We start from the raw sequence: 144,179 nt of genomic DNA on the forward strand, positions 1-144,179 counted from the left end.
TTTCCCTGAGGGTAAGATCCAGAAGTTTGTCAGACTTTACTGTGAAGCCTCTAGACTGTGCTTTTCCTATCCTGTCCAGCAGGTGGTGCTTGTCAGCCTGCAGCTCCTCACTGGTGTAAAGAGGTGCGTTCCCTTTAATTCTCAGCAGACCCTGTCCTGGCCAGGGGCCGAGGGTGTCAGTAGCCAATCTTAAGGTGTTTCTGGTTCCTCCCACCCAGGCCCTGGGGTCTGAATTCTCTGAGGGAGGGCAGCCACTTGGGCTGGACCTCACCCCCTTTTCTTAGGGAAAATACACCCTTTAGGGAGTTATCTCATACATTTAAATTCCTCCTTTGTCTCTCTCTCTTAACCCTACCCTTGCCTGGGTCAGTACTGACAATTGAAAATGCCTGAAGCTTTCTCTAATCAGTTACTTGGCACAGGGAAAAAAAAAAAAAGGAAAAAGAGAGGAAGCCCCTTTTCAGAGCCAGGCCCCAGCCCCCAAATTTCACAGGTCAACTGCTATTGGTACACGGTTCTCTGTGCTCTGTTTCTTGGGACACAGCCATTTTCTAGTATTCTGAGCTCAGCCATATCCAAAAGCCTCTGTTTTTATTTTATTTTTTTTTCCACCAGCCCTACTTCCTTTCTGCCAGGAGCAACCTCAGGGTACTTTCCTGCTTGTTCTGGGTTTCTGTGCTTGTAGCTTATATTCAGTAGTCAAAATTTGTTAACTAAAACCACAATTGGAGCTTGGTTGAGTTACTGTTCCTTGCTCCAGATAGGCTGCTTCTTTTTCCCACAGTGAAATTTTGCAACTCAGCCTGCCATGCTGGTGGGGAAGGGGTACCAGCTCCACAGTTTTGGGCGCTTTACTTACAGTTCCATGCTGCAATCTCAGCCATTCCACCCATTCCAGCTAGTGTATGATGTGGGTCCAGTTACAGATGTCCCCCAACCGTTGTTCCAGACTATTTACTAGTTGTTCCTGGCTACTTAATAATTACTCTGGAGGACTAACTAAATTCCACTTCTCTCTATGCCACCATCTTGCCTCCCCAGGTTATCTTAGTAACTCTAAAACAGTATATTTGTAAATTTGTAGGCAGCTTATGAAAGTAATTCAAAATCTAGTAATTCAAGAAATGAAAATTAAAGGTGTCTACCTCACAGAATAATTGAAAGGATTAAGTAAGTTATTTCATGTAACGTACTTAGAACAGTACTTGGCACATTGTAAACATTATTTAAATGTTACTGCTATTATTAAATTAAAATTAACTACCTTGTTTTCAATTATATTGATAAGGAATAAAGACAATTGTTAATTTTTAGCATGGTGCCAGACACATTATGCATGCTTGATATTTACTGAATTATTTTATGATTTTCAGAACTAAGAAGAGTTGAGAGAAGTGGTAATTCTTAAATACTACGGCAAATTCGGTCAAATTTGTGGGAAAAAAGTTTTGTGAAACTCTTATCTACTTTAAGATATTAGAGTGATTAGAAATGTTTGTTTCCAATAGTCCTGTGACCCCAAAGATTGATAGCAAAGGGAGGGGGGAAATTTGACTGTGAAGAGAACTTAGGGAAGTGTGAATGAGTTGCTATACGGTGTGTCAGGAGAATACAGGCTCAGGCATAACAGAAACTTTCAGCAAAGCACCACTTTATTACTTACACAGAACAAAGGGTTCAAAAAAACAGAAAGAAATCCCATCAAAAAAACAGGAAGAAATCCCATCATGGCCGGTCCCCTGGGGAGTCCTGCTGCTTGGGTTAGGGTTGGTGGATGGCAGCTGTGCTTGCCCCACTTCGAGTTGGAGAGGAGAGAAGCTTGCACTGCCTGAGAGTGGGTATTTTTCCCCAGGCAGAAGGGGCCCTGCCACTGAGCATGTATCAAGCAACCTTTGTGCAGAATTCCTGCCCTGCTAAGCAGCTGGGGCTATGTTTGTTCCCAGTTTGGGGGTTCAAGATACTGTCAGGGCCTTCCATTCCAGTCTCTCCCAGGATGCAAAATGGAAAAAAAAAACAACATATTGAAACATCTGCACACCAAGAAAAGGAGAGGGCTAGGCAAAGGCTGGGGGATGGTCGCTGAGTGTGTCTGTGACCTCCCTACCAGGAAGCTCCCAAGTCTGGCAATATGGTAGACTAGAAAACCAGAAAACCTCAGTACTACAAAGAACACCTAAAATATCTTTAAATGTGTGGATAACTCTAGAAAAAAATAAGGAAAATCCCCAGGGGCAGAAATGAAAAAGAAACAGAGGGGTAAAATGTAACAATGTTGAAACTGCCCCAGGATGTGGAATTACATCATGGTAAATAAGGGGCTTGATTTTAATAGCAACCACAGGAAAGGAGACTATACATAGGATTTGGAACTATAATCAATGTTTTCCACTGCTATGGGTTGGAAGAGATCTCTCCTGAGGTTTTGTAACAACAGATGTCCTCATAAATACTGGAATTCTAATTTACCCTACCTGCATGGTCCAGGAATCCTAAAATAAGATATTAACATAGAGATGGCTCTGGGTTAGAAAGACCTCTGGTGTCAACGTGCAGAATGAAAATCTTCTATCAACACAGGTCTCAAGGGCTCTCACAGATAATCCCCATGGAATATGAGCTCACAATCCCAAAGTACAAATCTATGATTAAAATCATTCCACTGTGAGCAAGAGTCCACAGAAAAAGAACCATACACTTTTCATAATTAATAAGCTGAGCCACTGAAGAGGGATCTTGTTTCAACAAGAACCAGGAGGCAATGCTCAGAAGAAATGTGCTTTAAATCAATAAGAAACACAGTGACACTCTTTCCTTTGTGAAAGGCAGACAGAAATAGGTACTGAAGGGGAAATACAGATCAAGCACCACTTGGTCAATGGAGAAAAACATGTTATGCATAAAATAATCTCTTTAGTTCTAGAAGTCAGATACAATTTGATGGAGAAAAAGTATAATTTAATAGTTGTTATTGAAATAGCTTCCTGACAATGTAGAACTAAATAGATTAAGTCCCAAACTCATAATACATATCAAGACACTTTCTAGTAAAAAATTAAATATTATTTAAACTGAAAGAAAGTACTTTTATACTATCTTGGAAGGAGAATAATCTTATAAGGCTAGAAAGGAAATAAATCTCAAAGATTTAAAAAAAGTCTTTTGATATGATTTCTTAAAAATATTTTTAACTACAAAAATTTTATAGTAAAAATGGAAGGTTAATAAGCTTGGAAAATATTTTCAGTAAATATGACAAAGGATTAATATATTAAATATTTATATAAAATAAGCAAAAGAAAAATTAAGATAAAAGCTTGAGAAATATGCTATTCAATGAAAGGGGAAATACAAACCATAAATGAAAATGTACAATCCCAGTAATATCAAAGAAATGTGGATGAAAATCAAGAAACTGTTTTTATGGCAATTCACTTTACAGCACACATTAGATAATACTCATTCTAATGAGATTGCTTATGTAAACTTTATAAATTGCTGATGTTTGTGTAATTTGACACAGCTTTTCTTTGGTGGGGGAGAAATTAATATTTTCAAGGAGAAGAACACATTTCATTCTGTTTATTTATTCTATTTCTGTTTTTTTCTACCTCTAGGGAACAAATCCAAAAGCTGAGAAATCTAGATATTAGGAGACACTTGATTCTGTTTTATGTATAAGAAAAATTTCAAGCCAATTTTTCTAACAATAGAGAAGTAATTAAATTATGCTATAACTACCTATTGTTGACTGTTGCAATATTGAAACTGTGAGACACTAAGTGGAAAACAATATAAATTTCTGTGTACACAATTTAAAACCTGGGAAATATATGGGACTAGACTAGAACACATAATGAAATAATAACTGTTGTGTTAGAGTGGTGGTATTGGGTATTACAATAATATTCTATTTTTTATACTATATTTCTTTTGTTAGATTTCAAAGAAAATGCAGGTGTCGTGAACAACTCATCTCCTACAAGTGCTCTGAGCCTCTTTTGGTCCTGGGGCAAAGGAGTGAGGGACCACAAAGAGCCTGGAGTGGTTAGCACGCATGTGCCCCGAGCCCTTGCCCGCACAGCCACCTGCCATCTTGCAACCCCTAAGCCCTTGATAAACCTGCTGTTCTATAGGAGGGCAGTGGATCCTCCTCCTTCTCCAATTCTCACTCTTCCTGAACCAGGGTGCCGTCTTCATCAGACTTACCGATTCTGAGCACTGGCTAAGGTTTGGCTGTTTGTGCCACTGAGAAAGAATAGTGTGGTTAAGTTTAATAGCTTTACAGAAGAAGAATTCAGAAATGAATGCTGACATGAATAATGCAATATGAATAATAGAACCCAAACATAATAAATATGTATTATTTTTTGGCACCAGATGATGCATCATTATTTAATAATGAGCTTTCAGTTTATAAAATAAATTTTCATTGTGATCTTATAGCTTTGAAAAATAGCTGAAAGGAAATTGCAGATCAATTGTAGTTGTAACAATACACATGCAATCAAATGATATGAAAATGCCAGAATTGTTTCTTACCCTATTCCTCGAACAAACATATCTTTAGCAAATATTCTTCATTTTTATCTCATCCTTTTTAGGTTCAATTTTTGTATATTTTATAATATGTATAATTATTTTATCCTATTATAAAAATATACATAATACATCTGAATTAAATGTACATGTATAATCCTGGGAAACCCCTCAGTCTTGGGCAAACCAGGATGGTTGGTCACTCTACAATATTTTTTACTGATAGGGATGCAGAATCAAAAACAATGGACTGCTGTTTATGCCATGTGGGATGTCCCTCACCAGAATCTGAACCATCCCTTTACCATCCTTCCAGAGGGATAAGGAGGAAGCTAACCTGGCCCAGCTAGGGCTGACAAGTCTGATCACTGCACCTCCAAGTGATTAAGCAATTTATGGGAACCTCAAACATACCCTAGTAGGACAAGAGAATCCCCAGAAAAATGCACTGACCCAAATCCTGAGTCAACCATCCTCTGTGTTTTGAAAAGGCGAAGTCCAGAGCCTTTTGTCTACCAGTTCCAAACTATTAAGAATAAGATCTGCTCAGTGGAAAAGAATCACAGGTGATGGCAGGCATCTCAAGAGATCCTGTTAAGATAACAAGGAATGAAAAAGACAACTCCTTGACCCAGAATTTTCACCTGGTGCTATAGAGGAATGCCTCCCCCCTGCCACACCTCCTCCAGGAAGGCAGAGACCCTCTGCCTTCCCAGTCTCTGCTCCACAGCTTCAGCATGGACAGAAAACCCTGCAAAACAACAACAACAACAAACCACATCCCATTCTTCTGAAAACTGCCACTTCTTCCAAGTTCCTTCAGCAGTGCCAATCTAATACTCTTACCAAATTTGTCTTTAAAATCAGGCAATATAGTTCTGTAAAAATTCATTTTATGTATATGAGCTATAGAATTTCAATTAATCTGGTTTAAGCAGACTTTTATTCTCATGAAAAAACAAGGAGTCTGGGGAAGTAAAGCAGTAATTACATATAAAAATCAGAGAATATTTTAATTATTAATGAACAACTTAAAACTTCTATGAGGATAACATAGCAATAAACAGCACAATAGGTAGAAAAGTACACTCTACATTCATGTCAATTTACCTTTAGTCTGTCTCAAACCACAAGTTAGAGAATTATTGGTTCCAACATCAAATTTTAACAAAGGAATAGTTTATGTAATTAAAAACATAAAAATAATAACATAAAAATAAAAATATTTTACATAAAAATTTTTGTGAAGTCAAAATAGTAGATTTGAAACATAAAATCTCTTGGCTGCTTCTTTTTAAAAATAACAATAACCCAGCTTCAGGGGAATTCCTAGATATTTGGCAATACATACAAAAAACTTTCAGTCATGTTAAAAACACATTAAAAATGAAATATATTTTAATATTTATATCTGAAGAAAGCTGGTGGCTCATTGCCTTAGTTGAGAAGACAAAGATAAGATAATATAGCCCACAGGAATCAACAGTTCAGCATAAATGGTTTTTAAAACTGAATTAATTGAATAATCTGGGTTTTTTTGGTCTTCAGACAGAAGAAATGCCATTTGGACAAATCCTTTGGTTTGTAGAAATGTATAACATTTCTGTAGATATAATCTACTACAGATAATTTTGTATATCTTTTTTAAAAATATACTATCTGCATCCTATAATTCTATACAGGGCACATTTAAAAATACAATCACCTAAGGGTGTAGATTTTAATTTTTAGACTGTACATTTACTTTTCAAAGGTTTAAAATTCTTTTGTATTAAAATGTCAGCTAAATGATTAAAGCTATAAAAAAGATTATCAGAAGAACAAGACCTAGGAAACATTGATTACATGCTATCCGTGGAGGTGTTTTCCCCTTTGGATTCCAATCTGGATATTCTGTCAATAAAACAGAACATTTAAGAAGTAAGTTTACTTTCAAAGGGACAAAATAATTGAAGCAATACTGAAATATTTTGGATACTTACTTTTGAGTGCGTCACGTTTTGGATTTCCTAAAAGAAAAAAAGTTAATATTATAAGATGGAAAGCATTCCCTGGCTTTTCTGGCTGTTTGAATAAGACAATCATGTTAGAAAAATTAGTTTGACTTTTTAACTTAAGAAAAGGAAAGTTTCTCTCCAAATCCCCTAGCACTTAAACATCTTTATGATGTGCCCTATTAACCAGGTCACATCAGCAAATATTTCCAAAATGCCTACAAAGAAATTGAGGTATTTTAAGAAGAGTGATTTGATCTGATTTTCTTTGTGTTAAATAATTTGGTGTGGGAGACTGCACTAGTTCAGGCAAGAGTTGACTTGAACACTAGGCAGGAAGGGGAAGTGAAAAGAATGCGTTGTTGATGTATTTATACCCCTGACTAGAAAAGATTAGTCTGCATATAGGAGGAACACAATAATTTTTTTAACTACCTTGAATGAAATCTGAAATCAAAGGTACCATACTTTTACTATACTCTTTAATTGAAGTATAACATACATATAGAAAAAATGTGTAAGTCATAAGTAGACATTTTGATGGATTATTACAAAGTGAACACACCTGTGTAACCACAGTGTAGGTTCAGAAAATCCTTTTGTGTGCCTCCTCCAATCACTAACTCCTCTTTCTTCTCCAAAGGTATCCATTATCCTTGTTACTTCAAAGCACACTTTACTTCTGCCTGAGTTTGAACTTTATATAAATAGATTCAATATGGTTGCTTTTGTGTGTTTTCTTCCTTGGCACCACATTTTTTACAATTTACAAATCATCTCCTCTCTCCACCCTTTTCACTTTGTCCTCAACTAATTTAGATTTTTTTTTTTTTTTTTTTTGGTAAAAAAAATATTTATTCCAAGAACCAAAAAGGTGATAATGGAATAGAAGTATGTTTGCTACAAATTACAATTACTTTGGACATTGATTAAAGTATTAATTCTGAGTGTGTCATCACTGTAAGAACCAATAAATGCAGGGGAATGGAAACAAATACAAATAGGAAACATTTCAACCAATAGTTATTTTGAGTGTAGCAGGAAACTGGATCACAGTTGTTACCTCACTCCTCTTTGTCCTTTAGTTTGAAAGAGTAAATGATAGTGAAGAAGGGAGGGATCATCTGAGTTTAAATATGATAATTTGTGAAAGACGATTTATATCACCATCTAGTAGCAACTGAATACTGTCCATAAATTCTCTATAAACTAAAAAAAACAAATTTTAAAATAAAATTAATTTACAGAAACTTGACTCTTCAAATGAAATAGTCTCATTTTTTTTTTTTTCTTTTTTTGCTTACTGCAGAGCTTCAGTGTGCAAGTTTCTCCTCCACACATGAAGCAGGATGCTCCACTTCTGTAGGGGAACACATTCCTATAATTTCCTCTGTAAAAAAGAAAAAGAGTAAATAGCCAACTGGCTGCACATTTCTGTCATTTTGTGCATACACGTATGTAAGTTGTTTTGGTCACTCACTAAGTCATGAATGTTGAAAAGAAAAACTAGTGACAACTTTTGTCCCAATTTTATACTCATTTCTTTCATAAAAAAGAACCATTAAAGTTGTTCTGTTTGGGATGTCCCTAAATGGTGTGACAGTTATATTCTTGAATATTCTAGAGAATACCAGAGAGATGTGAACCCAATGTAATCAGGCATGCGACAGCCACAAAGTGTTGGCCATAAACACTATGATTACTCCTTGATTTTATAAATGGAATAAAAAAATTTTAATTGAAAGTTGCAACATATGCTTTATTGTTTAATTAAAAAGTACAATATTTAATTCTTATCTAGTTCCAAAAAGATGTGGCAGCTATTATGCCTGTTTTTCAAAAATATCTGTGTTTTCAGAAAACTTACAAATGTTACTTATTTAGAGTACATAAAGAAAAACACGTTACATGACACTTTGTCAATAACAAAAATAATTCTATATGCTCAATTGACAATAAGCAGTTTGCAAAAACAATACAAACCAAAACACAAATGAAATACCAGAAGTATTTATTTGTAGATTACTCATGTTACTTGCCTACAGACAAGTATACTTATGCTGGATTTCCCTATTTCGATAGCTAAAACTAGTAATTTCACTATTTTCTATATTACTGAAAAAATAGACTATAAATATACAATTCTTCTACATAATGAAAATTAAGAGTGAGGCCCTTGGAAATGGCAAACCAGCTAAACTGATTCTCCCACTGATGATACTTAAAAATGATGAACAAAATATATTTTTAAAAAAGGCTTAAATGTATTGGTAAGAGAGTCAGGAATAAAACCTAAATGGAGGTGGTAATCCAGAGAAGAAATTAAAGGAAAATTGACTGTTTCAAACCTTGGTGCTTAGTGGAAAGAAACCTCCAGTGAAAATGTGTAATTACAAGGCAACTCTTACAGGAGTTTGCAGCCCAAATTCATACTATCTGACCTCAAACTCCATGCCCGGAATTTCATTTGAAGTCATTCCAGAGTAGTGGTGTCCAGTTGTCTGCCAGAAGCTATGGTAAATACTCTGGAAAAAAATTGTGTTTAATCTATAGACTGATTCAGCAAGAAATGACATTTTATCAGTATTGATTCTCCCAACACATGAACAATGTATATGTATCTGATTATTTCGTTGTTAATTTCTCCCATGAATATTATGTCATTTTCTGTACATAGGTATTTCACATCTTCTACTATATTTATCCTTAACTATTTTATATTTTTTGACACTGCTTTAAAGGGTATTGTTATTTTAATTCAATTTCTGATTTTTGTAAATAGTATATGGATTATTAATTTTTGTACATTGATCCTGTGTCTTGAAAAATTGCTAATCTTACTTATTAGTGCTAGAGGAATTTTGGTAGATTCCACTGGATTTTCTACATACACTGGCAGTAAGCAAAACATGGTCGAAGGCCAAATCTGGTCTGTGGTCTGTTTTGTGCAGTCTGCCAGGTAAGAATTTTTTTTTTTAATGTTTTAGAAAGATTATCATAAACAAAACAGGAATAAAGAATAATATGTGAGAGAGACTTGATGTAGCACACAAAACCTAAAATATTTACTGTCTGGCATGTTACAGAAAAAGTGTTTTACCTTTAGGTATAATGTTAAGCTAGGTTTTTCGTAGATGAACCTTCATCAGATTGAGACAGGTTCCATTCTATTCTTAGTCTGCTAAGAGCTTTTATTAGGAATGAATGCTTGATTTTTTCTGAGTCTATTGAGATGATCATATGTTCATTATTTTTAGGTTTGTTAAAATATCTTGGTTGATTTTTGTATGTTAAACCAGCCCTGCATTCTTGGAATAAACTCCACTTGGTTATGCTGTTTTATGCTTTTAATATATTGTTTGATTCAATTGCTAATTTTTGTTTAGAATTTTTTCACCTATGTTTTTCAAAAATATTGCTCTGTACTTTTCTATTCACCTTAACTATTTTCCCCTTGCAATTTGTGTCTTTTGAGAAATTTGTCCATTTCATCCAGGTTGTCAAATTTTTTTGCATAACCTGTTCATAACAATCCCATATTTTCCTTTTAATGGCTATAGAATCTGTAGTGCTGTCACCTCTCTAATTATGAGTATTGTTGATTTGTGTCTCTTTTTTTCCTAATGAGTATGGTTTGAGATTTTATTGATCAAACCATCAGTTTTCAGTTAGAGTCATTTTTTTTCTAGTTTTTAAGAGAAATCAATTTAATTGATTTCTGCTTTGATGTTTATTATTTTATTTAATCTGCTTTCTTTGGGTTTAATTTGCTCTTCTTTTTCTAGCTTATTAAGGTATAAGATGAGATCGTTTTGAGACCATTCTCCATTTCTAACTTGGGATTTAAGTGCTATAAAATTTCCCCCAAGTACTGCTTTAGACATATCCACACATTCTGGTAATTCTGATGTATTCTTTTTCTTTTTTCATTCAGATCCAAATGTTGGAGATTTTCCAACAGCTTTTCTGTTGTTGATTTCTAATTTATTTCAAATTAGGTTATAGAACACATTTTGCTTGATTTTAATCCTTTTAAATTGATTATGACTTGTTTAATGACCCAGAATATGGTCTATCTTTGTAAATATTCCATGTAGATTCAAAAAGAATGTATATTCAGCCATTGCTTGATGGTGTGTTCTACAAATGTCAGTCAGGTCGAAGTTTGTTGACAGTGTTGTTCAAGTTTTCTATGACCTTACTGATTTTCTGTCTATTTGTTATTTCTATTATTGAGATAAGGGCATTGAAATCTCTGACTATAATTGTGGATTTTTACTATTTCTCTTTGTAGTTCTATTGACCTTTGCTTTACATAATTTGAAGCTGTTATTAGCAACATAAACATTTAGGATACTTACATTTGTGGATTAATTGACTCAATTATTATTAAACGACCTTCTTTAGCTAATGTTCTTTGCACTGAAATACTTTGATATTAATATAGCCACTACTGTTTTCTTTGAACTAATGTCAGCATTACAAAACTTTTTACATTATTTTACTTTTAATCTATGTGTATCTTTGTATTTAAAGGGTGCTTCTTGTAGGAAATATACAGCCGAGTTTTCCTTATCTAATCTTACATCTTCTACCTCTTATTTGGGATGTTTATACCATTTACATTTGTTGTGATTATTGATACGGTTAGGTTTGAGAGTATCATTTTCTTAGCTATTCTATTTGCCCCCTCTAGTCCTTATTCCCCTTTGCTCTTTATCTGTCTTCCTTTGGATTAATTGGATATTTAAAAAAAAAATTGTCTCCTTTGTTGGCTTACTTGCTCTTACTCTTTGTTTTGTTATTTTAGTGGTCACTTTAGGTTTTATTTTATACATCTTTAACTTATCATAGTCAAGTAAAATTATTCCACTTCACAAAGAATATGAGAATTTCAAAGTGGTATATTTCAATTTTTCCCTCCAGCCTTTATGCTGTAGTTGTCATGGATTTTAATTTTACATGTGTTCTAAACCTCACAATGCACTGCTATTATTTTGTTTAAACAATTATCTTTGAAAGAGAATTAAATAAGAAAACACATCATATATTTACCCATATAGTTAAAATTTCTGGTCTGAAAACATCTTTCACCTTTATTATAAAATATATTTTCACTGGGTATAGAATTCTAGGTTGGCAGTTTTTTTCTTTCAGTAATTAAAGATGTTTCACTATTTTCTCTTACATTGTTTCCAATAAGAAATCTGCCACCATCCTTAAGTTTGTTCCTCTGTATGAAATGTCTTCGTTCTCTGATGGCTTTTAAGATTTGTTTTTCCCTCCTGTCACTGCTGCGATTTCTTTTGGTTATTGGTTTAGAAAATTTGATTATAAGATGCCTTGGTATACTTTTATCCATGTTTCTTTTGATTGAAGTTTGTTAAGATTCTTTGATCTGTAAAGTTATAATTTTCACTAAGTTTGGCTAGTTTAGGACAATATTTCTTCAAATAGCTTTTGCCTTCCTCCCCCTTTCAGGAAATCAGTTCCCACTTTAAGTTGTCTCACAGTTCACTGATGCTCTTTTTTTTTAAATTCATATTTATTGAGATATATTCGTATACAATGCAGTCATACAAAACAAAGCATACATTCAATTGTTTACCATACCATTATATAGCTATGCATTCATCACCAAAACTAATTTTTGACATTTTCATTACCACACACATAAAAATAATAAGAACAAAAATTAAAGTGAAAAAGAACAATTAAACTAAAAAAGAACACTGGGTGCCCTTTTTTTTTCTTCCCCCATTTTTCTACTCATCTGTCCATAAATGAGACAAAGGGGAGTGTGGTCCACATGGCTTTCCCAATCACATTGTCACCCCTCATAAACTACATTTTTATACAATTGTCTTCAAGATTCAAGGGTTCTGGGTTGTAGTTTGATAGTTTCAGGTATTTACTGCTGGCAATTCAAATTCATTAGAACCTAAAATGGGTTGTCTATATTGTGCATAAGAGTACCCACCAGAGTGACCTCTTGGCTCCTTTTGGAATCTCTCTGCCACTGAAGCTTATTTCATTTCCTTTCACATCCCGCTTTTGATCAAGAGGATGTTCTCCATCCCATGATGCCGGGTCTAGATTCCTCCCTGGGAGTCATATTCCATGTTGCCAGGGGATTCACTCCCCTGGGTGTCAGATCCCATGTAGCGGGGAGGGCAGTGATTTCACCTACCAAGTTGGCTTAGCTAGAGAGAGGGCCACATCTGAGCAACAAAGAAGTATTCGGGAGGAGGCTCTTAGGCACAATTATAGGGAGGCCTAGCCTCTCCTTTGCAGCAACAGTCTTCTCAAGGGCAAGTCCTGCAGTTGAGGGCTCAGCCCATCAAACCACCAGTCCCCTATGTCTGTGAGCACATCAGCAACCATCGAGGTGGGGAGGCCCAACACCCCTGCATTCTCCACCAGCTCCTCAAGGGGGCTCTGCATTTTTTTTTCATTTTTTTAATTAACGCATTTTTTTAAAAATCAACTATATCAAAAAAGAATTTAAAAAAATACAATTAAAAAAAACATTTCAAACAAACCATAACAAGGGAGTCCAACATATTCCTACTCTACACAAAGAAAATAACCTAATATAGCAACATTTCTGTGAACTTGTTCCTACCACACCCACAAGAAATTAACAAACCATAGTCATTCCTGGGCATTCACAGAATGCTAAATTTACCTATGATAGCTCATCTGTTCTTATTGGGTTATTGTTCCCCCTTCATTGATTGCTCTCTATCGCTAGTTGCCCTACATTCTACATTATAAATCATTTATTTTAGGAGTGTGTTGTTTAACCTCCAGGTGTTTGTGAATTTTCTAAGTCTCTGATGGTTATTGACTTCTAATTGTATTCCATCGTGGTCAGAGAATGTGCTTTGATTAATTTCAATTTTCTTAAATTTATTGAGGCTTGTTTTATGTCCCAGCATATGGTCTATTCTGGAGAAAGTTCTGTGATCACTAGAGAAGAATGCGTATCCTGGTGATATGGGATGTAATATTCTATACATGTCTGTTAAATCAAATTCATTTATCTAATTGTTTAGGTTTTCATTTTCCTTACTGGTCTTCTGTCTGGTTGATCTATCTATAGGGGAGAGTGATGTGTTGAAGACTCCCACATTATTGTGGAAACATCCATTGCTTCCTTTAGTTTTCCAGTGTTTGTCTCATGTATTTTGCGGCACCATGATTGGGTGCATAAACATTTACGATTGTTATTTCTTCTTGGTAAATTGCCCCTTTTATTAGTATGTAGTGCCCTTCTTTGTCTCTCATTACATCCTTGCATTTAAAGTCTATTTTATCTGAGATTAATATTGCTACTCTTGCTTTCTTTTGACTGTAACTTGCATGGAATATTTTTTTCCATCCTTTCACTTTCAATTTCTTTGTGTCCCTGTGTCTAAGATGAGTCTCTTTCATGCAACATATTGATGGTTCATATTTTTTGAACCATTCTGCAAGCTATATCTTTTAGTTGTGGAGTTTAATCCATTTACATTCAACGTTATTACTGTGAAAGCATTTCTTGAATCGGCCATCCTATCCTTTGGTTTATGTTTGTCAGATGTATTTTCCCCCTCTCTCTTATTGTCCTTTAACGAATGAATATTGAATCTCTTTAGTATGAATCTTTCTCCATCTCTCTCTCTCCTTTCTTTGTTTCTATGTCGGTAGGGCTCCCTTTAGTATCTGAAGTAGGGTAGGACTTCTATTAGCAAAATCTCTCAGCATTTGTTTGTCTGTGAAAAATTTAAGCTCTCCCTCAAATTTGAAGGAGAGCTTTGCTGGATAAAGTATTCTTGGTTGGAAATTTTTCTCTCTCAGAATTTTAAATATGTCATGCCACTGCCTTCTCGCCTCCATGGTAGCCACTGAGTAGTCACTACTTAGTCTTATGTTGTTTCCTTTGTATGTGGTGAATTGCTTTTCTCTTGCTGCTTTCATACTTGCTCTTTCTTTTCAGTATTTGACAGTCTGATCAGAATATGTCTTGGAGTGGGTTTATTTGGATTTATTCCATTTGGAGTTCGCTGGGCATTTATGCTTTGTGTATTTATATTGTGTAGAAGGTTTGGGAAGTTTTCCCCAACCATTTCTTTGAATACTCTTTCTAGACCTTTACCCTTCTCTTCCCCTTCTGGGACACCAATGAGTCTTAAATTTGGATGTTTTATTTTATCTATCGTATCCCTGAGATCCATTTCGATTTTTTCAATTTTTTTTCCCCATTCTTTCTTTTGTTCTTTCATTTTCCATTCTGTGGTCCTTGAGGATGCTGAGTCATTCAACTTCTTCTAATCTTGTATTATGAGTATCCAGAATCTTTTTATTTTGGCCAACAGTTTCTTTTATTTCCATAAGATCTTCTATTTTTTTATTTACTCTTGCAATTTCTTCTTTATGCTCTTCTAGGGTCTTCTTCATGTCCTTTTTATCCTGTGCCATGCTCTCATTGTTTGTCTTTAGTTCTTTGGTTAATTGCTCCAAGTACTGTGTCTCCTCTGATCTTTTGATTTGGGTGTTTGGGTTTGGCTTATCCACATCATCTGGTTTTCTCATATGCTTTAAAATTTTCCAATGTTTTTTGCCTCTTGGCATTTGCTTAACTTGATAGGGTTCTTTTAGGATATGTAGGATTATTCAAAGTCTAATCTCTAATTTGTCAGATCTACAGCTTGGTGCACACACTTTCTCTATATAACCAGCAGATGGTGTCTGCTCATCACCTATTCCCCTCAAGTCAGTTTTCCCCAACTTTGTCTTTGTGGTGTGTGGGGGTCTGATTCTTGTGGGGTCCAATTGGTGCACCAACTTTGGGTGTGTTTTTGGTGCTGTCCACCCTGAATGTGGGGTGTGTGTCTGAGTGATTAGGGAAGGAGGGCGGCTTTAATAATCAAACCTCCCAGGTGTTCCTGGAGATTTAAGGCAGTCACAAGAGTCTAAATCTTCATTTCAGTCTCACCACAGATTGTCTCTGCTGTTGACCCACAAATCCTTGGTATTGGCATATGGTCCCTGGGATTTCTGAGTGGGTCCCTCTTCCAAGCCATGCCCTTCTAGGGCCTCTGCTGAGGGAAGGTTGTGTGTCACAAGCACATGCCATCCCTCAAGGGAAGTTCTGGGCTGCTGGGCTGTGTACGGGCATTCCCAGCCTGCTGAAAGGATGGCTGTATGGGGTGTGTTAATTTCCCCCTTTTCACACAGCTCCATCTTCCCAGCTCCAGGACAATTAGCTGTGGGTGTGTGAAAGGATACTGTCCACGCCCAGTACTGTGGTGTGTGTGTGTGTGTGTGTGATGCTGGAAACACTTCCTGTCACAGTGGGTTTTTTTTTTTTTTTTGGCTCAGCTCTGGGCTGTGGTGCTGGCACCAGGCAGGACTGTTCCCAGCCTGCCGGGAAGATGGCTGCAAGGGGCATGGTTATTTTCCCCTTTTGGCTCACCTCTGCCTTCCTCACTCCAGGACAGTTAGCAGCGGGTGCACGAAAGGCTATCGTCCATGACAGATATTGAGGCATTCACAAAGCCTGTTCTTGCTGTGCTTTGCTGTGTGGTTCTCACTGCCATATCTGCAGCTGCTTTTAGGTTTTTTAAAAAAGAACTAGTCTGCTTCCAAACGCCAACTGATGGTTTCCCCACACCACAGCATGACTGCCAGATATTCAGCAGGCTTACTCCCTCATTTCAGAATGCAGACTCCCGGTTTCACGAAGTGCACGGTCCCTGTGGATTTAGCAGACCTTGTCTAGCTGGTGCGTTTCTGGAGCTGGTGATCTGGCTCAACTTCTGGCTTTTATCTGTATTTTTCACAGAAGTGTTTTTTTGCCCTGTCTCTCCTAGCCACCATCTTAGGTTCTCCCTCACTGATGCTCTTTTTATCTTTTTTTGTATTCTATTTCTGCGTGGTCCATTTTGGATAATTTCTATTTCCATGCCTTTGAATTCACTACTCTTTTTTGTGTGATGTTTAGTCTGCCATTAATCCTTCCAGTTTTCATCTGACATTGTAGTGTTGTGTTTCTTTAGTATATTCCATAACTCTATTTAACTTCTGAAAACATGGAATACAGTTATAATTACTATTTCAATGTTTTTCTCTGCTAATCCTAACGTCTATGTCAGTTTTGAGTGCTTGGTTATTCTTCTCATTACAGATTTATTTTCCTGCCTCTTTGTATGCATGATAATATTTGATTGGATGCCAGATATAGGAAATTTTAGGTGCTGGATATATTGTATTCCCATAAATCTTCTCGAGCTTTTTTTCTGGGATGCTGTTAAGTTACTTGGAAACATATTTATCCTTTTGGGTTTTACAGGTGGGTCTGGAAGAGCCTAGGGCTAATTATCTCCCATTGGCTGCTGGGACCAGGCATGATTCCTGGCCCCATGTGTGTCAGGCACAATTTCTTCTAACCTTTTTAGATGGGTCTTCTCCAGACCTCACGTAGTTTCCTTACATAGAGTCATTAATCAGTACTCTGCTGAGTATTTGAGTACAATCCTTTGCAGACTGCCAATTTCTGACTATGTGTAGTTTCCTTTTCTCTGGTACTCTGTTCCATAAACTTGAGCTGCACTGATCTCCCTGCATCTCAGGAACATGTCTTCAACCCAAGGAGTCTGCTAACTTCTACCTCAGTTCTCTCTCCCTTTGCTGTGACCTGAAAATTCTTTCATGATAGTAAGTATTGTAGATGTGAACTTCACTTATCAAAAAATATACTTGTTTCTTTAGCATAAAATACTCTTTTTGGGAAATAGTTAACTTTTAAATATTTAAAATTAAAAATATTTGTAATAATGTAACTTACGGTGGTGCATAGTTGCATGCAAAAAGTCCAGTATTTCTTCCCCCAAGGTTAGGACAAATTGTAATTGCACAACCAACTTTATATGAATTGGCCCAAACTACCTATAAGGAAAACGTTTTTTAAATAAAATATATAAAACAACTCTATGCAAACATACTATTATGGGAACAGGTATTATTTTTGTCATGCTAGCAAAAAAAGAATACACATAAATATTTGTCTGTATTGGCTTTTAAAATTTCTAATATTTTGCTTAAAACAATTATTTTGATAATGATGCTTTCATGAGGGTTACCTAATTAGTTTTCACTGGTAATAATTCTCTCATAAATCAAAAGAATTTTTAATGCTTGTTCTAGTTTGCTAATGCTGCCAGAATGCAAAACACAGAGAAGGATTGGCTTTTATAAAAGGGGGTTTATTTGGTTACACAGTTGCAGTCTTAAGGCCATAAAGTGTCCAAGGTAACACATCAGCAATCGGGTACCTTCACTGGAGGATGGCCAATGGTGTCTGGAAAACCTATTAGCTTGGAAGGCATGTGGCTGTTGTCTGCTCCAAAGTTCTGGTTTCAAAATGGCTTTCTCCCAGGACATTCCTCTCCAGGCTGCAGTTCCTCAAAAATGTCACTCTTAATTGCATTTGGGGTATTTGTCCTCTCTTAGCTTCTCCAGAGCAAGAATCTGCTTTCAACGGCCATCTTCAAACTGTCTCTCATCTGCGGCTCCTGTGCTTTCTTCAAAGTGTTCCTCTTCAATGCAGCTCCTCTTCAAAATGTCAGTCTCACCTGCACTGAGTTCCCTCTGTCCATCAGCTCATTTATATGGCTCCAGTGACTCAACTTAGACCCACCCTGAATGGGTGGAGCAACACCTCCATGGAAATTATCCAATCAGAGTCATCACTCACAGCTGGGTGGGGCACATCTCCAAAGAAACACTCAAAGAAATCTAATCAACACTGATAATGTCAGCCCACACAAGATTACATCAAAGATAATGGCGTTTAGGGGACACAATATATTCAAACTGGCACAATGCTCAAAGTCTGACTAGATTTTTGAAAAGATAGTACAAAGAACAGCTTTTGAGACTATTTCAATTAGTTTATTCTTGGTGCCTTGTAAGGAAGCCTGTATTGTTCTGAGGTCTAATTTCATGAGCTATAAACCTCTTTCTTATGTCTGGGTGCAACCTGGTCACCTGGAACATGGATATTTCCATAGTGAAGCAGTACAGGCAAAAAGAACTTTATTAGGTATTTTAAAAATTATTTCTGTTGGAAAGGATGAGAGATTGGGGAAGTTGTTGCTACATAAGCAGAGTTAGTATCTACATAAATCACCAACAATTAACTTATGACTGCTTGAAGTGAAAAACATAAGAGAATCTATAAACTATATTTTAAAATAGAGAGATGATATTCTGATAAATTAAGTTTAAGTATAAAGCCTAAGGATTTATCATCTAATCTCTAAAATCTAACAATTTCCATACACATATTACATATTTATCATGCTAAGAAAATATTTTGGGTATCAAATTTTACATATATCCATACCAAATGTACTTGTTGCAGATTGAATTTAAGAGTTTTTAGGCATGTAACATTTTATCTATCAGATACACTGAAGGTAAACATTTTAGAGATAGAAATAACCTAAGAAACTACATCTCCTTATTTTGAAATAAAATAAACAAAAACCAAAGATGTTAACTGATTCATTGCATAATTTTTAAATCGGTCTTAGAGCTATGTGCTGGTTTGAATCTGTTACGTACCCCATAAAAGACTATGTTCTTTAAATCCACTCTTGTGGGGGCAAACCTATTATGAGTGGGACCTTTTGATTAGATTGTTTTCATGGAGATGTGACCCTTCAAGGTGGGTCTTAATTAATATACTGGAGTCCTTAAGAGAGTTCAGGAAGAGAGAGAGAGCTCGGAGCCAACACAGACCAAGACACTTTGAGAGAAAAAGCCCAGAGACATTTTGGAGACTGCCACTGAAACCAGAACCAGGGAGAAGCTAAGAGATGAAATCCAGAGTTTTCCCTGGAGGAGCTAAGAGAGGACCTCCAGGCACTTAGAAACGCACTTGGAGAAATAAGCAAGTTTACACAAGAGTTGAAAGAGAGAAGCTAAGGCAGAAGCCCAGAGACATTTTGGAGAAAGCAATGGAAACCAAAAGCTAACCCTGGAAGAGGCCCAGAAGACTCCTGCCATGTGCCTTCCCATGTAACAGGAGAACCCCAGATGCCATCCGCCTTTCTTTAGAGAAGGTATCATCCCATTGATGCCTTAATTGGACATTTTCATGGCCTTAAAACTGTAAATTTGTGAACTAATAAACTCATTGTAAAAGCCAATCCATTTCTGGTATTTTGCATTCTGGCAGTTTTAGCAAACCAAACAAGCTATAAATCCATAGTTTTCTATTAGTTTAGGCTGACTGTCTATTACAGATAATGCTATAAAAGTTGTCTTGCAATTCAAATGAGCACAAATAAGAATTCATAAATAAAATGACAAATATTTACCTGTGTATAATGGCCACAAACTTTGGAACATGAATTATTTCTAAAAGTATAAAATTTAACTTCATTATACCAAGAAGTAATGGCATTTCTTGGATTAAATGTGCCTACTCCACCTAACCAGATATTTTCTCCAACAAATTGAAAGTCTGGATGGCAACCATTTTTTTTCGATAAACAGGTGTTATGTTTGAATACGCAGCCTCTTGTCCATGCTTTAGCAGTCTTTGCTAAACCTTCATCCCAAGTCTGAAACATAAAAATATTTTAAATTGAATTATATATATTTTAGTTTTAGATTAAAGTTATTTTAATGATTTTAATCTATTAAATTTGTTTTAAGCTTATTATTTTAATAACAAATAGCCTTTGTTTGGTGTTTATTGTGTTCATAGTAATTTCTTTTTAGTTCTGTTTTGGAAACACTTATTTAGTATCCCATCTACAGGAGTTCATCTTGTATTTCCATACCTAACAGATGGCCCCATCTTGTCTATTAGATGCACTCAAATATATTTGAATATGATTAAAATAAATTGGAGTTCAGAGACTAGTATTTCAGAAGGTCATGTAAATGTATCATAATTAAAAGAAAAATGTTCATTTATAATTAGAAAACAAAAATCTCAGCAAACTCATCATAGAGTGGAACTTCCCTCATTTGTTCAAGCATCTACAAAAGTAGCCTACAACAAGCATGAATATATAATGGTGAAATCCTAAAAGCTTTCCTCCTAGATTGGGAATGAAACAAGATGGCTGCCCTCATCATTTCTATTTATCATTGTGCTGGAGGTTTGACAGGATAACAAAGTATGTGAGATTTAAAAATAAGGCAAAAGGTATAAGATGTATAATATTGGAATCAACCACTATTCACAGATGACATGAGTGGACAGATAGAAAATCCAAATAAGTACACAAACAAAACTATAAGAAATAAAGGAATTTATCAAGGTTGCCAGATCCAAGGTCATTATACAAGAATCAATTGTATTTCCACATACGTTCTACAAACAAATATCAAATACCTATCAATACATCTAATAAATTATATCAAGATCTCAGAATGGAAAACTACAAAACAAAACTGAGAGAAATTTTAAAAGACAATTAAATGGATGGATTTAAAATATTCATGAACTGGAACATTCAGCATTGTGAAGGATACTTTAACATATTCAATCACATTTATAGTCAGTTGGCACTTAATCTTATTGCGGTTCCCTTGTAAGTGACAAATCAATTTTCTCTTGCTGCTTTCAGAATTCTCTCTTTATCTTTGGCAGTTGATATTCTGTTTAGTATATATGTCTTAAAGTGGGTCTGTTCCAGTTTGCTAATGCTGCTGGAATGCAAAATACCAGAAATGGACTGGCTTTTATAAAGGAAGTTTATTAAGTTACAAATTTACAGTTATACAGCCATAAAAGTGTCCAAGCTAAGGCATCAACAATAGGGTACCTTCACTGAAGGATGGCTGATGGCATCTGGAAAACCTCTGTTAGCTGGGAAGGCACATGGCTGGCATCTGCTGATTCTGGGTTGTGTTCCAGCTACTCTCTCAGCTCCCGTGCATTCTTGGTTCTTCCCAGGATGTTTCTTTCTAAGCACCTGGGGGTCCTGTCTCAGCATATCCTGGGGCAAACTCTGGGCTTCAACTCTTAGCTCTATGTCCTTCTGTCTGCAACTCCAAGTATGTCTAATCATCAGTGTCAGCAAGTGTCTGGGCCTGTGTGGCTTTTTAAAGTACTCCAATAAACTAATCAAGACCCATACTGAATGGATGGGGCCACACCTTCATGGAAATAATCTCATCAAAATTATCACCTACAGTTGGGTGAGTCACATCTCCATGGAAACAAACAAATCCAAATATCCCGCAAGTTTGAACTAAAACACGTCTTTGGAGGGACATAATATATCCTAACTGGCACAGGGTCTATTAGGGTTTGTTCTTTTTGGAGTATGTTGTGGGTCTTGGACTCATATTCTTATGTCTTTCATAACAGTTGGAAATTTTTCAGCCATTATCTCCTTGAATATTCTTTCTGCCCCTTTTTCCTTCTCTTCTTCTGGGATGCCCATGTCACATATGTTTGTGTATTTCATGTTGTCATTCAATTCTCTGTGACCCTGCTCAAATGTTTCCTTTCTTTTCTCTATGTGTTCTTTTGTTTATTCAATTTCAGATGTCCTGTCTTCTAGGTCACTGATCCTTTCTTCTGCCTGTTCAAGTCTGCTGTTGTGTGCTTCTAGCATATTTTTAATGTCATCTATTGTGCCTTTTATTCCCATAAGATATGTTATTTTTCTTTGCATGCTTTCATATTCTTCTTTATGATCACCCAATGTCTTCTTGATATCCTTTATCTCTTTCGCCATATTTTCCTTCATCTCCTTGAATTGGCTTAGGAGACTTGATGAACATCTTTGATTAGTTGCTCCAAATTCTATCTATATCTCCTCTGACTTTTTAATTTGTTCCTTTGGCTGGGCCATATCTTCTCGTCTTGTAAGTTAAATTTTGGGGCATCTGATTATGTTGATGAGATTATTCTGAAGGTTGGTTCCCTTCTCCTGTCTAAGAATTTGTTGTTGATTGGGTTAATGTTGAGGTTCTTCTTTGGCACTTGGTTCATCAGTATTTTCCAGCCAACACAGGGCCAGGGTATCATGCTAGGGGTGCAGATCAGTTCCAAAGGGCCCTACGGAGAGGGTCAGGAAATCAGATTCCCAATATTGCACTATCCCAGTCTATATAGCAGATTGCACACTTTCACATATTCCCCATGGCCCTACAAAGGCAGGTTGTTTTTAGCCCTCTGAACCCTCTGCTTCTAGGGCAGGTGGAAACAGTGGTGCCATGAGTGTCACAGGTGCCTGTCTGGAACAAGCCAAGGCTGTGGGACCCAGATGTCTGGTTTTGCTGGCAAACAGTTGGATCAGAACTGTGCTATTTCCCCTTCTGTTCCTGGGTGGGAGGGCTTCCCCAACTCTCCTGGTCTGCAACAGCCCACCTGGTAGGAACTGGGCCAACCAGAAGCTGCTGGCCACAAGTGTGGGGGAAGGGTGCTGAGAGTCATGACCAAGCATGTCATGCACAGCAATTTCTCAGTCAGTGAGAACGATAACCATGTGTTTTACGAGTGCCTGTCCAGAAAGGACCAAGAGGTCCTTTTGGACCAGACTGGACCAAAATCATCCAGAGGTCCAATTTTGCTGGCCTGCAGCTGGATAGAACTGTGCCGCATCCTCCTCTGTTCCTGGGAGGGGGGCTTCCCAGACTCTCCCAGTCCATGGCCTTACTGTTGATTTTTTAAAGTTCTTCATATGGTCTATTCAGGAGTTCTTTGTCAGATATGTGTTTTGCATATATTTTTTCCAGTCTTTACTTTGTCTTTTCATACTTTTAACAGAGTGTTTTGCAGAACAGAAGTTTTTTACTTTAATGAGGTCCAATTTATTGACTTTTTAGTTTTGTGGCTCATGCTTTTGGTGTCATGTCTAATCAAAGTCATCTACCATATTAGGATGCCTAGTCCTAGGTCACAAAGATTTTTCTCCTAAAAGTTTTATAGTTTTACATTTTGCACTAAATCTTTCATTCATTTTGTATTAATTTTCATATAGGGTGTAAGGTTTAGGGTGAAATTCATCTCTTTGCTTGTGGATGTTAAATTGCCACAGCATGATACTGTTCCTCCACTGAATTTATTTTGAAACTGCTTTAAAAATTATTTGAGTTTATCAGTGTGGGCCTAGTTTTTGATTCCCTTCTCTGTTTCACTGATCTATGTGCCTGTCCCTTTACCAATACCATATTGTCATTGTCTTGATTACTGTAACTATAAAATAAATCTTAAAATTGGATGGTGATTCCTCAAATTATATTCTTCTTTGCCAAAATTTTTTAGCTATTCTAGTTGCTTTGCACTTCCATACAATTTTAGAATAAATTTGTCTAAACTGCAAAAACCCTTGCTGAAATTTTGATAGTAATTACATTAAATCTATAGAAAATATTGAAGAGAATTGATATCTTTACTTTGTGTATTCTAATCCATGAATACAGCACATCTCTACATACTTTCATCAGCTTTTTATAGCTCTCAGCATAAAAGTATGTATTTTGTTAAATTTATATCTAAGTATTTCTTTTTTTAGTGATAGTAAATGATATGGTGTTTTTAATTTTAGTTTCCATATTTCATCACTAGTTTTTGCTTGTTGACCTTATATCTGTGAATTTACTGAAATCACTTATTAGTTCTATGAAGTTCTATGCAGATTCCTTGGGATTTTCTACATAGACTAGCATGTCATCTGCAATAGGGACAGTTTTACTTCTTCCTATGCAAGCTGAAGGCCTTTTATTTCCTTTTTTTTCTTTTGGCCTTATTGTGCTGGCTAACACTTCTACTACTATGTTGAATAAGAGTGGTGAGAGTGCATATCCTAGCATTCTTCCCGAATTTATAGGGAAAGGATTCAGTCATTCACCTTATCTATGATGTTACCTGTAGGTATTTTTACATGTTCTTTATCAAGTTGACAAATTTCCCTTCTCTGTTGAGAGTCTGTATCATGAATGGGTATTGACTTTTGTCATATGCCTTTTCTCCATCAATTGATACATGCAATTTTTCTTCTTTAACCTGCCAATACAAGGTTGATTCCATAGACTGAATTTTCTAATATTGTACCAGACTTGCATTCCTAAATCCCAATTGATTTTGGTGAATGATTCTTTTTATATGATTTTGATTTGTTAATATTTTGTTGATGATTTTTACATCTACATTAAGGAGAGATAATTGTTCAGTAGCTTTACTTTCTTACAATGTCTTTATTAGGTAGTATTAGCATAATACTGGCCTCATAAAATGTGTTGGGTAGTATTTCCTCCTGTTATGGATTGAATAATGTACCCCCCAAAAGACATGTTCAAGTCCTAGTCCTCGGTCCTAGGACCATGAACTCGTTTGTAAAGACGATCTTTGAACTTGTTATTAGGTAATATGAAGCCAAACTGAATTAGGGTGGGCTTTAATCCAATATGATTGGTGTCCTTATAAGCAAAGGAAATTTGGACACAGTCAGAAGACAGATGGGGAGAAAGATGGCCATGTGACGGAAGCAGAAATTGAGTTACGGATTGCTGGCAAGCCACCACCGCCAGAACAGCATGGTTTTCAAGAAAGCATGATCTTGCTGGTATCTTGCTATTGGACTTCTAGCCTCCAAAACTGTGAGACAATAAATTATTGCTATTTAACCCAACTAGTCTGTGGCACTTTGTTATAAGCAGCCCTGAAAATCTAAGACACCTCTCCTACTATTTTCTGTAAGAGATTGTATAGAATTGGTGCTAATTCTTACTTGTTTGCTAGAATTTTCCAGTGAATCCACCTGGTTCTAGAGATTTCTCTTTTGGCCATGAATTCAATTTCTTTAATAACTATAAGGCTATTGAAATTATGTATTTGTATTGATTGAGTTTTGATAGTTTGTGCTTTTTGAGGAATTGTCTCATTTCATATAACTTTTCCAATTTAGTTGTGTAGTTATTCGTAAGATTCCCTTATTAACCTTTTTTAAAAAAACATTAGAGCAGTTATAGTTTCACATAAAAATAATTCAGAAAGCACAGAGCTCCATATACCAAGCCCCCTCTCCCACCAGGCACACACTCTTATTAACCTTTTAATGTCTGCCTGGTCTGTGGTGATATTTCTTGCTTCATTCCTTATGTTGATAATACGTGCCTTCTCTCTCTTTTTTCTTTACTAGCTAGTTAAAGTTTATCTATTTTTAAAATATTTTTAAAGAATCAGCTTTTTGTTCCATTGATTTTTTTTCTCTATAATTTTTCTGTTTACAACTTCCTTGATTTCTCTTCTTATCTTCATTAATTTCTTCCTACTGCATGTTTTGGGTTTATTTATTCCTTTCTCTTCTAGTTTCTTGAGGTGGAATTTAGATTATTCATTTGAGAGCTTTCTTCTTCTGTAATGTAAGCATTTAGTGCTGTACATTTCCCCCTCAGCACTGCCTTAGTTTCAGCACACAGATTTTGATATGTTTTATATTTTCTTTTTTAATGTATTTAAAAAAAATTCCTAGGGACTTCATCTTTGACCCATTGGTTATTTAAAAGTGTGTTTAGTTTCCAAGTGTTTGGAGAGTTTCCCGCTATTCTGCTATGATATCCAGTTTGATTCCATTGTGGTCAGAGAATATACCCTCTATAATTTCAATTCTTTTAAATTTGTTGAACTTTCTTTCTTATATCCAGGATATGTGTAATCTTGGTAAGTGTTCCAAAGGTGCAGCTGTTGAGTGGAGTGTTCTATGAAATGCTACTTTGTCCTAGTTGGTTGATGGTATTATGTTCTATATTCTCACTGATTTTCTGTCTAGTAATTCTATTAATTGTTTGGAAAGGGTCTCCTGTAAGTATTTAGCAAAGTACTGATCAGCACATTCATGTGAGCAACCTACCTAAGGCAAGAGAATGAGTTATCAAAAAAGATGAAAGGTAATATACTAGTGCTCCCACAGTGCTGGGAAGAGTGCCTTTTCCCACCTGCCAGACTGAAGAGTCTCATAATTTTGGATATTAGGTAGAGTATTCAGAATAGTCTTTCTAGACTAAACATTGCTCATCCTGCCTAACAATCTTAAAAGCAAGACTCAAATGGATCAAATTTTCAAGTAACATAAATGCATGCCAGAATAAAAGAGAACTAGATTTATAGTAGTACAAAAATAACCAATACCCAAACAAGGTAAAATTCACAATATATGATGTCTAATAAAAAAATATCTGGCATGCAAGGCTGCAAGACAATAAAACCCAAATTGAGACAAATCAACACTGGTGTTAAAATTAGCAAACAAAGGAAAAGATATCAAAACAGTTATTAAAACTGTATTTCAAAGGTTCAACTAGTTAGTGACATGAAAGAGCTGAAAAAGACAGAACTGGAAATTATAAAGATTAAAAAATGGCAGAGTCTGAGATGAAACATACTCTGGATGGTATTATAAGCAAATTAAACAATGCAAAAGAAAATAGTAATAGAAACTTTCCAAAATGAAGCACTGTGAAAAAAAATAATAAAAGGCAAAAGATAAAGACAGAAAAGAACATCAGTGAGCCATGAAACAATTTCAAATGGTATAATACTCATGTAATTGGAGTTTCTTATGTTTTAATATACAATGGCAAAAATTTTTCTAAAGTTGATTAAAATGTAAAGATTGAAGAAACTCAATGAACCTCAAGATATATGAGCAATGCTACACCAAGCACAACATAATTAATTTCTCAAAACCTAAAATAGAAGTTCTTAAATGCATCCAGAGGAAAAAAGGCATATTATATACATGGGAATAAAGACAGGGATGATGGCAGATTTCTCATTAAGAACACATATGAGAAGATCATGGAGCAACACCTTCAAAGTGCTGAAAGAAAGAAGAATTCTAATTCTAAACTTAGTGATAATATCTATTGAAAGTGAAGGCAAAATGAAGACTTTTCCAGACATAAAAAGCAGATAGAATTCATCACCAACAGACCTGCACTGTAAAAAGATGTTATTAGAAGTCCTTCAGACAGAAGGAAAATGATACTAGGTAGAGATGTGGATCTGCAGAAGGAAATGAAGAACACCAGAAAATGTAACTCTGTGAGTAAATATAAAAGATAATTTTTTCTTATTTAAATCTATTTAAAAGATAATTTACTGCTTAAAATAATAATAGTGTTGCATTGGGTTTATAACATATGTAAAAGTAAAATGTATGACAATAATAGCACAAGGGCAGAGAAGGGAGAAATAGGATTGTGCTGTTGTAAGTTTCTTATTCTACATATGAACTAGGAATAGTACTTGAAGGTAAACTGACAAGTTAAAGATATAGACTATAAACTCAAACAATCAAAGAATTATTGCTAATAAGTCAAAAGAAAATCAATTGAGATCATAGAAAATACTGAATTAATCCAAAAGAAGCTGGAAGAGGTAAGAAAGTCTTCTTCTCTAGAGCCTTCTGAGGGATCATGACCCTGCTGACACTTTCAGCCTCTAGAACTGTGAGAAATTGAAATTCTGTTGTTTAAGGTCACCAAGTTTGTTATCATTTGTTATGGCACTCCTAGAAAACTAATGCAGATATAAAAGGCTTGAATGACTCTATCAACCAATTTGACGTACCTCACATTTGTTGAACATTCTACCTCAAAACAACAAAATACACACTTTTTTTCACATGCACATGAAACATTTATCAAGATGGCCCATATTCTAGGCCATAAAACAAGTCTCAGTGCATTTAAAATAGTTCAAGTCATACAAGGTATGCTCTCAGACAATCATGGAATTAAATTACAAAGAAAGATGTCAGGATAATTTCGAAATATGTAGAACCTAAATAACCCAGTGATAAGTCACATATGGGTCAAATAAGATAACAAAAGGGAAATTAGAAAGTTTGATCTGAATGAAAATGAAACACAACAGATCAAGATTGTGGTGTGTTGCTAAAAAAGTACTTAGAGAAAAATATATTGCATCAAATTCCTGTATTGGTAGAGAAGAAAGGTTTCAAATCAATAACTTTAGCTTCTGCCTTATGACCCAAGAAAAAAGAAGAGCAGTAACCTAAAGAAAACAGGAGAAAGGTAATAAAAAAATGTCCTAGAGCAGTAATCAATGAAATATTTTTTAAAAATAGAGAAAATCAATGGAACTGAAAGCTCAATCTTTGAAAAGGTTAATAAAATTGATAACCCATTCCCAGACTGATCAGAAAAGAAGAAAGAAGAAGAGAGAAGACACAAATTCCCAATATTAGAAATGAGAGAGGTGACATTCCATATTCCTAATTATATTGACCTGCTTGTTCTCTTATTGAGGTTAAAAGCTCTTAAGATTGCATTTCTTTCTTTACTTTTGCCAATTTTTGCATCAGAAAGTTTGTTTACATTTACATTAAGGATTTTTGTGTAAATTGGCCCTTTTATCATTCCTAAATGGCCCTCTTCATTTCTGATTATATACTTCATAAATTAAAATCAATTTTTTAAAATATTCTTACAGCCACACCACTGAAATATGTATAGAATTTGTACAACATATTTTACCATCCTTTTAGTTTGATCCTGTCTGTGACCTTATATTTGAAGTGATTCTCTTACAGAAAGCATTAATCCAATCTGGCAATCTCTGCTTTTAATTGGTAGGTATAGGCCATTTGCACTGAATATAACTGCTGATGTCATTAGATTTTAATCTACTATTTCGCTGTTTTTATTTATTCCTTTTCTTTGTTCTTTTGTTCTTCTTTCCTGCCTTTAAAAAATTAATCAAGTATTTTTTTCAGTATTCTATTGGATTTTTAGCTCTACCTTGTTGCAATATTTTAATGGTTTTGCTGTATATCATGCATTTTCAACTTCTCATGGTCTACCTGGAATTATTATAACTCAACAATGTAAGGAACGTACAACAAAACAATTCCATTTACCCCATCTCCACCTTTTTCTTTGAGCTTTGTTGTTGTGGATTTTACTTCCATGTTATGATAAACTCTTCAATGCCCTTATTACATTTGCTTTAAGCAGCCAATAATATAAAAGGAATATGAGGAATATCTATTATATTTACTCAAACACTCTTTCTGGCACTTTTCACTCCTTTTAGATCTCTGTTTCTACCTAGGATCTTTCTCGTTCAGGCTGAAAAACTTCCTTTGGTATTTCTGCTAGTGCAGTTCTTCTTGTTTTGCATATTCTTTGCTTTGAATATGTCTTTATTTAGCCTTTGTTTTCGAGGGCTGTTTTCACTGGGTATATAATCTAAGTTGACAGGGTTTTGTTTTTTTTGTTTTGTTTTCAGTTTTCAAAGGTTTTATTTCTGGATATACATGAGATTTTTTTTTTTTTTTTTTGAGAGGGAAATTATTTTTAGTCAGTAACATGATAGTTGATTTTTGTTTGTTTGTTGTAAACTTTCAGCTCTTTAAAGATTTCATTTCCATTGTCTTCTTGCTTCCATTTTGTTTGATAAGAATTCTGCATCATTCTTATTTATGTTTTACTCAATAAAATCTATCCTTTTGGCCCCCTTTGGTTGCTTTTAGGATTTTATCCCTGGATCTCCAGCAGTTTGACCCCTTGATGTGACAACTGTGGTCATCCACGTATTTATCCTGATTTAGTTTTTGATAAAATTATTGGACCTGTGACTTGATGTCTTTCATCAATTGTGGAAAAATTTTGCCCATTATTTCTTCAAATATTTCTTCTCCCCCATTCTTTCTATCCTTTCCTGTTTGGTCTGCATATGCATGTACATTAGACCACTTGGATTTGTCCCATAGGTTTTCTGGCAATCTATTCTGTTTTTGTTGTTGTTGATGATGATGATGTATTTTCTCTGTGATTCAGTTTGAATAATTTCTAATACTCTATATCTGAGTTCACCAATCATTTCTTCTGCTCCATCCAGTCTGCTTTTAAACCCATTCAAGGAATACTTCATTTCAGATATATATATATATATATATTTGGTTTTAGAATTCCATTTGGTTCTAAGTTTCAACTTCTTTGCTGAAATTTTTCATCTTTCCTCACATTTTATCTCTATTTTAGTCTTGTTTAACATATTTTAATTGTTACTTGAAATCTTTGTCTACTAATTCCAATTTTGGATCATTTGTGGTTCAACTTCTATTGACATTTGAATATAGGTCAATTTTTGTCTTCTTTTTGTCTTTTCTAAACTTTGATTATATGTCAGAAACTAAAATAGATATGTTCCCTCTTAAAAAGCTTGTCCTTTTATATGCTCTGAAGCTAGGGTTAGGAGCTGATGCCTTTGGTCTAATCAGTAATTGTCCTGAGTTGGAGCTGATCTCACTTTAGTTTTAGCATATATCTGATTTCAAATATTTTGAAGGTGGGATAAAACACCTCCCTCTTGGGATCTAAGTACCCTGAGACTTGGAGACTGTGAAATCACTCTCTGCTTTCCTAATCCCTGCTTCTTGACACTGACTTACTCAGCAAAATTTCCATCAAAGAAAAATGACAGGCCAGGAGGATTAGTCTGCTTTTGGGTTTCCTCCAGAATCCAATCTTCCATGCTAGCCACAAACAACCAATAGAAGGTTAGCTTGTTTTTCCTTAATTTCACAAAATTCCTTGGCCTATGGCAGGCTTAGCTTATCTACCTTCAAATGCTTCCAAGCTTCACAATTTCTCCCATTGATGGAAACAGTGCTAAGGTAGGAAGGGCTCACCACTCTCTGAAAAGCAGTTCATTTAGATTACTTTGCATCCACAGTTATTCAATGACTTTAATATATGATTTATTTATTTATTTTAGTTCCTACGGTGTTTTCTCATTGTTATCACAGGATGAATGGCATTTTGTGATTTCTACATCCTAATCAGAGTCCTCTTTGTGATTTAAGTCCATTGATCTTTAGGTTGTCCATTCTTTCTGGTACATCAATATTGTCCCAGATTCATCTTGTGGATTTCCTGTTCCAGATCTAGATTCAGTCATTTCTCCATAGAATCTGATTTCTTTTTGTGAAAAAAATATGGATGCTATTAATCATCATTGCTAATGGGTTATCATTGCTACTATGATATTCAAGGGAGTTAGGAAAATACTATTTAAGAAAAAAATATCAGTTTATACTAATTGTTTTAGTTTCCCAGTTGCTAAAATAAATATCATACAATGGGTTGGCTCGAAACAACAGGAGTTTATTGACTCACGGTTTTGAGGCTAGGAAAAGTCCAAAATTGAGGCATCAGCAAGATGATGCAATGCACATGGTGGCATCTCCTTTCTCTTCTGGGTTCCATTGACTTACAGCTTCTGACTGCTCCCTGTGGCTTCTATTTCTGTGTCCAATTTCCTTTGCTTTTAAGGACTTCAGCCATAATGGATTAAAGCCCATCCTCAGTCGGTTTGGGTACATCTTTACTAATAACATTGTGCTAGTTTGATGTATTATGTCCCCCAAAACACCATTATCTTTGATGTAATCTTGTGTGGGCAGATGTATCAGTGTTGATTAGATTGTAATTCTTTTGAGTGTTTCTGTGGAGATGCACCCCACCCAACTGTGGGTAATGACTCTGATTGGATAATTTCCATGGGTCTAAATTAACTCACTGGAGCCATATAAATGAGCTGACAAACAGGAACTCAGTGCAGCTGAGAGTGACATTTTGAAGAGGAGCTACAGCCAAGAGGGACACTTTGAAGAATGCACAGAAGCTGAGAGAGTAGCTGCAGACGAGAGACAGTTTGAAGATGGCTGTTGAAAGCGGACTCTTACTCCAGAGAAGCTAAGACAGGACAAATACCCAAAGTGCAACTAAGAGTGACATTTTTGAGGAACCACAGCCTAGAGAGGAACATCCTGGGAGAAAACTATTTTGAACCCAGAACTTTGGAGCAGATGCCAGCCACATGCCTTCCCAGCTAACAGAGGTTTTCTGGACGCCATCAGCCATCCTTCAGTGAAGGTACCCAATTGTTGATGCATTACCTTGGACAATTTGTGGCCTTGGGACTGTGACTGTGTAACCAAATAAACCCCCTTTTATAAAAGCCAATCCATCTCTGGTGTTTTGCAAAAAGGCAGCATTAGCAAACTAGAACAAACATCTTCAAAGTTTCTGTTTTCAAATGGGTTCACACCCAGAGGACCAGGGGTTGAGACTTGAGCATGCCTTTTATGGGGGATATGATTTAATCCCCAACACTAATGTTTCAACTCTAATTTCATATTGCAGAGTTTTAATTTCTTTGCCTGTCTTGTATCATTTTACTCTTATGCAGAAATTCTTGATTCCAAAATATTAGCATAATTTCCTTTTTTTGCTTCATCATACTATATAAAATAAAATTCTTTCAAAGGACATCACCAACATCACTATTAACATTAACATTTCTGAAATCAGTTTAAGATTTATTTTTAGTTAATTTTGGCCTCAGAGTATATTGCACTAAAAATGTACAGGTGAAATACTGCATTTCAAAGCCACTCACAGAGTTTTTAAGTGTGGCATGTCACTAACTTGATACATTATTAAGTTTATTTTTAAAAATTTGTTTTAAGGGATTTTTTTTTCCTTTTTGTTCAAACTTTTAAAATTATGTAAAACTTTTACATGTTTACAAAGTCACTGTTGAAAATTAAAGTACAAATAATAAATTAAAATATTTTTTAAATATTGCATTAATGACATCAGTTTATTTTGTTTAATTCAGTATTTCCCAAACATACTTGAAACCCTTTACCTCACAAAAAACCTTTGCTATACAGCAGAATAATGCCCTTTTGAACTTATGTTAGGACTTGAATTGTGATTTTTATAATTATTTCCATTTAATTTTCTGTTGGACAGAAAGGAAGAAAGCTGGAATAGATAGAAGAACTGCAATACTATACCTGCACAGTACTGAAGGAAGACTAATGCTATCAACACCTGTGTTTATAATGATATATTTGCATGCCAGAAAAAGTTATAATGTAAGGGAAATTTCCAGTAATACAATTTATAGTCAAGATTTTTTTAAAAAATTGTAAATCTACAGATTAGTTTAATAATTTAATACTCTATGCTAATTCTTCAACAGAGAACTCTCTTTTGCCTTTTGTCTATATAATGGAGGTCTACAAAAGGCATAAGACACAGTTCAATGCTTTTGGAATTAGATTAATGATTTTTCACAAAAATGATAATCTGATACTGTTTATATGCTATCGTTCACATCCTTGTAAAATTCTTAATACTGCATACATGTTGTTTCAACCATGGGTTAATGTCATGTAAAAATAAGTAGTAGAACATAGACTCCCCATGCCTGTACCATTTCTTTAATATACACACCTTGGTTGCATGGGATGTGGCATGTTAGCCAAGATATGGGGGGAAAATCTGTAAAAAGTAGATGTAAGTTTATTGATGAAGACCAAGCCAAACCCAAATACCATCCCCTATACAGCCCTCCCCATCAACGGAGCTAAGTCTAGGCAAGGAACAGCTTCAAGTTTTTTTTCTTTTCCTCATCCACTCCCACCATTTCCTTGAAAGAGACAGCCAGGGTATGATTTTTAAGCCGCATTCTTAAAACCAGACTAAATACATACAAATGAGTCCACTAAACTTATGGAACAGATACCTTAGGATGAACTAGAGAAATAAGATCCCAGTTTCAGTTTTTTTCTCACCATGTATTTCATGTCGGCAGCACTGGGCGAGACTTGGCCACGGAAATCATTGTGGGCCTTGACGCACTGGTCTATAAACCCCTGATCGGAGATGGATGGGACTTGGGGAGAGCATCTGCTGGTTACTAGACACAGACCTAAGATCCATAAGCAACCGAAATTCTTCCTGAGCGCCATGTTGGGAAGCCGAGCATGCCATGACTGTGCGGACCGGTAACGGCCCAGCCTCGCTTTTGGTCCCTGGGACCACGTTCTCCGCTGGCTCTGTCTTCCTGAATACAGGCTCAAGCCTGAGCCAGAGAGAGGGGATGCCAAACATTGCTGCATGCAGTGTCTGTCCCTGGGCGGGACACTCAGCAGGAATCGCCAGCCCCAAAGCCCTAGGGACAGCAGAAAACCTTGAATCGCCCTATGGTGGGGAGCTTTAGCTAATCTAAAGTGGTTTCAGTGGATCCAATCCACCTGGATTGTAATTCAGATCGCAATTTGCAGGCAGCACAATGTTATGTAAAGAACAAATTGGATGCTGGCAATGGGCCAGGTTTGTGTGAAGCACTATGTTAATCGCATTCAGCTTCCAGTCTGCTTTTTTATTGTTTTAAATAAACAACCCAGTATCACATGCCCTTTTCCTTAGAGGATGGGAATAGAGTAAGAATAGATAATTTGTATGCTCGGGGATATACTGTGAACCTAAATTATCATTTTGTCAAGCATTTAATAACAAGTTATTGGTTTCTGTTTTCTCATCTGAAGAGATTGCCTAGAAAAATAAAAATAGAGACATGCAAAGTGTAGGCAAGTAGCTCTTGACAAAATTCCCTTCTCTTCCTGGTACTTTGGAACAGATTTACCATTTGGTGACTAGTAGACGTTAGATCAACGACTACTTGAGTTGGTATGCTAAAGACTAGGACAGAGTATGCTTGCTTATAAATCATTCATATGGCTTAATATTTTAAATCCATTATATCAGCTATATTGCTATTCAATAAAAAAACAGCATTTTCCCCATGATATATTAAATGACATTTTTCAGACTTTCTAATTTTCAAATAAATATCTTCAGTTAATGATTTGCGGTTGACGACAATGTCATTTTAATTCAAATGAACACATATTTGCATCTACTGAATGTTCGGTCCTAGTCAGAGACCTTGCCACTAATAATTTTCTTTGGTCAAACTAAACAATTTTTTTCCCACAATAAGGTGAAAGTTTATTTTTCTCTCAAGAAACAGTCTAAAAGATGATGGACTGTTCAAAGCAAGTATGCGGCAGCTCTGTTCTACAAGATCCTCCAGAGACCAAGTGCCTTCTCAGTTGTTGCTCCATCATCCCCTAGGGTTATATTCTTATCTGCAGAATAAAAGCTAGGTTATTTTCATGCTCTCATTAGGTTATAAAATAGAGAAAATGGAAGCATCCTAATGGAAATTCTACTGGGTAATAGAGAAAATATTTCTAGTCTATTATCTGCTAATGGAAAATTGCTATATATGCTACTTTAGAATCACATGCATAGTCCAGAAGAAGTTTTTGATACTCCACAATCTTCCATATTTCAATTAATGGCTACTCCATCCTGCTAGTTGCTCAAGCCCCAGACTTGGGAGACATTTGGTCTCTTAGCAACTTTTGTTGGCTTTGCTTTTCATAATCAGAATTTGACCACTGCTCACTATTCCAACTGGCATTTCCTGGTACAGTTATTTCTTAAGTGGACTGTTGCAATAGCCTCCTTCCTGTCTTAGTTTCCCAGTTGTGATCGCATATACTATGAAATTGGCTTCAATAACAGGAATTTATTGGTTCACAGTTTTGAGGCTAGGAGAAGGCCAAAATCTAGGTATCAGCAAAGTGATGCTTTTCCCTCAGTATATTGTGGTGTCTGGGGTTGGCTGCCAGCATCCTTGGTCCTTGGCTTTTCTGCCACATGGCATTGCACATGGCAATGTCTTCTCCTTTCTCTTAAAGGTTCTGTTGACTTCCACCTTCTGCTCCTCCGCATGGCTTTAGCTTATAGTCTACAGTAATAGGCTTAAGACCTAACACCTCACTCAGTTGGGCCACACCTTAACTAAAATAATATCCTCAAAAGGTCCTATTACAATGTGTTCACACCCACAGGAATGGATTAAGATTAAGAACATGATTTTTTCTGGGGTTCATAATTCAAGTTACCATGCCTCCTAATTAATGCTCTTACTTCTGCCCTTATCCTCCTATAGTCTATTCTCAAAACAGCAGCCAGATTGTTGATATTAAATGTTAAATCATGTCAGTTCTCTGTTTAAAACTCTTCAATGGCTTCTAAATTCATTCATTCAACAAATATCAGACACTCTTCTTGGTGCTTGGGATTACAATTTGAAAAAACAAATAAACCCTGCATTTGTGGGATTTTATTGGAGGGAGACAGACAATAAAGGAGAAGCATAATGAATACATCCTTTCATATGATAACAGATGAAAAGATCTATGGGAAAAAATAAAGCAGGGTAAGGGGGTTTGGGAGTGGTGACGTGGGTGTAGAGGGGAGAAAGACAGGTTGCAATTTCAAACAGGGTATTTGGAGTGGGTACCTTTAGAAGGTAACTTTTGAGAAAGTACTTGAAAAGGATGAGGGAGTGAACCATGTGGATACTGGAAGAAGAATGTTCCAGGCAGAAGAAGTATACATACAAGGTGGAACTATTATAATACTAGACAAAAATAAGGTGGAAGATAGGAGAGCTTAATGATTATAGTTGAACAATTCTAAGATCCTTGTATTATGAGAGTAGAGATATTAAGTAACTTTTGACTTTCAGTGAAGTATGCATGCTAAAATCTTAAAGATAATTCACAAAAAAGAATACCAAACCAGTGGTATTAGAGGGAAAACAACAAATGAGGGATATTTTCATCACCCTAATAGAAATCAAGAAATAAGAATTTTTAATTTTTGGTTTCATGAAAAGTGTTTTTAAGGCTATTAATATTCCTTGAGTCATGACTCTAGCAGCAATGCACAAAGCTTGACAGTATAGTATTTTTATTGCTATTCAATTATAAATATTTGATAATTTCCATTATTACTTATTTTTGGACCTATTAATGGGCGTGTTGTTAAATTTTTACATGTGGAGAATTTTAGCCATCTTTTTTTGTTACTGTCTAAATGGTATTGCATCTGTGGTCAGAGAACATGAACTACATGATATAAAGCCTTTGGTATTAGAACCAAATTGGATGTTAAAATAGATAAACTGAAGAGAATAAAGAAGCATCCACACATATATCCCAGAACTGGTTTATGACAGAGGTGGTATTTCTGATGAGTTAGGCAAATTATAGACTCTTCAAAAAATATTGTCATACAACTATTTATCCCTATGGAAAAATTTAAAATTTAAATCCCTTTTCTTTATGCAAAAAATAAATTCCAAATTGATTAAGACATAAATGCGAAAAAAACTATAAAAAAAATAAGAGTATTTCTGAGTATTTCTAGGACCTCATACTGTTCCCCCTGTATAAAATATATTTATCCTCTTATTCAAATATCCAAATACTATTCTCAGTGCAGCACCCAGAGTGATCCTGTTAAATATAAATCAGATCACGTCTTTCCTCTGTGGAAAACCTACCAATCTATTTTGTCCCATTATACTCAGAGCAAAATCTAAAGTCTTTCCAAGGCCCTAAACTCTGTGGCCCTTCTCTGGTCTGATTTCTACTTCTCTCTCCTTCCTTTCTTCCCTTCCAGACACTCTGGCTCTCCTGCTGTTCTTTGAAAAAGTCAAGGTGCTCCTGCCTCAGGGCATTTGCTTTTGTTTTTTTCTGCTTGGAACCCTTCCCAAAGCAGATAGCTATATGGCTCATTGGTAACCTTCTTTGGTGTTGACCAAATTTCGTCTTTTCAAGGAGGCCTTCCCTGACTATGGTATTTTGTATTAAAACATCTTACACCCATCACTTCTTATTGGCCTTTTTGTCTGCTGTATATTTCAACTCTTACCACCACACTTTATGATGCAATTTGCTTGTATATGTTGTTACTGTCTCTTGCCTCATTAGACTGTAAACCCCATGAGGTAGAGATTTTTGTATGGTGCTCCTAGCAGTACTGTTCAATATTTGATGAACAAATTAATAAACAAATCCTTTAAGACTCTGATCAAATATTGCTTTCTCTTATGACCTTCTCCAATTAGGAGGAATCTTCTGTTGTTAAAACACTTCAGGTTCATTTATTATTATTTTATTCCTCTGTTTCTCTCTTATTCCCCCAAGTGCTTGTGCATAGCTTATTATGTTATTTTTCTGTTTGTTGCATACATTGAATGCAATCCATTTATAAACCCTGCTATCTGTACTTTGAAAATACGTCCTGAGTATAAATACTTTTTCCCGTTCTGTGACTAGCTAACACCCTAATAGCAGCTACCATCATCTCTTACTTTAATTAAGGACACATCTCTTACTTCTTTTCCCTGTAATCATTCTTACTTCTCTACAGTCTATTTTCCATAGAATGGTCAATTATTCCTTTAGAAACATAAGCTCCTCCTGTCCTCAAAACCCTCTAATGACTGTTCAGTGCACATAATATAAAATCTGAAGTCCTGGTTCCAGTCTGCAAGGCACTACATAATCTGACCAGTAGCTATCTCCTCGGCCCCTTTCCTGCTATTCTTCTCTACCTCACTCTGCTTCAGCCACATCCACCAGCCCGGCAAGGATGCCCTTTCCTCACGCCCTTTGTACTTGCTGTTCTTTTTGCCTGCAATGCTTTTCATCAGTTCCCCTCAGAGAAGCCTTCCCTGATAACTCTGCATGCACCCGCACCCCACCTATCAGTATCTATCCCTTTAACCTGCTATATTTTTCTTCATTGCATTTACCACTACCTGACTTTATATTATTTGTGTCTTGAATGGTACTCTACTACATTTTAACCTTCACCAAAACAGCAACCTTGTTTTATTCACTGTTATGTATTTAACTCCTAGAACAAGTACTGGACATGTAAGTCCCATGAGTGAATGGAGGAGTGAGCCCCTTTAACTTTATAATAATGTTGTAATTCTTGAGAGCAGAAACCATATCATGCACGCACACACACACACACACATACACTAGGGACTCAATAGTATTTTGACTCAATAATTTAAAAGGCAATACTGGGTAGACTTACATACTTTACTTTTCTAGCACTGGATATATTGGTGCATAGTGGGTGTTAAACGGAGGTTTGTTGAATACATGAATAACTGAATGAGCAAATAAAAATTTAAAGTAAGCTGAGCTTTAAATGCAAACTGTCTTGGATCTGAAAAATAATAGAGATAACTTAGAAACTTACAGCATATTAGGGTGGAATGGAACCTTAGAAATAACTCTAATCAGACTTTTCCTTTTATAGATGAGGTACAGACACCCAGAGATTCTGTATGCAGAACAAAGACACAAAATTGTGGCAAAGAATAAAATGGAAGTTTATTGATTTAGTGTTTTCTTTTGTGTATGTATGTATAATTTTTTATATGAAGTACTATATTGCAGTAGTCTTGTCTTTTTAAATAATTGCAAGAACCTTGACAGCAGATATTACAGTACATGCTTAATTGTTTTTTCCTTTTAAATACAAAGCACAGCTCTGGGCACGCAGTATATGCTCTATAAAGAGCGTTAAATAGAATTCAATTCAATGACAGAATTATACTACAAGAGCCATGATCCGGGTCGGATTTTGGCACTCTCCCTCTGTAGAAGCACCAGTGAATGAGTCCGCTCCATTTCCCCGCCGGGGTTTACAGGCGCCACGGAACTGGTCTCCTAAGAAGCTCTGGAGGTTGCTACAAGTAATATTTCATCACTTTCGGCTTTCGGGTGAGAACCTGTGCTGGGAAAGCGCCACCGGCGTCTCCTGTGAGCCTGGCGAGGCCGGGAGGAACAGATAGCTGCAGCTTCTCGGGGTGGAGGGTGGAAGGAGAGGGGGTTTTTCAACCAGGAACTTCTTTTGCCTGAATATGAGAGAGGGCAAAAGGAGGCCACAGTGTGGAGGTGTCTGTTGCTAGGCAACACACAGACGCCGTCATGGGGCCTGCGCCTTCTGCAGAAACTGTCCCTTCCAGCCCCAGAGCTAAATGCTCAAGCAATGATGAAGCAGGTTATCATTTCGGAGTTCCCGCCTGTCTGAAGATGGTTCACGGTGGAATCGCCCTAGTTAATACCTTTTCCAGTCCTTCGATTCTGGACCTGGCCTTTACCCAGCTTGTTGGGTCAAGTCAGGTTGGCTGCCCGTTATGTCCCTCTCCATCCATGAATTTCAGATAGGGAGGAGGGAAGGGACATTCAATCTGGTACATTGCAAGTGCCTTGAAATATCGTCTCAAGTCTTGGGAGATTGGTCTGGGAGCAAGGAAAGTTACTCTGCTTGGTTTGAAATTAGGAACGACCCACGGATCAATTCAGACACCTGGGTCTGTTATTGATTGGCTTCAAGATGGACTTGGTCCCTGCCCTCATGGAGTTTACATCCCAAGTTGTGTTTACAAATCTTTCTTCTCTGCTTGCTTATGGGTGGGATTTGATCCATTTGTGGTATCCTCCCCTTTCCATTATGTTCTGATTTAGCATAAGCAGAACATAATGCTTATTAACCACTTATATCACTAACCAAGAGAAGTGAGGATAATTGGAATTGGAAATAGTAATCCTTAAAAAATAAGGGCAGTGGAAGGTGAATTCAAAATTTTTGGGCAGTGCGAACAATAATATGTCGTTAATATTTATTACATGCTAACAGTAACATCTCATGACTTGTAGCAGTTTGGGTGGAGACTGATGCCATTCAGAATGTGCTGTTGGCTCCTCTGCCACCCCTCCTTTCCCCCAACACACCCTAAATCAATATTCAGTGCTTTAGGACAGGGACAACCCTTGGCATGCATGCCAGAGATTGGCACACAGGCCATCTGTTTGGAATGCCTTCTCTTGTGCCACAAAGTTTAGATTTCTGCTGTTCTTTAGTTCCTACAGCTAATTCCTCCTTTCCTTCTTTACCTGTATCAACAAGACTGTAGTCCTGGAAAGAGGTCTGTACCTGTATGTGAATTCAGGCACTACAATAACTGGTAAATAATGTGGCAAAGTAAAATTCACTTTTCTTGGTCTTGGTTTCCTCATTTTGAAAAGCAGAAAGTTGGGCTGTTTTATCTCTGAAGTCCTATCCAAATGTTAAGCTCCTCTGAGAAGTGTCACTAGCCTAACTGCTCTAGTTCCATAGATTCCATATATGGATTCCATATATGAGGTCATTGCTCTTTGAAGACTCCTGTTTTATCTGGAGTCTTCCAGAATGAATATGACATTGTTCCAAATGAACTCATCAGAGTTTACCAAATTCACTTGTTCAACAACTATTTATTATGCTCCTCCTATCTTCAAGGCTTTCTGCTGATCAAAAAAAAAAAAATCCAAAACAGCAGCAACTTTTTAACAACATGAAAATGAGGATCTCATAGCTTTATTGAGAGATTCATGAATTGGGCAGCATCCCATCCAGAAAATAGGGAGCTCCAAAGTGTCCAGTTGTGGAGAGGGCAGGGCTTATATAGACAGGCTTTGGCAACCAACAAGGAAGCTAGCGGTATAAATGACTCCATTGGCTTATCAAGATGTATCCTTATTTGACTAACACCAAGCCAGAGGGGCTGTGGTGCACAAGCTAAATTGGAGCTGGCAGACTATGATTGGTTGACCTTAGGTTTCGGGTTTTGGGAGAGCTGAGGGCCACAGGACGGTAACTAAGTTAAGTTTCGGTTTACAGGGCTTAGCATGGCAGCTCCATCTTGGGTCTGCGTGCATTATTTAACACTGCTAAGTGTTGAGATATAGTGTAAGCAAAACCAATGTGGTTGTTGCCCTCATGAGGCATGCAGTCTATTGGTGAGGAATAATAGCTCCATTCAGTGCCTTTTCTAACTATTCTAAGACAGAATTTGTGAATGAACATTGTGATTATGTCATAATTAGGTGGAGAGGAGTAAGACCAACCTAAGAATATGTTAAAAATGTGTACAGGAGTTTGATATTGATTATTGACTTAACAGATATTTATTGAGCATCTATACTGCATTGAATGCAGAAGATACCAACCTTTGTGGACAGTGAATTAGATGAAAAAGAGCTAATGAGAGTGAAGTGTTATGAATGCTATACCTGTGGAAGTACAGGGACTAGGAGGACTAGGACATTTGAGAGTTTAACTTTTGCTGTTTTTACTAATTACAAATGACATATAGTGATTTAAAGTGACACTGATTTGAATTACTAAGGTATAAATAATTGTGAGGTCAATGTGTGGAGAAAATCACTTAGGTGATTGCTCAGAATCAGTTGGTTTTGTTGGCAGATAATCATCATGGCAAATATAATAACTCTTGTGATAGGATTAAAAGCAAACAAACAATTGCTTCCCCAACCCAGCAACAACTTTAAAAAATCAACTTCTTTGTGAAAATAACTCTGAAAAGAAAACCATCTGTAAGTACTATAGGAATATTTTCAAATCAGTGATTTGTGATGCTTTCAGATTATGTCTCTTGTTGACTGGTAAGTCTTCCTGACTTTGTTCTTATAGGAGAATTCCCGGCTTAAGGCAAGCATTTTTTTAGGAGAAGAATTTATGGGATGGGGTGAAGGAACTATGTAGATAAGTTAGTAAGGAACTGGGACATCTTTCAGGTAAGAGGACGTATTTGCATGAGATAAAAGTACATTTTATAATAATAATAATGGTTACCATATATTGAATATTACCATGTTCCAGGTGATATAGTAGTATGAGAAAAGTACTAACATTAAATTTAGAAACCTTGACTCAGAGACATTAAGTTCTTACCCAAGCTCAAATTGTAGGAAAATGGCAAAAATCAGAATTTTAATGTGTCTATTTGACTTTGATCCTGCATCATGTTATGCTATCTTTCCTTTAGAAAACAAACAAAACCAATAAACTATTTTACTATTAAAATAATTCAAGTCTAATAATAGGAAAAAAGTACAAATAAATCTTTAGACAAATGTATTCTTGGTAATTTAAGGATGAAGTATACATTAAAATATGCAAAATTTTGATGGCAGAGGTATTCATTTGATTTTTGTTAAATACATATTTGCAAGTTGATTATTTTTAAAATTCTGTTATGTACATTTTTTTAAATTCAGTTTTACTGAGAAATATTCACATACCATGTAATCATCCATGGTGTACAATCAACAGTTCATACTACCATCTTATAGTTGTGCATTCATCACCCCAATCTATTTTTGAACATTTTCCTTACACCAGAAAGAATCAGAATCAGAATAAAAAATTAAAAAAATAAAAAAAACACACAGATCACCCTCCCCATCCCACCCTATTTTTCATTTAGGTTTTGTCCCCATTTTTCTATTCATCCATCTATACACTGGATAAAGGGAGTGCGATCCACAGGGTTTTCACAATCACACTGTCACCCATTGTAAGCTACATTGTTATACAATTGTCTTCAAGAATCAAGAATACTGGGTTGGAGTTTGGTAGTTTCAGGTATTTACTTCTAGCTATTCCAACACAGTAAAACCTAAAAAGTGTTATCTATATAGTGCGTAAGAATGTCTGTCAGAGTGACCTCTCAACTCCATTTGAAATCTCTCAGCCACTGAAGCTTTATTTTGTTTCCTTTAGCATCCCCCTTTTGGTCAAGAAGATGTTCTCAATCTCATGATGCCAGGCCCAGATTCATCCCTGGGAGTCATATCCTGCGTTGCCAGGGAGATTTACACCCCTGGGAGTCAGGTCCCATGTAGAGGGGAGGGCAGCGAGGTCACCCACCAAGGTGGCTTAGTTAGAGAGAGAGGGCCACAGCTGAGCAACAAAGAGTCACTCATGGGGAGACTCTTGGGCACAATTATAAGCAGGGCTAGCCTCTCCTTGCAGCAACAAGCTTCATAAGGGCCAGCCCCAAGACAGAGGGCTCAGCACATCAAGCCCTCAGTCCCCAATGTTTGTGAGGACATCAGCAACAATACAGGTGAGGAAGTCCAACATATTTGCATCCTCCCCCAGCTCTTCAGGGGGGCCCGAATATATATTTTTATTCTCCACCCAAATTATTTTAGGATGTGTTGCTATTTCATTCTAATCTATACAGACCTACCATAGTTCACTTCCTATTCAAAGTTCCAGATAATTGTAGTGTTTGAGCAAACAGGCTGTAGAAGTTATATTGTTTAGAAAATATAGATCCTACACCAAATACACATCTCTTCCCTTGGGCTCACGTGGAAGTTGAAGCTTGAACACAGTCAGTTTCAACCTTTACCCTTTGGCCCGATTTGCTCTAGTCTTAACCAGATCTGCTTTATTCATGTCTCTAATTGAAGTCTGGGATCTGTTTCAGCTTTTTTTTTTTTTTTTTTAACAGTTGCTGTATGTGTAAATACCAATATTCATATCTGCCAAGCTCTAGCTCTGAGTTTCAGGTGTAACACAGATATCCTATGTTCTAGAGACCAATCAGGTTATGCATTAAGGGATCAACATCTCAGAGTTTGGAGATAGCCATTACAATTCAGGAATAGATTTGACTGCTTAAGAGTTTATAATCTAGGGACCATTGCAATAATCATTTCCCTGTTAGGCTGTGCTCTAAGATTTAATTCTGAGTTTACACATTGTAGTTAGTCCATATTGGTGAGGCATTATACTGTTTGCCTTGGTTTCTGGCGTACTTCACTCAACATGCTGTCTATAGGATCCATTCACCTCGTTGCATGTCTCATAGCTTCACTCCTCGTAGTTGCTCAATATTCTGTTGTATGCACACACCGCAGTTCATCATTCTATTCCTCAATCAGTGTACCCTTAGGCCACCTCCACCCATTGCAAATCATGAACACTGCCTCCACAAACACCAGTGTGCAAATGTCCACCCATGTCTCCGCTCCTGGATCCTCCAAATACACACCCCACAATGAGGTCGCAGGACCCCATGGCCCCACTTACTCAGCTTTGTGTGGAGCCACCACAGTGACCTCCAGAAAGGCTACACCATTCTGCTTCCTCATCAGCAGTAAATGGATACATCCCTCTCTCCATGTTTTCTCCAGCCCTTTTACCTCTATTTATATTTTTCCTACACTCTTATAGAGATATATTCACACAACATACAACCATCTACAGTGTACAATCAGTTACATGGCATCATCACATAGTTGTGCATTTATTATCACAGTCAGCACTTGAACATATTGATTAATATGAAATTTTTTTTTTTGGTGAATAATAAAAAAGATAATAAAAAGAAAAATAAAAATGCCATACAATACAATATAATAGTAAGGACAAAAAATAACACCACTACCAAGAATCCCATATCCCTCCCTAATATCCCCCTCTCATACACATTTAACTTTGGTATATTGCCTTTGTTACAATTAATGGACGCATACTGGAATGTTACTGTTGACCATTGTTCTAGTTTGCTAATGCTGCTGGAATGCAAAACACCAGAGATGGATTGGCTTTTATAAAAGGGGTTTATTTGGTTACACAGTTATAGTCTTAAGGCCATAAAGTGTCTAAGATAACACATTAGCAATCAGGTACCTTCACTGGAAGATGGCCAATAGTGTCTGGAAAACCTCTGTTAGCTGGGAAGGCACGTGGCTGGCATCTGCTCCAAAGTTCTGGTTTCAAAATGGCTTTCTCCCAGGATGTTCCTCTCTAGGCTGCAGTTCCTCAAAAATGTCATTCTTAGTTGCACTTGGGTTATTTGTCCTCTCTTAGCTTCTCCGGAGCAAGAGTCTGCTTTTAATGGCCATCTTCAAAATGTCTCTCATCTGCAGCTCCTGTGCTCTCTTCAAAGTGTCCCTCTTGGCTGTATCAGCTGGCTCCTTCTGTCTGAGCTTATATAGTGCTCCAGTGAACTAATCAAGGCCCATGCTGAATGAGTGGGGCCATACCTCCATGGAAACTATCCAATCAGAGTTATCACCCACAGTTGGGTGGGGCACATCTCCATGGAAACACTCAAAGAATTACAATCTAATTAACACTGATAGGTCTGCTCCCACAAGATTACATCAAAGATAATGGCATTTGGGGGGACGTAATACATTCAAATGGGCAGAACCATAGACTCCAGTTTGCTTTGATTATGTTTTTTCCCAAATAACATCTTTTTTTAAACACTATGGATGGTTGACATTCATTTGTTCTCCCACATGTGAGAACATTTTTATATTTGTACATTTAGCAACAGTCATTGGCCACTCCAGTTTTTGCCAAGTTATACAGTCCCAGTCTTCATCATCTATCTTTACCTCTGGTGTCATACATTCCCCTTTCCCACCTCTTTCAGCTTTACTCACAGACATCTTTGTTCCATGTGTTTACAATATTGTGCTACCATCACACAGTATTATGCTATCCATTTCTGGATCTATACAATCATTCCTGCTGAACATTTCTGTAGTCCTTCAGCATCAAATGCCTGATCTCTACCCTCTTTCTATCTCCCAGTAGCCTGTGTTATCAGCTTTTAACTCTCAAAGTTTGCTTATTATTGTATTTCATATTGGTGAGACCATACAGTATTTGTCCTTTTGTTTCTGGCTAACTTCACTCAACATAATGTCCTCAGGGTTCATCCATGTTATTATATGTTCCATGTCTTTGTTCTGTCTTACAGCTGCATAATATTCCATCATGTGTCTATACCACAGTTTGTTTATCCACTCGTCCTTTGATGGACATTTGGGCTGCTTCCATCCCTTGGCAGTCGTGAATAATGCTGCAATAAACATCGGTTTACAAATGTCCATCTGTGTCTTAGCTTTCAGTTCCTTTGAGTATATACCTAGCAATGGAATAGCTGGGCAATATGGCAAATCTATACTTAGCTTCCTGAGGAACCTCCTTACTGTCTCCTAGAGTGGTTGCACCATTCTACATTCCCACCAGCAATGAATAAGTGTGCCTCTTTCTCCACATCCTCTCCAGCACTTGTAATTTTCTGTTTTTTGGATAATGGCTATTCTGGTAGGTATGAGATTGTATCTCATTGTGGTTTTTTGATTTGCATTTTCATAATAGTCAGTGGAGTTGAGCATTTTTTCATGTTTTTGAGCCATTTGTATTTCCTCTTCAGAAAAGTGTCTGTCCATGTCTTTTGCCCATTTTTTAATTGGGTTGTTTGTCTTTCTGTTGTTGAGTTGTAGAATTGCTTTATATATTCAGTATATTAAACCCTTATTTGATATGTGGTTTCCAAATATTGTCTCCCATTGTGTAGGCTGCCTTTTTACTTTTCTAACAAAGTCCTTTGATGTGCAAAAGTGTTTGATTTTGAGGAGATTCCATTAGTCTATTTGTTCTTTGGTTGCTTGCACTTTGGGTGTGAGGTCTAGGAAACCACCTCCTATGACAGGATCTTTAAGATAGTGCCCTACATTTTCTTCTAAGAGTCTTATGGTCTTGGCACCTATGTTTAGGTCTTTGACCCAATTTGAGTTAATTTTTGTATCGTGTGTGAGGTAGGAGTCCTCTTTCATTCTTTTGGAAATGGATATCCAGTTCTCCAATCACCATTTATTGAGGAGGCTGCTCTGTCCTAGTTGATTTGGCTTGACTGCCTTATCAAAGATCAATTGTCCATAGATGCGAGAGTCTATTTCTGAACACTCAATTCTATTCCATTCGTCAGTATCTCTGTCCTTATGCCAGTACCATGCTGTTTTGAGCACTGTAGCTTTGTAATATGCTTCAAAGTTAGGTAGTGTGAGACCTCCCACTTTGTTCCTCTTTCTCAAGATATTTTTGGCTATTCAGGGCACCTTGCCCTTCCAAATAAGTTTGGTTATTGGTTTTTCTATTTCTGCAAAGTAAGTTGTTGGGATTTTAATTGGTATTGCATTGAATCTATAAATCAGTTTAGGTAGAGTTGAGGTCTTAATTGTATTTCGTCTTCCAATCCACGAACATGGTATGTTCTTCCATTTTTTTACGTCCTGTCCAATTTCTTTTTGCTGTTTCTTGTAATTTTCTTTGTATAAGTCTTTTGTGGCCTTTGTTAAGTTTATTCCTAAATACTTGATTCTTTTGGTTGCTATTATAAATGGATTTTTTAAAAAATTTTCTTCTTGTTGCACATTACTTGTATATAAGAACACTACAGATTTTTGTGTGTTGATCTTGTAGCCTGCCACTTTGCTGTATTCACTGATTAGCTCTAATAGCTTTGCTGTAGATTTTTCTGGATTTTCTACATATAGAATCATGTCATCTGCAAAGGGTGAAAGTTTTACTTATTCCTCCCAATTTAGATGCCTTTTATTTCTTTCTCTTGCCTGATCACTCTAGCTAGAACTTCCATCACAATGTTGAATAACAATGGTGACAGTGGGCATCCCTGTCCTGTTCCAGATATTAGAGGGAAAGATTTCAGTCTCTCCCCATTGAGTACCATGTTAGCTGTGGTTTTTTCATATACTGCCTTTATCATATTGAGAAAATTCCCTTCCATTCCTATTCTTTGAAATGTTTCATCAAGAAAGGATGTTGAATTTTGTCAAATGCCTTTTCTGCATCGATTGAGATGATCATGTGGTTCTTTTGCTTTGATTTATTGATGTGGTGTATTACATTAATTGATTTTCTTATGTTGAACCAGCCTTGCATACCTGGAATAAACCCCACTTGGTCGTGGTGTATAATTCTTTAATGTGCTGCTGGATTCGATTTGCAAGTATTTTGTTGAGGATTTTTGCACCTATATTCATTAAAAAGATTGTTCTATAATTTTATTTTTTTGTAGTATCTTTGTCTGATTTTGGTATTAGGGTGATGTTGGCTTCATAGAATGAGGTGGGTAGCTTTCCCTCCTTTTCGAATTTTTTGGAGAGTTTGAGCAGGATTGGTATTAATTCTTTCTTGAATGCTTGGTAGAATTCACATGTGAAACCATCTGGTCCTGGGCTTTTCTTTTTTGGGGGCTTTTTGATGACTGACTCAATCTCTTTACTTGTGATTGGTTTGCTGAGGTCCTCTGTTTCTTCTCAGGTCAATGTTGGTTGTTTATGCTTTTCTAGGAAGTTGTCCATTTCATGTAAGTTGTCCAGTTTATTAGTGTATAGTTGCTCATAGTATCTTCTCATTATCTCCTTTATTTCTGCAGGGTCAGTAGTTACGATACCTTTCCTGTTTCTGATTGCACTTATTTACATCTGCTCCCTCTCTTTTTTTTTTTTTTTTGCTAGCCTAGCTAGGGGTCCCATCAGTTTTGTTGATTTTCTCAAAGAACGAACTTATGGTTTTGTTGATTCTCTCTATTGTTTTCCTGTTCTCAGTTTCATTTACTTCTGCTCTGATCTTTGCTATTTCTTTCCTTCTGTTTGCTTTGGGGTTTATTTGCTGTTCTTTCTCTAGTTCTTCCAGGTGGACAGTTAATTCCTCCATTTTTGCTTTCTCTTCTCTTTTAATATAGGCATTTCAGGCAATAATTTTCCCTCTCAGCATCACCTTTGCTGCATCCCATAAGTTTTGATATGTTGTGTTTTCATTGTCATTTGCCTCGAGGTATTTACTAATTTCTCTTGTAACTTCTTCCTTTACCCACTGGTTTTCTAAGAGTGTGTTGTTTAGTCTTCATATATTTATGAATTTTTCAATCTTCTGCCTGTTATTTATTTCCAACTTCATTCTGTTATGATCTGAGAGAGTGTTTTTTATAATATCAATATTTTTAAATTTGTTGAGGCTTGCTTTGTGACCCAGCATGTGGTCTATCCTAGAAAGTGTTCCATGAGCACTCGAGAAGAATGTGTATCCTGCTGTTGTGGGGTGTAGTGTTCTTTAAGTGTCTGTCAAGTCTAGTTCATTTATCATGTAATACAGCATCTCCATTTCTGTGTTGATGCTTTGTCTAGATGTTCTATCCATTGATGAGAGCGGTATATTGAAGTGTCCAACTATTATTGTGGAGTTATCTACTTCTCCTTTCAGTGTTCTCAGTGTCTCCCTCATGAATTTTGGGGCACTCTGGCTTGGTGCATAAATGTTTATGATTATTATGTTTTCTTGATGAACTGATCCTTTTGTTAATATATAGTGTCCTTCTTTGTCTCTTTTAATTGTTTTACTTTTGAAGTCTACTTTGGTATTAATATAGATACTCTCGCTTTTTTATGGTTGCTATTTGCATGAAATATCTTTTTCCAACCTTTCACTTTCAGCCTATTTTTGTCCTTGTGTCTAAGGTGAGTTTCTTGTAGACAGCATATAGATGGGTCCTCTTTTTTAATCCATTCTGCCAGTCTGTGTCTTTTTATTGGGGAGTTTAATCCATTAACATTTAGTGTTATTACTGTAAGGGCAGTACTTTCTTCTATCATTTTGTCTTTTGGATTTTATATGTCATGTCTTATTTTTTCCTCTCTCTTTTTACCCTTCCTGATAATCTTCATTTCTGCACTCTTCTCCAAACCTCTTTCTCCTGTCTTTTCCTATCAGCCTGTAGCACTCCCTTTAGTATTCCCTGTAGCGCTGGTCTCATATTCATGAACTCTCTCAGTGTCTGTTTGTCTGAAAATATTTTAATCTCTCACTCATTTTTGAAGGACAGTTTTGCTGGATTAAAGAATTCTTGGTTGGCTGTTCTTCTCTTTCAGTATGTTAAATATATCTTACCACTGTCTTCTTGCCTCCATGGTTCCTGTGGAGAAATCTGTCCATAGTCTTATTGAGCTTCCTTTGTATGTGATGGATTGCTTTTCTCATGCTGCTTTCAGAATTCTCTCTTTGTCTTTGACGTTGGACAATCTGATCAGTAAGTGTCTTGGAGTACGTCTATTGGGGTCTATTCTGTTTGGGGTATGCTGTACTTCTTGTATCTCTAATTTTCTGTCTTTCATAAGAGTTGGGAAATTTTCAGTGATTATTTCTTCTATTATTCTTTTTGCCCCTTTCCCCCTCTCTTCTCCCTCTGGGACACCTATAACACATATGTTTGTGTGTTTTGTGTTGTCATTCAGCTCCCTAAGACACTGCTCATATTTTTCCATTCTTTTCACCATGTGTTCTTTCATGTGTGTGAATTCAGATGTCTGATCTTCCAATTCACTGATCCTTTCTTCTGCCTGCTCAAATCTACTGTTGTATCCCTCCATTGTCTTTTTCATCTCCTCCATTATGCCCTTCATTCCCATAAGTTCTGTCATTTGTTTTTTCAAGTTTATGAATTCTTCCTTATGGTCATCCAGTGTCCTTATATCCTTCATTTCTTTTGCTATGTCTTCCCTCAGTTCATTGACTTGATTTTTGAATTGATTTAGAGTTGTTTGAACATATCCAATTAGTTCTTCCTTCAGCTCATTGAACTGATTTAGCAATATTTGCTTTAACTCCTGTATCTCAGTTTAACTATTAGTTTGTCCCTTTGGCTGATCCATATTTTTGTGTTTCCTAGTGTGGCTCTTTATCTTAAGCTGTCTAGGCATCTGACTTTCTTGATTAGTTTATTCTGGAGCTTGTTTTCACTCTTTTACCTAGGATTTTCTTGTTGGTTGGCTTTGCTCTCTAACCTTTGGTGTATAGTTCAGCTTATTCTAGACCTTTAATTTAGACTCTGATTGGTTGATCGGAGTTTTTCACCCCTTGTTTTTCTGTTTCTTACCCAGCCTTTCTGTGTGGTGATCTCCTCAGATATTGTCAGCCCCAGTCAGATTTTCCTAGTCCAGAGAGGCCCAGGTCTCGGGAGTTTCCTTGAAAATGAGACCCTCCTGTGAGGCCTTTAGACTCTGTGCTTCTCCTATCCTGTCCAGCAGGTGGTGCTTGCCAGCCTGCAGTTACCCCATCAATGTAAGGAGGTGTGGAGCCTTTAGTTCACCAGGTGACCCTAACCCAGTCCAGGACATGGCTGACTGAAGCTAGTTAATGAATTCCAAATCCTGAGGTCTGGGTTCCCAAAAGGGCTGGGAAGTTATGGTGTTTAGTGAATTTTCTCTGCATCTAGTCCTATTGCTTTGTCTCTCAGAGCTATCTTAGCTCTGCTCTTGCCTGGGCCCAAATTGCAAGTCTTTGAGACTTTCTGTAGTGGGCTTCTTAGAGTAATTGTTTTAGAAAAAGAGAAAAAAATTTAAAAAAAAAAAGAGAAAAGAAAAAAAAGGAAGGGCCCAGTATGGACTATTTACAGTCTTTGCAGATCTAATGGGCTATTGAAATGCTGGAAGACCAGGAGTTGAGGGTGATTAAGGAGCAATCAAGAAAGCAGAGAAGCTGGCTTTTCAGACAAATGCTCTCCCTCCCTGGATTTGCATATATGTCTGATTCTATCTGAGCCCTGACCTTCTCTGTATTATGTTCACCTGACTCCAAAAAGTCTCTGTTTTTATTTTGTTTTCTATTTTTTTTGCTGTTTTGCTGGCCCTGTCTCCTCTCTGCTGGGCTGACTGCTCCCGGATTTTCTGGTGTCTGCTCTCAGTTTGTCTATGATTGCAGCTTTCATTCTCCCTCATGGTTCCCAACATGGACGGCCCCTCCTCCCTTGGGACTGTGCCTGGCAGGGAGGGGCGCGGGCCCCCTGGCTGCTAGAATTTACAGATTTTGCTGATCTCAGCTGTTCCACAGGTTTGCGAGTGTTGTATGAAGTTTATCCAATCCCAAATCCTCTGCAATGTATGGTCCATGCAGTTCCTGGCTTTCTACCAACTGCCCCAGAAGAGTAACTACAACCTAGACCCTCTTATATACATTTTTAACTATAGCCACATAATTACCAACCAAACCTTTTATTCTATTTTATTCTTTGTATTAGATAAAGAATACTGTTTGCTAAAAAATTTCACCAGCCTGTTTGTCAAAATCAAAACTCATAAAGGTTTGGGAAAAGAGTAAAGAAAATAAATGTATATCTCATTGTAGTAGAGAAGAGGGACATGCATTTGTTTCATATTGCTGCTATAACAAATTACCATAAACTTAGTACTTAAAACAACATAAATTTATTCTTTTGCTATTTGGGATGTCAGTAGTCCAAAAGGAACCTGACAGGGCTAAAGCCAAGGTGTCAGAAAGAATGGTTCCTTCTGAAGGTTTCAGGGAGAATCTGTTCTTTACCTCTTCTAGCTTCTAAGGCTGCTCATAGCCTCCTCCTTCATCTTCAAAGCCAGCTGTGTAGCATATTCTCTCTTCTCTGACCTCTGCTTCTTCCTTACATCTTTCTCTCACTTGGATCCTCCCGCCACCCTCTTCTGTGGTCCCTGATGTTTACATTGGGCTCACTGGATAATCCAGGATAATCTCTGCATGTCAAGGTCTTTAGCTTGATCACATTTTGCAAACTTCTCTTTACCATGTCAGGTAACATACTCACAGGTGCTGAGGATTAGTCCATGGCCAACTTTGAGGGGCTATTATTTACCTAAACACAGGACATAATATAATTGCCCCACAGAAAAGTTGATTTTGGGGAAAGAAGAAAAAGCGATTGACCACTTAATTTCTTTCCATGTAAGAGTATTATATAATTTGTATGGCTTATTTAAGATTATCATAAGAATAATCATTTTATACTTACTTTTTTCAAAGTATACTGCATGATAAATACATGAACTTGAATGGATTTAGAAGTTAAAGGAGTTGCTGCATCTCCTAGGAGCCAAACTCAGTCATGCTCTGAAAGAAAGAAACCATTATACGTATGTATTGTACATAATTTTCCTCTTGTAGGATTACATTAATTAGTTTTCTGACTCCTTTTCTTATGTTTTTATGATTACCTGTACTCATAAATATTTAGGATCTATATTCTCTAGAAGAATTGAAGGTAATCATTACTTAAAATGTACAGGGTTCCTGTTTGGCATGGTAGAAATGTTTTGGTAATGGATGGTGGTGATGGTAGCACAACATTAGAAATGTAATTAACAGCACTGAAATATATATCTGAATGTGATTAAAAGGGGAAATGCTAGATTGTATATATGGTAATAGAATAAAAGTTTTTAAGAAACTGATCACTGGTAGAGTTGGGTCTATTTTTAAAATTAAGCTTATTTTTGTTATTGTTTTCCTCTTATTGTTTAAAAAATCATTTGTGTTTGACTGCAGAAAATATTTTAAAAAAGATTAGGATGAAAATATCAATATTTTCAATATTAGGATAGACATTATTAACATTTTGGTGAACATATATAGCTGGCACACCATTATAAGCTGCATATATAGAATCCTGTTTTTTATGCAATATACAACATAAGCATTTTCTATAGTATTAAAAACTCAAAAATAATTTTATGGTTATGTTATGTAATATATGATATAGTTTATATTCAGAGGAGTCTTGAAATACAAACAAAACTCACTTTAAAATGTACATTATGATTATTTAAAAATAGAATCTTAGGGACTGGATTCTTTTGGATTTATTTATTTGTACCTTTAATGCACTTAGGGCAATGATAGGTGTTAAGAATTCAACAATAAATGAGATGTCAGTTCTCCTCTCAGGGAACTTCTAGTCTTGTAGGTAAGATCTATGGTTTGAATAGTGTTGAAGTTCAACTATGTAACTATATACAAAATATGTATTATTATGTTAATGTATTTTAATAATAATAATATAGAGTATTATAGAGAATAACAATAGGATATATATTCTGGTAAACAGAGAAGTGTGGAGAAGACAGCAGGTTTTGTGTTTAAAAATATTGAATTATGAGACATAGCTAATCCAACTTTTAATTTTTATATTTAAACAAAAATATTTGGACAAACTAATACTATATTTTGGGTTAACTAGGATGGAAGAGAATCTGGGCTTCCATTATTAGGATCTTTATTAATCTTAACCTCCATGATTTACAGTTGTGTATTTCTTTGATTAATTAATTGCAACTTTTAAGCTGTTTTGTCTATGTACCCATGACAGAATTTGGTAAATATCAAGTTTAATTTAGAACTATAAAAAAGAGAGGTATAGCCTCTTATTCCTACTATTCCAAAAACCAATGCTTGTTGCTTATCAGGAACCGTGGTAAATGTTTTACTGACTTTATCAATTAATTCTTACAACAAACCTGAGCGGTAGATACTATCATCAGCCTGCTTTAGACATGCAGGAACTGAGGCTCCTAGAGATTAGGCAATTTGCCAAAGTCATGTACCTAAGTAGCAGAGCCAGGATTTTGAACTCCAGTTCTCGCTCTAAGGCCTGTGCTCTTTACCCTATTTTAAACCATCTCATTTATATGAATGAAATAATGCTTTTGGTTCTTAGGGTCCACATTATTATGGCAAATCTGAATTACTTTGATGATTGAATTAGAGGAGCCATTCTTGTTAGTCAAAATATCAAGTGTAGTTTTACAGTTTTTCCCACTGTTTGATTGGTAATAATATTATGAAGGATCCAAAATTTTTTTTTTTTTGGTTGATTGTTAGGGAAAGCTCAAAGTTTAAGTTCTTAAAAGAATGATTACTGTATTTACCATTTTCTGCCAAAATAATACCTTATCAGGTAGGTCCTCCTGGTGGTGGAATTTAGGGGATAGGCTTATGTGTATCTTAGAACTGCTGTTTCTTAAGGGGAAAAAAAAATCTCAAATGCCCAGATTATTGTCTTTTATAGTGTATGAGCAAAGTGTCAATATAGTGGTTATCAGCTATAATTTGTGGAACATTCCAAGAGAGAATTAAAAGTCAGAAATAATATGCTCCTTAAAAACATGGTACTTAAAACAACAAATGTCAGCATTATAAACATCAACAATTGATTAGATACATGTATGAGATAAGAGCACAAAATGCTGTTTGGCCCGAATGATAATCAAAGGAATGCATATTAAAATAATGATATGGCTTTATGCCTCTATTAAATTGGAAAAAAGTAGGTAATAGTAAGAGTACTCAGAACTAGAGATGGTGCATTGTAAATTGGTATATTGTTTTAAATGTGATTGGCAGTATGTATTGAGCTACAAAATTTTTCGAATTATTTGTTTTAAGTTATTCCCCATTCCTGACAATATGTTCCAAGAAAATAGTCCAAAATGTAGGGGAAAAAAACACATGATAAAGGTATTCTTTACTGTGCTTTTTTAATAGTGAAAAAAATATTGGAAAATATATAGCAGTTGAAGAATATAAGGTTAATTATGGCACTTCCTCAATATGCAACATGCATAAAATGATGATTTTAAGGAGTAATACAGAAATAGCTTATAATTAAACGGTGAAGAAGACATGAAGCAAAAATATCCAACTTTTTCTGTCAAGGGCCAGGTAGCAAATATTTTTGGCTTTGTGGGCCATGCAGTCTCTGTTGCAGCCACTCAACTCTGCTATTGTAGTGTGAACACAGTTTTAGACTATTCATAAACAAATTAGCATGGATGTGTACCAATAAAACTTCATTTGCAAAAGCAGGGCTTGGACCATATTTTGCTGATCTTCGACCCTAGGGACTTATAAACTATAACTTATCTTTCTTCTGGATTGACTAAGCATAATTTTGTTGGAACTAGACAAGGAAAGTAACCACCATTCTAAAAAAGTTATGCCTTTGAATTCTGAGGACTGTCTGTGTGCCTATTCAAACTCTTTCTGGGGCATCATGATGATGATGACTGTGATAACTAAGGCAATATTCTATTTAGGTTTTCTCCTAAAGTTAGATGATGACATGATGTTTCTCAAATACAATTAAGAAAACCTTTGGTATGTGATGAAAGTGTGCTGCTTTTTAAGTCTATGTTGAATATATATATTTCCATTTAAATGATCATTTTATGATTTTACCATTTCTATATCTTAACTATTTATTATATTATTTAAAACAATCTCATATTAAAGTTGATACTAAGCAGAATTTGTATTTCCTTACTTTTATGTTCAACTAGAGTGATGAAACTCAGTCTTGAATGTAATTTCTGTACTTGCTATCCATATCACAAAAAAAATGATGAAATAGGTAACATTTCAGATGTAAAGTATAAGTCCTGATGGGTGAATTATTTCCTGCTTCTACTAGCTTGCACTTTTCCTAAGATGTATACATATTTCTTAGTCCATGGTGGCTAAGTTCACTGTAATTTTTGTGTCTTTGCACAAATTTTTGGTAATAAGATTGACTATTTATAAACACATACGTGTGTGTGTCACTTTCTCGCTTAAAACACTGTAATGTTTTTCTGTCACCTTTAGGACAGATCTGTCCTCTAACTCTTCACACTCTGGATTTAACCCCTTTCAAAAGTGCTAATGTTTGCCTGTGGACCTGTGTAGGGCAAGTTGTTCCTCCTGCCTGAAAATTTTCTCTCTCCTTTCTTCATCTGGCTAACTCCAGCTTATCCTTCAGAGCTCAGTTTACAGGTTACTTCTTTTGAAAATGCTTCCTGAACTCCTAGACTAGGTTGAGCACACATGCTTTGAATAGTTGCCCTATCATAGCCCTTATTTTTCACATTGTTGTTTGAGTGAGTGTCTTCCCTAGAAGACAGAGTGTGATGAGGATAGGGATTATCTTGCTTTATCATTTCATCTCTGTATCTCATGCACAGTAGAGAGGAGGTTAATAAATATTTCTTATATGAAGTTTATTGAGAAAAACTGTAATTAGCTCTATTGTATGGACATATTGTTTATCTTTTAAAGTACCACCAAAGGGTAGATACATACCAGTTATCCTTTTTTTCTTTTCCGATTAAAGCAAGGAGTGTCTTCGGAATCATGGGCAACCCAGAATCCTTGCCCTCCTGTGTAAGTCACATTTCTGCACATTTGAACTGTTTAATAGTCAAATATTTTTGATATATTAACCAGTAAAAAAAAGAAAGCAAAACTGTATAGGTAGCTATGGTTGTGAACCACAGAAAAATTTATATGCATATGTAAATCCTGAAAAATCACTATGCCAAAATTATAATATAATTGTAATAGGTAGCAGGATTATGGGCAATACCTTTTTTTTCATTTTCTTTAATTTTATTCTTACATTTTACTGAAAAAGTTAAATATTGCTTTATTTGGAAAATTTAGCTAAATGAATTTATTAAGGAAATACCTAAATATTGCATTTTGTAATTGGGAGAGTTGAATGAATTCAATGGTAAATTTATATATGCTTTAATCTTATCTTGATGAATTTGACAATTTTATCAATCTTATTTAAAAGACTTTATTTTTGGATTACAATACATTAATTTATGTTTTATATTTTACCTTATTTTTGCCTTTTAAAATTTGGAATTATGATTTTTTTATATTCTTTTCAAGTGTTTTAGACTATCAGACTTCTAAGAAAATTGATATTAAAGTCTTAGTAATTTATTAGGCTATTAACTACATAAAACTCACATTTTTGTAGGTAAAAGAAGGAGCAAATATCAGCAATTTCATGGGGTTCTTATAATAGATATCTGTGTGCCCATCTAGATACAAAGAATAGAGCTAGGTACAAGTGTTAAATACAAGATACTGAGTACGTAACATTGGCTGCAGTCAATGATGTGCTGGTAAATGTTTAACAAGTAGTTTTCTGAAAGTTTATTATAATTTTTACTTATTTATTTATAAACTTAAATTTATAAGTTTATTATAAATATTGCTTATTTAAAAGATGTATAGCAATTTACAAATAGTAATAAAATATGTAAACTCTTTATTTCATGCTTTCTTTAATTTTTGCTGAGTTCTTTTATCTGTAGCCAAGCAATGGATGCATTTGATGAACCAATGTAGTTCCAACATGAATGTTCGTTGATATTTTCATTTACTTTAGAGTGACATGAGTGACTTCTTTGCTGAATTGAATAATAGTTTTGAGTGCCAGAACACTATTTCCTGTTTTTTGTACTCTTTGCAATGTGACAGCTGCAGACATGGCACATTTTAAAGTTTAATCTACATTATTAACATTTCTCTACCATTTTTTGAAGTCTTGGTGATCAACAAAATAATAAATCAAGTCCTGATTCATAGCATTTGTTAAGGAATCACCCATCCTGGCTGATTTCAAAATGCCTATGTGATATGACTGAACACAGAGTTAGGAGGAGAAGTGCATCATTATATTATTTTACAGATACCGTAGATGTAAAAATAACCTCTACAGCACAGATACTAGTAAAATACAGTAAAATCATTAGGTAGTGATGAGTTTTGAGCAGTTAGTACCTTTGTTTTAAATATAATTTAATTTTAAATTTATATAATTAAAAATAACTGTATTAAACAATCAGCTTGAAAAAGTACTGAGCATTTAATAAAAATCTCTCACAAGCCATTACGAGCAGGCTTCAGCACACCACTGGCTTCGGTGTACTTCTTTATATAAAATGTAGCATATATGATTTGTAATTTCAAAAGTCTTATTTTTAAAAGTTATGGGATGCATAGATTATTTCTTTCAGGGTTCCACGGCTTGATTTGGGAAGCCTTGTTGACTCTGATGATGAGGTAATTTTTACTTTATATGTAATATAATCTACATCTGAAAATAATATTATATAGAGAATATGATAAGTATCATTTAATTTTATTTTTAGGATGATTTTTCATATGTTCCACTTAATGCAGCGAATATTCATTTTAACCCACCAAATTCATCTTCTTCTGTTGGTTGGGTTACACCATTTCAAATACCATATACTCAGAATTCTCTAAAGGAACTAGTTAGTATTTATTTTTTTATCAACTTTCAGAATTATAGTATGCATTATTAGAAATAATTATTAGAAAATGATTACTAGTATTTAATCCAGAAATGTTGTTATATTCAGTCTATGTTTTGTCCAGTTTAAATATTTTATACCTTAAAATCAGAAACTATAATATTGGTGAAATAATTTTACTTTGTATTGCATTTTTTTTCTCACAGTCAGTAAACTCAATAGCAATGGCATTTAAAATTTTCTTATAAATTTGTTAAAATATAAGCATATAGTAATATGGAATCCAGGAATTTTGTAAATATGGCAAAATATGAGATCAGATTTTGCTTGTTTAACAATGTAACATTTTTCTCTCAGAAATTGCTTCATACCTTAGACTACTAGAATACTGTGGAGTTAGTAAGTAAATGTACTTATTCCAAGGTATCTCTTTGGGACATGTTCATACTTGAAAGAATATCTAGTGTTTTATTTCACATTTTTAATTTCAGTCCTTGCTCTGTATTCCACCAGAATACAAATTCCAATCTGTTTTCCAGCTGAAAGCTTTGGTTTCTGTTTGTCTTAGTCTTTTTTCAAGAGCTAGCTCTATTCATGCTATTCTCAGTCTTATTTTGGATAAATTTGCATGAATAGTATCCCGGTCTGTATCTTGCTGCAGATTTCATCATGAAGCTTTGCCTCATCCTTCTCTGGATTAGATTTATCAGATGTTCTCAACACTTTTCTAGCATTGGACTGGCTTTTGTATGCTACTTTTAGTGTCTCTCCTTCTCTGGTCCAATATGAATCCCTTGTGTTGCTTAGTACTCCATTTAGGTTTCTTATTCTCTGGTCTCTTCTCTCACTCCCATGGAAATGTGTCAGGAAACCAAATAATATCAGAAGGTGGCATATCTCAGTTGTCTAGAAATGGCAACCAGTGCTTCATCTCAGTATTAATGATCTCCCTAGTTCCTCAGTACTAGTGATTTCCAATTCTTATGACTATTCCAGAAGAAAGTCTTGACAATGGAGTTCTACTTAGGAAAAAAAAAAAAAGTCTATCTAAAACCCTTGTAAGGAAATAAAGTTGTTTTTCTTCTCTCAAATTATTTTAGAACCAGTACTGATCTTCAGCTTAGAAACAAGGTGCCGTCTTACTGTGTATTTAAGACCAGTGTCCATTCTGTGCAGTTCCATCTGCTCTGATTGGTTAATAGTGATGTACCAGATAAATGTTTTAAACCTCACCTTTGCTTAGAGCATAGGTTATAATGGTCTTTTTCTTAGGCTTAAATGCTGAGGGGAAAAAAATAAACCTGTCAATATTAATAAGGAACATTACAGTTTTGATTTTTTTTTCTGGTGCATAGAATAATTTTTCTTTTTACCTCTAGGAGCAAAACGTAATACCTGAAAATTTACCAGCACCAACAGGCAAATATAAACTAAAATACCAGCAATATAAGACCGAAATGAAAGAGGGGTTTAAACAGCATAGTCAAATAAATGCACAGAAGAAAAATTCAATTGTCACATGTCCACAATCTCCTAGAAACAATATGGATGGAAAGGTAATGTATGAGACACTTAAAAATTCTGATGGAATTTAAAGAGAACAGTGCACAGATTATAGACACAATTTTCTTTTTGCTTCATATGTTTGGCTATTAGCTATAATAATTATAAATTTTAATTTTATAATTTAAGTGTAGACATGCCCAGGCTTATTAATTTTACAAAGACTCAACATGGACAATAATAGTTATAATAGTTGCTAACCTTTATTGAATGCTTGCTGTGTGTCAGATACTTTCAAAAGTAATACATGTAAAATGTATTATCTCATTAATCCCTTTTAGTGAAGTAGGCACTATTGTTAATCCTCATTTTATCTATGAGTAAACCGAGGTGCAGTGGTTATTTAATGCCTTATTTTGTTAAAAAATAGTTATTCTAAATATGTATACTAAGGTTCGTTTGTTGTCTTTATGAATAGTGTGTACAAGGCGAAGAAACCTTCATGGACGATCTTACAACTTTGGATAGGAAAGCCCTCTTACAGCAAGGTTATGCAGACAACCCTTACAATTCACAACAAAGTGCAAGAAAATTTGAGGCGGTACTTTATTAGCATTTTTACTTAATTATTTCATAAGCCATTAGGAAAATTTGATTTTTGATATTTTATAGACTTACAATTGAATAAATGATCTCAACAGTTGAACTTGGATAGAGGTGAATATTCATTAATGTGCAACTTGAGCTCTGTTTTGATAAATTATTGACTTGTTTCTGTAGAAATATTGTCTTGAAACTTTAGGAGTTTTGCAAAAATTTTGTTTATACTGTTCAAAATGTGGATTGGCTGCTATTCATATTAGAGGATTTGTTTGGTATCTTCCTCCAAAAAGGGGATCTGGTTATTTTTTGAAATAAGCTAGTATAACTAGAGAAATTCAAGTAGTTATGGAAAAGGCCAGAAATAAAGTAATTTTTCTTTGGGAAAAGAGAAGCAAATCCCATACTCTCGATATTGACTTTACATTTTAAAAAATCTTTTGTACTTAGATTAAGTTTGATGAGCATTGTTTAAACTGGTTCTGGTATAAAGAGGTAATTATAACATTTGTATAGTGTCCTGGGGTAAGAGGACCAAGCTGCTTAAAGTTGGAGTCCAGTGGCTACCCCAGGAACCCCTGGGTGATTCATATCACAGGCATACCTGTCACTGATTGATGTACCTGTATATGGTGATGCACAAATTGGGAAAACTCTGGTTTGATAACCTAAATAATAATAAAATGACATGGTTTTTGCTAGTTACAGTATCATTATAATTGAGGGGAAATGCAATATATATATATTTTTGGGTTATAAGCATCCAGAATCAGTATCTTCTGAAATGAAAGCAATAGGTAATCAATCTCTGGATAAGGTAGACTGATTTTCTATGAGTCTCCCCAGTTGCTTCATTTGTTATAGTTCTTTCTCTAAAACTAGCCACAGGTTATTTTCTATGCCCATTATCTGTAGATGTTTATGCTAAATAGATTAAGGATTATTACCAGATTGTCCTAAAATTAAAGGAACGATTTTATAGGTGAAGTAGTATCCCAAGTAAGCCTTATTTTGATATATTCCTGCAGTTATACTTAAATGGATGTTACCAATACTTAAGGCCCATTAGATTTTGTTATTAGTATAATCTAGAGTCATCTGCAGGGGTGGACTTCTTTTCCTTACAATATGCCTAATTTTACCATCAAGTAAGTTTTACTTTTTTATAGGTAGCACCTGTTTATCTGGCTTTTCCAAAGAAATGTTTACATGCATAAACTTTCAAGGTGTCTGAAATCACTATCAATCTTTTTACAAAATTTAGGTGGAAACTTCATTATTTAATTTTTAACTACCTAAAAGGATGACAGAAGCAGTGAATCTGTGGTTTTTGTGTCTGTCTGTTCTAGTTCATTTGTCATTTTTCATTGTTATCAGACCTTTTCCATCAATGTGACTTCTACTTCTAACCAGCTCTGTGTTTACTCAGACTCTACACCAGTGTGCCTGCAGGTGCTTCTAGCCTTTCCTACAAAGTATAAGCCACCATGATCTCCAGCACTCAGGGTGGGCTTTCTGCGTGGGCCCTATGATAATCATCTTCACTTCCTTTGCTTACTACTGGGTTTTACATATATGTTCTGGCTGTAGCTGATCTGAAGTCTGGCCTTTGGATAAGTGATCCTTTGGGTATATAATTTCAACATGTTTTAGCCACTATCCACTTTCTAAATCACCCTTAGATATTTATAAAATATACTTGCTTTACCTGTAAGTTATATAACTTTTCTAACTTTTTAATTGCTATTTAAAATTTATTACTAAACAAAAAGCATTAAAAAGTGTCTTGAACTTAGAGAACAGCATAAGATGAAGTTATATACTAAATATAATTTTTGTATATGGAACATATTTGGATGTTTAAATTATACATTTGTTCCTTCCAAACAAAAAACTAAATTTGATTATAGGCAAACATCAAATAATTGTTCCAATATTTTCAGGATTCTTAGCAGATTTACTTTTAGTTTTTGCGAAAGGCCTCAGACATTCTTATTTGATATTTTGTGACAGTTTTAAATAAAGCACGTTCACACAGCCTCTATCTTAAACGACATTATTCTTCTTGATTTTGTTCATCAATAAGGATGACAATAATACACATTCTAATAATAGAAAAAGCTCTATTTTGACTTCTTAATTTTTTAAACTTTTTCGCTTGCCTTTCAAAAAAACATTTTAGTGTTTATAGTTACACAGTAATCAGATTGAAATTGAATGATTACATATCTTTCCATTTGAGATGGCCTAAGAAGTAGTAAAACTACATTAGGATAATTTGGAAAACCAAAAAAATAGTATGATGTCAGTTTAATTAAACCAGAAGTTGAGAAAATTTGATCAAGCGTAACTTTTTTTGAATTAATTTTTTTCTTAATTTATAGAAGTAGTGCGTTTACAGAACAATCGTGCATAAAATACAGGATTCATATGTACCACCCCACCACCAACACCTTGAATTGGTGTGGAACATTTTTTACAATTGATGACAGCACATTTTTATAATTATACTATTAATTAAAGTCTATGGTTTAACTTAGGGTTCATTGTTGAATAGTGTAGTTCATGGATTTTTTTAAAAATTTTTATTGTTACTATACATACAGTCTAAGATTTCCCTTTTAATCACATTCAGATATATATATATTTCAGTGCTGTTAATTACATTCACAATGTTGTGCTACCATTATCACCATCCATTAAAAATATGGAATGCTTCACAGATTTGCATCTCATCCTTCCACAGGGGCTGTGCAAATCTCTTCTGTATCATTCCAATTTTAGTGTCTGTGCTGCCAAAGTGAGCATGATCAAGTATTGTTATTGGGTTATATACATAAAAATTTTTTTAATTATTTTAAGGATGAGAGGTTTTTTTGTTTCTGTTCTTGTGTTTTAGATTTTTGATGTAGGGTTGAATGATTTACTTCAGTTTCAGCCTATTCTATTGGAGAATAATATTAAACTGGACTCACCAGTGGTGGTGTTCTTTTTGGGGTAGGTAAAGTGCCTTTTGCAGGGGAGATCTTGTTCGGAAGCTCCTTCTCTTTTATTCTGACTTCATAAAAGGGAAAAGCAGCTGGTGGAAATGATCTGATGACTACTAAAATATAAGTGCATTACTTTACAGGAAATAAAATGTGCTTTGTAGATTAAATAGTTAGAATTTAAATTTATTTTAATAATGGATATTTCAATCTATATTCAATAAGGCAATTGGAAATGTTTAATTTATGTTTTACAACTCTTATGTTAACTATTGTATTCTTTTGTTTTATGGCAAATGAAATTTTCTTTCTTTAATTTCTCTTCTCAGGAAATTGTGGCTACTGAGAAGAAGAAACAGACTGTTGCAGAGCAAGTAATGATAGACCACTTATCTAGGTGAGAGTTGGTGACTGATAATAGAAATCCATTCAGAAGGTTCTCATTAAGTTTCTTTTCCATGCATAACACTTACTTCCTTGGTGAATCAACAAGTGGCAAGCTCAGAGATTCCCAAATGTTCTCTGTTCACTGCACTCTTACTGTTCTAATAATTTTTTTCACAGGACTCCTAGGCCAGTAGAAAGAACCTAACCGTTTATTAAGTATTTAGGTCTAAACATCTGAATATTTATTTTCTAAGAATTTAATGGGTGTTTGAAAAAAATTATACACATAAACTGAAAGAAAAAAATAATTTTATTCTAAATAACCACAATTATATTAATGGGATGTGTGTGCCTGTTGGGCATTACACAGTGTCTCAAGCCTTGGAATCATTTAGGATATTGCCATCCTCACTTTGTGCTCCACATTGATGTTCACTTGGTACTTGTTTTTTTTTAATCACAGCACCTGCAGAAAACTCAGCTATGCAGAGATATGATATTATCAAAGGAATGTAGCATAATCTCTTGCTGAAACTGTAAGCTACCTTAAGTCAGCAGTTCTCACGGTGTCCAACAGATATTAAGTATCATTGTGTTTCCCTCAAAATTAAAAATTTATCACACGTGTGTTCCTAGATTTCACCATGGTACCCCAGGGTTACTTGGCACACAGTTTGTGAACCGTGGTGCTGTCAAGAACTTTAAAACCTAGCAGGGTAGATGACACTAACATATAACCCTCAGAAAACGATATCAGCTTTTAACATATGCAGTGCTAAATTACATGATAACATGTAAATATTGTAGAATTTTGAAAGAGGCTGGGATAGTCTAGGAATCCTTAAATGAAGAAGTAAGACACATTTAGCTTTGAAAAAAAAAATATTGCCTAGATAGCAGAAAGAATGATATTCTACCAGTGTGTTTTACAGTAAACTCTTTGTAACAATTAACTATACCTACAGTCTCCAGTGTATCTCCTGCCATTATCTCTTGAACCTGCTTTGTGTCTTACGCCCACCATTTCACTATAACTTCTCTTCATAAGATTGCTGATGACATCCGTACTGCTGGACTCAGGGTGATTTCTCAGTCCTGTTTATTATACCCATTAGCGGCATCTGTCTCTTTGGAAACTTTCTTCTCTTTGAAACATTTTTTCTTTTTCCCACGTGTCTTACTAGACACCACACTTGCATGGTTTTCTTTCTGTTTTCCACTCCTTCTCAGTCTCTTCCTGGTTCCTCTTCATCTCCCCAGTCTAAATGTGGGAGTGCCCAAGGGCTCAGTTAATGGACCTCTTCTATTTGTTCAGTTTACATTTACTTCCTAAGCGATCTTATTATGCCTTCAATTTAACATTTACAGTCTGGTTTCCTGAAAGTCCCTCCCGTTATTCTTCTCCAACAAAATCCTCTTTAACCTTCCTCCATTGCAATTCCATTCTTCCAGTTCTTTAGGCCTAAAATTTTTGTGATGCTTTAGATCCCTCTGTCTCAAATCCTACATCCAATTTGTCAGCAAACTCTGTCATTTCTATTGGCAAAATATATTTATTTATACCACCATCCCTATTCAAACCATATTCTGTCTCCTGAGTGATTTCATTTGCTTTCTAACTAGACTCATTGTGTTTGCCTTTTCCTCTTAATGTTCTCTTATCAACCCTGCAGCCAGAGCGAGCATATTAAGCCAGATTATTTCCTTCAGTGATATTCCATCTAAATCAGAGTAAAAGCCAAAACACTTATGGGTTGGTTTTTTGTCACCACAAAACTTAGTAGCTTGAAACAACAATCATGAATTATCACTCATGCGTCTTTGGGTTGGCCGATCCAGGCTAGGCTTGACTGGGTGGCTCTCACTCTTTACTTACTTTTGACTATATACGTGAGCAAAATTGATGGAGTCTTAGTTCTGAGCCTTGGCCTCTTGTGCTTCTTTTAGTCAGTCAATCAACAAATTCATTCAGACTTGGGTTTTGGAAGGCAAGTAGGAAAAAAGCCAGAGTGAGGAAGTTTGTTGAAAGGTGGGTGGGGAATTTATATTTAGATGAATCATGGAATCCAAGCTGGGTAAGGAGGGAAGTGAGGATATGATGATAGCCAACAATTCCTTCTGTTATACCAACAACAACAACAAACCAAAACACATACTACGACTTCCACAGTCCTTATATTATTAATTGAATCTCCTTTCTACCTGATGTTCTCAAAATCCAATTAGTTTCCTAGTCCTGCTGCTGTTTCTTGAATCTGTTCTCTCTACTCCGTCTACTTACACTGTCATCTTAGTATAAGTTCAAGGGTAGTGGGGATGGTTAGCTTATCATTGGGACCAGCTGCGGGTTTTGGGTGAGGTGTTTGGGTGCTATGGGTGGCAGCTGCCATGTGGGTTTGAACTCTGGGGAAGTTTATGCCTGGTTCCTTAACTAGGCCAAAGGTCAGAGTTGAGGCAGGTGGCTTAGTGGAAGTGGGAAGTGCAATCAAAAGGCTGCACACAAAGTTTTGATGGTATGACACACATTTAATTACCAGACATTGTATTTTTCTTTACAGGGCTGTAATCAGTGATCCAGAACAAAATTTAACCATTGAGAAACAAGAAAGTGCTCATATCCTTCCAGATCCAAAGATAACACCTTTACGAGTTAGGAAAAGAATACTACATGAAACAAAGTAAGAAGTATTTATTATATAAAGTGAGGATGCAGTCAGCATGTTATAAATGTGTTTTTTAAAGGTACTATATCTAATTGAAAAGTTTTTGTTTTTGCATTTTTTTCTCTATAAAGGGAGGTAGAAGTTTAGAGTTCATATCTCAGCGGTGACACCTTAAGATATTGGGACAACACCTTGCCATCTTTGCCTTCCAGATTTTTAATTTGTAGCTTAGGAATAATGACCAACACTTTAGACAATAATATATGTGAAAATGTATAAAACATTAACTGATAAATTTATATGAACACAATATATATTGGCTAAATCTCATTGATATAACGTATTAAAATTCACGTTACTTATAAGGTTTGGGTTTTCATTTTGTTTTGTAGCTTATAAATTATGTAAGTAGGAATGAGCTTTGACAGTCATCTGGTTTAGTCCACTTGAATTCCTTAGTTAGTTCACTGACAGTTAATGGGGTGGAAAATCTACCAGTTCCTGCAGTAGCTTTTAAAAATTTTCAGACTGCAGTAAATGTTAGACAGTACTTTCTGATAGCTTTTATCTCTTGGTCTGATTCTTATTTTCTGGAAGCCTTTGTTTCATACCTTTAAATATTTGAAGGTATCTTTTATTAGTTTTCCATTACTGCTGTAATAAACTACCACAAACTTAGTGACTTAAAACAATGCAAATTTATTCTCTTACAGTTCTGGAGGTCAGAAGTCTAAAATCAAGGTGTTGGAGGGGCTGTGTTCCTTCTGGAAGCTTCAGGGTAGACTCTTTTTTCTTGTGTTTTTCAATTTCTGAAGGCTACCTTCATTCCTTGGCTTGCAGTCCCTTCTTCCACCTTCAAAGCCAGCAGTGGTTGGCTGGGTCTTTCTCGCATGTATCACTCTGACACTCCTCTTCTGTAGTTCCAGAGGTAGTAAATTTCCATCTGCTTCCCTCTTACAAGGACACTTGTTACTACATTGCGCTCACCCAGGTAATCAAGGGCAGTCTTCCCATCTCATGATCCTTACTTAATCACATCTGCAAAAGTTGTTTTTACCATATAAGGGAACATATTCACAGGTTCTGGGGATTAGGGCATCAATACCTTGGGGTGCCGTTATTCATCCCACCACATATCCAAAGTAAACCTCAATTAAAATAAAACATACATTCAGGAAAGTCCAAAAATTTTAAGTGTACAGCTTAAGGAATTTTCACAAAATGAACACACTTATATGTTAAGCTCCTGAAAGAAACAGAACATTGCCAGTAACCTAGAAGCCTACCTACTGCCACCTCCCAATTACTAACCACTTCCCCCTCCTGGTTTTGAACTTTATATAAGTGAAGTCACAAAATTTGGACTCTTTGTGTCTGGCTTATTTTGCTCAACATTATATTTGTGAGATTATCTATGTTGTTATTTTTAGTTGTCTTTTCCATCATTGCTGTAAGTATTCCAATACACAAATATACCACATTTTATGTTGGTGTTGGTGGACATTTGGCTCTTTATGAAAAGTGATACCATGAACATTCTTGTATATGCCTTTTGGTGAACATATGTGTTTATTTCTGTTGAGTATATACTTAGAAGTGAAATTGATAGGTCATTTGGTATGCATATTTTCAGCTTTAAAAGGTACTGTTAAATGGTTTTCCAAAGTGGTTGTGCTATTTTAGATTACCACCAGTGGTGTATGAGAATTCTAGTTCCATCCCAAATTGCTTGTGTTTGGTATTCTGTTTTATTTTCTTTTGTTTTCCATTTTGGTTCTTCTTATATGTGTGTAGTCTCATTGAGATTTTTTTTTTTTTTTACTTTTTTTTTTTATTTTGACATAAATTCAAAGTTATATGAACAGTTACAAAAACAATACTAGCCCCATACACAGAATTCCATCATACCCTGACCCCTCTCCCCCGATAGCTCAATCCACCAACTTTAACATGCTGTCACATCGCTATTTCTTTCCCTCCCTATCATCCATCATCTATTGCTGTCTTCTGAACATATGAGAGTTAGCTGCACACATCCTTGAGCATACACTATAATTCATGTATACACTTCCCATGAACAAGAACATTCTTTTATGCAATCCCATTAAGCGCAGCTAAGAAGTACAATAGATTCAACAATGATACAAAGCTTACATTCTATATTTCCTTTTCCTTATGTCTCAACTGTGTCCCTTTGAGCCACCTGTCCTCTATCCTCCAGTCCCATCCAAGTTCATCCTTAGCATTCAATTGTCATCTAGTTAGACTGTCTTTTTTTTTTTTTTTTTCAATTGTGGAAACATATATACAGCCTAAATCTTCCCATTCCACCCCCTCCCTAGCCTTTCATTAGTGGGATTAATCACATTTAGAATGTTGTAATGCTCTTTCCCACCATCCATTACTAGAAATTTCCCTTCACCTCAAACAGCAACCCTACACTCATTTCTTAACTTCCCATTGCCCCTTCCCCCATTTCTCTTAACCCAAACTCTACTTTTCATCTCTATGGTTATATTCTCTGATAATTTCTCTGTGTCTACTGTGGAGCTTGAAATTAACCTCTTAAATCCAGATCAATCTTGTTTTTCTTTGATACCACCTTCACTTTAATAGGATGCATAAACTATGTTCCTATACTCCTTCATTCCCTTACCTTTATATAGTTGTCTAAAATTACATATTTTACATTGAGTTCAAAACCACTGATTTGTCCTTAGAGTTTGTGTATTTTATATCATGTAGGAAGTAACTAGTGGAATTACAGCTCAAAAATTATTGACTTCTATTTGTATTCCATTGTGGTTGGAGAATGTGCTTTGAGTATATTCAGCTTTTTTTTTTTTTTAATTTCTTGAGGCTTGTTTTATGTCCCAGCTTATGGTCCCTTCTGGAGAAAGATCTGTGATCACTAGAGAAAAGTGAGTGTCCTGGTGATTTGGGATGTAAGGTACTATATATGTCTGTTAAAATTCTCTATATCTCTTTCTCCTTTCCCTGTCTCTTCACCAGCAGGGTTCCCTTCAGAATCTGAAGTAGGGCAGGTCTCTCATCGGCAAAGTCTCTCAGCATTTGTTTATCTGTGAAAAATTTAAGCTCTCCCTCAAATTTGAAGGAGAGTTTTGCTGGATAAAGTATTCTTGGTTGGAAATTTTTCTCTCTCAGAATTTTAAATATGTCATGCCACTGCCTTCTCGCCTCCATGGTGGCCACTGAGTAGTCACTACTTAGTCTTATGTTGTTTCCTTTGTATGTGGTGAATTGCTTTTCTCTTGCTGCTTTCAGAACTTGCTCCTTCTCTTCAGTATTTGACAGTCTGATCAGAATACGTCTTGGAGTGGGTTTATTTGGTTTTATTCTATTTGGAGTTCACTGGGCATTTATGCTTTGTGTGTTTATATTGTGTAGAAGGTTGGGGAAGTTTTCCCCAACAATTTCTTTGAATACTCTTTCTAGACCTTTACCCTTCTCTTCCCCTTCTGGGACACCAATGAGTCTTAAGTTTGGACGTTTTATTTTATCTATCATATCCCTGAGATCCATTTCGATCGTTTTTATTTTTTTCTCCATTCTTTCTTTTGTTCTTTCATTTTCTGTTCTGTGGGCTTCTAGGACACTGAGATATTGTTTGGCTTCCTCTAGTCTTGTATTTTGAATATCCAGAGTCTTTTTAATTTGACCAACATTTTCTTTTATTTCCATAAGATCTTCTATTTTTTTTTTATTTACTCTTGCAATGTCTTCCTTATGCTCTTCCAGGGTCTTCTTTATGTCACTTAAATCCTGGGCCATGGTCTTCTTGATGTCCTTTAAATCCTTTGCCGTGTTTTCGTTCCTTGATTGTAGTTCTTTGATTAATTTTGCGAGGTATACTGTATCTTCCAATATTTTGATTTGTGTGTTTGGAGTTGTATTCTCCATATCTTCTGGTTTTATCATATGCATTAAGATTTTCTGTTGTTTTTGGCCTCTTGGCATTTGTTTTGCTTGATAGGGTTCTTTCAAGTTGTAAAGAAAAAGGGATATCGATCTAATTTTTCAGGAACACAGTTTGGTGATGTACACTTTCTCTAATTAACCAGCAGATGGCGTCTGTGAGTCACCTATATCCCTCAAGTCCGTTCTCAACCTTGTTTCCATGGTGTGTGGGGAAATGATTCTTGTGGGTTCAGTTGGAGAACTCAGTTTGGGTGTGTTGCTGGAGCTGTCTGCCCTGAATGTGGGGCGTGTGTATGGGTGGCCAGGGAGGAAGGGCAGTTCTAATGTTCAAATCCCCCAGGATCCTGGAGATTCAGAGCTGCCACAAGAATCTAAGCCTTCATTTCAGTTCAGCCCCAGACCCTCTCTCTCGCTGATCCATAAACCACCGGACTTGGCGTAGTGTCCCTGGGTTCTCTGAGCAGATCCCTCCCCCAGCCGCGCTCCTCCAGGAGCTCAGCCAAAGGAATGCTGTGCTATGTCACCAGTGCATGCCGTCCCACAAGGGAAGCCCTGGGCTGCCTTGCCGTGCGCCAGTGCACTCCCAGCCTGAAGCAAAAATGGCTGAACGGGGCGTTTCAGCCCCCTTCTCCTCGCACAGTTCCTCCTTCCCAGCTCTGGGACAACTGGCGGGGCTCTGGGCTGTGGGCACGGCCTGGGCAGGAGTTTATCCAGCCCTCCAGGGGGCCAGCTGCGAGCCATGGGGTTTCTTTCTGCTTCCGGCTCCCCCCTCCATTCCCCTTAACCCAAGGGTATCTGCTGTAGGCTGTCTTCCTGGCCAGACACCAAGAGGCTGGCCCAGCCCCCTCTTGCTGTGTTTTACTGCATGGTTCCCACAATTGCTGCCGGAGCTGCTCCTTTTTTTTTTTTTTTTTTTTTTTTTTAAAGAGCCAGCTGGTCTCTAAACGCTGAACCCTGGCTTCCCCAGCCTGCCACGCAGCTGCGGGTCTTCCAGCCAGCTTACTCACTCGTTTCAGAATGCCGACTCCCAGTTTCACCAAGTATACGGCCCCTCTGGAGCTAGGAGCCCTCGTCCAGCTGGCGCATCGCTGTAACTGGTATTCTAGGTCGCTTTCTGGTTTTTAGCTAGTGTTTTTCACGGAGGCGGTTTTTTTGCCGTGTCTCAGCTAGCCACCATCTTAGTTTCTGTCTCATTGAAATTTTAATTTGCATTTCACCCATGAATAATGAAATTGGGCACTTTTCCCTAAGTTTATTGGCCATCTAGATATCCTCTTATGTGAAATACCCATGAAGTCATTTGGATTGTTTGTCTTTTTCTTAATGATTTGTGGAACTTATTTATATATTCTGGATATGAGTCCTTTGTCAGCTATATTTGTTACACATATCTTTTCCCACTCAGTGGTCACCTTTTCATTCTCTTGATGGTGTTTTTTTTTGATGAACAGAGATCATAATTTTAATGTAGACCAACTTAGCCAATTTTCCCCCCATATGTTTAGTGTCCTTTGTATCTTCTTTAAGAAGTCTTTGTCTACCACAAAGTCATTATCCCTTTAATTTATAATGCCACTTATGTCATATACCAAGTCTCTTCATCACATCTATCATATATTCTGACATTAAGATAATCCTGTCTTAATTAATATTTCTATATAGTAGGGTTAATACCTGCACCTTGTTTACCTTCAATATTGTCTTAGCATGCTAGATATTTTCCTCTTCAATATAAATTTTATATATAGCTACTCTAGTTCCATTAAAAATCCTGTAGGAATATTGATAGATTGATTAGATTTCATCCCCTTCATTTATTCTTCCCAGAGGAGGAGAGAATTCTGCTTCATAAAGTTGAAAGTAGGAACTGGTGTGTGTCGTCCAGATCTTCCTCTTCCCTCTTTCATGAGAACTAGCTGCCTATAGAATCACACATTTCTGCTCTATTCATGAAGCTTTACAAGGGCCTTCTCAATAGGAATGAGTGGCTTTGTCTGTTTAATTCTAGTGTGGAGGACTTAGCTTACTTTTGCCATATTTTCCTACAGCTTTATCAATAACAAAATTCATATTTTGATTTTCATCTGCCTGATTCTTATTTCTGTATTGGTTAAGAACTCGAGTAGAGGGAAGTATTGATGCTACATACTAGACACCTAATACCCAACATACACTTTACATTTTATAAAGAAGCTGTCAGTTTGCTTCTTTTTTCTTTTCAAGAAGACTCTAGGCTCCTTGAAGCTATAGCTTCAGTTTTACTACTGTTAAAGTGAGTTCTCTTCACCACTGAGAAGCAATATGGTGTAATGGTTAAGAGCAAGGTTTTTCCTGGCTCTGCCACTTACTAGCTATATGGCCTTGGGCAAGTTACATAACTTCTCTCTGCCTGTGTACAATTTATTCGTAAAATGGGGATAATAGTATAAAGGTATTGCAAGAATTAAATTGATGAATACACATAAAGTGCTTTTAACGATGTCTAGCATTCATGGACTGCTCAATAAATGGTAGCTATTATTGTTGCCATTATTTTCTCAGCATCTAAAATCATTTCAGGCACATAGTAGGCACTCAGTAAATACAGCTTGGATGAAACAATATTTTAATACCAATGGATTACATTGAATTGAGACAGCTAAGATTTTAAGACTCCATCTGTGTTCACAAATTCTCATTTGTTCAGCAGGCTCTGGTTCCCCATCTTTTGTTTGCATGGAGACCTAGATTTTATAGTGGTATAGCTCTTCAAGATTCCAGTGACCCACACACTTTCTTACCATTTACATTGTTGCAATTTCATTTTACTTCTGGTTTTATGGGGACATTTCAAAATTATTTGGAAAGTACATCACTGAATCATCAGTTTTCTTAATATGAAGATTATTAGTGGTGGGGTGCCAAAATGTATGATTATGGGTTTTGCCTCAAACAATCAAACAATTTTAGAGCCGGCAGCCTTTGTGAGACAAGTCGGTGCTATCTGAAGGTCATAGAGATTAAATAACCTATTGAGGTCTCACAGCTGTTTGCTATCGATGCCAAGGCTGATACTTCATCCAGCATTTTTTTTTTTTCACTATTCTGTTATTTCAGTAAGGAATGTTTTCAGCTACACATAACTGAAGATGTGTCTGATAGTGACTTGGATAAGGCAAGATTTATTTTTCTTACAAAACCACCTGCCTGGCGGTAGGCAGTTTATAGTTTTGGCTTAGTGACTCAGTGATGTCACAGCTCTGGGCTGGCCTCCCTGAGATCTTACTGACCTTACTCTTAAGATTACTTGATGATGGGCCAGTGGCTTCCAGCATTGTATCCCTGTCACATTCACAGGCAGGAACACTTCCCATGCCTTTCTCTTATCAGGATTAAGAAAGTCTTTCCTAGAAGCTTATTGGTAACTGTGTTCTTTAGCCACCCCTACTTGCAAGAGATGCTGAGAAAGCAAGTTCTACAGTGCAAAAAAGGGGGTTGAACATGGCTTTCAGGTAGCTTTGGAACAGTGTCAGTCATGAATGTGCTATCTCTGTTCAGTGTTCATTTTATAGCACTGTAATACTATAGTTCTAACTTAAAAATCATCCATATCCTCTATACAGTTTCCAGGGTTGTTTCTTCTATGTCTGCTGCAACTAGCAATCTGAAAAAAACCCGAAGGTTTATACCTTCATCTTTATCCAATCTGTGCCTTGTTTCAAAATATGTTAGATTTCTTAGACAAAATATTAACATAACCCTTTTTTGTACTTTTGTCCTTTAAATCAAATGAGGAAAAATTATTTAAAAATTATTACGTTAAAAATTATTAACAAATGCATTTCTTAACAGGATAAGAACCCATTCTACATTAACTGAGAATGTGCTTTCTCAAAAATTGCAATTTGATGGTAGGATCATTTCAAGGTAATTATGATGTTACACAATTTTAAAATTTTGTAATTGTAAATATTTCTTATCTTTTCATATAGAAATAATTATAATGAGACTAGTTTAATTTGTCCCATTTAAATGAAAATTTCAATTTAGAACAAATAATTTTAGTTAATAATTTCTGTTACAAAAATGATAGGAAATATGAACCTTTATGAAAAAGTTTTAATTAGAAGTTATTAAAAAGTGATTTTAAAATGTCTTAAAAGGAAACTTAGAAGTGAATGTTTTTAAGAAATTTATATATCTTAGATGATTATAAACCATTTAAAGTTATCCTTTATGTAAGCTGCTTTAAGTTCATTTCAATGGTTCAGGTTAATAGATTTTTGATAGATGCAGTAAATTGACAAGGAAGTGATTCTTAAATACATCTCAACGTTGTAAACTTTCAGTAGTACATAATGGTATCTGATGTTCTTTGTGTTCTACTAGGAAAACATGTTTTTTTTTTTATTATCATACTATATTTGGTAAGTCATTTTAAAACTTCTCTATGACAGTAAGAGACAATAAATGCACTTCTTTGAGTGGCTTGCGGCAAGCTCAACATTTTTTAAAGATCTTCCACTTTATCTTAAAAGTCTATGTTGCATAAGTAATCTTCACGGTAATATATCCATATTCATTATTAGTGTAAGAAAAGTTTTTTTCCTCCATCCAAATCTAAGTTAAATTGACACTTTAGCAAGCTGTGCTGTATTTTTCTTGTGGCTCTCTTAATCCTTGTTCATTGTCATAAATTCAAGGGAGTTATGCTAGCCCATTTTGCAAGGCACAGTTTTAGTTTAATTAATCTGGAAATGATTCTGTTTTTTGAATATCTTTGCTCTCTTTCTATTTTTATAGAAATGGACGTGATGCTTGCAGAGAGCTAATTGGGTTCTTTTTTACTCATGACCATTCCCTTACTATTTATGAATATCGGCAATTTGGGAAAAATAGGTATGCAATAAAACATTGTTATAACTCTCAAGATGATTGCTTCTGAGAGAAGCTGAATAACTTCACTTATTTTGTCTTTTAAATTCTAGAACAAATGTGCTTCCTTTTATTCAAAAAAATGTTTATTGTCATCAGCGTGGACGAAGAAAAGGAAACCAATACCAACTTGGTGATTTTTATATTGTAAGTTAAGTGTGTATGTGTGTGTGCGTGTGTGTGTACATGCACAAACATTTTACTTTCAGATACTAGATTTTAGAAGGATCCTGTGGGGAGCAGGGTTTCTAGTCTCCAATTTATTTTCTCTCTTCCTTCCTGAGTGAGGGCTTTGTATAAATGGCTAATGGTTAATCTTTCCCCAGAAGTGGAAAATTATCTTAAGCTCAGATCTCTTACTGGTTTGAACCCAGGCATAGCATTAATTCTATCTCCCTCACTATAATTCTGGTATGTAGATAGTCCTTAGGAAGGCTTGTCTCTTGATACTTTTGAAAGCTCTACAAAGCTGTACCATTGGGTAAGAGGCTATCTTAAGTGCACCAGGAGTTATTCTCCCTCCAGAGAGGGTTATCTACTGAGGATGCATGGTTTCCTTCATATGGAAAGGTACTTGGCCTCTGGCTATGTCATATACGGTATCTGATAGCCGTTTCTCCTTTACATTTTTTTACTGTGGGCACCGCCTGGGGTATGGTGTTTTACAGGGATTCCCTAGAATGGGTTGATCATAGGCAATGTTGCTTTCTTGCCCTTTTCTTGCTGGTATCTCTAAAGGCTGAATGTGAGTCCATTGCAGTTTATATAGTGCTCTTAAGTCTTATATCATTATATTGATGTGCTGTGTCATATTGCAGTTATCTACAGCAATCATTCATGTAACAAATGCATATTCATAGACTAAGCACTAGAGATCGAACAATGAATAAGTTAGACTCATGCCCTACCTTTGTGGAGCTTACATTTTAATGAGTAACAGTCTTGTAAATAGGTATTTATGAGACAATATTCCTTTCCGTGCTGAGGGCCCATAGCATGCATCCAAATAGGGGGGGAAACAAATCCAGTTTTGTGGGATCAAGAGAGGCTTCCTGGATCTTTAAAATGACATTTAAACTAGACCTGGAGAATGTGTAGTGGTTAGCTAGGCTGGGACAGGGAGATAGGAGAGGGTAGGAAAATGCTTACATGTGGAGGAGGCAACAAATGCAAAAAAAAAAAGGTAAGAAAGAACGTGGCTTATTTGGAGAACTGCAAATAGTCATTCAGTTGGCATATAGAGTACATGGTGGGGGTTGGAAAGAGGTGAATCCGAAGAAAGTAAATTGGGGTCTGAATAAGAGCAGCCTTATGTTAAGGAGTTATCTGAACTGTACTGAGGGGTCATTGAAAGATAATGGGAGGGGAGGGTGGAATAGGGGAGGTGGCATGATCAGATTTGTTTTTTAGAAAAATTACTCTGGTTATGATGTGGGGAATGGATTGAAGGGGCTCAAGACTAGGTACACAAGGGCCGGGTTGGATTGCATTATGTTAATCTAGGAGAGAGGTTATGGCAACCTGAATGAGTGACTGGCTGTGGTTATGAAGCTAATTAAGACAATAAAAAATATTTGGTAGGTAGAAACAATAGGACATGGTGACTGATAAGATGAGGAGAAGGGGTAAAGGAAAGCTTTGCATCTTAATTTCATACTAGATGCACTATATATGTGCCACTCAGGCATGCCTCTTGAGAATTAGAGAAAATCAGCTCTGATTCCCATTTCACAACCTGTAGAAAGAATGTTTAATTCTATTCCAGGGTTAAGGTTACCTCTATCTCTGAGCTGCAATAATTTAATATGGTTTATGGTTTATTCTCACTATCTCCCCTCCATATTAATTTGAACCATATGTGGAACTCTATTTCCTGTTTTGATTTCCACAAAAGAAGAAAGGAAGGAAGGAAGAAGGAAGGAAGGAAGGAAGAAAGGAAAAGAAAGAAAGGAAGGAGAGAGAAAGAAGCATGCACACAACCTATGTGATATAGAATGCTTTGTGCATATACATATATAAAGCTTTGTGTATGTACAGACATTTTGAAGGGAATATGGAGGGAGATTTATGTTGCAGCAATATAAGCAACTTAAAATTTATTTGACGTTCCTATTCCTAAATATATATGTCCCTTAGATATTTTCCATTGTAAAGGCCCTTCTCTCATTTTCTGTCTCCTTCCATCTCTTATCTCTCTCCAGAAATCTTCCATTTCTTAATGTAGAAACATTTAACTCTTCTTCCCCCACATTCGCACACACCTTTTCTGTTGTTGTTGTTCTCTTCTTTTCAGGCATTGTTCTAGAACTTATCTTTTACTTTCCAAATGCCACATCAAGATTTCTTCCTAAATAGAGACAGCCCATTCCCCAAAAGAAATTTTGGTGCCAGCTGTTAATATAATACTTATAGAAACGTGCACATGTGCCCATGGACATACCTGCACTAAAGTGCATTCACATATCTACTCATTCATATCCATGCATGTGTACCTTCGAGTGCACTGACACAGATCAAACAGATATACTCTTACACATATAGCTGTACATATATACAAATAGGCATACACATGTAGGCTTATATGTATAACTCTGCTACGTATATCACATATTCTCTTTCTCTCTATATAATACATGTTTAAATATAAGTAATAGAGTTGAAAAACTTATGTTTGAATTCTAAATGCTTTCTTCAGTTGGTTATTATTATAATTATTTACAGTAGACACCATGAAATTTCTCATTCTCAATCTTACCTTCTCTTGTCTAAATGTCCTAAGATGCTGTATATTCTTAAGTGTTCTGCCAGAATTATTACAGTCTAAATCCAGGATAACATTTCATCTTATCACTCTCTTAATTCTCTACCTTTCACTTCCGAATTGCAGGTTCTTTGGACCTTTCTTTATATGTCCTTTTTTCTTTCCTTCATTTTTTTTCCCCCTCTGCTACCAGATCACTCATTTCTTGAAGGGCTTCCTAACTTCTGGGTGTTGTTCTATCATAGAGACCCAGACGATTAAAGAACAGTAAAAGGAATTACATTTGCCCTCATAGAAGTCAAACCTGACTGCACTATCTAAAATAGCTTGCCTGCCTTTCTCTGTTTTACCATGCTTAATTTTTCTTTATAGCCCTGACTACATGACATTGTATTATATATGTATTTGTATAAAGATATTTATTATAAGCAATCGGCTCATGCTGTTGTGGTGGGTTTGGCAACTCTGGATTCCATAGGGCAGGCCAGAGACTGAAAATTCTGGAAAGAGTGATATTGAATTCTTGAGTCCAAATTCCTTAGGCTGGAAACTTAGGAAGGAATGGAGGGTGTAGTCTTGAAGCAGGATTCCGTCTGATCCCTGGAACCTTCAGCTCTCCCTTTAAAGACCTCCAACTGACTGGATAAGGTCCACCCACATTTTTGAAGGCAATCTCCTTTACTTAAAGACAACTGATTGTAGACACTAATCCGGTTTCCAGGAAATACCCCCACAGCAGCAACCTGGCCAGAGTTTGACCAAACAACTGGACACCATAACCTAGCCAGGTTGACGTGTAAAGTTAACCATCATGTATGGATATGTTAAAATGTCCTGACAGTAATTTCTTATCATAGAGATACTTGGTAGAGCTAATCTATTTTACCCTTCTCTTTGTAACTGACCTGATGATAAATGCAAATATAAAACTACTTATTATTGGGGGAGAAATACATTCTTAAATTGCATATTGATTATTTTTCAGTTGTTCAGTGGTATCAATTTATGTTTACGTATATGATATACTTGCGCTTCTGCTTGGGACAGAAGAAGATTTTTTAAGATACTTGCAAGGACCTGGGGCCCCACTCCCTCCTCCATTTTGAGAGCAAGTCACACAGCTGCCTACATGACCAGGCAGACGTTAAAGGTCAACAGACCCCCTTCAGGAGGGAAAGGGGTATCACCAAAGCCTTAAAACTCCCCTCCCCTGATCACTGTTAATAACCAAATTTCACAAGACCCTGCTGAAACTCTGTTGTCACACCCTATGGACCTAAGCCTTTATAAGCCACCCCCTTGTCACTCCCCACTCTCCTTTTTGCATGTCACTTTCCACGGCTGGCCACAGCCATGGGACCATCTCCAGTCAGTAAGTCCCAATTAAAACCATGTCCATTTCCGTGCCTGGTGTGTTCTTTGATCTTGGGGCTCTTAAGCTGGGTTGGAACAGTACTAAACCTCAAATTTTTCATGCCAAAGCAAATGTCTATTTGCCTTACTTTAATGGTTCTGTTCTTGATTTATTTATAATCTCAACTTTGGATGTTAATTAAGGCAGCAATTTGAGTTCTCACAGTTTTTATATGTGAAGTTTTATAACTAACCATTAGAAAGCTGGTGGTGTTAAAAAATAGAAGGCCATAGATCTTCAGTGCAGTGCTTCCCAACTTTTTCCCCAGTTGTTGTTATAGAAAATGAAAATATTTGTGCAGCACACTAAGGCAGACAGGAAGCTGCCCCAAAGTGGAAGCGACCAGCCAGGATTTGCTTGTCATCAGACTCACCCAGCAGATCTGGAAGCCATGTGGAACTTATCTGGGAAGCTCCTTTTCAGTGCTTCCTACTTTCTTAATTGGAAAGTATTTTACATGCTTACTCACATGGCTGGCTATATTTATGTAAGCAATTCAGCAATTGAAATAGCAACAATTTCCTAAGTTTGGATTAAGACTTTTTGATGGGAATTTTTGTCTTTGAAGCTTTGGTGCTCAAATTAGTTTAAAATTACGTTTATGTGGTGTTTGTCCTTGAAAGACTAGGTGAAGGGGTGTGACAAACCTATACAGTACATCAATTCATAGTACATCTTTCTGTGGATCAGTAGCTCTATTTCTATATTTAAGATGTCATAACTTTGATTGAACTAAATTGTCCTAATTTTCATAAAAAATCTGAGTTTCTCATATTTTTTTTTTTCCACACGGATTGTCAAATAGAAAATTGTTTTAACTGAGGGACTGATTGAGAGATTAGTTCTTTTACTTCCCTATAGCATTAACTAAAGCAGTAACTAAATATTACTCTTTAACCACACTTTTTATCATTATGAATTGTACTATGTTACATAATCAAAATCGACTATTTTAAGTTATCAGTACTCATATTTTGCTTCTTATATACTTTCAATGTTAAATAATCCTCTGTCAATTTCTTTAGGGTGCAAACTTGACATTTTTGAGTTCTGATCATCCCAGCCTTCCAGAAAGCATGAAAGAAAATACATTGTTTATACTTCGAATCACAAATATTGATCAGATAGCTTTGGATTCTCTTAAGTAAGTCCAACACGTATTTGTTATTTTGACAGTAAGTGAAAACATTATTATCTTAAAATGAAAATCTAACCTAAAGCATTTTGACTTGAGTGAAGTCTTACGATTTTTAAAACCAAAACATAGCTACATGTGTCTGTTTTATGTGCTGTGTTGTACTCAGGTACACTCTATATGTGAGAACAGTTACAATGATTTAAAGATTAAATAATGTCCTATTTTATAGATATTTGTTTATATGTCTTTGCTATAATACTTTTCTTAATTCAGTAGCATTTGTTACAACAAATTTTAAAAGATAAGATATTAGTATAATATTAAAACAATTTTTCCCACATTGTTGGGGTGATACCTTTTTAACATAAAAATAAGTCTTGGTTTGCGCATGATAAAAATATTCACTGACTGATACCATGCATGATGACAAAATACTACAAATCAAAAATAGTTTAAGTGAATTTGAGTTTTTTTAATCAAAACACACACACACACACACACACACACACACACACACACATATATATCTTATTCTTGCCAAGTGTTTTGTTTTCTTGGTGCCAAATATAATTGAAAATAACAATAATTGGTGTACTATATGTGAGTAGAATCCCATGTGCCTAGCCTCTGTTCCTTTGTCATTTACTGTATTGCTTAAAATGAATTTAATTTTTTTGGCTTTTTAAAAATAATGTTTTCCCACTCTTATGCCTTTCAAGGTAACTCTGTTTCTAAGTTAATAACTTTTATTAGTATTTTAAAATGATTTTGAAACAGCTACAAAAATGAATATAATGTTTAAAGGTAGTTCTTAGAAGGTTTTAAGGATTTTAGCTCTTGATTTAGAATAGTTAATCCTCTTAAGGATTAAAGCAGCAGGGTAAGGTGGGAGTTGATTAATCTCCAAGCACTTTTCCAAAACTTTGTTTGAGGTTTTTTGAGTCTGGAACAGGGAAGAATTTAGAGTCTATGCTCTAGAGACTGCAAAACAACATTTTTTTAATCACTGTGAACATGTCCATTATAGAACAACTTCTGTGGAGCATAAGGATGATGGAGTTCACCAAGAAGCCAATGATAAGCTGGTCTTGAAGGCCGTTCAAGGTACATGTTATTACTACAGTCTCAAGTAGTTTTCATTTTCAACCATTTTCTTTTAAGCAGTAAAGCAGAATTTCCAGATATTTTTAAATTTAATGACACTTGATTGATTTTTCCTGTTTTTATCTTTTAGAAGTTAAAAAATATATTTTTAAAAATTTAAAGGAATTTTTCTACTTTAAGAACCATATATAACTGAATAACTAGTATTACATGAATTATGAATGTCAGAAAATGTGGGTTTCATACATGAATTTAATAAGAATGTAAAAATGATTGTATAATAGAATACTTGTCTTAAACATTAGGTGATATCCTAAAGAGAAATGTGGAAGCCTAGTATAGAAGAAAAAACACTAGACTGGGAAATAGATCCATGTTTGGATTCTGCTGCTCAACAGACAAATGATCTTTTGAGTAAATACCTTATACTGTTTTTCAACTCCAAAATGGGAATAATACCTGTTTTATTAACTTCCCAGTGTTGTTGTGGGAAACAAGTGAAATATATATATGCTTTGGACATGAAAACATTTTACAAATTTAAGATGTTAGTACTGAGTATAAAGCAAAACTGCTTATATTGAATCCTTCCCCACTTTATTAAAGTTATTGACTTTCATTACAATATTAGGATAAAATTTTCAACCAATTATAATAAGAGGAGAACTTACTGCTGCTGTCATTCTGAAGTAATCTGCCTCAATAATTGATTAGGTTAAATATCATGAATTTATCATATAATATGTATAAGATATATTTTATTTAATTTTTCTACTCAATCCCTGCAACAAAAATAAGTCAGGTAAAAATAATCCCCCTCTAATCTCTGAAAAATCCATTAGAAACCCTATTATATGAAGATACTCCAAGGTTTATTCATGATTTATTGAGAGTTTTACTTACTTTCTAGGATGCTATTATTCCCATATATACTGAATATGCCCATTAGTGGATGACACCAGTTTACTAATTTTATGCTTAGTTTATGTGCTAAACATTATGCTAGACTCTGAGGTTCAGAAGTGAGAATTATTATAATAATAATGAACATTTATTGTGCTTTTACTATGTGGGAGGCCCAGTGGGAGGCCCAGTTTTAGCTACCTAATGTGTGTTGAGATAAGTCTGTATGCTTATTTCCTATTTTACAGATGAAGATTGTGAGGATTTAGGAAGTTAAATAACTTGCCCAAGGTCATGCAACTAGTTAGTGTTAACAACGGAAAATAAAACCCAGGCTGTCTGTTTCTAGAGTCCAAGCTTTTAACCACTATATATACTAGGCTCAAAATAGACAGTTTTTGAGCCTTTGTTGGCTCTCAGTTTAGAAGTGAGAAAGGGATTAAATAAGTAATCACAGAAATAAACATATACTTTAAAATTTTGATAAATCCTAATGTCCGTTAAAGATGATAAGGGAGCCACAATAAGGCTAGAAAGAGATTTTTAAAGTTGTTTGGTATGAAACTCTCAAATATACTTGATGCATTGTTAGTAAATAATTCTCTGTTCTTTCATGGTCAATATAATAGATCGCACTGTACCAGCTAATTATATCTAGTGGTATTCACTCTTTCCTCTAATGTATTGTCTAGTGCCTGATATAGTGAAGCTACCTGGATTTTCTGAAGTAAAGATGGTACAAACGGCATTAAGTGAAATCACTGAGATACAAAGAGAATGCTAGGGCCTGAGAATATAACACTTATGAATTTCTGAAAGAAAGGGTTACTTTAAATGTATGAGTATAGGTTAGGACTCCAGAGCCTTGCTGCTATTTAATATAGAAACTACAATTTGAAGTTTTCAAGTATTTTAGAAATTTGAAATTGATAATTTTTGAGTGACTTGCCTAGCATTGTAAATTTGTAGTTTAGTTAGTAAAAACAGAGAGGAAAGAGATGAAAGATGTGGTATTGGTTAGATGATTAGGAAGCCTAGAAAATAAAAACTGATAATTTCATTTGTAACATTTAGGTTATTTTCATGCTGTTAAAGTGAAACAAACTATTTGTCCATATTTAAAATAAAACACTTTCACCACACAGTGGTGCTATAGTTCTGGTATATTTATATGTAATTTTATATATAATCTCCTTTAATAAAAGTATTCTGTTTTCCAAGGTATTTTGTCAGTCATTCACATGATTTCATTGAATATTAACATCTTTCTTTTTGTTATCCTGATTCTTATTTTCTTACAAGACAGGTAACTGCAGTTTAATACATTTGTGCAAAGGAATATTTAGTTTCCTTTTCTCTTCTTGCTAAACAGATGTGCTAAAAGAAAAACTGCATAAAAAGGGTGTTCGTATTTTGACTGGATTGGGAAAATACTTTAAACAATTGGACAAGGAAGGAAACGGACTTTTAGATATGGCAGATTTTAAGCAAGCTCTAAAAGTATTTCATTTAGAAGTGTCTGAAAAGGTATGTACCACAGATTATTTTCTGCTGTGAGTATTCCTAGGTGGCATTATTCACTTTTCCACTGAAATTTTAGTAGTTACTTTGTCTCCTCTTCCTTCTGGATGTCCCGTTCTCATTATTAAGCCACTAACAAGTTCTCTTAATTTTTAAAATTTCAACATTTATTCCTCCCTCATATTTTTCTTAAGGGTTGACTAACCAGGTATTGTGATAAGCTCTGAGAAAAGACATATACTCTGTACTCTCAAGGTCACTATCATCCAAGGAGAGTAATAGATAAATGATGTAAAAAAATATGATACATGTTAAATAGAGGATATTTTGGGAACACATGGAAAGGAACTAATTTCACCCAGGAGATGGAAGAAGGAGAGGGAAGGAAGATCATGCAAGGATTTCTGGAGCATACAACCAAGCTGAGTTTTGAAGGATGAGCAGGAATTAACCAGACAAGGGAGGAGGAGGAGCATGGATCAGACAGTGGCTATTTCCTGAGAAGGGTTAAGACATGTAAATGCATGGAGAGGAGAAAGAGTGTCATCCAGAAACTGAATGAATGCTTCATTCCCCACTGTAGATCCTTCACACATGCTATTTCCTCCACAATGAGTAATTGTCCACTAAGTCTTGTTATGACTGAGTTTCCTCATTATCCAGGGTACATTTTTCTCTTCTGAGAGAGCTGCCAGACATTGCTGTCCAAAGGAGCATCCCCCTCTTTCCCCTGGTATTTGCTTTACCATTTTATTTTCTTTCCTCAACTCTCTGCAGGTGTTTTCTGGCTCTCTGTGATCCTAGAGCCTAAGTCCCATCAGGGCAGAGAACTTGTGCTTCTGTTTTCTTGCTCTATTTTCAGCTTCTAGAATACAATGTGTCACACAGCAAGTGTAGCTGATGGATTGATTTGGATGGATGGATGGATGGATAGTTGGAAAAAAAGGAAAGAAGATAGGAAAGCAGGAAGAAAGCAAGGAAGGGAGAAAGGGAGAAAGGGAGGAAGGGAAGAAAGGAGAACAGAAAGTAATAAGCCTAGAAGGGTAGTTGGGGTTCATTAAGTTAAAGGCTTCAGTGCTATGCTAAGAAGTTTGGCATTTATTCTAACAGTATATGAATTTGAAACACATCTGTCTCAAGGATTTCAGATAAGGGATTCTCTTTCACTGTTTTCTTTTGCTTCAAATGATTTTAGTAACAATATGCAGTGTATTTTGTAGAAGGACCACTGGAGCTTGAAATTATAAGATCCAGGTTCAAGCTCTATCCTTACTTACTTGTGCTCTAGCCTTACTTACTTGTGCTGGGTGATTTTGGACAGGTCCTTAACTTTTCTGATTGTTAGTTTCTGCCTGCCCAAACCGGAAATACCACCCATTGTTAGAGTTGGTTTGAAGCTCAAATGAGGAAATACATGGGAATATGCCTTACAAATTGGAAAACTCTGTGCCATTATGGTATTGCCGATCACTGTTGTGACTTACCTATCTTTATAGTGTTTTCCATGATATTTGATCTTGCTGCCTGCCTAATGACACACATTAGGGATCACTCTTTTTCCCTAGGAGTTGCGGGGGATGGGGGTGGGGCAGCAATAGAAAATGAGAAAGTCTGATCCGTTTTTCGACAATCACATAGACAATTAGTAAGCAAGATAGAATTAGAACCTAGGTAATCTGGCCCAGCCACTGTGGTACTTTTTTTCTTCATCACCTGCAGTAGTTGATGGGCTACATGTTTATGATTGTATTTGGGAATAAAAACTAAAATAATTTTATAAGACTTCTAATCTTAGGAGAACATATATTATAAAAATATGAGTTACCATCCCCTTTCTCTCATGTATTTTAAGTAATATTCCCTGTTTTTATTCCTGTAACATCACTGGAAATTGCCCATGCAATGGGAAGCAAAACCAAAGGCAATTAAATAAGAAGAGAGAAATCTGGGTCTAGTCATATAACTAAAGAATATTTTAGGGATAGTTATCCTCTCTGCTTTGAAATAAAAAAATTGATTTACATTCCAAATAGCCTAACTTTTTATTGTTATTATTAAGGAATTTATCTTAGTATTTTTCAACTGAATTATCATTTTCTATAGTACACCATATCTTAGAAAAATAAAGTTATATACATTTGTAACATTTTGAATTAATTCTTGAAAATAACTTCTTATAAATTTTAGGAATTTATATTGCAATTCTAGCATTCCATGAGTTGGGTGAGCATATCTGTCTTCTCCCATGCATATTTCTCATGATTTTTGAGTTCAAACTCATTTTAATTCAATTACACAGACATTTAAAGTCTGTATCGTGATGTACACATACATAATACATGTATCATGAATTAATCGATAGACAAAAAAAATGTATGGATTGTTGAGAATTTGAAGGAAGTGGCATGTCTTGATATTTAGCTTTCCTAATTAAGGTTTTACTTGAAAAATTAGGGGGAAGTGGTAGAGAATATTATTTTGAGTAAACATTATTTGCCTAGCATTATTTGCATTATCATTTAAAGCTAATAATTTGAATGAAACACTGAACATATAGTTACCTGATTTTAAGAAAATGATGTGCTGTAAGCTTTGCTGTAAGTAACTCTGTGAACAGAATATTCTTTTAAATAAGGCATTTGCCAAAAGAAGTATGTGGTAATAGTAAAATGAACAGACAGTGTAAGGGATTTACTAGAACTAACACTTTTCAGTATAAATTATGGAAAAATATTTGAGTCTCTATATTTTCAGGAACAAAGACTAAAAGAGATACAATTAGTAGTCATAATGATATTTGGGACATTCCAGAACCTGAAATAACTTTTGAATTATCAGACCTAATAAATAAAATAATAATAATTAAATGTTCAATGCAGAATAAGTAAGACTGTTTTTTGTATGGAAAAGGATTCACACTTAAAAAGATAAATTTCTGACTTATTGCCACTCCTAAAAGGGTCTAAACTTTAAAAAACTGTTCACCAAGAATTCCTTTAAATAGCTTTTAATGCCTTTGCAACATGATTAGATTTAAATATATGACTTTTTAGAATTTTCTTATTAAGTGAGCTTCATTGTGAGGCCTACAAAAGAGGTAACAAAGTACCAGTCTGATGATTTTTGTTGTGATCATATATAACTTAAAGGTTTAACAATGATTTCTGATTATTTCCAGGATTTTGAGTCATTGTGGCTAACTTTGAATGGCAGTTGCAATGGCAAGGTTGATTATGGAGAATTCACACGTGCTATTATTGGTGAAATGAATGAATATAGGAAATCATTTGTTCGAAAGGTAACTTTGTCAAGTAATCTTTCAAATTGTTACTTTTAAGATGGGTACATTCATCATTTCAAAACTTTAATGAATTACCATTTAAGATGTTTTAAACTCTTTACATGTAATGTATGTTTTTAGTAAAACACCAAGAAACACATACATATACAAACCTATCCAGAGTAAAGCAAAAAGACTTATGCACATGCTTTAGGAAAATATTGTGAAAAGAAAGTTAAAAATGAAATCAAATTTTGGCTCACAAGTTGCTAGCTCCGTAAATTAATACTGGCTCTATAAATTACTAGCTGTATGACTATATGTGCTAATAATTATCCCTGAGTGACAGTTTCTCATCTCATCAAGTTGGTGTGAGGATAAATGAGGTATCTAATAGATGTAAAATTCTTAGCATTGTGACTCTCCCACTGGCAATGCCCAGTATATATTATTTTAGGATGATGATTAAAAAATGCTGGCCTGGCTTTTATAATACTAAATATTAAAATGAAGATTAAAATGACCACATTAACTTGGAATTAAAAAGAGAAACCCTGACATTTTGGCTCTTCGTAGCTATTTTTAGAGTGTACTTTTGAGCTGGGTAGTTTTCTTTTTCTTTTGTTTTGTGTATGTTCCTGTAAAATATCTAATATTGAAACAAAGCTGTTGTGTTTTTCGAGTGGTATAAATATGAGATAAAAACTTAAAATCCCTATTTTTATTGGCCAAGAAAACACAACAAAAACCTTAAAATAAATAAATTTACCACATAATTTTTATAGATTTACATTTATTTGTACTTTACATCTCCTGGTGGTAGGCTTGCATGTCTACAGCTTGTCTGCTATCTGCTATAAGGTTATTAGGTGTTAGAAGTGGTAACTGGATGGTTCTCTTTCATGACTGCTAGTACTTGGAATAGAGATCAAAGGAGGAGTTACAAGGTACTGTATTTCTTTGAACACAAATCTGTGAAGAAACAAAATTGATTTGATTTCTGACTCTTCTTTAACATGACATATTGCTTTGGGTAGTGTTCCAGTTTGCTAAAACTGCTGAAATGCAATGTACCAGAAATGGACTGGCTTTTATAAGGGGGATTTCTTAGTTGACAGATTTACAGTTCTAAGTCCATGAAAATGTCCAAATTAAGACATCAGGAGGTAGATACCGTCTCTGAGGAAAAGGCCGATGGCATCTGGAACAACTCTTTTCAGTTGGGAAGGCATGTAGCTGGCGTCTGCTGGTCCTTTGCTCCTTGGTTGCATTGCTTTCAGCTTCTGATTCCAGTGGCTTTCTCCTTAAGCATCTGTGGGTTCTCAGTTTCTCCAGGGCAAACTCTCAGCTTCATCTCTTAGCTTAGCATCTCCAAACGTCTGGATCTGAGTCGGCTCTGAGGTCTTTGTCTGCTCTGAGCTCTCTTAAGGACTCCAGTAAACTAATTAAGACCCACCTCGAATGGAAGGGGTCACATCTTTATGTATATAATCTAATCAAAAGGTCCCACCCACATATTGGGTGGTTCATATCTCCATGGAAACAATCTAATCAAAAAGTCCCAACCACTAATAATAAGTGTTCAAGGAGCAAGATGTGTACAACTTACACTCAAGTGTTCAGACTATGACTTGGTAACACGTGAATAGATAGATAGATAGATAGATAGATAGATAGATAGATAGATACTTGGATGGATGGATGGATGAACAGATGGATAGAAAGAAGGAGTGAAGGATATGGCAAGAGTGGCAAAGTGCTGAAATTGGTAGATCTTGGTATTTGGTGGATAAAGTTATGTTGGACTTTCCTGTATGGGGTTTGTATTATTTTTGTAACTGTCCTAAAGCTTGAAAGTATTTCAAAATAAAACATTATTTTAAAAGTGAAAAAAAAGAGGAAAAAAAGGTCCCACCCACAATAGGTCATCCCCAACAAGATTGGATTAAAAGAACGTAGTCTTTAATGGGTGCATAATAGATTCAAACTAGCACAGGTGGATTGTGTGTTTCTATATACCTACTCTTCTTCCAAGAAAATATTTTATGTTATTTTAAGATGCTCAGAATTGCAGTGAATTAAAAGAGCAATTAAACACATACCATTTCAAATGACAATGTTAAATATTGAGGATTAAAGTAACAAAACTCCTTTTAAAAGTATTTCATTTTCTCACTGATTTTAGTGATGGAATTTTTGCAAGTTCACTTTTTGTATCAAAATAGTCCTGGAAGTTCTGTCTAGGTTGCTTGTCAGTTTTCATACCTGAAAGGCCGAACTCTTCAGTTTGCAGAGAAGGAAAGCCCAGGCCTTGGGGCTTATGGTTACTTTTTCAAGATTAGAATGCTTTTAGAAAGGGGCAGGTTTACTAATATCTTGCTCCAGTATCGCTTTATGTTCATGCTTCCAAAATATACCAGTTTAGTACTTTTAAACTGTCTTGTTTAGAGCTCAGGTATAACCTACTGCAAAGTAGAAAATTAGGCTCTCATGTCCAATGATTTCATAGGTAAAATAACATTTCTTTGTTTCTTTAGGCATTTATGAAACTGGATTTCAACAAAACTGGCAGTGTGCCTATTATAGACATAAGAAAATGTTACTGTGCAAAGAAGCACCCACAAGTAATTTCAGGTGATTATTGTGAGTCAATATGCATGAAATTTCTAAAATGTTAGTTAATAAAAGTAATATCTTTAAAATATATAAATTTACGGTGTGGACTTGAGGCCGTTAAGGTGGGGAAATAAACAATTATTTTATTAAACCAGAAACCTGAGAGCTAGTTGCCTTTATCATTTAAAGATTCTAAGGTATCTTGTCTGTACTTATTTTTTTTTCTTTTATGTTTATTATTGAGATAGAAGTTTTATTTCCTGTTGAGGAGATTGTGAGCAATTTGAGTTAGAGAGAATAGAATAAATTATATCTAGAGAATGGATAATTACAAATGCAGGTTCTCTGAGTTACTTTTACTGTATCTGCTTAAACAGTTATTCATACTCAAGAATTTAAGGGAGCATACAGGAGTATCTTTCTTTAGGTATGGACCTATACAAGCAATGAACATATAAGTATGTATCAAAATTTGGGGATGTAGCAAGTATATTAAAGAAATCTTAGAGACTGATTTACTACAATGTTTGTCTAACTGTTATTTATATAATTAATTTAAAAATGTGTTCTTATTATAAAGAAAGTATTTGACCTATTTCACCACCCAACTCTCTTCCTTCCATTATGTTTCCCTCTGAAGAAGTAACTATTATTGTTTAACATATATGTTGAAAGTCATTTCTCCATGAACATATAAATACATATACAGTACTTACAAATATCTAATACTTTTTGAAGGTTTTTTTCTGACCTGAAAGGTGCACAATACTTATTAATACATAGTCTGCTTTTTTTCACTCAACAATATGTTCTGGAGCTCTTTCCAATTCAATCCATATTGAACAATCTTATTTTTAGCTGCTGCTAACTAAAATAACTAGTGCCTGAAAAATTTCTGACTTGTTTTCTTCCTTCCTCATTTCTAATGAGATTGAAGCCCAGTCCTCTAAACATTATGCAATGAAAGAATATACAGAGTGATGACTATTATTTTGCCTGTATATATTTTTTTAATAAATTTTATTTTAAAATAAATTCAGTTTTACAGGAACAGTTGCAAAAACAATACAAACCCCATACATAGAACTCCATCATACCCCGACCCCCTGACCCCAATACCCCGATCCACCACCTTGAACATCCTGTCATACCACTGTTTCTTTCTTTCCCTCCCTCCCTCCCTCCCTCCCTATCTATCATCCATCATCTATTGCTCTGTCCTCTGAACATATGAGAGCAAGCTGCACTTATCTTTAAACAAACACTATAATTCACATATACCTTTCCCATGGACAAGAACATTCTTTTATGCAATCTCATTAAGCGCAGCTAAGAAGTTCAAGAAATTCAACATTGATACAAAACTTACATTCTGTATTCCTTTTTTTTTTTCTTGTGTCCCATCTGTGTCCCTTTGAGCCTCCTCTCCTCCATCCTCAGATCTAATCTAGGATCATTCTTGTCATTTAATTGTCATCTATTTAGACTTTTTTTTTTTTCCAATTGTGGAAACATAGCCTAAATCTTCCCATTCCACCCGCTCCCTAGCATTCCATTAGTGGGATTAATCACATTTAGAATGTTGCAATGCTATCACCTTCCCACCATCCATTTCTAGAAGTTTCCCTTCACCCCAAACAGAAACCCTACTCTCATTTCTTAACTCCCCATTGCCCCTTCCCCCACTTCTCAGAACCCTTACTCTACTTTTCATCTCTATGGTCATATTCTCTGATACTTTCTTTGTGTTTACCATGGGGCTTAAATTTAACATCTTAAATCTACAACAATCTTGTTTTTCTTTGATACCAACTTAACTTCAATATGACACATAAACTATATTCCTATACACCGTCATTCCCCCACCTTTATGTAGTTCTTGTCAAAAATTACATATTTTACATTGAGTCCAAAACCACTGATTTATCATTACAGTTTATGTATTTTAGATCCTGTAGGAAGTAAATAGTGGAGTTATAAATCAACAATACAGTAGTATTGATATTTATATTTACCATGTCATCTTTACCGGAAATCTTAATTTTTTATATAGTTTCAGTCAATTGTTTAGTGTCCCTTCCTTTCAGCCTGCTCAACTCCCTTTAGCATTTCTTATAGGACTGATTACTGGTGATGAAGTCCCTCAGCTTTTGATTATCTGGGAATGTTTTCATCTCCCCCTCATTTTTTTTCCTCCAGGTGTTTGTGAATTCTCCAAGTCTCTGATGGTTATTGACTTCTATTTGTATTCCATTATGGTCACAGAATATGCTTTGAACAAATTCTTTTTTTTTTTTTTTTTTTTTTTATATATTGAGGCTTGTTTTTATGTCCAAGCATATGGTCCATTCTGGAGAAAGATTCATGATCACTAGAGAAGAATGTGTGTCCAGTGACCTGGGATGTAATATTCTATATATGTCTGTTAAAATTCTGTATATCTCTGTCTCCTTTCTTTGTTTCTCTGTGGGTAGGGCTCCTTTAGTATCTGAAGTAGGGCAGGTCTTTTATTAGCAAAATCTCTCAGCATTTGTTTGTGAAAAATTTAAACTCTCCCTCAAATTTGAAGGAGAGTTTTGCTGGATAAAGTATTCTTGGGTGGAAATTTTTATCTCTCAGAATTTTAAATATGTCATGCCACTGCCTTCTCGCCTCCATGGTGGCCACTGTGTAGTCACTGCTTAGTCTTATGTTTTTTAGACTTAGTATTAGTCTTTGTATGTGGTGAATTGCTTTTCTCCTGCTGCTTTCAGAACTTGCTCCTTCTCTTCAGTATTTGAGAGTCTGATCAGAATATGTCTTGGAGTGGGTTTATTTGGATTTATTCTATTTGGAGTCCGCTGGGCATTTATGCTTTGTGTATTTATATTGTGTAGAAGGTTTGGGAAGTTTTCTCCAACAATTTCTTTGAATACCCTTTCTAGACCTTTACCCTTCTCTTCCTCTTCTGGGACACCAATGAGTCTTAAATTTGGACATTTTATCTGTCATATCCCTGAGATCCATTTCAATTTTTTCAAATTTTTTCCCCATTCTTTCTTTTGTTCTTTCATTTTCTGTTCTGTGGTCCTCAGGGCAGCTGAGTTGTTGTTCAACTTCCTCTAATCTTGTATTATGAGTATCCAGAATCTTTGGCCTACATTTTGTTTAATTTCCATAAGATCTTCTATTTTTTTATTTACTCTTGCATTATCTTCTTTATGGTCTTCTAGGGTCTTCTTTATGTCTTTTATATCCTGTGCCAGGCTCTTCTTCATGTACTTTATATCCTGTGCCATGCTCTCGTTGCCTGGTCTGCAGTTCTTTGATTAATTGCGCCAAGTACTGTGTGTCTTCTGATCTTTTGATTTGGGTGTTTTGGTTTGGGGTCTCCATATTGTCTGGTTTTATCATAAGCTTTAAGATTTTCTGTTGTTTTTGGTCTCTTGGCATTTGCTTTACTTGATCTTTAATTTGTCAGAATTGCAGCTTGGTGGCATACACTCTCTCCAACCAACCAGCAGATGGCATCCGTGAGTCACCAATTCCCCTCAAGTCAGATCTCCCCAACCCTGTCTTTGTGGTGTGTGGGGATCTGACCCCTGTGGGGTCCACTCGGTGCACTTAATTTGGGTGTGCTGTTGGTGCCGTCTGCCCTGAATGAGGGGCATGCATCTGAGTGGTTAGGGAGGAAGGGCAGCTTTAATAATCAAACCTCCCAGGTGTTCCCGGAGATTTAAGGCTGTTCTCTGCCACTGACACAAAAGTCCTTGGTATTGGCATAGGTTCCCTGGGATTTCCAAGTGGTTCCCCCTTCCCAGCTGTGCTCTTCCAGGACCTCTGCTGAGGGAGGGAGGGCTGTGCCATGTCACAAGTGCGCACTGGCCTCCAGGGAAGCCCTGGTACACCAGGCTGTGTAGGGGTGTTCTCAGCCCACTTCAAAGATGGTTGAATGGGACACGTTAACTTCCCCTTTCTGCACAGCTCCGCCCTCCCAGCTCCGGGACAATCAGCCATGGTGTAGTCAAGGCCACTGTCCACAGCCGATATTGTGGCGTGTGAGCAGTGCTGCAGGAAAAACTCCCTGCCACACTGGGTTTCTTGGTGTGGCTCTGTGCTGTGGTTTCGGCCCCAGGCAGGAGTGCTCCCACCCACCAGGGAGATGGCTGCAAGTCCTGTGTTTTTTTCTCCTTTTTAGCCTATGATTCTTAACTGGTGTGAGGAGGTATGGCCGTGTTCCCCCAGGCTCTGGGGTCTGGTTCTGAATGGAAAGGGCCCCACCCCTTTCCTCTTGGAGAAGATAGACCCCTTAGGGGGAGGTCATTAGCATTTCAGTGGTCTCTCTCTCTGCTTGTGCTATCTCCACCCTTCTCTGAGTCACAGCACTGGGAACTGAAAATGGCTGGAGCTTTCTCCACTGAGCTGAAAAAGAAACAGATAGTCCCCTTCAGACCTAGTCCAAGGTGACCCTCCGGCTCTCCAAGGTCAGTCGTCACCCAAAGCCTCTGTCTGTTTTTTGGGGATTTGTACCTGTAGTGAGCAGTTCACAGTCGCTACTTAAAATCCCAGTTGGAGCTCAGCTGAGCTATATTCGCTTGCTGGGAGAGAGCTTCTCTGGCACCACGAAGCTTTGCAGCTCAGGCTATGGGGTCTCATGACTTGGATCCGCAGGTTTTACTTACAGATTTTATGCTGTGTTCTCGGGCATTCCTCCCAATTCAGGTTGGTGTATGATGAGTGGATAATCTCATTTGCCCCCCCCCCCCCCGTAGTTATTCTGGATCATTCACTAGTTGTTTCTGGTTTTTTTCAGTTGTTCCAGGGGGACTACTTAGCTTCCACTCCTCTCTATGCCGCCATCTTCTGTTGTCCTCTTGCCTGAATATTAAAGATAGACCTTAGCAGAAACTTAAATTTGTGTTAAAGTCATATCCATTGAATTCTAGTTTACACAAGAAAATGTTTAAATTGGAGGGTAGTTGGACATAAGAGTTCAAATGGTTGAAATAAGATTTCATAAGCTGATTAAGTATTCTTTAGCATCATCAGTCATTTTACTGAAATTTTAAGGAAAGTGTTTCATATCCAGTACTTTTTTACAGGTCATTCCACAGAAGAAGAAATCAAATCATCTTTTCTAGAAACATTAAAAGATACTTGCAGCAAGTCTGATGAAGTGTCATATTGTGAATTTGAAGATTACTATGAAGGTCTAAGTATGGGGATAGTAGATGATGAAGATTTTGTTAATATATTGCGAACTCCATGGGGGATTTAGTTTTTAAAATGTGGCTCCAGGACTAAACATTTTATAGGAGAGATGAATTGAACATAAAATGTGATCAAACAATGAAATATTTTCTTTGGGGATTCCATTTATTCTGGTGTTTTTCCCCCTCAAAAAAGTTTCAGGAAAGAGAAATATTCAGAACGATAGAAGTAAGGGTGTGTGTGTGTGTGTGTGTGTGTGTGTGTGTGTTTGTGTTTATATAAGTGCCTGTATGTTTATAAAAATATGTTTTTTGATTTATTATTTATCTTGCATCTATTTTAGAGGTCATTTTCAAATAAGAAAGGTACATCTGCATCAAGCATGCTTTATGGAGGAATCTATACAGTAACCAGATTTCCTGTTTTTCTCATTGTACTTTTGCTACCTCTTCCCCCAAATGTAATTGCCACCATTCTCAATTGGACCAATTGGAATTGCCCCAAAGCCTATTCAATTGAAATAGTTCAACTTGTTTTAAAAATATTTGAAAAGGTTAAAGGAATTAAAGCATATGCAAGGGAAAATATTTTTGCAGTGTGATTATATATGTTTTCTCTAACCTTAATATTTAGAATGATGGCAGCTTACCCCCAAAATGCTTATTTAAAAACTGATTTGTCTTGTAAATTCTTCTCTTGTAGATTATGTGCTGTTGTTTATTCAGTACAGCACAAGGTAACTATTCTAGTGAACTGTTCAAATTTTTTTATTCTATTTTTAACTGTAATCCTTAATACCGGTATAAAATCAATTAATTAGCTAAAAACAATACAAAACATAAGAGGGAATGTTCTCCTGGATTATTAAAGAAAGATTTCTAATTTGTACATTATCATGTACTTGAATCTAAGAGATTGTCTGGTAATGCTTAAAAATATAAATGGATATTTCGTGACATAAAGTGAATGTATGATAAGCCAAACATCTTTTTTTTTTTTTTTTTGGTACATTAAACAACTGAAACACTTTTTTCCTAAATATTTATTATTTAATGGTTAAATGTATTGTAATTTTTCCTTCTAAATTATTCTATGTTCCTCACTACACCCTGGGGATGCAGAGAGAAGAAAATAATTTATAGGATTGTTTCCAAGTTTATAATTTTAAATTTCATAAATTAAGATAACATAAATTAGAACAAAATAGTGTGCAGCAAAATAAGAACTGGTTGAAAAATGAGAATATATTCTTTGTGGAATATGACTTCAGTCATATCACTTTATCCATCTAAACCCTTGTCAACATTATCAGAAGACATCTGGTCTGAATTTTAATATGTGTGAAGCCAATAAATTCAAAGCAGTTCTTTTTAAGATTTTAGAACTCACTACTAAATATCAGAAAAGAAATGTACAAATGTGTTAGTGCTATTTTCGCTAGCTTAATTCTTTACTTTTCATCTTTTTTTTTTCCAATTTGATTATTGAAATAAAAATAACATGCTAAATAATGTTTCAGCAAAAACAGGTCTATGAAACTACTTCTGAATCATCTTTTCTTCTTGGAAAAATTCTTCATATACAATATACTGGTAGTATTTTTCATTAATAAATTTTTATTTAGTTCTCATTGACAAAATCTGTACTCAATATTGGTATCTCATTTTCCTGTCAATAGAAGCAGAAAATGTAAAGGCTGTCATATGATTAAAAAGGGGAGTGGGGACACTTCTGGAATTTAACATGTTTATATGACAGCAGACTCTTAATATAAACCTCCACCTTCATAAATATTCACATGTGATTATTTGTAGGAAGTTTCTCTATTAATGAGATGTAACTCTTCTGTAGTTAATTTCTTATTATTTTACATTGTTTTGCTTTCATGTTTAGTTAGAAAACACATATTTATAAAATGTTTTTAGTATATTCTGTTAACTTAGAATTGGTGACTCACAAGTCATTTTGCTTCTAAGTTTGTCTGAACTGCCTGCATTCTTCTTTAACTTTAATACAGTAAAATTATTATTTAGTGTTCACTTTGATAGAAGAATGTTGACATTTCCAGCCATCCACCGTGTAATACTTGACTTTTGAAATTCTATTCTTAATAGTCTTTAAAATTCTAAAGTACCTTTTGAATAATTTTAAAATATGAAGTTATATGTTGTAATGTTACATGTATTTTATAGTTAAGTATATTTTATAGTTCTCCATATCTTTGAAATTTGGTCACTTGTTTGTAGTATAGAATCACTTTTCCAGTTAACCATATTGTTTATTAAATTGTATATATTTACCTTACTCTCTATTATAAAGTTTTACAGACTTTTCAGGAAAAAAATCCCATTTTATTAGGAAAATAAAGAATATTATTTTGGATTTTTTAGCTTCATTTTTATTAGGAAAGAATATGCATTTGCATGATGGAACAATTAAAGTATAGTGTAGTTAATTAAAGTGTATATTCATGTTTTACATTTTAAAGTACCTGAATGTGTGAGCTCAATGAATCATGACTCTCTGTATAGTAAGAATCACTTAGAATAGTTCAGAATTTTGATACAGTTAAGACATCTTATTTTACTCATGACTTTTGACTTCTGTCAGTCTAAATTGTTGACAATTACCCCAGGAAGAATTGTGATCAATAGGCTATACACATTACAGATCATGTAAGTATGCATTTGTGAGATTGCAGCGGATAGTATTTGCAGAAATAAAATATGTACCATTAAAAACTGTAATTGCAACTAGTTTGACCATCAGGGTCATACATATAGAGTAGAAAGTAAAAGTGCTTACAGACATAGAATGGACTGAGTCCGTCTAACACAAGCCAAGCAAATGCAAAGAAAATCCATAAGTGTGAACAGAGATTTATTAGTATCTGATAAGAAGATGCTCCTGTCAGATCTTTCCTTTTTTGTTTTAAAGTTATAGAAACTTCTAAGGAAAATTTATCTATTGGATGTGCTTCATATAATAAGGAAGAAATGCTCCATATTGGAGTCCCTGTGCAGTTGATCATTACTTTATTCATTCATTATCAGTCATTTATACTTGATGAATGGCACCATCTGTGCAATTGCCCAAGGCTCTGAGATATTCTAGATTTCTCTCACATTCACTTCATATATCCATTGAGTCTCAAGTCCTATGGTTTCTTACTTTTGAATCTGTCTCTTTCACTCTATTCTCAGTGCTTTTGCCTTAGTTCATGCTTTTAGCATGCTCATGCATATTACCCGCCTCATCAACTCTCCCTCCTCCCCAATCCCACTTCATACCATCCTACGCATGGCTATTGGAATGAACTTTACTCCCATGATTAAAATCCTTCAGTGGTATCCCATATCCTTCAGAAAATTTCAAACTCCTTACCTTAACACCTAAAACCTAAATTATCTGGTCTCTCTGAATCCACCTTCCTATCCTCAGCTCACTTCCCACATTGCTTCAGCCATTCTGAGCTACTTACAGCTTTTAAAATGGATTGTGGGGTTTCAAACCTCTGTGCCTTCATACCTGCTCTGCTAATTTGTCTAAAATTATTTTCTCTGCTGAGTGTATCTAAATGAATTCATACTGGTCTTTTAATACTGCCTCAAGAACATCTCTTCTAGAAAGCTGAATCAGACAAACTCTTGAGTCTGCTATTATAGTTTTCTTCCATGGAATCCTATTGACACCCTGGGTGTGACCTAAATCTAGCATTTATCACTTTATACTATAATCATTATGTTGTTTATGTTTCCTCCACTAGATTGTAGCCTCCTTGAGGGTAGAAACCATATCTTACTTAATTGTACAACCTTGTTGTCTAGCACAGTATTTGACAATTGATAAATTGATTGTGTTCAATAAATATTTGTTGACTGAATAAATGTGTGATTTATTGAACAGTAACTGTTATGGTGCTTGTATTTGACTTTAAAATACTTTAGCATAGACAATGTAAGTAGTAAGAATGTTATATCTGGTGCAAGCTTCAACTTTAAGGGATGTAAGTTCCTAATAAAGAATGCACTCTGGGGGTGGTACAGCTAGCCCTTTATTCGAAAGACCTCACTTGAGAAGGGCTACTACATTCACTTCAGTTATCTGTAATTCAGTCAACATGTGATGCCCAGCTAATTAGCCTGTAAACATAATGGATTGTATTCATCAAAAGAGTGTCTTGTTAGAACCCTAAATGGTCTTGGCTCCAGCTATGGATTAGAACGACTTCTGGTTGTCCTACTCTAACCATAAGGTAACCAGATCCTGCCCCTGGAATGTTGCTTCTACTTCCTCCAGTGAGCCTTTTGGACAGAGTGGTGGTTGGCGCTCCCAACAGAACATACGGCTGGGATTTCACTGAGCTTACAGAAAGGTTATGTAATCCTTTTTGTCTCCTTGCTAATATTTGTTTAATAAATGTCTACATGTGTGGCACAATTTGGTCCAAAATATTTTTAATTATAAGCTAGTTTTGAGGTTGAGGAGTAGAGCTAACTCTCATCTACCTAAAAAATTTGGTTACCTACCAAAAAGAACCTGTAACTTGTGCATGACTAAATTGGCTACAGTTAGTTCATAGCTGCAGCTTTCTTTCAGACACTGTGCTAGGCTTCACTGACCCCAAAATGGCATGACATGGTGCCTACACTAGTCGAGCTAAACATTCAAACTCCCCAGATCATAACTGATATAACAGGGGCATAAACAAGGGGTGGTGGAACTTGGAAGGACTGTCTGTGTCATCCCAGGGGAGTAATAATAATAGAGTGTCCTGATAAAATAAGATATTGAGGTTTTTTATTGAGATTAAAATTAAAGTGCTCCATTTAAAAATGAGACAAAAAGTTTTTTTCTAAAAAACATGAAAAATTATTGATACACATTTTCAGATTTTTCTCAAATGACCCACGTAAACTGATTTGTGCAGTTTTTGGATGTCCCAGCCTAGTGAGGTATTTGAAAGGATTTGCATAAAAAATTACTTGTCTGGTGACAAATTTTATGTATGGAGAAAACAATCAAGGTCCCTGTTGTGTTTAAGTATTCCTTTTACCAAGCTAGAACGGAGATATGAATAGGACTTCTGAGTCATGGTTGGATGAGTTTAGATAGAAATGAGATTCTCACCTTTGCAACTGTATGTTGAGTTTCCTGGTATTTTCAGATGATGAGAAATCTAATATGGAACAAACAACCATACTTCTTGGAAATCACTATATGCCACTTATGAAAGTTTCACACTTATCTGGTAGTTATAGTCACTTAAAGAACTTTTAAGAAAATATATGTTGTCAAGGAAAAGTAATTTTGAGGAAGTATTCAGGTGACCACTCCAACAAGCAACAGTATGTGTTTATATTAATTAATATAAATGATTTTGAGGAAAAAGCATAGGCTTTAAAGTCAATGAATACTGCTTTCAAACTTGAGCTTTCCCACAAATTAGCTGTCTGACTTTGGGAAGCTGCTTAACCTCACTGAGTCTACTTCTTCATCTATAGGTTGATGTGAGGAACAAATACGAATTCAGATACAGATATACATATAGATGCAGATGTAAATATAGTTGTAGCGATAGCTAGATACGCTGTTTAGCACACTACCTAGCATACAGATGTTACTCAGTATACATTTATAGCCTTTTCCTTGCCTGAAATTTAAAAATTGATTAAAATTTCCTTAGTTTTTTCTGATAACCCCAAATAGCAATCATAAGAGACATTCTTTTAAAGAGACATTTTTTAACAGAAATAATGTACATGTCACCATTTTTTTCTGTATATAATAAACCTCCCATTATTATCTTCTTTCTCCATAAGAACTCATGAAGGAAAGTCATAATCTTGCATTAAGTTTATCAGTACTTTTCTTTTAAAGCATGCAGCAAGGTGGCAGTTTACATAAGTGATTGGTAACAAAATGTATTGTTATGAATATTAATTGGCAGATGATACATGTAGAAGACTAATTTTATATCTATAGAGTCTTTAGATAGCAATCCCAGTATCTTTGTTATGCACATGCTAATATCATTAATGACCTTGAATCCTGTAGCAGACTTGGTTTCCAAATATGGCTGCAACAGTATCTCAACCCATATTGAGAGATATGGGTTCATATTGCATAGTGAATTTGACTTCACACCAAGAGGTGGGATCTGTGATCCGTCCCCTTGAATCTTGATGCTTTTTGACTTGTTTGCAACTAATACAATGTGACTGGAGTGATGCTGGGTTACTTCCTAGGCTTGTGCACTAGGACACTTAAGCCACCAGGTAAGAAGTCAGACTACCTGTAACTGTCAAACTAGAGAGGACACATGCAGCTGCTGTGGTTAACAGACTAAGCTGAGCTCTCAGCTGTCAGCTAACATCAGTTTTCCCTATTATTAACACTTTACATTTGTGGGGTACTTTTTTTACAATTGGTGAAACCGTATTATTATAGTTATAGTCCATAGTTTATATTAGGGTTCACTATTTATGTTGTACAGTTCTATGGTTTTTAAAAATTTATGTTAAGGTGACATAGACACATATTAAAATTTCAAATATGCAATTTGAAATTAGGGTAACATATACACATCTTAAAATTTCAAATATACAATTCAGTGGTGCTAATTACATTCACAATATTGTACTACCACCACCAGCATCCATTACCAAAACTTTCCCATCACCCCACACTGAAATTTGTACCAATTAAGCATTGACTCTTCTATTCCCTACCCCCACCCCAGCCGCTGGTAACCTGTATTCTGGTTTCTGACTCTATGGATTTGTATATTCTAATCAAATAAATATTTTAATGCAGTAATTTAAGAAATAAAAATTAAAGCAAGAAAGATACTAAACGAACAAAACATAAAAATTTTAAATAAAGACAGGATCAGCAAGAGTGCCATGCTGAGCCATATTGGAACTTGAGGCAAAAGGAAAAATCAGTAATACTGATCTTGTCTATATTTAAAATTTTGTTATTTTGTTTACCATGGATGTTTTGCTTCAATTTTTACTATTTAAAACATTGCATTAAAATATCATTTATCTTGCTTACTGAAATTTTGCTGTGCTCTTAACTTTTGCATCAGAAGTGAGTTCCTCGATCACTTCCTCTAGTCCCATCCCTGCATGCCAGCCCTGTGCATGGGGGTTCAGAGCAGACTGTCCCTGATGCAGTGAAATAAAAGAATGTGAATGTTTTTGCAAATATAAGAGTGTATCATAAGCCTCAGAGTTTGTATTCTTAAAATCCTTGATTTTAGTACCTCAAATCACATCACCAAATTTTATTTCCTATTGGAAGTTTTGTGGTTAGGATGTTTTAAGGATATGTTTTCCAACACTTCACTAAGAATGTTTTCTACTTTGTCTACTGTCACAGAGGCTCAAGGGAGGTCAAGTGTATCCTCATGCAGAATGTAATGCTTGCAACGCATAGTAATAAGCTTCAAATCTCTGTTATCAAGAAGTGCTTGCTCTTAAAAAGTAAGGGGATGAAATGAGACAAGGCATAAACTTCCTGGAATATGGGTGGTGTTCAAAAAGGTGTAAATACCTCTCCCTTTCTGCTGTTTCTTTCCTGCCCTCATTCCACTCAACTCAATAGTACTTATTACTCATGAGAAAATTTTATTATTAAATACAAAGAATTTATCATCAGAGAAAAATGCATTCTTTTCCTTTTTAGTGCAAACATAGTCATCCCAAGCTCAAATGAGCCTCATCTCCAAGCCTGCTTATTTTTTAAATCCATTTCCCACTTCCCACCATTCCCCTTTTGCATAAGACTTTTAGGTGACACAGTGATAAGTTTTTGTCATAAAAATAAAAGGCATCTTTTGTTAATATGTATTCCTTTGTAGCTATTTCCTTCAGAAATTTTTGCAGTATTTCTGTTCAACTCATTTTTTTTTTTTTTTTTTACCTTGTAGTCACTATTTGTTTTAAGAAGAGAAGAGAAGTGGGATGCCCAAGGCATTATAAAATTGATATGAATGGTGGAGGGAAACTTATTCTTGAAAAGTCTTAGAAGAATTTGGAATACAGGCTTAAGTTCTTTTAATAAATTCATACAGTTAAGATTTTGATCTTTAAATTCTGCATGGGTTTTACATTTTTTCTAGGTAAGGTTGAACCCTTTATATTTAATATTATAGTTTTAATGCCATAGCTAGAGTTTTTCTAAATACTTTTTTTTTTTTGGTTTTGTTATGCTTCCTTATTGAGCACCTATTTTGTGCCAGGTGTTGTAGTTGCTTCAGTGAAGAAATGTAAGCTTTTTGGAGCTTATATTCTAGTGTGGGGCATAGCTAATAAACATAATAAATAATTATATTTTGTGTTAGTTGGTGATAAGTGTAAAAAAACAAAGTGGGATAAGAGGAATTCAAAGTAAAAATGGGTATACTTTTAAAAAGAGTTGTCAAGTTGGGCACTATTGAGAAGGCAACTTAAAAGATTTGAGAGGACGAGCCATACGGATACCTGGGGATGATGAACAACTAGCCGGCACATGTGACTTAAGATCTGGGAGTGTTCCTGGTGTGTTTGAGGAGCAGTGAAGTGGCCAATGTGGCTAGAGCTAAGTGAGGTGGCAGAAAGTAGCAGAAAATGCAGTGGGAGGGTGAAGGGTCTGGCCATATTGGTCATTGTAAGGGCTTTGGCTGTTATTCTGAATTTTTAAGAGCTACTCATTCGTTCCTTCTTTCATTCAAACGTCCATTCTTTTATCAAACATTTATGAATGTTTGCCATGTTCTGGGGAATATAATAGTCCCTAGCAGTACAAAGAAGTAGAATAAAAGCTATATATCCTTAAGAGGCTTTATTGGTCCTGGAGATGGTAAATCCAGAAGTCACGACTATAGTAAGTGTGGTAAGTGATTGTGTGGATGTATAGAGAAATAAGACTAGGTGAATGTGTGTGCATGTTTGTGTGTATTTGTATGTGTCATGAAAATGAGGGAAGAGTCAGGAAAGATGATGCTCAAAGTAAGTTTTAAAGGCATTACCCAAAGCAATGAAGTCTGGAAGGCACAGGGAAGATTGGATTTTTTTTTTTTTTAAGATTAGATTTTGATTCAGGTAATAGTCATGTTTTTCTTCTATATTTCAGTCTCATTCAGAAGTTAACTATTTTATTTCTGAAATTTCTTGTAAACAATTTAAAACATGCTTTCAGTTCTTATCTGTAATTTCAGAAATACTTGGTCTCTTTCTCATACCTTCCATAGCATTCCGTGCATCCTATGCATCACTTTGCCACTTCTATTTGTTTATATCAATTATTATCTTTTTGATAGGGTAGGTGGCATTTTCTTTCTTGTTCATCATGTATTCCCATTGTCTAGTGCAGTTCCTGGCTTTGTGCCTGGCATATCAATCAACAATAAATATTTGTTGACTGACATTAATATATAAAATTGTATCTGCCTAAACAATCCTAATGCTTTTGGATCCTTTTTACATAATATTAGACATTTTAGACTTTTTGTCTTTTCTGTCTTTATCCGGTCCCATTTTATTGATTTTTTATATGAAGAGCTGACATTTTTTAAAGCATAGTTTTGATCCAAGAATTCTTGCAGTTATTTAAAATCCACAGCAACTTCTTGGTGCTTGCATTTTACCCTTAATTATGACTATTCTCTCATCTTTTTCCTCCTTTTTGTTATCATTTATGTTTCAGTTTAGTAAGTAGTCAGTTTACAGGACATCCTAAGCTTTTATTTCAAGAGTTTTCCTGTAATTCTTTAGTCACTGGTGTCTGGGTATCATATTCTGCTGTTCTTTTAGGAAAGATACATGAGTGAAAAAAAATGTTGGAACTTGGCATATCTTAGAATGCCACCACAAGCACCATTCAATAGGGACAACTTGAGTATACTCTAGCAGACTTGGATCACACACTTTAAGAGTTCTGTGGCTATCACTCCACTCTCTGGCAGTCTGAAGCTCTCTAAAATTACTCTCTGATAATACTCTGTTTGCTTTCCCTCATTTTTGCAGTTTAGAGAACTTCATATATTTTTCCTTGAAATTTAAGCTTTTTCTTAGGATATATAAGGTGTTGATTTCAGTTTGTTGCTTTGAGACTAGACATATTTTCTAATTTTTCCATTTCTAGTCTTTATTATTTTTAATTTCTGGAACTTTTTACATTATAATATTTGTTATCAATTTTTCTCCATTCAGATTTTTTAACAGATAATTTAAAGATTAGCTTTCAATGGTCTATGATCTATGTATCTGTGCATATATTCTCTTTTATTAGATTTTTACTGTTCTCCATATTTCCTTTAATCAATCTCCTGGTTTTTAAAATAGCATCTGTTTATGTGCCATCATATTCTTTTCTTGTACTTAAAGAATTTTATTTCTAAATGGAGTCAGATTGATTTGTTCCAGTTTATTTGTGTTACCTTGCAAGCTCCTTCTCCCATCCTTAAATTAGACCTATTGATTGCATCTCCTGAGCCAGTTCTTTCTCAGGACCCAGTGAGAAGAAGTTAATTAGAAAAATTGAACAAAAGAATATATATGTGTGTGTGCATATGCACATACACACAACTGGAGCATTCTACTTTGTAAAGTCAATGTTTTAATATTATTTTCCAGTTAAAGTCTTGAATTTTAGTTTCTTCATTAAGAGTCCCATTGGTGTTCATTATGGTTGGCTGAATCTGAAGCTATACATCAGTACTAATCTTAATTGAAAGTATTTAGCCCTAATTGCTTTTACACTTAGTTAAGCCCATGGTTCTTCTCATTTGTTCTTTCCTTAAACAAATCTATATTGAGTACTCACTATATGTCAGGAGCTGTGCCAGGCACTGGGAGTATACAAGCACAAGTCCACATGACTACTTTCATGTCACTAATTGCCTATTGTGGTGGTTTGGAGCTATGGACCTCAGAATGGCGTGTTCTTAAACTTAATCCTTCCTCTGGGTGTGCATCCATTGTAAGTAATATTTTTTCAAGATGGTTCTTCAGTTAGGGTGTGGTCAAAATGAATCAGGTTGGGCTTTAATCTGGATTACTGGAGTCCTTTACAAACTGAGTGAAAGTCAGACAGACAGAAAACCACATGGAGCAGTCAAAAGCTGGAAGTCAAGGGAACTCAGAAGCCAGGAGAGGCTGCCATGTATATTGCCATGTGGCAGAAAAGCCAAAGACCAAGGATCGCTGGCAACCAGTCTTAGAATGCCACAATCTTCTGGGAGAAAGCATCACCAATGACACCTTGATTTTGGATTTCTCCTAGCCTCAAAACTGTAAGCCAAAAAATTCCCATTGTTTAAGCAAAACCATTGTGTGGTATTCAGTTTAGCAGTGAGGAAACTAGAACACCTAGTGTAGGAAACAGCAATGTCATTATATAATCATACATCATAAGGAAATATGGAAACCCCTGGCAATGCTTTAGTGGTGGCTGACAGGGGAAATTTTCTTGTACAAATTGAAGCCAGAAATTCTTCTTAAGGGATGAGGAGGAGTTAGTGAGTGAATGTTATGGATGGAGGTGGGAAGAGTGGGAAGGAGAAATGCCTTCTAGATGGGCCCAGTATGAACAGATGCACAGGGGTTTGTGTGACTGTGAGTAGGTGTGTGCATTGTGCATATCGCATGTGCAGTTTGGGTGTTGGTGAAATTTGACCAGTCCATTAAGGAGTGGCAGAATCCTACAGAGACTGGTAGGAGAAGTCCTGGACAGCCTTATATGCCTTGCAAAGGGAATTGGATTTTATGCTGAAGGTGAGTGGTTTTCAATCTTCTTTTGATAATATTCCCCTTTGAGAATCTAGTGACAGCACTAGAATCTTTCTAGAATAATGGGGAGAGATGAGTACATTCATAGATTTAAGTGGCTTCCACTCAAGACGGTTCATATGTTTTGCTCCAAACACATACAAACAACAAGCAAAACATTAAAAAATGAACTGCTAACAATAAAAAAGTTATTTTTTGTGTGTTTAAAAAAATAACAACAGTTAACATGGTGTGGGAAGGGATTGTTAAAGAAGGTTAATGTGTGCTTAAGTCCTTGTGATTGTTCGGGGGTGGAGGTAGAAATACTATTACATTTTGTTAAAATTATAGTTAGGTCTTCTTTCAATGGAAGCCACCAAAATACATAAAAATAAAACATATAGCTTTGAAATCATCATAGAAAAAAGAAAATATAAAAATATTTACCAGACAGAAAACATGGAAAAGGAAAAAGGAATACAAGAAAAAATGTGACAAATAGAAACATAAAATAAGTTTGTAATCAAATCTTAATATGTCAGCAATCATAATAAACTCATTTAGGGTAATCTCATTACATGGATTTTTGTCAGATTGGAGAAAAAGAACAAAATCTTAGTGACATGCTGCTTACAAAGGATACCTAAATTAAAACCACATGGGAACAGATCAGGAAATATATACCATGCAAAATATGACCAAAAGAAAACTTATTGATCTAAATTAATATCTGACAAAACAGAATGTAAGTCAAAGACATTTATAAAGATAAAGTGGGACAATACTTAAGGAAAATAAGGAGAAGATAAAAAAGAAGGAAAAAGAAAAGAGGAGCTACTAATGGAGTAATAGGTATCTTGAGACAAGATGGAGTCAAAGTACAGATGGATGAAATTAAATAAGATTCTGTAGGTAAAAGAGCATAGAGGGGGATGGTTGTGGATTGTTGGCAGCCCATCCAACCAGTGCCTATTGGCCAGGAACCTATTTAAAAAATAGTAATCTCACCTCAAAGCTTTCCCAGTTGATTCCTGGAAGTTTTCAAAATGGTATTTCACGTGTTCCCGGAACCCATTTTACCAGTTGCGTTAACTTATAACAGCCTGGCTATCACGGGATCAGGTCCTGATCTTGGTGTTGAATCAACTACCCAGTCTGGACTATACGGATTTGCTGAAAGCTAAAACAAGAACTACAACTTCACAAAAAGCAAGAGGAGACTGATTGCCCTACAAAAGGTTGCTGCAAAACCCACAACTCCAGAAAAAAAAAAAATGCTGCAGTCATTTTGACAGAACTTCTAGACAGTCAGCCAAGACGGTTCCTGATGGTGGTGGCTCAGGAGGCTTTCTTCTCTTACACTCTAACCCTGTCTTCTTGCCATTGTTGCAACACTGTTGGTGGTCTAGACTCCTCCTGCTGATGTGTGCATATTGAGGTGGCAAATGAATTGTTAGGCCAGATTTATGTTTTTGGGGAAACTGAAAACTTAAAATGACTCGTAGGTACTTACTGGTGGGGACAAGGACGAGATAGGATCTCTCCTCCAATTGTTAACATGATAACGTGGGGCTGAAGTCAGGTATTGACTGGAATTCAAGTATAAGGTTAAGTCAAGGTTGGCTTCTGCCATTTGTAACATTTCTAAAAGTCCCAGTTAGCATAGGAATTAAGAATAACATGGACTAGAGGCATTTTATGGGATCAATGCAACTCTGTTATTGACTTTTCATTGACTCATTTTCCCAGTTTTCCTTGAAAACTTTCCAATATCTCTTTAATCATTCTATTACTAGAAAAGAGGGTTGATATGCTATCTTAAGCATTTAAAGTGACAAATGTTAAACGTGTGTGTGTGTGCGTAGGTGTGTGGTGTGCATGTGCTCAAAGCATTTGAAAAGACTTTGGGAACAATTATATGCCAACCCTTTCTTATCATATACATTAAAACATACAAACAGTAAACTCTAATGTAAATGATGGAATGCAATTATCAAAATGTTCTTTCATGAATTCTAACAATACTAGGTGTTGATAATGGGTGGTATACAGGAACTCTATATTTTATGCATGATTTTTCTGTAAGCCTGCAACTTCTCTAATAACAAAGTTTCTATGGAAAAATCAAATTATGTTCATTTTGAATCTCCAAAATAGCAACTTAAATAAGTCTTAAGGCTTGTTAGAAAAATAACAATATGATGGGCAACTTGAATGTTGGCCAAAATTCATAGTTCTCACAATCAGGCTTGATCAGTATGCAGACTTTAAAATTTGGATAAGCAATATTGCAGATACTTTTAATAGAGTTCGTATTTATCTTAAAAATAACATCAGATTTATGTGTTTTTTATAGTCTCAGCTTGTTCAACAGTGTTAACAGTGTTAATGAAAAAAATGAAACAAAAAAACACCAAAGGCTCAATTTGTATCTACTTGGACACCACTATGGGTAGAACCATTCTACACACTGACATTCTTATTCATTTTAACTCTCCCGCAGATTATTGAAAGCATATAGCTTTCCGGAAAAAGGAAATATCCCAAATCCAACTTCAGGATCTAGCAATGAGTATCATTTGTGGGGGACTTAGTTTTTGGTGAAATAGAGTGTAATAGATTGAACTCTGGTTTGGGGATTGCACCATTTTATCATTACTACTGGTGATAGAGTGGCTCTAGAGAGATCACTTAGGCTATTCTAGTGACTGATGATAATAAATTAATCTTAATTTCGTGAGGGCTAATTTTTATATGTCAAATAAAAGAGATCCTCAATTTTTATTTTTATTTTTAATTACTAACTTTCCCCCTATATCCTATATATCCATTCACTCATTCAGCAAATATTTTGAGCCCTCACTGTGTGTCAGGTACCCTTCTAGGGGAAGGAGTTAACAGTAGTTCTTTCAGATTGTGTTTCCAGAGATGATTGCAGCAATATATCCCATCCCAAAACTTTTCAGTATTATGGTCTTGGGACTGTCTCATTAAGAAAGAGTCTATTCTTTTTATCCCCTTGAATCTGAGCAAGTTCCAGCTACTTTATAAAATAAGACGTTGCAGAAGTGACCCTGTAGCAGTACCTGGGTGTGATGGCTAAGTATATGTGTCAACTTAACCAGGTTATGGTATCCAGTTGTTTAGTCAAGGAAGCACTGGTCTGATTATTACTGTGAGAATATTTCATGGGTCCAAACCATCAGTCAGTTGATTGCATCTGTGATTGATTACACCTGCAATCAACAAAGGAGATTTTCTCCAGCAATGAGAGAGGTCTAATTCAATCAGTTGAAGGCCTTAAAGGGATTGCTGGTGATCTCAGCAGTCAGAAAGAAGTATTCTATCTCTACTTCAGCCAGCCAGCTCCTCCTGGAGATTTCAGCAAAACCTTCATCAGAGTTCCCAGCTTGAGGCCTGCCCTGTGGAATTCAGACTTGCCAATCCCCACGGTTGTGTGAGCCAATTCCTATAATAAATAAATATAATAAATCTGTAATAAAGTTATAATAATATCTATAATAATAATATGATAATTAATAGTCTATAATCTCATAAATAGTTACATTCTTTCTCTCTCTCTCTCTCTCTCTGTGTATGTGTGTGTGTGTGTGTGTGTGTGGTGGTTCTGTTTCCCTGGAGAACCCTGAATAATAACTGTAGAAGCACATAACTTGCCAAACAGCATTCACTTCCTGCCTTTTGGAAGTCAGCACCATTTAAGATTTATACCCTGAGACCACCATATTATGAGAAGCCAAACCACATGGAAAGATCCTGGATAAGGAGAAATCACAGGGAAGGAGAGAGGCCAATGAGCATCAAGATACAGACATGTGAGTGAAGAAGCTATCCTGGAAGAGAGACCCCCCCTGCTTCAGCCACCCCTTCTGGAGCAGAGGCAACCACCCATCCAAGCCTTCCCAATATCACAGCCAAAACATGATGAACAAAGTAAATGTTTGTTTTAAGATACTATGGTTTGGGATAATTTATTATGCAGCATTAAATAATTAGAACAGCAGTGAACAAGAAAGACAATATGCTCCTGTTTTGAAACATATTATTTTGGAGAAACAAATGATAAGATAAATAAAAATAGTATATTAAATAGTGATAACTGCTAAGGAGAAAAATAAAGTAGGAAAGGGGATATGAAATGTGTGGATATTTGAAATCTCAGATAGATCAGGGAGAAGCTCCTTAAGAAAAGGTGACTTTTATGAAAAGATCTAAAGGAAGTGAAAGAGCTGGTCATGTGACTATCTGGGGATGCAGCATTTCAAGCAGAGGGAAGATAAATGCAAAAGACCTAAGTGCAAGTGTGCATGGATGTTGACAGAATAGTTAGCAAAGTAGCTGGTGCAGAGAGAAAGGGGGTGATGGTGGGGGGTGGGTAGTATCAGGAAGTGAGGCCAGACAGGGAATGGTGAATCAGATCATGTAGACCCCTATAGGTCACAGCAAGGGCTTTGGATTTTACTCTGAGTGAGAATTGGATCTACTGGGCATTCTGAGCAGAGAGGTGACATGCTACAACATGATTTTACAGAATCACTTTGCCTGATATGTTGAAGAGAATATTGGGTGTGTGGAGGGGGATGATAGAAGCAGAGAGAGATTGAAAAGCTAATGCAAAAATCTGGGTGACACATGGTGTTGACCTGGTCTAGGATGGTGGCACTGGACTAGTAGGATAACTGCAAGGGTGGTCAAATTCTGATTAGACTTTGAAGATAGAGCCAAAAGGATGTTCTTATGCTACATTTGATATATGGCTTTACATATTGCCCCCAGAACATAAGTTGACCTCTTATGATGTCCATTGTTTTAGAAATATGTAGAGTTAACTATTGAGTCCTTCCAGTTAAACTTGACAGATTTGCTATCCTTGTTCATCAGTTCTCCTTCCCAAAAACTCCATTAAAATATCAGTAAAGAGTAAAAAAATTATTAACCCACAAGGAAAAAGAGAACAACAGTGGATGCAAGTTTTCTAAAAAGTTTGGAAGACAGGAAACTGATGAGGAGTTGTAATTTACTTAGTAGGCTGAAAGAAATTCCAAACACCTACAGTGGGTGGAGAACCAATGAGAAATGATCTAATTTGCCTTGCAGAATTCCTGGAACTTGGGGTGAGGTGTGTGACTGACAACATGATTGCTTGAAAATCTATATACAAAGTGGCTGAACTTCCGTGGACTCCTCCACCTCCATGAGCAGTCTGGCAACTACCCCATCCGCATCCATCATAGGTAACAGGAAGCTCAGTCTCTGCAAAAACTGAACCAAAGTGTCCCTGCATTCAGAGGCAACAAGCATAACATAAGGAAGGGATTAATTTAGGAGATAAGAAAAGAGGGATTAAGTAAAAATCTATATATTGTAATACAGGATAATCAGGCTGCTTTTCCTGCCTTACTCCCTATATCCCAGACAGCCAGATTTACACCCTCTACCTCTCCACATACACAAAGTCATGTGTTCTAATCAGCTACTCATTCTTAGATATGAAAGGACAGTCGACAAATAGTAGACAGTTGAGACAAGACAACTTAGAAGAGCTAAAAATGAACACCCAAAAATTTGGACAAAAAGGAAATCATGGAGCAGAAGAAACTAAAAAAAGGAATAAAACCATCAAGAAGATAATAAAACATATTCTGTCTATGAAACAAAAATGATCCATTGAAAAAAGAATAGCCAGAGAACAAGAAAGAGGTTTTGGAAATTAAAAATAGGATGAACACGAAGAGGTCTGTTTCAGCCTCTGCTGGTGGCATGGCATGGTCTTGGAAGTGCAGGGGGACAGTGGTCTGCAGGGGCAGATATTGCCAGCAGGAGTTGGGCATGGGCAATGGCTTGAAGCTGAAGCTCTGCAGCTGGGGAGGAGCATGTGCTGGTGGTGAAGGGTTGGATGCCCATAATGGGCCACCACTGAACTGGTAGATGTCTGACCCAGGGAAGAGTCCATGATGTCTCCTGTGTGTCCAGCCCTGTCTGGACAGTGATACCACATTTCCCACATGGTGAAGGATTTGGGGGCATAGGTCTAAGCAGGCCTCAAAGAGTCCAGCTACTCAAACTGTCAAAATTATTCCTTGGAACAGGCACAGAGATTCCATCCACAAGAAAAAGAGCTGAGCTCGATGGAGCTTCTTTGAGAATGATAACACTTTGTGTTGAAGAGAGAAATGCCATCGTGGAATGTCTAAGGCATGTGACCAACTTTTTTGGATCTTGCACTGAAACTTTCATCCTGGCTGCCAACATTTTGGACAGTTTCTTGGCTCTTATGAAGGTGAAACCTAAAATTTGTCTTGCACTGGCTGGCTGCCAGAATAGTTGAAGAAGAATGCGATGTTCCATCCACTCATGAAATAATCCAGATTAGTCCAGGTAAATGCACTGTTTCTGACAGAAAATGAGGGGAAAAATAATTTAAGAAAACAATTCAGAACTTAATGAGTTGGAAGCTACTACCATTTTAAACCTTTTTTCTTATATAAAACTATTATATTTACTCATATGTCAGAAAGGAAAGAAATATTGAACCTTTATAAACTGGAAGCTCTGCCAAAAGCTTGCAATTTCCGACTGGAAGTTTCAAAAGCCAAACCATCTGTATTAGCTTTGTGCCTTTTCAATCTGGAATCTTGTAATTCATTAAATTACTGGAAATTGTCCCACTTGATAAAAAGCATGCAAAGTTTAATGATGTCAGGTTCTTTTACTGGAGGGAGGCAGTTTCCAAGCACCTTGAATGTTGCAAGTCAGATCACAGCAGTTTGGACTGTTTCAAGTTGAAAAGCCTAGGCTCCCTTCCCCACCCCCGCTCTGATAGCTACAGAAGCGTTCCTGAGTTGCCATCAACACCAGATGGTGATTGCCCTGGTGAAAGTTAAAGTGAGGACTCCGAAGATACAAGTTGTGAATAAGTCTCAGCCATTCTCTGTCCCAGTGATCAAGAGATGTGCCTTATTTTCAACTTGAAAGTGGCACAGTCTCTGTGCTTTCTTAGAAATCTAATTGCACTGTGTCAGAATTTAAAGTGGGTATACTGTTTCTAAGCAATAAATGGGGGTGTAGGTAGTTTTCTTGTCCAGCCCCCATTTAGGCAGGAATAGCATAGACTGGAACACCTACTTCTATTTATTATTCAGATCAGATCTGGTCTATTTTCATATTTAATTCTAAGCCATCAAATTGGTTAGAGCCTCCCAAGCAATTGAAAATACTTTAAACATTGGCCCTTTGTTTTTCTCTTTGAATAGAAATGATCTTTAGTCACTTGGGAGAGGAGGGAAGGGGTTGATACCTTCAATTTATTACATATCAAGAGGATTTTTAAAAGACGAATTGTGTAGTATGACTTAAACTTTCTGAAAAGCCTCCAGGCATCATTATTTAAACAGATTGAAGTGTGCAAATGCTTCTTTAGAAGAAATGGTGTATTATCTTTTTAATGGTTTGTCCTAGATCCCTGCAAACACCTCCTCTCCCACATTTCTCAGAACATAGAATATGCTATCAAATGTCAAGATTAACCCCCTACTTTTATTTAATGCCCAATGTTCTATCTGATGCAGATCCTATAAGCTTAGGAGTTACAATATAGACTGAGAACAATTTTTCTGAGAACTTTATTGTGTAATGTCCTAAAGGAGGACTTAGCTAGGACACAATTAAATGACAGGGTAATTGTCGAGTTTATTGACATTCCCAGCGGTCAAGTTTATCTGACAATTGGCTAATTTTGCATGCACATGTAGAAAGCAGTGTAAGTGGTCAAACAGATAACTATGTAATTGATAAATATTGTTCACATAGCTCATTTTATCTAATTTATTTACATTAAAATTCATGTCTTCATGATTGCATTTTCTTTGCTTTGGAATTAAGATTTCAAGAATAATTATTTTGGTATATGGGTGCTAAGATTGCATAAAGTAAAAAAGGAGTGTTTGTCATATAATAGTTTAAGCATATTTATTAAATACGGTGCTATAGTTATAAGAATGGTGGTATGTGAAGTCTGTATATATAAGGCTTTATCCAGAGAAATGTGCTTTTTACATTTATAAAGTGTATATCATATGTGAATCTTAAAAATGAACTTAAAGTATTGATTTTTTTACCTCATGTATGTAATGATCTAGTAATTGAATGTAGATATAAATCATTGTGTTTCTGTACTGTGAATCACAGATTGATGACTTCCTTTTTTTGTTAAAATTCAGTTTTATTGATGTATTCACATACCCTACGTCATCCACAGTGTACAATTGACTGTTCCCAGTATCACGTAGTTGTGCATTCATCACCAAAATCAATTTTTGAACATTTTCATTACTCCAAAAAAAATAAAAGAATAAAAATACAAATAAAGAAGAATACCCAAAACATCCTATTCCCCTACCTCCTATTATTTGTTTACTTTTTGTCCCCAATTTTCTACTCATCTGTCCATCTACTGGATAAAGGGAGTGTGAGCCACAAGGTTTTCACAACTGCACAGTCACACCATGTAAGCTACATAGTTATACCATCATCTTCAAAAATCAAGGCTACTGGTCTACAGTTCAACAGTTTCAGGTATTTCCTTCTAGCTATTCCAATATGTTAAAAACTAAAAAGGGATACCTATATAATGCATAAGAATAACCTCCAGAATGACCTCTTGACTCTTTGAAATATCTCAGCCACTGAAACTTGGTTTCATTTCTTTTCCACCTTTTGGTCAATTCCATGATGCCAGGTCCAGGTTCATCCCTGGGAGTCATGTCCCACGTTGCCAGGGAGATTTACACCCTTGGGAGTCATGTCCCATGTAGGAGGGAGGGCAGTGAGTTTACCAGCTAGCTAAGTGGGCTTAGAGAGAGACAGGTCATATCTAAGCAACAAAAGAGGTTCTCTGGGGGGGTGACTCTTTGGCAAAATTATAAGTAGGCTTAGCCTCTCCTTTGTAGTAACAAGCTTAATAAGGCAAGCCCCAAACTCAAAGGCCTGACCTTCTAAATTGGTAGTCCCCAATGCTTGTGAGAATATCAGTAATTCCCCAGGTGGGGAAGTTTAGTATTTCCACATTTTTCATCAGTCTCTCAGAGGGGCTTTGCAAACACATTTTTATTCTTTGCCCAAATTACTTCGGGATGTATGGGATTTCACACTAACATGTACAAACCAACTATATCTCACTCTCTATTCAAAGTTCATGTATTTATGGTGTTTGAGTAAACTGACCATACAAGTTAAATTATCTGGTGTGCTGCAGAAAATAGAGATTTTGCACCAAATAAACGTATCTTCCTTTGGTCTCACACACAATTTGAAGTTTTAAAACATGGTCAATATAGTCCTTTATCCTTTAGTCTGACTTTCCTTAGTCCTAACCAGATCCACTTCATTTGTATCTCTAATTGAATTCTGAACTCTTTTTCAGCTTTTTAAACAGTTTCTGTATGGGATTATACTGACATTCATAGCTGACAAACTCTAGCTCTGAGTTTCAGGTGTCCCAAAGATACTTAAAGTTTTAGGGACCAACAAGGTTGCATACAAAGAACTCAGTATCTCAGAATTTAGAAATAACCATTACAACTCAGGAATAGATGTGACTGCTGTAAGAGCTTGCAATCTAGGGACCTTTACAATAAACCTTCCCCTGATAACCTGTGCTCTAAGATTCAATTCTCAGAGTTTACACAATATAGTTAGTCCATATTATTGAGGCATTATAATGTTTGTCTTTTTGTTTCTGGCATACTTCACTCAAAATGCTGTCATCAAGACCCATTCACCTACTTGTGTATCTCACAACTTCATTGCTTCTTGCAGCTGCTCTGTATTCTATTGTATGCATACACCACAGTTCACCATTCTGTTCATCAGTCAATGTACCCTTAGGCCACCTCCATCCATTGCAAATCCTGAATACTGCCGTCATAAACACCAGTGTGCAAATGTCCATTTGTATCCCTGCTCTCAGTTCTTTCAAGTATATACCCAATAAGGTTGCAGGATCTTACGGCAACCCCATACTTAGCTTCTTATGGAACCACCACACTGCCCTCCAGATGGGCTGCACCATTCTACTTCCTAGCAACAGTGAAAACACCTCCCTCTATGTTTTCTCCAGCACTTGTATCCCTCTGTTTATTTTTGTCCCCTGCAAGTCTATAGAGCTATATAGAGATATACCATACAGTCATCCACAGTGTACAATAAATTGTTCAGAGTATCATCAAATAGTTGTGCTTCATCACCACACTCTGCCCTTGAACACATGTATTACTCCAAAAAAATAAAATAAGAATAAGGATAAAAGAAAAACTAAAACTAAAACAAAATAAAATAAAAAGGTCAGACAACACCACCACCACCAAGAATCACATACCTTTTTCTTGTATCCCATCCCCCTGTTACAAACATTAGGCTTTGGTCTATTGCCTTTGTTACAATTAATGGAAGCATCTTACAATGACACTGATAACCACAAACTCTAGTTTCCTTTGATTATTTTTCCCCCAGTACTATCCCATTCTCAACACCTTGCAAAGTTGACATTCATTTGTTCTCACACATGCAAAAGCATTTTTATATTTGTACATTTAATCACCATCATTGACCGCTCTAGATTTTACTAAGTTATACAGTCTCAGTCTTTATCTTCTGTCTTTCCTTTTGTTGTCATACATATCCCTAGCTTTCCTCTTTGAAGTTTACTCACAGTCATCTTTGTTCAATGTATTTACAATATTGTGCTACTATCACATAGTACTGTGCTGTCCATTTCTGCATCTATATAGTCAATCCTGCTGAACATTCTACACTCCTTCAACATCATATGCCTCATCTCTACCCTCTTTCTATCTCCTGATAACCTGTGTTCTCAGCTTTAACTCTCTAAGTTTGCTCATTAATGTTAGTTCATATTAGTGATACCACACAGTACTTGTCCTTTTGTTTTTGGCTTAATCACTCAACATAATGTCCTGAAGTTTCATACATGTTGTTATATGCTCTGTGACTTTATTCTGTCTTACAGCTGTGTAATACTCCATCAAATGTATATACCACAGTTTGTATATCCACTCCTCCATTGATGGATATTTGGGCTGTTTCCATCACTTGGCAATTGTGAATAATGCCGCTATAAACATCGGTTTACAAATGTCTGATCATGTCTTAGCTTTCAGTTTCTCTGAGTATATACCCAGTAATCGAATTGCTGGATCATATGACAATTCTATACTTAGTTTTCTGAGAAACTAGCACACTGCATTCCAGAGTGGCTGTACCATTCTACATTCACACCAACAGTGAATATATGTGACTCTTTCTCCACATCCTCTCCAGCACTTGTAATTTTTTTTTTTTAATAATGACTATTCTAGTAGCTGTGAGATGATATCTCATTGTGGTTTTAATTTGCATTTTCCTGATAGCCAGTGAAGTTTAGTATCTTTTCATATGTTTTTGAGCCATTTGTATTTCCTCTTCAGAAAAGTGTCTGCCTATGTCTTTTGCCCATTTTTAAACTGGGTTGTTGGTCTTTCTCTTGTTGAGTTGTAGGATCTCTTTATATATTCTGGATATTAAACCCTTATCTGATATGTGGTTTCCAAATATTGTCTCCCATTTCATAGGCTGCCTTTTTACTTTTCTGACAAAGTCCTTTACTATATAAAAGTGTTTAATTTTGAGGAGATCCCATTTATCCACTTCTTTCGTTGCTCGTGCTTTGGATGTAAGTTCTAGGAAACTGCCTCCTATCACAAGATCTTTAAGATATTTCCCTACATTTTCTTATAAAAGTTTTATGGTCTTAGCCCTAATGTTTAGGTTTTTGATCCATTTCAAGTTTTTTTTTTGTTTTTTGTTTTTTTTTTTTGCATAAGGTGTGAGATAGGAATCCTCTTTCATTCTTTTGGATATGGATATCCTGTTCTCCAAACACCATTTATTGAACAGGCTGCTCTGGCCCAGTTGCTTTGGCTTCACTTCCTTATCAAAGATCAATTGTCTGTAGATGATCAATTGTCCTACATATAGGATGATGTCATCTGCAAACAGTGAAAGTTTTACTTCCTCCTCTCCAATTTGGATGCCTCTATTTCTGAACACTCAATTCAATTCCATTGGCATATCTATCTTCAGTGCCATGCTGTTTTGACCCCTGTATCTTTGTAATATGCTTCAAAGTCAGGTAGTGTGAGAAATCCCACTTCATTCCTCTTTCTCAAGATATTTTTGGCTATTCAGGGCACTTTTTGCCCTTCCAAATAAGTTTGGTTATTCATTTTTCTATTTCTTCAAAGTAAGTTTTTGGGATTTTAATTGGTATTGCCTTGAATGTATAAGTCAGTTTAGGTAGAATTGACATCAACTATATTTCGTCTTCCAATTCATGAACATGATATGTTCTTTCATTTTTAAAGTCCTGTTTTATTTCTTTTAGCAATTTCTTGTAGATTTGTGTGTATAGGTCTTTTGTGGAATTGATTAAGTTCATTCCTAAATACTTGATTCTTTTGGCTGCTATTGTAAATGGATTTTTTTTCTTGAATTCTTCCTCATGTTGCTCATTACTAGTATGTAAAAACACTACTGATTTTTGTGTGTTGATCTTGTACCTGCCACTTTGCTGTATTCATTGATTAGCTTTAATAGTTTTGCTGTAGATTTTTTAGGATTTTCTACACATAAGATGATGTCATCTGTGAACAGTGAAAGTTTTAATTCTTTCTCTCCAATTTGGATGCCATTATTTCTTTTTCTGCCTAATTGCTCTAGCTAGAACTTCCATTGAATAACCATGGTGATAGTGGGCATCTTTGTTTTGTTCCTGATCTCAGAAGGAAAGCTTTCAGTTTTTTCCCATTGAGTATGTTAGCTGTGGTTTTTCATATATTGCCTTTACCATATTGAGAAAGTTCCCTTCTATTCCTATCCTTTTGACTGCTGTCATCAAGAAAGAATGTTGACTTTTGTTAAATGCCTTTTCTGCATCAATTGGGATGATCATGTGGTTTTTCTGCTTTGATTTATTGATGTGGTGTATTACATTAATTGCTTTTCTTGTGTTGAACCAACCTTGCATACCTGGAATAAATCCCACTTGGTCAAGGGGTATAATTTTTTTAATGTGCTGCTGGATTCAGTTTGCAAGTATTTTGTTGAAGATTTTTGCATCTATATTCATTAAAAAGATTGGTCTATAATTTTCTTTTCTTGTAGTATCTTTGTCTGGCTTTGGTATTAGAGTGATTTTGGCTTCATAGAATGAGTTAGGGAGTTTTCCCTTCTCTTTAAATTTTTTGAGGAATTTGAGCAGGATTGGTAGTAATTCTTTCTAGAATTCTTGGTAGAATTCACATGTGAAGCCATCTGGTGGCCCTGGGCTTTTCTTTTTGGGGAGATTTTTGATGACTGATTCAATGTCTTTACTTGTGATTGGTTTGTTGAGGTCATCTATTTCTTCTCGGGTCAATGTTTGTTGTTTCTGCTTTTTTAGGAAGTTGTCCATTTCATCTAAGTTGTCTAGTTTGTTAGCATATAGTTGCTCATAGTATCTTCTCATTATCTTTTATTTCTGCAGTCAGTGGTTATGTCCCATTTCCCATTTCTGATATTATTTATTTGCATCCTCTCTCTCTCATCAGCCTAGCTAACGGTCCATCAGTTTTATTGATTTTCTCAAAGAACCAGCTTCTGGTTTTGTTGATTGTCTCTATTGTTTTCATCTTCTCAATTTCATTTATTTCTGCTCTAATCTTTGTTATTTCTTTCTTTCTCTTTGCTTTAGGGTTAGTTTACTGTTTTTTCTCAATTCCTCTAAGTGAGCAGTTCATTCCTTGATTTTTGCTCTTTTTTGTTTTTTAATATAGGCATTTAGGGCAATAAATTTCCCTCTCAGCCCCACCTTTGCTGCATCCCGTAAGTTTTGATATATTGTGTTTTCATTGTCATTTGTCTTGAGATATTTTCTAATTTCTCTTGAAATTTCTTCCTTGTCCCACTGGTTGTTTAAGAATGTACTGTTCAGTGTGCATATATACTTCACCTGTTATTTATTTCCAACTTCATTCCATTATGATCTGAGAAAGTTAATATTTAAAAATTTTTTTTTAATTTAAAAAATTATTGAGACTTGTGACCAAACATGTAGTCTATCTTGAATAATGTTCCATGTGCACTTTAGTAAAATGTGTATGCTGCTGTTGTGGGGTGTAGTGTTCTATAAATGTCTGCTAAGTCTAGTTCATTTATCATACTGTTCAACATCTCTGTTTTCTTATTGATCCTCTGTTGAGATGTTCTATCCATTGAGAGCAGTATCCAGAAGTCTCCAATTATTACTGTAATAGTGTCTACTTCTCCCTTCAGTGTTGTCAGTGTGTGCCTCATGTATTTTGGGGTGCTCTAGCTTGGTGCATAAATATTTATGATTGTTATGTCTTCTTGATGAATTGTCCCTTTTATTAATATATAGTGCCCTTCTTTGTGTCTTTTTATTGTTTTACAATTGAAGTCCATTTTGTCTGATATTAGTATAGCTACCTCCACTCTTTTCTGACTGTTGATTGCATGAAATATCTTTTTCCAACTTTTCACTTTCAACCTATTTTTGTCCTTGTGTCTAATGTGCGTCTCTTGTAGATAGCATCTATTTGGGTCCTGTTTTTTAATCCATTCTGCCAGTCTATGTCCTTTTATTGGGGAGCTTAGTCCATTAACATTTAATGCTATTACTGTAAGGGCAGTACTTTCTTCTACCATTTTGTCTTTTAGATTTTATATGTCACATCTTATTTTTTTCTTATTTTTACCCTTCTTGATAGTCTTGATTTCCACAATCTTCTCCAAACCTCTCTCTCTTGTTTTTTCCTATCAGCCTGTAGCACTCCCTTTAGTATTTCTTTTAAAGGAGGTCTCTTGTTTACAAACTCTCTCATTGTCTGTTTGTATGAAAACATTCAAAATTCTTCCTCATGTTTGAAGGACAGTTTTGCAGAATATAGAATTCTTGGTTGGTAGTTTTTCTCTTTCAGTATCTTAAATATATCATACCACTGTCTTCTTGCCTACCTGGTTTCTGATGAGAAATCTGCACAGTCTTATTGAGCTTCCCTTGTATGTGATGGATCACTTTTCTCTTGCTGCTTTCAGAATTCTCTCTTTATATTTGACATTTGACAGTCTGAGTAGAAAGTGTCTTGGAGTAGGTCTATTTGGATCTATTCTGTTTGGGGTATGCTGTGCTTCTTGGCTCTGTAATTTTATGTCTTCATAAGAGATGGGAAATTTTCAGTGATTATTTTTTCCATTATTCTTTCTTTCCCTTTTCCCTTATCTTCTCCTTTTGGGACACCCATGACATGTATATGCATGTGCTTCATGCTGTCATTCAAATTCCTAAGCCCTTGCTCACATTTTTCCATTCTTCTCCCTGTCTGTTCCTTTGTGTGTAGGATTTCAGATGTTTTGTCCTCTAGTTCATTAATTCTTTCTTCTGCCTCTTCAAATCTGGTATTGTATGTCTCCATTGTGTTTTTCATCTCTTCTGTTGTGCCATTCATTCCCATAAATTTTGGCATTTGTTTTTGCAAACTTTTGAGTTCTTCCTCATGTTCACCCAATGTCTTTTTTTTTATCCTTCATCTCTTTTGCCATATATCCCTCAGCTCACTGATTTGATTTTTTGAATTGATTTAGCATGTTTGAACATCTTTAATTGGTTGTTTCAACTCCTGTATCTCATTTGAAGTGTTAGTTTGTTCTGTTGACTGGGCTATATCTTTGCTTTTCCTAGTTTTATTTGTAATCTTTTGTTGGTGTCTAGGCATTGGTTTCCTTGGTTTGTTTATTCTAGGGGTCATTTTCACTCTTTTACTTTGAGTTTTCTTGTTGGTTGGCTTAGTTCTCTATTTGTTCTTTGGCATTCAGATGAACTTATTCTAGACCTCTAACCTAGCTTTTGTTTAATTGATCAGAAATATTTAGCTCTTGTTATTCTGTTTCTTGCCCTGCCTATATGTCTCTCTCACCAGTCAGTTGTCAAATTAGCTCTGCACCCCAGAATCCTTTTATAACCAGGCACCCACAGCAGTCTGCCTCTGTGGGGTGGGGGGGATGTAGGCACTGGACTCCACAGCAAGTTCTCTGTGTGTGCGTAAAACAATTCTGCTGGCTCCCAGTGGTGTTCCATTTTTCACTAGCCAGCAAGCTCTGGGTTTTAGAGTGCTGCTTTAGTTGTTGGATTGTCCATATTTTTCACCTTAAACATGGTCAGTTTCCCAGGCAGGGGGTGTAAATCAGTTCTACTGGGCCTGGGATAAGGTCTACAGAGGTTCTGAGAAGTTCTGAAATTCCCTTGCACTTTCTGGTCTGCCCAGCAGATGACACTGTTTGGTGACTTACTTGTCCTCGGAAGGTGCTTACCTTCTGGATCTGAGGCTGTGTCTGACCAAGTGAGGCTGAATTACCTCTTAGAGCTCAGTTGTGTCTGGCTGGGTGGGGCTGAATTTCCTGTTTTAGCCTGGCTGTGTCTGGCTGGGTGGGGCTGAATTACCTCTTAGAGGCCAGGTGAATCTGGCTGGGTGGGGCTAAATTACTTCTTAGACCTCAGCCAAGTCTGGCTGGATGGGTCTCAATGAGCTCTTGGATCCCAGCTGAGTCTGGCTTGGTGGTGCTGAGTTACCTCCTGGTGCCTGTGTCTGACTGGGCATGGCTGAAGTTGTGGGTTTCCTGTGGCAGAGAACTCCTCGAGCTGCCACAGTTTTCAGCCATCTCCTAGGCAAGCATCAGGCCGCTGACTACTATGTTCCTCAAGGATGGGAGAAGGGCTTTCGGACTCAGCTAGAAATGACCTCTGCCCATGTTTTCTCAGGCTCTTCATCCCTCACTGGTCTGGGCCTTATAATGTCCTCCCCTATGCCCCTGATCTCCAAACAATGGGGATCTGTCTGTCTGCTGTGAGTGATTTTTCAGTCTGTGTCCCTGCCGGGAAGTGAGATGAATCCTAAATGCTGCTTCTGTGTTCCTTCCGTGCTGTGAGCGACTGAGTGAGGAGGAGGGACGAGCACCCACCAGCCTGGAAGGAGTTCTCCTACCTGATAGTTCTTATTCTTCATTCAGCATCTGCAGGGTCCTTCTCCCATCCATACCCTCCTCTAGAGTTCAGAACAAGTCAAAGTTGTCCCCCCTTTTTGTTGAATATCTGGGGAGAAGGTTTTGGCAGCTGTTTATGTCACCATGTTGATGACATCCCTCCATGATGACTTCCTTTTATACTGGTAAATCAGCATCCATTTTCTAAAGAGGATCTTCCTGAAGTCATAACATTACAACTCAATAAAAATAGTAGCACAAAACAGATTATTAAATAAAGGAAGATTAGAAAGGAAAACTAAAAGATGAAGATGAAAATAGAAAAAAGGTAATAAAGTTAAAAGTAAATATAGGAGTTCCAACATGTGATTAATCTTATAATTCTGTGTTTTAGTTTCTTAGCTGCTTAAACAAATACTGCTATGCATTGAGCTGGCTTAAATCATGGGAATTTATTGGTTTTGAAGCTAGGATAAGTCTAAAATTAAGGTGTCAGCCAGGTGATGCATTTTCCCAGAAGACTGTGACATTCTGGGACTGGCTGTCAGCACTCCTTGGTCCTTGGCTTTTCTGTCACATGGCAATGAACATGGCAGTGTCTTCCTCTTTCTCTTCTGGGTTCCACTGACTTCCACCTTCTGGCTGGTCTCTGGGTCTTCTTTCTCCATCTGACTTTCACCCTACTTACAAAGGACTTCAGTAATCTGGATTAAAGCCTGACCTGATTCATTTGGACCATACCTTAATTAAAGTAACATATTGAAGAGATCTTATTTACAATGGGTCCACACCCAGAATGCAGACCAAGGCCAAGATCATGTCCAAGGAGAAATTGGAGAAGTTAGTGATTTTGAGAGTTAGGTCTCAACAACCATAAGAGATGGTATTGGGTTGACAATGAAGTCATAGCTATATAAGCATATTATTTAGAAATGTTGAGCTAAATGCACAACAATCAAAGAAGTTGAACATGGATGCCTCTGAGGAGGGGAACTAGGGTAGGAGAGGGTGGGGCTGGGAATGGTAGCTTTTTTTCTCAGTACTACATGTTTTTTTTACCTATACAAATATATTACTTGGATAAAAATTAATAAAATATTAAATGTATATGTGTGTTCTAAGGCATCTGAATCTAACATTAACTCACTTTATTAGCACCATGTATGAAACTTGTATCTAATGAACTCAAGATATAACAGTACCAACTTTACCTGCTTCTGTGTATTTTCTTTAACAGAATTTATCTCCTGCATATGTTCTTTAAAGGAATAACTACTGTATATCTATGATGTAAGGTTTATTTTGCACATTTATATATTTGTATGGGATCATTTGGCATAAAACATATTTTAATCAATGACATTCTTACATGACACTGTATAACTGTGACAATTATTTTGGAATTGGAGGAGCCAGCAGTCAAGTAAACTTTAGTCACCAGCACTGCACAGGGTCAAACACTTGCACATGCCTCATGTTTTGGTTAATGACCACTGTGGATGAGATCATGTAGTTTGGGTACTGTGATAATTCAGTAAGTAGACCAAGCACATTCATATTAAAGTTTCTTTATAAAATATCACATTTTTAAAGCCTTTAAAATGTTTGCTTATTTTTTAAGTAGCATTTCAGAAAAATAAAAATTTGTTGACATTCTTTGCACTTATTTTGCAGTTTAGTAATGTCTTTATTTTGAAGGTAATCTGGGGTAGGAGAGGTACCACCATATTATTTTCAGAGTTTATCAATCCCAGAGTTGATGACACTTGTTAATGCCATTGCTGTATTGTGAATGGCAGAACCTGGTGCAAGTCACTAAATAGACTTTGGTCAGTCTGACAGACTGCAAAAAAAATTCAATTACAGCTTAGTAATGGTTTCACAAGGGTTTAGAGTGCCCAGAAACTGCTTTAATATGGAGCCTATTGTGTTTCCTTTCTTTGAGGACTTTTCCAGAAGGTAGAAAGAGCCATTGAGGCCTCTCTTGCATAAAGAGGTAGCAAGGGAATTCAATTATAGAACCCAGTCCAATTCTGATTTTGTTAGGGTCAGATCTATTAGTTAGGGTCAGATCAATGACAATAGAAATCATTTAAACATGAGGCATATTTATTGTTTATAAATTCTCATTTGGGTATTAACTCAAATTCAGTACTTCCCCCAAGATTAAAAACAGCCTGTCAAGGATATCATAAAATAAGTATTTAAAAACTCTTCCAGGAATATACCTATCATATACTTTATACTTTTCATGGAGGAAGTTTAAGTTTGACAACTTCTGAGTGGAAGAAAATCTTTCATGTGTAGATCAATAAGAAAATTAACCTGAAAAATTTCATATCTCATTCCTTCTAGAAGCAATTCATGATTGAGATTGCAATTCAGGCTAATCCAAGCACAGATAACAATGGAATGTCCCTGTCGCAACCGCACAATAATATTGAATTTATGTGTTTATAACATGGGGGGGTGGGGGGTGGGGGAGTCATTTCCCAGCCACAGAAATTCTAGGTCTGAGTATGTAAATCATTGTATGGCTAGACAGTCCATATATCCATTCTAATTTAGTATTCCTTAATACTGCACCCAATATGGAACAAATAAATCACACAGTAACAATCAAGCTTTCATCCCATTTAAATTAGTAACTTCTGGTAAGAACATGCATTGACTGAGAAACATATTTAACAACATTCAGCAAATATCCATTGCATACTATTATGCTCAACATATCAATGGAGATAAATCAATGGACATAAAATTTATATCTCCAATTTAGTGTTTTCTAGATTGATTAGGATTCCCTTATTTTATTCGTGATGTTTCATTCTAGAAGGTATTGGTTTCCATGGAAGCAGCTAAACCTCAATGTAGCATTAGCACTGGAGTGTTTGCTTCTCCAGATAGGTTGTGCCTACTTACCAGAAATGGCAGCCTCTGCTTTTTAAAGCAATCTAAGATTTATTTTCTTCCAACCAGACTTGATCACACTAATATAGTTTGATAATAAAGAAATTATTCATTGATTCTCTGGAGAGGTTGCCTAATGAACTGTACCCATTTTCCTTAGTTTCCTCCACTGGTAACTCCCAACAGTTGTCCCTCAGAAACAGTAAAAATTGTTCCCAATCAAAAATGGAAAGAAAATATATTCTTAATTGCCCAAGATACTTTTAACATTATACTGTCAGCATTATACTATTTACCTTGAAAAAGTAAAAAATCCTTGTAACTCAACTCACCTCCCCCTAGTCTTTAGATCACTTTAAGATTATATTATTTAGTTAAGGGAATGAAAGGAACATATCAAATAGCATTAGCAAGTACATTTATCAAAATCTTAATTCTGAACTAATAAGATACATATGTTTTGCCATTAAAGAGAGAATTTAAAAACAGAACAAAAGTTTAAAGTTCTTAAAATTATTTTTAGGAGGAAGGGGTATTTTACCCTGAAAAATAATAACTCCAGCCAGACCCTGTACATTGATTTATAAACATTTATTTCAGTAAGTTCAAAGACATAAAATTCTCAAGTCTTTACTCAAAAGGTACAAATCCTACAAGGGAGAAAATGATCAGATGTATTTTTTACAGATAATGCTCATATCTTCACCAGCTGAGAATGGCTCTAGGAGAAAAAAGGGCCATTCTGGCATCTCCAACCATCTGATGCCAGCAATTTCTGAGCCAAGTAGTTTAGGAAAGTATTGTGCTGCTGCTAGACATCTTTGGCAGACAATCTTTGCAGTTAGTGTTTGTGCCCTATTATTCAGACTAGCTGACTATGTACTTTGAGCAATGGACTTTAGACAATTTACCTCACAATTTTTAGATTCCATCATTTTTTATAACTCTTGTAGGCTCCATTTGTACTTTCCAAATCCTTTCTGCCTAAGGTGGTCTTTCACTTGACTTGAATTCTGCTGGGATTGGTAAGCAATAGCCAAATCATATAGCAGTCTGTCACTTCTCTTCATTACTTTGGTGTCCCATTTCTGGTCTGCAAACTATAGGGAAAAAGGAACTTGGTCATTGTATATCATGGCTTGGGTACTGTGCTTCCAGGGTCAGAAGATCTTCTCTCTCTCCTGGCCTTATCTTGACATGCACCTTTTTATCAGTATTTTCCTACTTAGACATATTGCCCCCCATAGCAAACTCCTTTCCTGGAACAGTTTATCTCTGTTAGTGGCTAGGTTTTTAAATAATTATATCAATGTAGGAGTCCAAAATAGTTTCTTGGGAGTGCAGCAAAGAAATTGGAGAGCTCTTATGGTGTTGTAACATCTGGATCTATAATTTCTGACTGCAGTGACTCCAAAAATTTCTTTATTTTGGTCTCTTTTTATAGCAGAACTTGTAAAATTGTCATTCTAAAGGACCTCTAATCCTTCATTCATTTGTTGGTCCACCCATTTGATATACTTACTTACTTCTCCTTGCTACTAAGCCTCCAGTAGAGAGGACTGTGGAGTACTCAAAGCTATAATTAAACAAGGTCTATATTCCTGTAGCATCAATTTCCATTCTCGTGGTTGTGGGAAATGAATAGTTTCCAGTAGGAGGCCCATCATGGTACTCAAAGCCACAATTAAGCAAGGTATCTCCTGAAGCATCAATTTCCACCCATAGTAAACAATTTCCTATATTTTAGGTTAATACAAACGCAGACATATTTTGAAGTAGGATGCAAAATTTATGTATATTTTAATGATAGAACAGCAAGTGTCAAAAAAAAATTTACACTTATGGAAGGTGGCTTTGGGCTAGTACTCTGGTTCCTTTGGAAAAATTATCTTTCTTCTGTCATCTGTGTGGGAAAGCTTTAGAAGTACCTAGGAGGCAAGTAAGGTGAGGAGGTGAAGAGGTCCTGAAAGAAAGACTAAAGACACAAGGCAGTTTATTATCCATAGAACAGGATCCCCCACGGAAATGAGTAAAATAATGAGAATCAACTTTTTTTATGTTGAAATTGAAGTAGCAGAATCATATGAAAGTGTAAATGTCCATGGCATGTAAATAGTAACAGATATGAAAAGGCAAATCTGGATTTGGAAACTGACAATATAGAGAAGCTACAAGAGTGGAAGATTTATCTAGGGAGTGTACTAGGGCTTTGTAGATTTTCAGATTTAGGAGTTACAATGGTTAATTTTATGTGTCTACTTGGCTAGGTTAGGTGTTCAGTTGTTTGGTCAAACGCTGGACTAGATGTTGCTGTAGAAGTAGTTTGTAGATGGGATTAGCATCTACAATCAGTTGGCTTTAAGAAAGATTACCCTCAATAACTAAGGTAGGCCTCATCCAATCAGTTGGAGACCTTAAATGCAAAGAACTGAGCATTCTGGGAAGAAGAAGGAATTCTTCCTCAAGATTGCACCCTCCACTGCTCTCTGGCTTTCCAGCCTGTTGACCCCCTCTAAAGATTTCTGGACTTCAACTTAAACTTTTACCAGAATGTCTAGCCTGCTGGCCTGCCTAAGGATTTTGGACTTGCCAGCCTCACAATTCTGTGAGTCAATTCCTGAAAAATCAATCTCTCTCTCTCTCTCTCTCAATCTCTCTCCCCTGCCCCCCACCTCTCTCCTTCTCCCTCTCCAGCCTCTAGATAAAGGCTAAGACTAAAACGATTAAAAGTAACCTTGCTAGATAAAGTGGTAAGGACTGCTTTATAGGTTATTACAGGCTTGAGAATTGACTAGTTTATTAGTACATCCCAAAAAACAGAAGTAATATTTTAAAGATTAGAATTCATATCCTAACAGTACCGTATGTATCAGTGCTTGTTTCACTGATGCTCTTTACCACACTGAATGCTATGATTTCAAAAGGAGTATCCCAAGTATATCCAACTAAACTGAGGTTTATTCCTGTGTACATTATCAGTCAATATATGACAATTATCAAGTTTTGTTTTCTTCATGCTTTTCATCTTCCACCATGATCCCATTTCTTTACACTTCCCACATTTTTGTGCTTAATTTATATCCTGCCACTCTACCTTCCATAAATTTATTTACTTACATGAGTATCCATGTAAAATGTACACTGTTTTCATATAGAGCATACATAAATATGTATATGAATTGTATAAGTCTCAGATAAATATCAGATTCATACATAGCTACGTAAGTTGCATTATATTTCTTACTTTCTCCACTCAACCCATATATAACTTGAATTTCTTCCATAAATGTATTGGATTTATCATTTTCAGTATTCAGCTAAGTTATCTAATCTTCTATGGATTGATATCTAGATTGTTTCCAATTCTTTACTACTACAGTACCTCAATGAACATTTTAATACATGTCTCTGTGTACCTAAACATGGGTTTCACTATGCCTACATTTTATTTACTAAATAATAGATTTTACTTCCAAAGTGAATGCAACTGATGACACGCAACAGTGGTGCACGAGGATTCCGGTTTCCCTGCGTCTTTCCCAGCACTTAATGTTTGAATTGTTGCTAGTATGATGAGTATGAAGGGCATCTCATTCTTACTTTTATTTGCACTCCTATGATTACTATTGAGGTTTATTTTACCTGTATATTTGTGGTGTTTGTTTCTATGAATTCCTATTCATTTCTTTCCACATTTCCCCCTCTGTTTTCCTCATTTCTTGATAATTTGTGAGAGTTTTTTTGTATATTCTAGATTTTAGTCCTTTGTCCATTTTAAATGTTGCAAACATCTTATTGCTAACTTCCTCTTCCTCTGAGGGGCCCTTGTGTGAGGAAATATTTACTTGTGATGTGGTAAATGTGGTATTATACATGATTTTCACTTATATAATTAATGCCTTTTGGGTCTTATTTTAAAAAGGTCATTCCCCATACAAGGATAAAAAGAGGATATATTTTCTACTAACAATTCTATTGCTTTGCTTTTCACAATATGTCTTGAATCCATGGGCTTTATTTTGTGAAATAGTATTTAATTTTGCATATAGTGAACACTAATTATTTCAACATTACCTACAAAATAATTTACCTTTTATCCACTGATAAAACATTAGTTTTTTAATCTCCTTACATCTAATGTTGCTGTTTGGAAATTTCAGGTTAATGATTCAAATTTTGGGTTTTACTTTTTCTTCTCTAGAAACATCGATAATTTTTCCTTTGTGTTCAATGTTTTTAAGTATTATTCAACCATGTACACATACGTATTGTTTTGTGTTATCTGCCCTATTCTCTACTCGATGAGCTTTCTTAACTGAGGGCTTATATCTTTTCTTTAGTTGTAGGAAATCCATGACTGTTATATCTTCAGTTTTTCCCTCCCCTCCATTTTCTTATTTATTTTTCTCTTTTTAGGTTTTCTGTCAGATGGGAATTTATACTTCTACCAATTGTTTCTAAATCTCTTAACTTTTCTTCCGTTCTCATAGAATTATCACTAGTTTTGCAAAGTATACAAAAGCTGATCTCATTCTCTTAAATAGCAATATATTACTATTTAATCCAAATAATTTACTGATGGACATTTAGGTTTCTAATTTTACCACCAAGGCAAAGAAATCATCCTAGTTTATATATGGTGGTGCTCATCTGTGAATATTTCTCTAGAACTGTTTCTTAGAAGTATAACTGCTGAGTCAATGGAGTTGGGGAATTTTATTTTGATAGATTGTCAACTTGTTTCCCAGAATGATTTCTCCAATTTATACTCCCACTAAGAGTGCATGAAAGCACTATTCCTCTTATACTTGCCAAGGCTTGATATTATAACTCTTTTGAATTCTTGCCAATCTTATGAACAATAATTCCTTTCAATTTGCATTTTTCTTATTGCTAGTCAGGTTGAGCATCTTTATATATATTTATGTAGCCATTTGTGATTACAGTTGTGTTTGTAACTGCCCATTTATAAGCTGTCCATTATTTCTATTTGGTTATCCATTATTTCTATTAGGTTGTTTGTTTATTTTTTGATTTTAGGAACTCTGTATATATATATTCTGGATAGTAATCTTTGTCAGCAATGTTTAAAAAAAACTTTCCCAAAACTTTGCAGAGATTCTAACCTTATTTATGATGTATTTTATACTAGAAAGGCTTTTAGTTTGTGTGAAATAAACTGTCAATATTTTCCTTTCTATTTTGTGTCTTAGAAAATTTCCCCACCGATAATGACATATTTTCTTCCACTACTTTTGTAATGTTTACTAACCTGGAACTTACATATGCACACCAGTCTACTCTATTTTTCTTCAAAGTATAAAACTAATTATTCAAATTTTTGAATTGAATATTCCACATACTCATTTTGATTTGCAATGCTTTCTTCATCACAAACTAAATTAAAATACATATGTGAATCTGTTTATGGATCTCTTTATTGCTTTTTGTAATATATTTTAACTTCTAGTATTCAGGTATCTTCTCATTACTTCTATTTAAAAAAAAATCATAGTGGTATTTTCCACAGCATCCTTAGTTTATTCTTTTAATATACTTTAGAATTAGTGTTTGTTAAGCTCCACAAAAAATTGATTCAGATAATATTAAAACACTGATTTATTTAACTGTATCTCTAAAGCTCTTGATTCATCTCTTCCTTTTTCAGGTCTTCTTTTAGGTTTCTAAGTAAAGTTTCATAGTTTTCTTTAATTTTGTCTCCTGAATCTTTTTAAAAAAGATTTTTGTTATCATCTTTGGTTACTCATATTTTTAAATTTTATAATTCTTCAGAAACATTTGGTAATTAAAAGAAATCCCTTTTCCTTTTCAACTTTATTAGCATGAAACTTTGCAGAATGTGTTTCTTATAATTTATAATCTCCCTGATGGATTATTTCTTCTCTTTCTTATTTCATTCATGCTTGTTTCTATTTTCTTGATAATGTATCATTGTTTTTCTATTTTACTGTTACTGCCTCAAAGAATAAGCTCCTGATATTAATCACGTCAATTATTTTTCTCTTTATTTTGTTTTTATCAAGATATTCATTATTTTTGTGTTTTTTATTTTACATGTTAACATGTATTTTAGAATGATTTCAGAACAGAAGGCAAATAAATTGTTAACTTATATTAATTATTTATTTTTAAGTAATAGAAACTCTGAAATTCATGTCTGATTACAGCTTTGTTTCCCATATAATTCGATGTATAACTTTTATTTACATTATACATGTATAATTTAGTATTTCAATATTATTTAATTTAAAACATGGATTATTAAAGAAGCATTAGTTTATTTATTCACTGACTATTTGAGCATCAACTATATGATAATTATTGAAATATGAAATTATATGATGTTTGTAATAAATGAATACATTTGAAAGGAAAAATTGCATCTCATTATGATTTAAAATTGCATTTCTCTGATTATTAAAGGATTTTTAACATTTCCCATGTGTCTACTGCCTTTTTAAGTTATTGTTTGGTAAAATATCTGTTTCTATTGTTTCCCCCTATTTTTCAATTAGCATATTTTCTTCACTGATATGCATAATTTCTTTAAATATTTAAGGTTTTAACTCTTTCTTTTATAGGTTGCAATTTTTTCCCCATTTCTTGGCATTTGTTTTTCAACATTTGTTTTTAGTACAGATATTTCTCATAACATTTTTTGTTGAACTATTATTTACATACAGTGACATGCACAGATCTCGGATGCCACCATTTGATGAGTTTTGACAAATGTATATACTCATGTGGCCCATTCCCCAATCATGATATAGTCCAATTTCATCACCTGAGAAAGTTCCTTTTTGTTCCCTTTCCAGCAGTCCCTGGCATTCCTTAGTGTTTGGATGCATCACTCCAATCTCTGCCTTCTCCACCCTCATATAGCCTTCTTGCCTGTATATGTCTGCCTGTGTTTCTTCTTTCCATCTTATAAGGATACCAGTCATATTGGATTAAGGACCTGCTCTACTCCAGTATGACCTCATTTTAACTTAACTAATTCCATTTGAATGACCCTATTTTTAAATAAGGTCACATTTTGGGTTACTGGGGATTAAGACATCCACATGTAATGGGGGACATAATTCAACCACAATAGGAGGTATCTGGGTAGAAAATGAAATCATCTACAATTCCTTGGAAATTATCTCTGTCTCCAAAGTTTGAACAAATTTATCAGTAGAAATTATAGGCTTGTTGTCTCTGAGTGTGTGGAGAGTGGAGGTGCATTTTTCTTGACAATAACAACCTTCATCCAAATTTATTGCTATATTAAGATATTATCTGTTACTGAGTCAATTGCATTTATTTGTATTTTTCCTAAACAACCTTTTAAATCAGTAACATTTAAAAACTGATCATCTTTATATTTTAATGGAGCTTAGTATTCATTTAGCATGATTTATTTTACTCAAGATCTTTCATTATATATCCTTTATTATTATTAGTTTTGTCTGGTATTTGGAAATCCTTTCAGTGTAAAGCCTAAAGTCTTCCTCTAGTTCAGGAATGTTTTCTTTGTTATTTCTGTAAGTAGAAATTACTCAAGGCTATATATTATTTCTTTCTGCAGCTCCAATTACATAAATAGTGGATCTCCTGTATCTTTCCTTCTTATCTCTTATCTGTTCTCTATTTATCATTTTATTCTTTTCTGTTTACTTTGGGAGAATGAATTAGCAATTCATTTGTCAGTATTTTGTAAAATCCAATATGCAGTTTCTTTCCTTTGTGCATTTTCAAAATCCAGGAGTTATGTTTTTAATCTCCAAAGTATCTGTCTTTGATGTTTTAGTACTCCTTGATCTAGTTTTCTTGAATCTTTATATATAGAGATTATAGATTTTCTAAAGACTTCTCCAGTTTCATGTAGGAGGTCTGTTTTGTAGGTGAGCATGTTTCACTTTCTCAGATTAATGTCATTTAAGTTGTGTAGTTTTCAATAGATTGATTGACTTTTGGGTTTATAAAAACTTAGAGAGGGAGGTTCATGATTGAACAATATTAGGGTTGAAATGAATTGTATGAAATTGGGTGAGTCCCTATTCAAATTTTAAAAGCAAGAAGAGGAAATTTTTGGTTTATTATTTTACTTTGCAAGATTTTGGTCAAGGGCATTATAGTTGGATGTGATCAGAGCATGGATGTTCTGTTCTTTGTTGAAAAGCTTCTCTCCTGTAATTATGGGGTAGTCCCAACACTTTCTATCATATCATTCTCATTGGTTTAGCAGCCCTCACTGGGAAATAGCCTCAGTTGTTTCCCTGGCTTAGTTAGAAGTGTAATATGAGAATAATCTCTATAGCAGGATCCCCCCTCTGCATAAACACTGGCATCCAGGAAATTTCTGGTAGACTTAATCAGGATCAAGTTTTGCTCTTTTCCAACTGTTCTGTAACCTATATTTTTATCTAGCTCTTGTCACTCAAAATTAGGTGGTAGTAATAGTTCTTTCAATTTTTCTTAGTTAAGCTACATTTTAATGTGCAGTGAATTATGTTATGGCATGGCTTTCCTTCATCCATTCTCCCCTGTTCTGTAGCCTACAAATTCCTCCAATCTTTGAAACACGATTCACATTCATTCCTAATTTTCATTGCTGATACATATTTTCACCATTATTATAATTACGTGGTAATTTAATGAAGATTTTATGAGGGAGGAGTTAAAGGTCTATTCTAAGATAATCAAATTTGTCATCAAGTCTCAGGAGCCACTTACTGAGTGCCTGCTGAGCACAAGGTCTTTGGGTACCACAAAAAGCTTGTAAAACCTGCCTCCAAGTTATTTAAAAATACGGTGCAGGAGGAATGAAAACACAATAAACTATAGCAAAAATCGTGATTTTCACGGGTTGAATAGAGGCAGAACAAGATAGTATAACAGCCTGGTAGGAAGACAGCTTCAATCTCACTGGTGTGGCTTCCTGGAAGGCCTAGCATTTGAGGTGAACTTGAAATATTGGTGGCGTTTCAACAAGTACAGAAGGAAGAAGGCATAGAAAGTAGGGCATTATACTGAGCACTATATTGATAAAGTGTAATATAATGGAAGGTTGCTTATTTTGGGAAGCTCAGGGCACACAGTATTGTGCAGTGGAAATTAAGTGATATTTGATATCACTTACCATATTTGACTTTGATGGATAGCGCTGTAGAATTTGATTATTTCTTCTTTGGTCTAAGCTTGTACTGTTAATAGCTACCATCAAATGCTCACTTGCCTACAGATACATAGGCTCAAAAATTAGCTTTTTCCCAGACTGGATAGCTGAGCATAAGTATGTCTGGTCAAATTTCTTAAGATGTTTATATAAAAGTATAACTCCTTACTAATATAACACCATAGAATGCTAAATTGTTTACTATAAGAAGTAAATAAGAATATTATAGACCATTAGATGATGATTTAAAGAAAAGGAAATATGTAGTAAGCTTTAACTTGTTTAAATAATACTGACAACTTTAAGCTTAAGGAAAGAATATGAAATTCTTTCAGTGTACTTCATAAATCAAGAATCCTTAGGCTTTCTGTTTAATCAAAGTCTTCTGGCAAACTATTTATTCTGGTCTGTTGAGACCACTTATCAGTGTTAAGATACAAAGCTGTTCCTTTGTGTGTGCTCCCAGCACAGACATCTGATTGCACCCTTGTGACCACACTCATACACACAGGTTTAATTCTTCCATTCTCTGGTTTCTTCTCTCTAATAAAACCTGGCTCTCAGTTCAGATATAGTTTCCTGCTCAAATATTCTCGATTACTTTTTGTTTTGGCCATTGGGAAAAATAAATGATTGGAAAACTGAAGCTATCTTTAAAAGTTTGCTTGCATGATGGCCTCTTTGCTATCTGACAAAGGTTTTCTCATTTGGGATTAATTTATTCTAGTCAGTAATCACAAAGTGACAACTGCTTTGCTGTTATGATAACTCCCTTGCATTTCAGGTTAGTCTTACTCTACTTAAGAATGATCTCTATTTATTTTTAGAAAGCAGAATTGACAGCATCATTCTTTCAATCTCCTGTATATTTCAGTTATCTACCTGAATGTATAAAACTCAAAGGAATTGTTCCATGTTTTTATGGCATCACCATTAATTTGGAGGCAGCTTCTGCAATTGTAAATATAATGCCTATAAGAGTTTTATCAGTTTCTATGGGGTGCACCATGCTCCTCCCACATATTTATGTGACAACAAATGATATCCAGAAATCCTCACAAACTGTTGAAGTGAGGGGGTCCAGGAATATTTGAAGTGCAACATGAGTAAAATGGATGAAAATATTGAATGTCATTTTTATCTGACAAGAGTTCAGATATTAAATTCTGCTCATGATATTATTTAAATATGACCATGGAAATAATCATAAGAAAGCTACTGCTTCTGAAGGCTGAAAGTAATGTAGAAAGACCTGTTAAGAAAAAAGTAGAGTTTGTTGCAGGAAGAAAACAAAAACAAACTAATGATTCTACATCATAATTTCTTGACCACAGTTAATTTATTCATTCACTGGATCTTCTTTTGTGTTTGTGTGTATAATATTGCCATGAAGTAAATTTATCTTCAAATCTAGCTGTCAAGAAATTTCTCTGTAGTACTGGTGTTGCTACCACTTTGGATATATTATTAAGATGCTTTTCTTTGTGGTCCAGAGATGCCTCTGAAAGTTTCCCCTTTACAAATCAGTTTAGTTTAACTGAGAAATAAAGCTAAGATTTTAATGAACATTTACAATGATAGGACTTATGGTACTGAAAGTAAAATCATTACATCCATTTCCTTCTAATAAATCTGTCATTCTGCAAAGTGGTGATAAATTATGATAGTTTATATCAATTTATAATTGATTGCTTTCATAATTTTAACAGATTTGAATATAGAAATAATTTTGCTATTGTTACTTGTTTTCTAAAATAATATGTGTCACATAAACTATTTAAAAATCAAAGGTCACATTCTATGAAGCATGTACTATATTGATTCCTTATTAAATATCAAATATTAGTAAGAAAACAGAGGTCGTTCATAACCTGTACTTAAACTACATTAAAATAAAAAGCATTTAGAATTTTACAAAGCAGAACTACATATATTTGTAATTTATGCATGATATATTTTTGAATGTAGGTCTGACTCCTTCCCTGATCCGGAAGTTCCCAGAACCCTCCTGTTCTCTTTGACTTGTCTCTTCTCACTGGAAGATCTGTTATTTCTCAGTACAGGAGCTTATCATGTGTGTAGATATAACCAATCCCATAAAAAAAAATTCCTGAAATTCAGAATGAAAGAAATAAATCAAAATGATATCACGATTTTGTTCCCGAAGTACAAGTCTTCATTTCTAATCATGATTTGTAAATATTTCAACCACACGTAGCTGGAAAGTGTACCAGAGTGGGAACAAAATGTGCCTGACCAGGACCCCAGGGATTCCGCTGAGTCACACAAGAAATTGTAGCAAAGAGACTTATGACTCTGCCCCTTTGCCATGGGGCCAGGAACTGATTGATGGATTTCATACTCCTTTACCCTACATCTCTTCTCATTCTATCATTCACTCTCCCATCTCTCATACTTCAGTTTTTTCTTTTCCTGGGTTAATCTATCATTACTCATCCAGGGTGCAAATTCATTGTTTATTACCAAGGAGCTGGCATGTTTCTTCCCCCAAGTGGGATATGGGAGCTAAAGTCTTCAGTGTGGGAAAGTGGTCAGGATTGTCCAGTTAGTGGCCTGAGAGGGGATGGAGAATATTACTCTGATAGATGAAAAATAGCTTTCTTCATTCTTTCATCAAAGATTAATCAATATGATTAAGTGCCTATTATGAAATACTTTGCCAGATGCTGGTACAAAGTGGAGAGCAAAACAACAACAGCAGTGTCCAGACAATAATGAAGTATGTACATGACTAGATATAAAACTGCACTTGTGAAGTGTTGTGAAAGAAACATGATGCTATAAAGGCGTATAATAAGAGGACACAACTTAGCTAGGGAGGGCAGGGAAGGCCTGAGAAAATAATGCTGGAACCAACTGAAGGATGATTAAAAGTTAGTTTTTCTGCAGTTTCTTGAACCCATCAGGCACATTCCAGCTTCAAGGCCCTTGCATTTATTGTTTTCGTTGGCTGGAATGCTCTTCCCCCAGATTCTTGCATAGCTCGTTCCTGAGTTCATGATTTTACTGAAATGTCGTCATCTCAGTCAGACTCCCCTGGATAACCTTATCTAAAATGTCATCACCCCTTCCAGCAATTCCTAACCCATCCCTGCTTTATTTTATTTTATTAGCAATTATCATATATATATATATATATTTCCATATTTATCTTGTTCACTGACTGCCTGTCTCTGCTAGAATATGAACTCAATGAGGTCAGGGGCTTTAATTTTTTTTTCAATAGATGAGTTTTACTGCATCTTTAAAATCTCACAAGTAAGTCTTAGGAATCATTTGGCATCTTGTTGTTTCTGTAGCTGGACAACTCTTAGATCTTATTCATCAGCCTGCTGAACTGTTCTGTTTTCAGAGACATCCAAACATTTTTCAGCTATTCTTGTTTTTAACTGTTGTAACTTGCTGGATCAAAGCAGCTGAAATTGATACAAGTTCAATGTCATTTTCTTCAGGAATTATGTCATCTTTCTGGGCTTAAGATACTGAACAAACAATGCCTGGCCTGATTGGAATGAACCCTGCTGATAGATTTTTCACTCAAGAAATTTCAGATTTCAACAAGTGACCCATTGTCCTGAATAAGAACGTTGATGGGGAAGTGAGCATACCCAGGGCTCAACTTGTAATGGAAGCCCAGGGTAGCACCCTTGATCAGCTCCTGTATATGGCTACAGAAATGTAGCCAATTCCTTCCTATTACCCTACCATTTGTCGACCTGAAGCCTTTTCTTTTTCTTTCTGGAGACTGATGTGACTGAAGTCCCTCTGCAGGGTTTCCTTGGGGCCCTTCACAACAACTGTGTTTCCCTTCAGCTTGATGTGGACATTTTCTGGAATGTCAGCAGTCTGGTTTCTAAGAATGGCCTTTGTTCTCTCTGGAGATATGGCAAGGATCTGGGGCTTTAATTTTTTTAGTCTAGAGCAGTGACAGGCATTTTAGTAGGTTTAGTAGGTTTTAAATAAATACGAATGCTGATTGAATGACAATGATTAGGAGAAGAGGATAAAGAAAGGCATTGCAGACACGAAGAACGGCATATGTGCAATCCTTGTGAACTGCAAAATCATGCCAAACTGAGGCCCAGAAGGAAGGTTAATGTAGCTGGAAGAGTGTCCTATGAATGGAGGATTGGGAGAAGTATTTATATGACTGTGCTAAAAGATTCTTATCCTAAGACCAATGGAAACCCTTGAGGGATTTTAAGCAGAGGTTTTAGTATATTTTCTGTAGTATATCCCAGGATAATGAAGAGAAAAAATATACACAAGGAGAAAATATAGATTAGGAGACCATGACATTAGTTCATGCAAGAAAGTGAAGTTTATCAGGGCAGATAATGTTACATTACCTGGCTGACAGAATGGAGTGAGAAGATTGAAGAAGATCAAAAGGCCAAGAACCCATTTAATGATAGAGCTGAAGAAGATGAGCCCGCAAAGGAAAAGTGAAGGAATTAAAAAGAGAGTTAGGCAGAAAAACAGTAAAAGCAGAGGGAAAATACAGGTACCTCAACAGTAGAATTTGGGTTGCAGGAACTGGCGAGTGTAATGGCTCTGTAACAGCACACAAATGTAAGCAGATTTAAAACACTATGGCTTCAGTTAGCAGTTTGCAGCACTTGCCCTGTGGTTTCCACTAGGTTGCTTGACTCATTTATTTTACTCTAAGTTTCCTGTAGGCAAAAGAGTTTGCCATCTTTTTAAGTAGAGGTTTGAGAAACAGAAGTCTGGGGAAGAGGTTTTTAGGAGGACTGCACGACTTTAGATACCAGTGAGAGCCTGACTTAGAAGGTCATCTTTAGCTGCACAAAAGCTGATACACTGACAAACTGAAAAAAAAACACATTGCTTACTTTTTCTAAGGAGAAAGGAGATGTTTAGGAGGCAAATAGAGTCTCTGCAGATATATATATATATATTAGTCCTTGTTTTTTAAATTACCATTTCATAAAAATAATTTTTGATATAGCAGCAATTTCTTTACCATCACATTTAATGGATTATGTAAGTTCTCTCTGTTGCTGGACATTTTGTTGTTTTCATTGTTTTATTTTTTAGAAAAAGGTAGATAGGGACATCTTTGTAAAAAAATTTGTAGCATATTTTGTATTACTGAATAGATATCCAGAAGTAAAATATTTAAGAATATGAATATTTGTATGACTCTTTTATTATACCAATTTATCATATTATAAATGATGCATAAGGGTACCATAAATGTTGAGAATTAGTTATTATAATTTGAATTTCCTTTTAATTATTTAACAGTAAAAAAGGAAAGAAAATGAAGTGAGTTTTGAACAAGTTGAGCTTGTAATGACCTGTGGATCATGCAGATATAACTCCCTAGTGGGCATTTGGGAATAATCAGCACTTAGGAATTTGAAATAACAGTGGTGATGAGTCCATTCCTATTAGAAGTGCTCTTCAAGAATGTAAGCGTTCTTCCTTACATTTTCATTATCCTTGAAGGAATATAAAGTACATACTCAGAAGAGAGTCTAGTACCTGGAACACAGAAGCTACTCAATAGAAGTCAACTTTTTATTATTATGCAGCATTTCAATGTGGTATAACTTATGGCCCTATAGCATAATATTTAAATGAGAATATATTAAAGTTAAAAAAATCAGAATGATCATAAAGAATGTGTTAGAATATTTCTTCAATTAGTTAAAAATCATAGCATATCACTTAACAGTTACATAGGCTTTGTCAGATTGATCGCTATAAGCCTTTGTTTCTACAGCTGAGAAAGAAAGAAAATAATGTTCATAAAACACATAATCACTTTATGTTTGCTAATTAAAGCTAGTACATGACAGAGCTGGTATTGAATTCTGAGCCTTGATTACTATTTAATGGTTTCTGAGAGTAATTCTTCCTATTATGATATTATTAGAGAAATAATTTTTAGAAATCATGAGATTTACTTATTCCATTTAAAATATATTAAAAAGCTTCTATTTTTTGAAAAAAAAATAGAAACACAAAGGGAATTTAGAAAAGGGAAAGAATGAACACAATCACAACATCTGACAGGCTTTTTATTTTTTATATATTATAAATTACCTCACAGTGATTGTCATAGATAAACTTATTTTTAAAGAATTTTAATCATAAAAGTCACACAATTTGGTCTATTGAATTATTAATTACCAAAATTATTATTTACAACTATAATTCTAATAACCCCACATTTCATTAATTCTATATAGATTTGCATTGTGGAGAACAAATACCTTGGTAAAATTGTGACTCTACCTATGAACTTTGCTTCTAAGTGTGTTTGAGTGTTTTTAGTCATTATAAGAAAACTTGATAGCACTTTGTCTGCAATAAATAACTATAATATTTGACTAATCAATTTTACATGATGCTTAATTGAGGTGGCTCTATTTCAT

General features: G+C 35.5%; 2 protein-coding genes, 1 non-coding gene and 1 pseudogene across 5 annotated transcripts; 2 read left to right on the plus strand and 2 right to left on the minus strand.

Annotated features, from left to right (window-relative positions):
* Positions 1-17,357: 17,357 nt before the first annotated feature.
* On the minus strand, positions 17,358-34,345 carry GLIPR1L1 (GLIPR1 like 1). The gene is made up of 3 exons (XM_037847371.1): positions 34,169-34,345; positions 19,901-20,146; positions 17,358-17,462 (listed from the first exon to the last, which is right to left on the minus strand). The coding sequence occupies exons 1-3, from the start codon at positions 34,343-34,345 to the stop codon at positions 17,358-17,360; spliced, it is 528 nt and encodes a 175-aa protein (XP_037703299.1).
* Positions 34,346-39,977: 5,632 nt separating this feature from the next.
* Positions 39,978-101,138, plus strand: CAPS2 (calcyphosine 2). 3 transcript variants are annotated; one of them, XM_037848087.1, is made up of 17 exons: positions 39,978-40,045; positions 53,793-53,902; positions 57,913-57,962; positions 59,615-59,660; positions 61,255-61,431; positions 61,857-61,979; positions 65,295-65,362; positions 67,911-68,030; positions 75,786-75,860; positions 76,737-76,832; positions 76,922-77,015; positions 82,069-82,187; positions 83,209-83,285; positions 85,561-85,715; positions 88,888-89,007; positions 91,527-91,623; positions 96,687-101,138. In XM_037848087.1, the coding sequence occupies exons 2-17, from the start codon at positions 53,822-53,824 to the stop codon at positions 96,860-96,862; spliced, it is 1,674 nt and encodes a 557-aa protein (XP_037704015.1). In that variant the 5' UTR covers positions 39,978-40,045; positions 53,793-53,821; the 3' UTR covers positions 96,863-101,138. The 3 variants fall into 3 exon arrangements, with proteins under 3 accessions (XP_037704015.1, XP_037704016.1, XP_037704017.1); XM_037848088.1 differs by lacking the exons at positions 53,793-53,902; positions 57,913-57,962; positions 59,615-59,660 and having other exon boundaries at positions 39,991-40,045; XM_037848089.1 differs by lacking the exons at positions 39,978-40,045; positions 53,793-53,902; positions 57,913-57,962; positions 59,615-59,660 and having other exon boundaries at positions 61,389-61,431; positions 61,857-61,926.
* On the minus strand, positions 64,680-64,786 carry LOC119543600. Its single transcript, XR_005218664.1, has one exon. It is a non-coding gene; the product is annotated as a U6 spliceosomal RNA (small nuclear RNA).
* Positions 101,139-114,401: 13,263 nt separating the features above from the next.
* On the plus strand, positions 114,402-115,621 carry LOC119542637 (annotated as a pseudogene).
* The last annotated feature ends 28,558 nt before the right edge of the window (positions 115,622-144,179 follow it).

The sequence above is a fragment of the Choloepus didactylus genome, chromosome 8, assembly GCF_015220235.1.
Source record: "Choloepus didactylus isolate mChoDid1 chromosome 8, mChoDid1.pri, whole genome shotgun sequence".
Classification (NCBI taxonomy): Eukaryota; Metazoa; Chordata; class Mammalia; order Pilosa; family Megalonychidae; genus Choloepus; species Choloepus didactylus.

Excerpts from the sequence above, each read along its gene's own strand:
- GLIPR1L1 (XM_037847371.1), bottom strand. The coding sequence starts at position 34,345 with ATGGCGCTCAGGAAGAATTTCGGTTGCTTATGGATCTTAGGTCTGTGT. Across the intron at positions 20,147-34,168 it reads CTGCCGACATGAAATACATG|ACTTGGGATGAAGGTTTAGC; the intron begins GTGAGAAAAAAA and ends TTTATGTTTCAG. Across the intron at positions 17,463-19,900 it reads TTTGTGGCCATTATACACAG|GTAGTTTGGGCCAATTCATA; the intron begins GTAAATATTTGT and ends TTTTCCTTATAG.
- CAPS2 (XM_037848087.1), top strand. The coding sequence starts at position 53,822 with ATGGATTTAGAAGTTAAAGGAGTTGCTGCATCTCCTAGGAGCCAAACT. Across the intron at positions 68,031-75,785 it reads AGAATACTACATGAAACAAA|GATAAGAACCCATTCTACAT; the intron begins GTAAGAAGTATT and ends ATTTCTTAACAG. Across the intron at positions 91,624-96,686 it reads GCACCCACAAGTAATTTCAG|GTCATTCCACAGAAGAAGAA; the intron begins GTGATTATTGTG and ends ACTTTTTTACAG.